The sequence below is a fragment of the Hippocampus bargibanti genome, linkage group LG08 (genome assembly GCF_051943395.1).
Source record: "Hippocampus bargibanti isolate YZ-2025 linkage group LG08, ASM5194339v1, whole genome shotgun sequence".
Taxonomy (NCBI): domain Eukaryota; kingdom Metazoa; phylum Chordata; class Actinopteri; order Syngnathiformes; family Syngnathidae; genus Hippocampus; species Hippocampus bargibanti.
The window spans coordinates 12,455,095-12,576,990 of NC_142741.1; the positions used below are offsets into that span (position 1 = coordinate 12,455,095).

The following is a 121,896-nucleotide window of genomic DNA, read 5'->3' on the forward strand; positions in this document are numbered from 1 at the left end:
ACCGCAAAATGCATTGAGGTGATGCAAGGTATGTCCTTTCTCGGTCAGAGGCGTTCCTTCAGTGACGTAGGGTGAGGACTCGTCACCAACTCAAAAACAAGACTTCCGGAATATTCAGCGCAGGTCTTAAGAAGTAAAATATTGCTATATGCGGTGGAATCTTTGTAAAAATTGCTCTGTAGAAGTCATTTGAAGTGATTTTACAAATTATGGACGCACCTTGTCTGGAGACGTCGGTTGTCCTTTAAGTGATACATTAATGTATTTGATTTATGTTACGGTCTAATTCCTGTTTCTCATCTGGTTCGGTGTTCAACGAAGTTCTGTGATGAAATACCAGTGGGGACGATACATGGTGAACAGAAAACACTACTTTATTCTAGTGAAACAAAAGGAGCACATCTCTCGTCGGAGCGGGGAGCCAAGAGCACATGAACACAACAAGAACAAAAAAAAACAAGAGAACAAGCCCGCCCGCTCAGACTGGTTTTGAAAGTACACAGCAGCGATCTGTCGTCCAATCAGCTACAGCCAAGTATTGGAAGTCACACAGCAGCGATCTGTTGTCCAATCAGCTACGGACAAGTATGTTGGGAGAACATTTAGACTGAAAGTTGATACTTGTTACATTCTGCTTTCACAACCATTCAACTAATGAGCTTCATAAATCCATGTAGACTAAACCAAACATGCAATAACATAGGATGTACTAAGCTAAACATGGAATAACATAATATGTTTACTAATCTAAGCATGAAATAACATAATATGTTTACTAATGTGCATAAGCACTCTATCATTCCCTCCTGTTGCACATTTAAACATCGGTACATACATTTCCAAAACGGTTTTCATGCATGCACGTCATACTAACTGCACAGGGAACCATTTTTTTTATTTTAATTTACTTTATACCATGGAGAAGGCGAAAAACCTCTGTCATAACTTTACTGCTGTGATTTGCAACCTCTCCATTTGCGAGAGTCTTGAAGGTAAATTCAATTTAATCAAAAATATTGACGAGGAAAATTCCGTCTCGGCTCTCCGTTTCTTTTTTGGTTGGAGCAACCACACTCTGGCCATGGTGTACAATTCCAAGCTACAACACAGGGTCCCCTTCACGCATTTTTTGATACAAAACCTTTGCGTAGTTCACCTGAGAATTAGTTATCATATTCATTAGCGTTGCTCTTAAGCATGGAATAATACAACCAATGACTAAGAAAATAAGTACAATCACGATCGCGATAGGGATAAACAGTCTGAGCAAAGTCGTATACCAAGGGCCCCCAAAGAGCACGTCAAAACTCCACGGTTGATCAAGTCGTCGATCTTTGGCCATAGCATCTCTGAGATCCCTGATAACAGACAAAGCATCAGTCATGTTTATGGAATTCGCTTCTTCGGGTATGTACGTACAACAAGTGTCACCCACCATAGCACAGACGCCCCCTTGTGGGGCTGTCAAAAGGTCCAAAACCCTTCTATTTTGCAGCACCATTTGTCTAATTGCTGCAATTTCGGTGTTTTGCATTTAGTCCACTTTCAAGCTGGCATTTACAAACACTTGAAATCTGTAATCCATTGTTTCAATTCGTAGCATGTTTTAGCCACTCCAATTTGTGGAAAAAGAGCTAACATTACCTTACTACCCGTGCTTTGGTGTTTGAATTGTTCTGGAACATCAGTTCCCCAGATCGAATCATGGGGCTTAAACGATACTCTTCTCTTCACATGTGCGCTGGACGACTGGTAACGATAAATGTATTGTTAGTTACTGTAACAGGTGCGCACAAACCGTAGGCTCGCGGAGGAATAAAAGAATATACTTTCCAACCGCATAACCACCAAAGATGTGAAGACACGGGCAAAACGGTGACATTAGTGTTTAACGGTAGCACATATAAACATCTATCCTCATCTATAAAACCCAAGTTTTGACCCGTACCGTGCATTGCAATGCATACTGGTAATCACAACCCGCTCTCGGTCATAACCCTATTTTCAGTTTCCAAAATGGTATCTAAACTTGGAAAAATCTCTCCTCTCGAAGCATTGCGAAGAACCGGAAATTGTTGATCAGGTTTATGCGAAGACATTTACATATATGCCGCTCAAGCCATCTTATCTCCAAATACCTTTGAATACATGCATTGTTGTGTCACATAATGACCCACTGGATCCAGTCTTTTAGAATAAAATGCAACTGGTCTCAGCTGTTGTCCATGTTTTTGTAACAAGACTGAAGTCATGTATTTGTCTTTGCAGTCAACTGTTTGAACAAAAGGTTTGTCATAGTCAGGCAAGGCCAAAATACTCGTATTGGCTATCATTTTTTTTTAATTCTGTAAAGGCTGTAATGCCCTCTTCAGTCCACTGAATAGTCTTTCAGTGACATTTTGTCTTGGTATATAAGTGTCAATAATGGTTGAGTGACTTGTGCATAATGCGGAATCCAAGTTCTGCAATAATTACACAGTCCCAAAAACGTCATCATCTGTTTTTTCGTCTTAGGTCGGGGAACCTGCAATATTGCCTGTTTTCTTTTGGTTGTCAACTCTCTTCCCCTTCTTGACAAAAGATGTCCTAGAAAAACAACTTCTTTTTGGCAAAACTGTAACTTATCCAAAGAAGCTTTGTTACCTGTATTCGCTAAATATTGGAACAAAGCTATTGATACTGTTCGGTTAAAACTTCGTTTGTCTTTCCTGGTTCGCGTATTGTCTGGAGTTCACTTGATAAAAATATCAGCAAGTACAATAGATGGTGAACAAAAAACTACTTTATTCTAATGAGACAGAGAAAGCACTTCTCGTCTCGGTGGGACGAAGACATGAGCACAGAGAACAAAGAGACAAACAGCAAAAGAGCAAAAGAGAACGAGCTCCCGCTCCGACAAGTTTTTAAACATACAGAGTGGCGATCTGTTGTCCAATCAGTTGCGAACAAGTCGACCTTTCCCGTCCAATCGGTTACGAACAACTCAGTGTTGGGCGGGTCTCAGATTGAAGTTGGAGCCGCTGCCTTTTCCTTCCAACGGCTATTGAACTAATAAGACTGATGAAAGCAAGAGGAAATGAAAGAAAGAAGTAGAGAAACAAAATACAAGAGCTGCTGGAAAGGCAGCCACTCTCGCGGCGCCATCTTTAAGTAAAAAAAAAAAGTGTGGTTGGGGCGTAATGGTTTTAAAGGACAACCGACATCACTTGTTTCCTAACTGACATCAGAAAAACGTTTAATAGCATCTAAAATACCCTAAACACGCAGGCTGATATTTTTACTCAAATGCAAAACACCAATAAAAATGACCTAAAGTGTCCAAAATCTGTAAAAAATTGAGCTGCAAATTTGGAATTTTCAGAAAGTCCCGCCCCCAGTTCGTGACATAACGCCAAGATGTCTTGCCTTGCTCGAGAATGAAATCAATGGCTTCAGATTCGGAGATTATGCTTTCTTGTTACACATCCAGTTATGAATATGATTCAAATAGTTCTGAAGAGGAAAGTATAAATGTTTGCAATCAATTAAAGGTCTTCCGGGTCATTTTGAGGGATCAAGACTGATGTGTAGCGTCACAGAAAATGCAGAAGATGGCGCCAGAGCTCCGTTGGAAATGGGTTTATTTTTCAGCTTGGAATTTTTGTCAACGACTATCAAAGAGTTGTCTGGGTGTAACATACAACGATTCACCATTGCGTTATTTATGTGTTTTCCTTCTAATTTCGCCATCAACACAGATCAAAACGAATTTTTCAGACCAAACAAAGTACCGCAAAATGCATTGAGGTGATGCAAGGTATGTCCTTTCTCGGTCAGAGGCGTTCCTTCAGTGACGTAGGGTGAGGACTCGTCACCAACTCAAAAACAAGACTTCCGGAATATTCAGCGCAGGTCTTAAGAAGTAAAATATTGCTATATGTGGTGGAATCTTTGTAAAAATTGCTCTGTAGAAGTCATTTGAAGTGATTTTACAAATTATGGACGCACCTTGTCTGGAGACGTCGGTTGTCCTTTAAGTGATACATTAATGTATTTGATTTATGTTACGGTCTAATTCCTGTTTCTCATCTGGTTCGGTGTTCAACGAAGTTCTGTGATGAAATACCAGTGGGGACGATACATGGTGAACAGAAAACACTACTTTATTCTAGTGAAACAAAAGGAGCACATCTCTCGTCGGAGCGGGGAGCCAAGTGCACATGAACACAACAAGAACAAAAAAAAACTAGAGAACAAGCCCGCCCGCTCAGACTGGTTTTGAAAGTACACAGCAGCGATCTGTCGTCCAATCAGCTACAGCCAAGTATTGGAAGTCACACAGCAGCGATCTGTTGTCCAATCAGCGACGGACAAGTATGTTGGGAGAACATTTAGACTGAAAGTTGATACTTGTTACATTCTGCTTTCACAACCATTCAACTAATGAGCTTCATAAATCCATGTAGACTAAACCAAACATGCAATAACATAGGATGTACTAAGCTAAACATGGAATAACATAATATGTTTACTAATCTAAGCATGAAATAACATAATATGTTTACTAATGTGCATAAGCACTCTATCATTCCCTCCTGTTGCACATTTAAACATCGGTACATACATTTCCAAAACGGTTTTCATGCATGCACGTCATACTAACTGCACAGGGAACCATTTTTTTTATTTTAATTTACTTTATACCATGGAGAAGGCGAAAAACCTCTGTCATAACTTTACTGCTGTGATTTGCAACCTCTCCATTTGCGAGAGTCTTGAAGGTAAATTCAATTTAATCCAAAATATTGACGAGGAAAATTCCGTCTCGGCTCTCCGTTTCTTTTTTGGTTGGAGCAACCACACTCTGGCCATGGTGTACAATTCTAAGCTACAACACAGGGTCCCCTTCACGCATTTTTTGATACAAAACCTTTGCGTAGTTCACCTGAGAATTAGTTATCATATTCATTAGCGTTGCTCTTAAGCATGGAATAATACAACCAATGACTAAGAAAATAAGTACAATCACGATCGCGATAGGGATAAACAGTCTGAGCAAAGTCGTATACCAAGGGCCCCCAAAGAGCACGTCAAAACTCCACGGTTGATCAAGCCGTCGATCTTTGGCCATAGCATCTCTGAGATCCCTGATAACAGACAAAGCATCAGTCATGTTTATGGAATTCGCTTCTTCGGGTATGTACGTACAACAAGTGTCACCCACCATAGCACAGACGCCCCCTTGTGGGGCTGTCAAAAGGTCCAAAACCCTTCTATTTTGCAGCACCATTTGTCTAATTGCTGCAATTTCTGTGTTTTGCATTTAGTCCACTTTCAAGCTGGCATTTACAAACACTTGAAATCTGTAATCCATTGTTTCAATTCGTAGCATGTTTTAGCCACTCCAATTTGTGGAAAAAGAGCTAACATTACCTTACTACCCGTGCTTTGGTGTTTGAATTGTTCTGGAACATCAGTTCCCCAGATCGAATCATGGGGCTTAAACGATACTCTTCTCTTCACATGTGCGCTGGACGACTGGTAACGATAAATGTATTGTTAGTTACTGTAACAGGTGCGCACAAACCGTAGGCTCGCGGAGGAATAAAAGAATATACTTTCCAACCGCATAACCACCAAAGATGTGAAGACACGGGCAAAACGGTGACATTAGTGTTTAACGGTAGCACATATAAACATCTATCCTCATCTATAAAACCCAAGTTTTGACCCGTACCGTGCATTGCAATGCATACTGGTAATCACAACCCGCTCTCGGTCATAACCCTATTTTCAGTTTCCAAAATGGTATCTAAACTTGGAAAAATCTCTCCTCTCGAAGCATTGCGAAGAACCGGAAATTGTTGATCAGGTTTATGCGAAGACATTTACATATATGCCGCTCAAGCCATCTTATCTCCAAATACCTTTGAATACATGCATTGTTGTGTCACATAATGAGCCACTGGATCCAGTCTTTTAGAATAAAATGCAACTGGTCTCAGCTGTTGTCCATGTTTTTGTAACAAGACTGAAGTCATGTATTTGTCTTTGCAGTCAACTGTTTGAACAAAAGGTTTGTCATAGTCAGGCAAGGCCAAAATACTCGTATTGGCTATCATTTTTTTTAATTCTGTAAAGGCTGTAATGCCCTCTTCAGTCCACTGAATAGTCTTTCAGTGACATTTTGTCTTGGTATATAAGTGTCAATAATGGTTGAGTGACTTGTGCATAATGCGGAATCCAAGTTCTGCAATAATTACACAGTCCCAAAAACGTCATCATCTGTTTTTTCGTCTTAGGTCGGGGAACCTGCAATATTGCCTGTTTTCTTTTGGTTGTCAACTCTCTTCCCCTTCTTGACAAAAGATGTCCTAGAAAAACAACTTCTTTTTGGCAAAACTGTAACTTATCCAAAGAAGCTTTGTTACCTGTATTCGCTAAATATTGGAACAAAGCTATTGATACAGTCTTGTTCTCGTCTTCAGTCGGTGAAGCAATTAAAATGTTGTCAACGTACAAAAGAATCTGAGAAGTCTCAGGATGTTTAAAATCAGCAATACACGAAGACATTTCCTGTGAAAAAAATTGTAGGGCTATCTGTAAACCCTGGTGGCAATCTTGTATATGTATATTTTTTTCCATTAAATGTAAATCCAAACCAGTGACGTGAATTTTTGTGCAACGGAATGGAGAAAAAAGCATTGCTCAAATCAATTACTGTAAACCATTTTTTTTGTCAGGTTTTAAACTGTAAAATAATGTGTGTGGGTCTGGCACACACGGAGCACGTGATTGTATGGATTTATTTATCTGTCGCAAATCATGCACTATTCTCCAAACCCCAGATTCAACTTTTTTAACAGGAAATATCTTGTGTATTACAACTTGTGTAATACATTCACAACTTGGCTCTTCAATCAAAATACCAGCCTTCACCATATTCCGTATTACAGGAGTGATGCCAATAATAGCATCCTGTTTTAATGGATATTGTTTAAGTCTAGGTCGATAAGGCGTTTTAGGCAATACTTCAACTGATTTTGCTGTTTTAAGTAAGCCCACATCTGTTTTTCCCAATGACCAAAGGGTGGCCGGGACGTCTGGAAAGTCCTCAGCCACTAAGAGTGGCCATTCTAATGAATCAACCTTTACTGGGTCCCCCATAGTGTCAACTATGAAGGACTCCAGAAGGTTAACTTTTCTGGGTTTGTACCCTTCTTCTGTTGGTATTAAAGCTATTTGTAGTTGTTGTAACAGGTCCCTCCCCAACAAATTTATAGGACAATCTCCACTCAAGACCATAGTGACCTTGTATGGAGTTAGTCCCTCATATAAAACTTTTATTGGCTTAGAAATAGGTAACAATGTCACTTTCCCATCTGCTGATACCACAGAAATTTGTTGTTGACTCGGAGTGACACCTGGAATGGTGTCTGTCTGCAGCACTATCGCGAAGAAATTTGACATCCTTTTTCCCAATTTTTAGCCTATGATAAGGTTTTTCGTTTTCTGGCAAAGTCAAGGCAAATTCATTTGTCAAATCCAAGATTTCAACTGGTTTCATTGATCCCCATTTCCCACTGTTGTGACTGTTGTCATCAGTGTTGAAATGGGGTTCCGCGCGTCAATCTTAATGTTTTGTTATTTGTGCTTCACCATATCGTGTATTATATGGTGGAGGTCTGTAAGGTTTCCCATGTTTCCTTTGCGGTGTACTTTTCCTTTTGCAGTGACGAGCAATATGCCCTACACTGCCACAATTGTAGCATCGATCGCTGGGCGGCAACTGTCTCTTCACCCGGTCTTGGTACAACACGTTCTCCATTATGTCACGCATGGCAGATGCCATCACATGTTCCATCGGCGACCCTACACCATTTCCCCACTTTTTTCTCACCACTTCTTGGGCATGTATAGGCCACTCCATGAGATCAACCAACTTTCCAGTCCGGTGTTGGACATAATGTTTGCGAATGAAATCCCCAATTTCCGGCGTCAATTTCTGGAGAAATGTTTGCTTAAATTGGTTGACATATACAGAATCCTCATCAGCAGATTCAGGAATACAGCAGTGGGTCCGAAAAACACCTTCAAGGCGTCCCCTGAAGGTATTAACATCTTCTCCACGCAACTGTCTACAATGTTGAATCCTGCCAAAGTTTGGTGATTTTTTCCATAATGTCCGGATGTTCTCACACATCAATTTCCGTTGAGCTGTCACCTCCTCATACGTCATGTTTGATCCCGTTGAAGTCTTACCAGTTTTGCACCCTTTCACCCGATTCCAATAATGCCCAAGACGTCTCCTGAGAACCTTCAGTGTCTCTTGCCCATTCAGCTGATAAAAAGCACACAATTCCTCAAAATGCTCAGTCTAACTTTCCGCATTCTCAACAAAATCACCGAATCCTTTGCACGCTTCAGCTACGTCACTGTCACACCAAGGCCGATAAACCAAAATAGTTTGGTCTTGCAGGCCTGAAGCATTAGGGTTAGCAACATGGACAAGCGGAAAAGCTTCACAATCGCTTTCATCATTCATCTTAATTTTATACAATTCTTCAAGCGGATACAATTGTTCAGAACAATATGATTTGCTTCTTGTACGCGAAGAAACACAATCACCATCACCAGCAATCTGATCTGCAAAGTCAGGTTGTAATGGCCATAACCCACTAGAGGAGGTCATGCGCGCTCCATGCTGCTGTTCTGCCCAAGTCACAGTTGGAGTCACCACCGGGGGTGCTACTCGCTCCCTCGGGGTGGAGCAATTGACTTCCTCTCTCTTCTTGGGAGCAGCGAAGGAGGGGGAAAAGGAGGAGGAGGGGGGGTGCTGAGGCGTTTGCTCAGGGTAGCCCAAAGCCCCTCCCCCAGGCTTCCCATGGGGGTGCTCTGCAGTTTGAAACAATGGCTGCTTTCTATCTGCCACGAACGCCATCTTTTCATTGGGTCGTGGAACAGATGAAGCAATAGTTTCATCGTCAGAGCTCACTTTGGAAGTCATCGCTACCATTGCCTTATCCTCTTTTTTAATCCGTTTTACCTCTAGCTCATGCTCTCTAATCCGTGCTTGTGCTTGTGCTTGAGCTTCAAACAAAACATAATCTCTTTCAATGGCTGAACTCGCAATTCACCACGCTGCATCCACTTCTTACAGTAAAGTTCACATCCTGGGAACTTTTTAGCCATGAATTCAATATCCCGGTGAATTGGAGCTTTCTTTGAAAAAATTGCACCCATTTTCTCAAATCCCGCAATTCACCAACAATATGCTCCTGTTAACTATTTTTCAGTAAGGCACACAGTGTTAATTCAAACACAAAGAAGACACCCGCTGTGTCTAGTCTCCAGCCACGAGACGTGCTCACATACACAATGAATGCACATACGCACACAAGGAATGAACTTACGCACACACACACAAACTCACGCACACACGCGCACACACGCACACACTCACGAACTAACGGCTCAAATGACTCCCTCGCCCCCACTCTTCTCTGTTCAAGATCTTAGTGAGACAAAGAAACTTTTGTATTTCACCATTCTAGCATAGATCAACAAAAATGAATGTATTAATTTCACAGAGAATCCATGATCAATAGCAGCTGCGTTTGAAAATAACATATAACGTCTGGATCAAAATTAAAAAATCTTTCAATTTTCCAATTTGTCCACCAGCCCTCGCACCAAACTGAATTCCAGGAAATCACCACCTTGTGGAGAATTTTTCACTGGAAAACTCCGAAACTAAGTCGCCGTGCGGAATAACTAGACATATCTCGATCCATATATTAGCATCGATCAGTCGCATGCATTAGTCCGTCAATGTACAGTTGGGTCCGGCTTTATGGAGATCCACCGTGATCAGAACCACCCGAAACAGAACCAGAAACGAACCGGAACCGTACAGTGAGACCTCAACTTACAAACACCTCAAGCACTATTTTCATAATACACACCCACCACGGCTGGCGGAGTGATCTTCGGCGGAAGCACACGACCAAACAGCACCAGAGGTTAAGTTACCAACAGTCCTTATGGAAGGTGACTCTCCTTCCATAAGCCATCAACGACCATCAAAAAGGTAAATAAAACTTTATTTTACAGCACAGTTTATTTCTTTAATTACAGTCGTCATGTAATGCGTTTCTCTTTCCAAACAGCAATTCCCTTTGACCTTCGACCTCCAACGCCAGTCCATCAAGCCATAAATGACCATCACAAATGTAAATAAAGTGACTTTATGATACAATGCAGTGTATTTCTTTCATTACAATACAATAGCACATTTATTATACATAGAATAAGGTATGTTGTGTGTAGTTTTAAGGCTTATTTAGTTGAAAAGTATATTTTATGGAAACCCTGGAACGGATTATTCCCATTTTAATGGTTTCCTATGGGATTTTTTTTTTTTTTTTTTTTTTTTTTTTGAGATACACACTTTTCGCCTTATACACTCTGTCGTGTTACAAACCCTCAGATACGTGGATTAACATGAAGAGGATACCCTCTGGCCATAAAAGGATCCCACAATACATTCAAACAATGGCTGCTTTCTAGCGTGTCACTCACCTAGCGAACTGCGTCGAACACAGCCGTTTAGTCAATCAGAATGACGGAGAGCTCCACCGCGCTTGTAAGAGCAGGTGTCACCAGGAATATGAGAATCTTCCTGTCTCCCGTGAGAACACACGAACAGACTCCACCGGAGAAAAAAAAAACTCTCCGTCTCTCGTAGTCAGCCACCAGCTGGGAACCCCACCTCTCCGGACCAACTGTTGGGCACGGGTTTCTGCACCAATTTATGTTGCATTCTAATTTCTGTTTCTCATCTGGTGTGGTGTTCAACGAAGTTCTGTGATGAAATACCAGCGGGGACGATAGATGGTGAACAGAAAACACTAAACACACCGATAGCCCCATTGACTGTTGGACAGATCAAGCTAGATCAAGAGACTGACCCCATTATAGGACATATTATTAGATACAAACTGGCAGAGACAAAACCGCTAGGTACTGAACTAAGAAAGCATTGTACTCAAGTTGTTTGTCTTGTGGGGGAATGGGACAAGCTACACTTTAATGACAGAGGTGTTTTGTACAGAAAAACGGCAAACAGAACCCAACTACTGCTTCCTGAAAAACACAAGGTGACAGTGTTCAAAGAGCTGCATGATGAAATGGGCCACCATGGCGTAGAAAGGACTCTTTCCTTGTAAGGGATCGTTTTTACTGGCCCTTTATGCAAAAAGAAATAGAGGACTATGTACTGAGAGTGTGTGTGTGCCGAAAACACAAAAAGCCCAACCGTGAGACCAGAGCCCCTCTCACTAATATTGTGACTACTCAGCCTTTTGAACTTGTCTCTGTTGACTTTTTGCATCTTGACAAATGTAAGGGTGGTTATGAATACGTGCTTGTGCTAGTAGACCATTTTACACGTTTTGCTCAAGTTTATGCTACAACATCCAAATCTGGCAAAACAGCGGTAAACAAAATCTTTAATGACTATGCTTTAAAGTTTGGGTTCCCCCTTCGGATTCACCATGATCGGGGTGGTGAATTTGAAAATCAACTTTTTGCTCAACTGAAGGAATATTGTGGGGTTGCGGGTTCAAGGACAACCCCCTACCACCCACAGGGAAATGGACAGGTTGAACGATTTAATCGAACACTGATCCAGATGTTAAAGACACTGACAGAGAAACAAAAGAGTAACTGGAAAGACTCACTAAACAAACTAGTTTATGCTTACAACTGTACCAAAAGTGAGGTGACAGGGTTTTCACCTTTTTACTTACTTTATGGATGTTCACCACGTTTACCAGTTTATATGTTGTTTAGTTTGAATCCAGACTCTAACCAGGGTGACACCAACCAGAAGGACTATGTGAAGAAGTGGAAACAGGGTATGGAGGAAGCGTATGTGATCACGCAAGAAAATAACAACAAAGCTGCAGCCAGGAGTAAGAGACTATATGACAGTAAACTAAAGTATTCTACCCTGTTGCCCGGTGATCGTGTTCTAGTTCGAAACTTAACCCCACACCAACAGTGGTTCGTCAAGTCAGCAAAGACATTCCAGTTTATGAGCTGAAACCTGAGATGGGAAAGGGCAGATCGAGGATACTCCACCGCAATCTCTTGCTGCCATGTGATCATTTGCCATTAGAGACTTCACTACAGCCCCAGTCCAAGAAAAAGTCCACTCGGCAACGACCGAACAAGATGCCAGAGATGGATCCAGAAGAGGATGATGAGGAGGATGAGTATTATCCAGTGTTGCATCGCCAGAGCACCCGACCAGACTCACCAGAACTGCGGGACATGAGCTTCGTGGAGACAACCCACCATAATCAGATCAGATCAGAATCAGATCAGATCAGATCAGATCAGAATACCTTTATTCGTCCCGCAATGGGGAAATTTGCAGTCCACAGCAGCAATTGAAGAGGGATGGGGTTGGGGTGGGAGTGAAAGGATAGAAAACAAGATTTTCTAAGCATAACAAAATAAAAATGTCAACTGTATACTGTGCAAATGTAGATGTGCAAAAACCATTCTATAAACAAGACTGTACATAGTGCAGAATCAAGAAATGCATTTAGATATATTGCAACAACCCATATTTACAAGTGTCCAGTTTTTTTTTTTTCACATGTAATCATTGGGAATTGTGAAGCCTGACAGCAGTCGGTAGGAACGAGCGGCGGTACCTCTCCTTCTTGCAGCGCGGGTGTAATAGTCTCTGGCTAAAGGAGCTACCCAGAGCTGTCAGGATGGGCAGAAGGGGGTGGGAGGGGCTGTCCGTCATAGCTTTTAGTTTAGCTAGCGTCCGTCTGTTGCCCACCTCCTCTAGAGAGTCCAGCGAGCAGCCCACGACAGAACTGGCCCGCTTGACAAAGCGCTCCAGTCTTTTTCTGTCCCAGGTGGTGATGCTGCCTGACCAGCAGACAATGCCATAGTGGATGGCTGATGCCACCACAGAGTCATAGAAAGTCTTTAGGAGTGACCCCTGAACTCCAAAAGACCTCAGTTTCCTGAGGAGGAAGAGGCGACTCTGTCCCTTTTTGATTAGGGCATCCGTGTTTGTTGTCCAGTCCAGTTTATTGTTGAGAGTAACACCCAGGTACTTGTAGGAGGTCACCCTCTCAATGTCCGAACCCTGGATGTTCAATGGTGCAGGTGAGGATTGTTTCCTGCAGAAGTCCATCACCAGCTCCTTGGTTTTTCCGGTGTTGATCTGGAGGTGATTCTGCTGGCACCAGTCCACAAAGTCCTTTGTCAGTCCCCTGTACTCCCTATCGTCTCCCTCTGTAATGAGGCCGACAATAGCTGAGTCGTCAGAGAACTTCTGGAGGTGGCAGGTTTGGGTGTTGTAATTGAAGTCCGAGGTGTAGAGGGTGAAGAGGAATGGAGCCAGGACGGTTCCCTGCGGCGCTCCGGTGCTGCAGAGAAGCCTGCCCGACTCACAGTTCTTTACTCTCACGTACTGTGGCCTGTTTGTGAGGTAATCTGTAATCCAGGATGTGAGGTGATGGTCGACTCCGGCATGCCGCAGCTTGTCCCCCAGTAGACTTGGCTGGATGGTGTTGAAGGCACTGGAGAAATCGAAGAACGTGATCCTCACCGTGCTCCCAGCATTCTCCAGGTGCAGCAACGCCGTATGGAGGAGGTAGATGATGGCATCCTCCACACCGATGCTGGGCTGGTAGGCAAACTGTAGCGGGTCCAGCGATGAGCTTACAGCGGTCGCAGGTGGGCGAGGACGAGTCTCTCCAGCGTCTTCATCAGGTGAGACGTCAGTGCCACCGGTCTGTAGCTGTTGAGCTCTTTGTGGTTGGCAATCTTGGGCACTGGGACCAGGCATGACGTTTTCCACAGCTGTGGAACTCTGCCCAGCTTCAGGCTCAGGTTGAACAAGTGCTGGACAATGACACACAGCTGGTCGGAGCAGGTCTTGAGGAGTCGGGAACTGATATCATCCGGACCTGCTGCCTTCCTCACCTGCATCCTCCTCAGTTGGTTCCTCACCTGCACAGTTGTGACAGACAGGCAGGAACCAGGAGGCAGAGTGGCGGCTGAGGGTGTGGCAACGGTTGGGAGGGCAGATGTTGGTTGTGGAAAGCTGGTCGTGAGAGGGGGCAGGGAGGGTAAGGCCACAGTGAGTGTTGGTGCAGGTGCAGCTACATATGAAGTTGACGGTGGGCCGGGGGCGGCTGGTGTCTTGTCAAACCGATTGAAAAAGCGGTTGAGTTCATCTGCCCAGTCCTTGTCTTATTCGCTCAATGTCACTGGGCTTTTGTGGCCTGAGATGTTTTTCAGGCCCTTCCAGACACCAGCGACATTGCTGGCTTGCAGCTGCTCCTCCATTTTCATCCTGTAGGCCTTCTTCCCCTCTCTGATCTTCCTCCTCAGTTGGATCTGCACGGCCTTCAGTTCCTCTCTGTTGCCCGACACAAAAGCCCTTTTCTTCTCCTTCAGGAGGACTTTTATGTCGGGATTAATCCATGGTTGTTTGTTGGCAAAACACCGCACAGTCCTGGTGGGTACGGTGTTTTGGTCACAAAAGTTAATGTAGTCTGTGATGGTGTTGGTGAGTGAGTCAATGTCTTCCCCATGAATCTCAGTAAAGAGCTCCCACCTGATTGAATCAAAACAGTCCCGCAGAGCTTCTTCAGCTTCTGTGGACCATCTTTTGATCGTGCGGGTCACAGCTGGTTGCCTCTGGACAAGGGGTTTGTACACAGGCTGGAGATAAACCATATTGTGGTCTGCTCTTCCGAGAGGGAGGAGGGGGGAGGGTTTGTATGCATCCTTGGCGTTTGAATAAAATAGGTCCAATATGTTATTGTCTCTGGTGGCACAAGTTACATACTGTGTGAATGTTGGGAGGGAGAATTTCAGGGAAATGTGATTGAAGTCCCCTGAGATGATAAACAAGGCGTTGGGGGACTGGGTTTGCAACTTGTTTACAACAGATATGAGGGCATCGGAGGCAGCGCCGCCATTTGCCGTAGGGGGGATGTACGTCGTCACGGCTATGACGTGTGAGAATTCCAGTGGCAGGTAATGCGGCCGGAGGCTAACGGCTAGCAGCTCGATGTCGCGAGTGCAAAGTTTTTCCTTCACCGTGATGTGCCCCGGGTTGCACCATTTGTCATTCACAAATACAGCAATCCCCCCTCCATTCTGCTTACCGCTGCCTTCATTTCTGTCCGCTCGTACGAGTTGGAAGCCCTCCAACTCTGCGTGGGCGTCCGGAGTGATTGCCGAAAGCCATGTCTCCGTGACGAGTAGCAAGCTGGCTTCCCGGTACTCCCTCTGGTGCCGCGTTAGCGCCACCAGCTCGTCCATTTTATTTGGGAGCGATCTCACATTCCCCATGATGACGGACGGGAGAACGTGTCGGTATTTCCTCGTTCTTTTGCGGCGATCTTTCCCGGCCCGACATCCTCGTTTCCTCCTCTTCAGTTCATCGGGGATGTCTGGTGCGGCGGCCGCTAGTCCGCTATTAGCCCGCCACGCTAGTAGCTGGTCTCGACTGTAAACAATGGGATTCCGCGTGCGCGTGGATTCCCCGTTCACAGGAGCGATGAAAAAGTAAAAAATAACGGCAATGAGCAAAAAAAAAATGCCCATCTCCTCTCCGTAGGTTTATGGAACGAAATTAGGCAAAGCAAAAACGGAAAAGTAAAAAAGTGAAAAAGTAGACAAGAAAGGGAAAGAGCTGCTGTGGAGGCAGCCACACAGGGGGGGCGCCATCTTGGTTTATATTGACAATCAACTGGGGAATGAACTGCCGGGGACAGAGCCGGGAGCTGCGGAAGTTGACCAACCTCAGGAGGGCAACATTGTTCCGGAAAATGATCCACCTGTGACGGTGTGTCCCCCTTTTCCTCAGCCACCCCCCAGTAATTCTGATATTGGGGGAAATCAACGGCCACGATGAGAACACAGGAGACCCAAGGTATTCACGTATGATAGCCTTGGTTCGCCATCTTGTTACAATGTAGGGACAGTACCATGTTATGGCGAAAATACAATGCCTTGGATGTGTGGCGCACACCCCTATTATGCCACGGAGTACTACAGAAATGGTTAATCGACACTTCTGTTTGATAGCACAGTGAGATGGAAACAAGAAGACCCCGATGGGCCCTGATGTGTATAATTAAAACGGAATGTATGAAAAGAGTTCCAGTCTGTGAACTGTTGATTGTTATAATGTAAACAGAATGTATGAAAAGAGTTCCAGTCTGTAAACTGTTCATTATTATAGTTCATATTTGGATGCAGTTAATAATACCATGCGTAATTGTTTTGGGCATGTCATCCAGCGCATTTATGTATTTACTAGTACATATGTTGCGGACAACATCTATTTTGAGGGGGAGTATGTGACAGGTTGTAAAGTATCTTATTTTGTATTTTGGTTACATTCGCGTAGTTATATTGGTTTACAAATGATATATATCGAAAATGTTTATTTAAACAAGGAACGCCTGCTTTGGTTAGTGTTTCGTGTCGGACCGATTTAGATCGTTGGACAGGAAATTGTTGTGCGCATACGTTTGTATTACATCTGGGCTTTTCGAAGTAAACCACTGTTGAGTCGAGACGTATCGCACTGCTAGTCTTGTGGGTTTTTTCTGGATCCCACAACACCGTATCTCCCTTACCATAGTGGAGAGCGCAACACGTCCAGGGACATCATGTAAATAACAGTGAACTTGTGTTGCATTCTCTTTTTCTGTAAATAACCACTATACGATCACACGTTGTTCATTCCGTTTTGTTATCTACAATGTTTTGCATATTGAAAACTACTTGCACAAGTCGTATGTTATTCACAAGACGAAACCCATGCGACTTCACCCATCCCTTTTGCCATACTGTTTTGCACCAATAAAAATAAAAAGACACATCCATGCGTCTGGTATTATTAAGAAGGCAGCAACGTGGAGCTCAAGACAATCACTGTTGTGACCCCCGCCACATTATTATGTATATATGAATAAATGTATATATGTATATATTTATGTATTTATATATTTATGTAGTTATATATGTATATATTTATATATTTATGTCGTTAAGCCCGGATAAATACAGAGGGTTGTCTCAGGAAGGGCATCCGATGTAAAAGCTTGGCCAAAACAAACATGAGGATCAAACCTCTAAAGATGGAGGACACTGATTTGCTATGGCGACGCCTTGAAGGGAAAAGCCGAAAGGAAGAAGAAGATATATTTATATAGTTAATTATTTATATTGTAATGCCCCTCAGCGTGACAAATGATGCGCAGAGTCGCTGGTATAGCGAGTCGGTCTTTTATTAACAAATTTAGCAGTTTTATCACACAAACAGGAGCTGTTGTTACGCCACAACTCACGCGCAGACAATCCCTCAGGCATACTGCCTAACCTCCGTTCTTGGGTCCTCCCTTCTCTCCGTGTGTGTCGTCACGGGACCCCAACAAGCCCAGCCCCCAAACATGCATAACACAAGCACTGAACGTTACACTACCCTCCCCTTTATGAAACCCTCGCCCCGAGGGGTCAACAAAAAAATTCCTCAAGTCGCTGGGGCCTCCGTCTGCGTCTCTGTGGTCGACCTGGCTGTGGCTCGGTTCCCCCCTGCGCTGGCTGACTCGGGGCAAAACTGGAGGAGGGTGGGGAACCTGGGCTAACCAGATTACCTGACGTGGACGAAGCAGACCCCGCCTCAAATACAGGAATACCGCTGCCCCGGTAGGGGGCCAACCTGTCCCGATGTAGAGCAATTTTCCTGCCCCTGGGGGGTACCGCTACCCGATAAACAACCTCCCCCACCCGCTCGAGTACCCGACAAGGGCCATCCCAGTGGCTGTCTAGTTTGGGGCAGCGGCATTTTTTCCGTTTGGGCGTATACACCCAAACCAGTTCCCCGGCCCGGAAGTCTCGCCCCTTGCTCCGCACGTCATAATTCCTCTTTTGGCGTGCTCCGGCTTTCTCCAGCTGGTCCCGTGCGAATGCGTGCGCTGCCTCCAGCCGATCCTGCAGTCGACGGGCATACTCCAGCCCCGGCTGGTCCTCTGGGCCGCCTGGTGGTCTTCCAAACGCCATTTCTGCCGGTGTCCGTATTTCCCGGCCCAGCATCAGCAGAGCAGGGGTACAGCTGGTGGAAATCTGAACCGCTGATCGATAAGCCATCAGCACCGGTGGGATGTGCCTGTCCCAGTCACGTTGGTGTATGGAGGTGAGGATGGCGAGCTGCTGTTGCATGGTGCGGTTGAATCATTCCACAAGTCCATCACTCTGCGGATGCAAGGGAGTGGTGCGCGTCTTCTGCATGTCAAGGCGTTCACACAGAGCAGCGAACACCCTGGACTCAAAATTTCTGCCTTGGTCACTGTGGATGATATCTGCAGTTCCAAACCGGCAGAACATGCCCTCCAGTAGCGCATCAGCTACTGTTTCCACCTCTTGGTCTGGCAGTGCGTATGCCTCTGGCCACTTGGTAAAATAGTCCATTGCACACAGCACGTAACGATTCCCTCTGTCTGTCACAGGGAAAGGGCCCATGATGTCCACAGCAACTCTCTCCATGGGCGCACCAACCCTTTGTTGCTGAAGTGGTGCGTGTGATTGGGCTTGAGGTCCTTTGTAGGCCATGCACTCATCACAGCGCCGACAGAAGTCCTCTACGTCCCGTCGATGCTGCCCCCAATAGAACCCTTGGCGTAGCCGTCGGAGTGTCTTTGTGCTGCCAAAGTGTCCCGAGCCGGTGCCCCCATGACATGCTCTCAGCACCGTCTCTCTGAGAGCTCTTGGCACGACCACCTGCCATCTCTCTTCCCCGGTGGCAGGTTCTTTCCAGGCTCTCTGCAGCACGCCGTCCTTGATGCGTAAGCCATCAAACTTGCTCCAAAGGCCTTTGGAAGCAACAGAGAGTCCCATCATGCCTTCCCAGGGCGGCCTCCTGCCACTCTGGACCCACTGCCGCACGGGGTTGAGATCGTGGTCCTCCTGTTGTTTTGAAGCCCACTCAGAAGTGTCCACAGCCTCCAGGGTGCAGCATGTCGGCACAGCAGCAGCCGCTTCCTCGAAAAGCTCCAACTCCCTGGCATCTCGCCGGTCACAATAGCTGCAGCCACTAATGGAACATGGCCGCCGGGAAAGGGCATCTGCATTAGCGTGCTGAGCCCCAGCCCGATGCACCACAGTGAAGTGGAATGCTTGCAGCTCCTCGAGCCACCGTGCTACTTGGCCTTCTGGTTCCCTGAACGACATCAACCACTGCAGTGCGGCGGTTCTGATGGTGAAGGGCACGCCACACAGGTAGTACTTGAAGTGGCGTGTCGCCAGAACAACTGCTAGCAGTTCACGTCTTGTAACGCAGTAGCGTCGTTCACTTTTATTGAAAGTGCGGCTGAAATAGGCTACCACTCGCTCACCTTCTGGCCCCACCTGGGACAACACTGCCCCCATGCCGACATTGCTCGCGTCTGTGTCCAGCAAAAAAGGCAGGGATGGATCAGGAGGGGTGAGGACGGGAGCGTTCATGAGGGCTTTTTTTAGGCTGGAGAATGCCTCCTGACAATCCGGCAGCCACACGAAGGGTTCATTATCTTTCAGGAGGCGGAACAAGGGTGCTCCAATAGAAGAAAATCCTTTCACAAACCGCCTGTAGTATGAAGCTAGTCCCAAAAAACTTTTTAACTGCTTCTGGTCCCTTGGTACTGGCCAGTCTTTGATTGTGCTGACTTTCTCCTCCAGCGTGCTGATGCCCTTACCGTCCACTAGATGGCCCAAGAATTCCACTTTTTGCTGCATGAAGTGGCACTTATCTGGGTGCAGTTTCAGCCCAGCTGCCGCAATCTTCCCCAGCACCAGTCTCAGAGATTCCAGTGCCACTTGAAAAGAATTACCATGGACGAGGACATCATCCAAATACACCAGGCACTTTTGCCTCGGAATGTTTGTGAGTGTTGTGTCCATCAAACGCTCAAATGTCCCTGGTGCATTGCATAGGCCAAAACTCATGACCTTAAACTGCCAGTGTCCTCGTGTGGTGCAGAATGCAGTCTTGGGCATGGACTCTGTGGTGAGAGGGACTTGCCAGTAGCCACTCCGCAAGTCAAGTGACGAGAACCACGCAGAACCCGAGACCAGATCCAAGGTCTCGTCTACGCGTGGTAGTGGGTAGCAGTCTTTCTTTGTCACCTTATTGAGCGGTCTGTAGTCCACACAAAACCGCGATTTGGTGCTCTTTTTCTTGGGGACCATGACCACGCCAGACGCCCACGGACTGTCGGAGGGCTCGATAATCCCTGCCTTGAGCATGGCACGGATCTCTTGATCTGCGGCTTCCTGCTGGGCTAGAGGCAGGCGTCGAGGGCGAACCTTCACTGGTCGAGCGTCACCCGTGTCGATGTGGTGCTCGACCGAGTGAGGCCCACCTCATTCTCACTGAGAGCAAAAATGTAATTAAATTCCCACAGTACCTGCCATAACTGCTCCTGCTGCTCGACACTTAAGCCATCACAGTTCTTCTGCCAAATGGACCGGATAGCCCCAGTCCGGCTCTCTGCTGATTGACCCGGGGTCAAATTGACTGGCATGGCTGGGTTGGATCCAGTTGGCGCCCCCGGGGCGAGCGAACTCTACCCAATCTACCGTCGAAAGCTGAGGAGTCAGCACTGCTGCTGTCTTGGTCAGGCTGGTTTGGGTCATCGGTGCATCAAGTGACGAGAACCACGCAGAACCCGAGACCAGATCCAAGGTCTCGTCTACGCGTGGTAGTGGGTAGCAGTCTTTCTTTGTCACCTTATTGAGCGGTCTGTAGTCCACACAAAACCGCGATTTGGTGCTCTTTTTCTTGGGGACCATGACCACGCCAGACGCCCACGGACTGTCGGAGGGCTCGATAATCCCTGCCTTGAGCATGGCACGGATCTCTTGATCTGCGGCTTCCTGCTGGGCTAGAGGCAGGCGTCGAGGGCGAACCTTCACTGGTCGCGCGTCACCCGTGTCGATGTGGTGCTCGACCGAGTGAGGCCCACCTCATTCTCACTGAAAGCAAAAATGTAATTAAATTCCCACAGTACCTGCCATAACTGCTCCTGCTGCTCGACACTTAAGCCATCACAGTTCTTCTGCCAAATGGACCGGATAGCCCCAGTCCGGCTCTCTGCTGATTGACCCGGGGTCAAATTGACTGGCATGGCTGGGTTGGATCCAGTTGGCGCCCCCGGGGCGAGCGAACTCTACCCAATCTACCGTCGAAAGCTGAGGAGTCAGCACTGCTGCTGTCTTGGTCAGGCTGGTTTGGGTCATCGGTGCATCAAGTGACGAGAACCACGCAGAACCCGAGACCAGATCCAAGGTCTCGTCTACGCGTGGTAGTGGGTAGCAGTCTTTCTTTGTCACCTTATTGAGCGGTCTGTAGTCCACACAAAACCGCGATTTGGTGCTCTTTTTCTTGGGGACCATGACCACGCCAGACGCCCACGGACTGTCGGAGGGCTCGATAATCCCTGCCTTGAGCATGGCACGGATCTCTTGATCTGCGGCTTCCTGCTGGGCTAGAGGCAGGCGTCGAGGGCGAACCTTCACTGGTCGCGCGTCACCCGTGTCGATGTGGTGCTCGACCGAGTGAGGCCCACCTCATTCTCACTGAGAGCAAAAATGTAATTAAATTCCCACAGTACCTGCCATAACTGCTCCTGCTGCTCGACACTTAAGCCATCACAGTTCTTCTGCCAAATGGACCGGATAGCCCCAGTCCGGCTCTCTGCTGATTGACCCGGGGTCAAATTGACTGGCATGGCTGGGTTGGATCCAGTTGGCGCCCCCGGGGCGAGCGAACTCTACCCAATCTACCGTCGAAAGCTGAGGAGTCAGCACTGCTGCTGTCTTGGTCAGGCTGGTTTGGGTCATCGGTGCATCAAGTGACGAGAACCACGCAGAACCCGAGACCAGATCCAAGGTCTCGTCTACGCGTGGTAGTGGGTAGCAGTCTTTCTTTATCACCTTATTGAGCGGTCTGTAGTCCACACAAAACCGCGATTTGGTGCTCTTTTTCTTGGGGACCATGACCACACCAGACGCCCACGGACTGTCGGAGGGCTCGATAATCCCTGCCTTGAGCATGGCACGGATCTCTTGATCTGCGGCTTCCTGCTGGGCTAGAGGCAGGCGTCGAGGGCGAACCTTCACTGGTCGCGCGTCACCCGTGTCGATGTGGTGCTCGACCGAGTGAGGCCCACCTCATTCTCACTGAGAGCAAAAATGTAATTAAATTCCCACAGTACCTGCCATAACTGCTCCTGCTGCTCGACAATTAAGCCATCACAGTTCTTCTGCCAAATGGACCGGATAGCCCCAGTCCGGCTCTCTGCTGATTGACCCGGGGTCAAATTGACTGGCATGGCTGGGTTGGATCCAGTTGGCGCCCCCGGGGCGAGCGAACTCTACCCAATCTACCGTCGAAAGCTGAGGAGTCAGCACTGCTGCTGTCTTGGTCAGGCTGGTTTGGGTCATCGGTGCATCAAGTGACGAGAACCACGCAGAACCCGAGACCAGATCCAAGGTCTCGTCTACGCGTGGTAGTGGGTAGCAGTCTTTCTTTGTCACCTTATTGAGCGGTCTGTAGTCCACACAAAACCGCGATTTGGTGCTCTTTTTCTTGGGGACCATGACCACACCAGACGCCCACGGACTGTCGGAGGGCTCGATAATCCCTGCCTTGAGCATGGCACGGATCTCTTGATCTGCGGCTTCCTGCTGGGCTAGAGGCAGGCGTCGAGGGCGAACCTTCACTGGTCGCGCGTCACCCGTGTCGATGTGGTGCTCGACCGAGTGAGGCCCACCTCATTCTCACTGAGAGCAAAAATGTAATTAAATTCCCACAGTACCTGCCATAACTGCTCCTGCTGCTCGACACTTAAGCCATCACAGTTCTTCTGCCAAATGGACCGGATAGCCCCAGTCCGGCTCTCTGCTGATTGACCCGGGGTCAAATTGACTGGCATGGCTGGGTTGGATCCAGTTGGCGCCCCCGGGGCGAGCGAACTCTACCCAATCTACCGTCGAAAGCTGAGGAGTCAGCACTGCTGCTGTCTTGGTCAGGCTGGTTTGGGTCATCGGTGCATCCGTGCTCTCTGCTGACGGTTCCGCCGTGTTGATGGCCACCTCTGGTGCACTCTGTCGAGACGCCGTGATCAGCTCCACATGCTGACCGCTCGGCAGGATGAGTACTCCAGCTCCCAAGTCCACCACACATTTTGCGGCTTTTAAAAAGTCTCGACCCAAGATACAGGGGTCACTCACGTCAGCTACCCAAGCTGAGTGGGTTGTCGACAAACCCCCTCAGAGTGAAAACAAAGTTCCCTTCACCTTGCATCTTGGCCGTTTCACCGGTCACGGTCCTCAGTTTTGTGAGGGTCGATTTTAAGACGGTTCCCGCTGGAACAACGTCAGGCCTCACAATTGTGGCTGACGACCCAGTGTCCACCAAGGCTGTACAGGAAATGTCCCCAATTTGCACGCGAACATGACTGGGGTCCCCCACGTCTGTCCACCCCACAATAATCACTTTCTCTCCACGTGCAGATTGTAATTTCCGGCTACTCACTGGACGGGTCCGCGTTGACCGGGCTACGCAGACCCTTTCCCGTTTCCCTGGTGGTTCAACATCTTTGGGCAGCGTCGTAGCAGATGACCTGGCTGGCCACACCCCCAGCAGACAGCAGGGCGAGCACGTCGACCACTTCCTTCCTCCCGTTGTGCTGGGCGGGTATTTATCGCACACATCAGCTCATCCACCCACGCTGGCCGGCGCTCCTCACCTCCTGACAGCGAGGTCGCCAAAACAGGGCAAGCCGCCGTCGGTAGTACTCCTCTGGCTGCGATCTCCCTCTCCGTAGCAAGAGCGAGTGCTTCTCCGAGCGCCGCTGGGTGGGCAAGCTGGACGTGTAGGCGCAGTTCATCTGGTCTGAGTGCTTGGATGAACTGGTCCCGGATAAGTTCATCTTGGATGTCCTTTGGCATCCCAGCATATGCCCGCCGGGCATATGCCGGGATGCCCATCTCATGGGCAAGACAAGGCAGCGGCTCCCCAGGATGTCGATCACGCCGTTTTAGCTCGCAGCGCAAGGAGTCCTTCAAATTAAACTCCCCGAAACGCCTGTGTAAGGTGCCCACCAGCGCGCAGTAATTGAGTCTCTCTCCAGCGCTTAGTAGCAGTAGACAGGAAGTAGCCTCGTCGGTTAATGAAAGTGCCAACTGTGCCGCTTTCACCTTGTCTGGCCAGTTTGCCGCGTCTGCCACCAATTCAAACTGGGCCCGATAAGCCTCCCAACTTCCTTTCCCGGAGAACTTGGGGGGTTTCATGGGGGGCCAAGCCAACCCCAGGGCGCCGCCATCAATGCTTCCGTCAACCCTCGTGGCCGCTACATCCCGGCGTGGCGCCGTAATGGCGGACTCGCGCTCATTTCGGCACGGATTGTCAACATAATTATCATAAACATGATCTCGCTGTGTGCCACTTGACATTGGCATGTCTATCACGCATGGCGCTGCTTCTTTTTTTACCGTAGCCGGGTCGCCGTGCTGAACGGCCTCCTCCTTTACCGTAGCAAAGTTGCCGAACATTTTTTTTTAAGCAGTTGGGCGTACGACTGAAAATCCGGAGCTTCTGACACCAATGTAATGCCCCTCAGCGTGACAAATGATGCGCAGAGTCGCTGGTATAGCGAGTCGGTCTTTTATTAACAAATTTAGCAGTTTTATCACACAAACAGGAGCTGTTGTTACGCCACAACTCACGCGCAGACAATCCCTCAGGCATACTGCCTAACCTCCGTTCTTGGGTCCTCCCTTCTCTCCGTGTGTGTCGTCACGGGACCCCAACAAGCCCAGCCCCCAAACATGCATAACACAAGCACTGAACGTTACACTACCCTCCCCTTTATGAAACCCTCGCCCCGAGGGGTCAACAAAAAAAGTCCTCAAGTCGCTGGGGCCTCCGTCTGCGTCTCTGTGGTCGACCTGGCTGTGGCTCGGTTCCCCCTGCGCTGGCTGACTCGGGGCAAAACTGGAGGAGGGTGGGGAACCTGGGCTAACCAGATTACCTGACGTGGACGAAGCAGACCCCGCCTCAAATACAGGAATACCGCTGCCCCGGTAGGGGGCCAACCTGTCCCGATGTAGAGCAATTTTCCTGCCCCTGGGGGGTACCGCTACCCGATAAACAACCTCCCCCACCCGCTCGAGTACCCGACAAGGGCCATCCCAGTGGCTGTCTAGTTTGGGGCAGCGGCATTTTTTCCGTTTGGGCGTATACACCCAAACCAGTTCCCCGGCCCGGAAGTCTCGCCCCTTGCTCCGCACGTCATAATTCCTCTTTTGGCGTGCTCCGGCTTTCTCCAGCTGGTCCCGTGCGAATGCGTGCGCTGCCTCCAGCCGATCCTGCAGTCGACGGGCATACTCCAGCCCCGGCTGGTCCTCTGGGCCGCCTGGTGGTCTTCCAAACGCCATTTCTGCCGGTGTCCGTATTTCCCGGCCCAGCATCAGCAGAGCAGGGGTACAGCTGGTGGAAATCTGAACCGCTGATTGATAAGCCATCAGCACCGGTGGGATGTGCCTGTCCCAGTCACGTTGGTGTATGGAGGTGAGGATGGCGAGCTGCTGTTGCATGGTGCGGTTGAATCATTCCACAAGTCCATCACTCTGCGGATGCAAGGGAGTGGTGCGCGTCTTCTGCATGTCAAGGCGTTCACACAGAGCAGCGAACACCCTGGACTCAAAATTTCTGCCTTGGTCACTGTGGATGATATCTGCAGTTCCAAACCGGCAGAACATGCCCTCCAGTAGCGCATCAGCTACTGTTTCCGCCTCTTGGTCTGGCAGTGCGTATGCCTCTGGCCACTTGGTAAAATAGTCCATTGCACACAGCACGTAACGATTCCCTCTGTCTGTCACAGGGAAAGGGCCCATGATGTCCACAGCAACTCTCTCCATGGGCGCACCAACCCTTTGTTGCTGAAGTGGTGCGTGTGATTGGGCTTGAGGTCCTTTGTAGGCCATGCACTCATCACAGCGCCGACAGAAGTCCTCTACGTCCCGTCGATGCTGCCCCCAATAGAACCATTGGCGTAGCCGTCGGAGTGTCTTTGTGCTGCCAAAGTGTCCCGAGCCGGTGCCCCCATGACATGCTCTCAGCACCGTCTCTCTGAGAGCTCTTGGCACGACCACCTGCCAGCTCTCTTCCCCGGTGGCAGGTTCTTTCCAGGCTCTCTGCAGCAAGCCGTCCTTGATGCGTAAGCCATCAAACTTGCTCCAAAGGCCTTTGGAAGCAACAGAGAGTCCCATCACGCCTTCCCAGGGCGGCCTCCTGCCACTCTGGACCCACTGCCGCACGGGGTTGAGATCGTGGTCCTCCTGTTGTTTTGAAGCCCACTCAGCAGTGTCCACAGCCTCCAGGGTGCAGCATGTCGGCACAGCAGCAGCCGCTTCCTCGAAAAGCTCCAACTCCCTGGCATCTCGCCGGTCACAATAGCTGCAGCCACTAATGGAACATGGCCGCCGGGAAAGGGCATCTGCATTAGCGTGCTGAGCCCCAGCCCGATGCACCACAGTGAAGTGGAATGCTTGCAGCTCCTCGAGCCACCGTGCTACTTGGCCTTCTGGTTCCCTGAACGACATCAACCACTGCAGTGCGGCGGTTCTGATGGTGAAGGGCACGCCACACAGGTAGTACTTGAAGTGGCGTGTCGCCAGAACAACTGCTAGCAGTTCACGTCTTGTAACGCAGTAGCGTCGTTCACTTTTATTGAAAGTGCGGCTGAAATAGGCTACCACTCGCTCACCTTCTGGCCCCACCTGGGACAACACTGCCCCCATGCCGACATTGCTCGCGTCTGTGTCCAGCAAAAAAGGCAGGGATGGATCAGGAGGGGTGAGGACGGGAGCGTTCATGAGGGCTTTTTTTAGGCTGGAGAATGCCTCCTGACAATCCGGCAGCCACACGAAGGGTTCATTATCTTTCAGGAGGCGGAACAAGGGTGCTCCAATAGAAGAAAATCCTTTCACAAACCGCCTGTAGTATGAAGCTAGTCCCAAAAAACTTTTTAACTGCTTCTGGTCCCTTGGTACTGGCCAGTCTTTGATTGTGCTGACTTTCTCCTCCAGCGTGCTGATGCCCTTACCGTCCACTAGATGGCCCAAGAATTCCACTTTTTGCTGCATGAAGTGGCACTTATCTGGGTGCAGTTTCAGCCCAGCTGCCGCAATCTTCCCCAGCACCAGTCTCAGAGATTCCAGTGCCACTTGAAAAGAATTACCATGGACGAGGACATCATCCAAATACACCAGGCACTTTTGCCTCGGAATGTTTGTGAGTGTTGTGTCCATCAAACGCTCAAATGTCCCTGGTGCATTGCATAGGCCAAAACTCATGACCTTAAACTGCCAGTGTCCTCGTGTGGTGCAGAATGCAGTCTTGGGCTTGGACTCTGTGGTGAGAGGGACTTGCCAGTAGCCACTCCGCAAGTCAAGTGACGAGAACCACGCAGAACCCGAGACCAGATCCAAGGTCTCGTCTACGCGTGGTAGTGGGTAGCAGTCTTTCTTTGTCACCTTATTGAGCGGTCTGTAGTCCACACAAAACCGCGATTTGGTGCTCTTTTTCTTGGGGACCATGACCACGCCAGACGCCCACGGACTGTCGGAGGGCTCGATAATCCCTGCCTTGAGCATGGCACGGATCTCTTGATCTGCGGCTTCCTGCTGGGCTAGAGGCAGGCGTCGAGGGCGAACCTTCACTGGTCGAGCGTCACCCGTGTCGATGTGGTGCTCGACCGAGTGAGGCCCACCTCATTCTCACTGAGAGCAAAAATGTAATTAAATTCCCACAGTACCTGCCATAACTGCTCCTGCTGCTCGACACTTAAGCCATCACAGTTCTTCTGCCAAATGGACCGGATAGCCCCAGTCCGGCTCTCTGCTGATTGACCCGGGGTCAAATTGACTAGCATGGCTGGGTTGGATCCAGTTGGCGCCCCCGGGGCGAGCGAACTCTACCCAATCTACCGTCGAAAGCTGAGGAGTCAGCACTGCTGCTGTCTTGGTCAGGCTGGTTTGGGTCATCGGTGCATCAAGTGACGAGAACCACGCAGAACCCGAGACCAGATCCAAGGTCTCGTCTACGCGTGGTAGTGGGTAGCAGTCTTTCTTTGTCACCTTATTGAGCGGTCTGTAGTCCACACAAAACCGCGATTTGGTGCTCTTTTTCTTGGGGACCATGACCACGCCAGACGCCCACGGACTGTCGGAGGGCTCGATAATCCCTGCCTTGAGCATGGCACGGATCTCTTGATCTGCGGCTTCCTGCTGGGCTAGAGGCAGGCGTCGAGGGCGAACCTTCACTGGTCGCGCGTCACCCGTGTCGATGTGGTGCTCGACCGAGTGAGGCCCACCTCATTCTCACTGAGAGCAAAAATGTAATTAAATTCCCACAGTACCTGCCATAACTGCTCCTGCTGCTCGACAATTAAGCCATCACAGTTCTTCTGCCAAATGGACCGGATAGCCCCAGTCCGGCTCTCTGCTGATTGACCCGGGGTCAAATTGACTGGCATGGCTGGGTTGGATCCAGTTGGCGCCCCCGGGGCGAGCGAACTCTACCCAATCTACCGTCGAAAGCTGAGGAGTCAGCACTGCTGCTGTATTGGTCAGGCTGGTTTGGGTCATCGGTGCATCAAGTGACGAGAACCACGCAGAACCCGAGACCAGATCCAAGGTCTCGTCTACGCGTGGTAGTGGGTAGCAGTCTTTCTTTGTCACCTTATTGAGCGGTCTGTAGTCCACACAAAACCGCGATTTGGTGCTCTTTTTCTTGGGGACCATGACCACGCCAGACGCCCACGGACTGTCGGAGGGCTCGATAATCCCTGCCTTGAGCATGGCATGGATCTCTTGATCTGCGGCTTCCTGCTGGGCTAGAGGCAGGCGTCGAGGGCGAACCTTCACTGGTCGCGCGTCACCCGTGTCGATGTGGTGCTCGACCAAGTGAGGCCCACCTCATTCTCACTGAGAGCAAAAATGTAATTAAATTCCCACAGTACCTGCCATAACTGCTCCTGCTGCTCGACACTTAAGCCATCACAGTTCTTCTGCCAAATGGACCGGATAGCCCCAGTCCGGCTCTCTGCTGATTGACCCGGGGTCAAATTGACTGGCATGGCTGGGTTGGATCCAGTTGGCGCCCCCGGGGCGAGCGAACTCTACCCAATCTACCGTCGAAAGCTGAGGAGTCAGCACTGCTGCTGTCTTGGTCAGGCTGGTTTGGGTCATCGGTGCATCAAGTGACGAGAACCACGCAGAACCCGAGACCAGATCCAAGGTCTCGTCTACGCGTGGTAGTGGGTAGCAGTCTTTCTTTATCACCTTATTGAGCGGTCTGTAGTCCACACAAAACCGCGATTTGGTGCTCTTTTTCTTGGGGACCATGACCACACCAGACGCCCACGGACTGTCGGAGGGCTCGATAATCCCTGCCTTGAGCATGGCACGGATCTCTTGATCTGCGGCTTCCTGCTGGGCTAGAGGCAGGCGTTGAGGGCGAACCTTCACTGGTCGCGCGTCACCCGTGTCGATGTGGTGCTCGACCGAGTGAGGCCCACCTCATTCTCACTGAGAGCAAAAATGTAATTAAATTCCCACAGTACCTGCCATAACTGCTCCTGCTGCTCGACACTTAAGCCATCACAGTTCTTCTGCCAAATGGACCGGATAGCCCCAGTCCGGCTCTCTGCTGATTGACCCGGGGTCAAATTGACTGGCATGGCTGGGTTGGATCCAGTTGGCGCCCCCGGGGCGAGCGAACTCTACCCAATCTACCGTCGAAAGCTGAGGAGTCAGCACTGCTGCTGTCTTGGTCAGGCTGGTTTGGGTCATCGGTGCATCCGTGCTCTCTGCTGACGGTTCCGCCGTGTTGATGGCCACCTCTGGTGCACTCTGTCGAGACGCCGTGATCAGCTCCACATGCTGACCGCTCGGCAGGATGAGTACTCCAGCTCCCAAGTCCACCACACATTTTGCGGCTTTTAAAAAGTCTCGACCCAAGATACAGGGGTCACTCACGTCAGCTACCCAAGCTGAGTGGGTTGTCGACAAACCCCCCAGAGTGAAAACAAAGTTCCCTTCACCTTGCATCTTGGCCGTTTCACCGGTCACGGTCCTCAGTTTTGTGAGGGTCGATTTTAAGACGGTTCCCGCTGGAACAACGTCAGGCCTCACAATTGTGGCTGACGACCCAGTGTCCACCAAGGCTGTACAGGAAATGTCCCCAATTTGCACGCGAACATGACTGGGGTCCCCCACGTCTGTCCACCCCACAATAATCACTTTCTCTCCACGTGCAGATTGTAATTTCCGGCTACTCACTGGACGGGTCCGCGTTGACCGGGCTACGCAGACCCTTTCCCGTTTCCCTGGTGGTTCAACATCTTTGGGCAGCGTCGTAGCAGATGACCTGGCTGGCCACACCCCCAGCAGACAGCAGGGCGAGCACGTCGACCACTTCCTTCCTCCCGTTGTGCTGGGCGGGTATTTATCGCACACATCAGCTCATCCACCCACGCTGGCCGGCGCTCCTCACCTCCTGACAGCGAGGTCGCCAAAACGGGGCAAGCCGCCGTCGGTAGTACTCCTCTGGCTGCGATCTCCCTCTCCGTAGCAAGAGCGAGTGCTTCTCCGAGCGCCGCTGGGTGGGCAAGCTGGACGTGTAGGCGCAGTTCATCTGGTCTGAGTGCTTGGATGAACTGGTCCCGGATAAGTTCATCTTGGATGTCCTTTGGCATCCCAGCATATGCCCGCCGGGCATATGCCGGGATGCCCATCTCATGGGCAAGACAAGTCAGCGGCTCCCCAGGATGTCGATCACGCCGTTTTAGCTCGCAGCGCAAGGAGTCCTTCAAATTAAACTCCCCGAAACGCCTCTGTAAGGTGCCCACCAGCGCGCAGTAATTGAGTCTCTCTCCAGCGCTTAGTAGCAGTAGACAGGAAGTAGCCTCGTCGGTTAATGAAAGTGCCAACTGTGCCGCTTTCACCTTGTCTGGCCAGTTTGCCGCGTCTGCCACCAATTCAAACTGGGCCCGATAAGCCTCCCAACTTCCTTTCCCGGAGAACTTGGGGGGTTTCATGGGGGGCCAAGCCAACCCCAGGGCGCCGCCATCAATGCTTCCGTCAACCCTCGTGGCCGCTACATCCCGGCGTGGCGCCGTAATGGCGGACTCGCGCTCATTTCGGCACGGATTGTCAACATAATTATCATAAACATGATCTCGCTGTGTGCCACTTGACATTGGCATGTCTATCACGCATGGCGCTGCTTCTTTTTTTACCGTAGCCGGTCGCCGTGCTGAACGGCCTCCTCCTTTACCGTAGCAAAGTTGCCGAACATTTTTTTTTAAGCAGTTGGGCGTACGACTGAAAATCCGGAGCTTCTGACACCAATGTAATGCCCCTCAGCGTGACAAATGATGCGCAGAGTCGCTGGTATAGCGAGTCGGTCTTTTATTAACAAATTTAGCAGTTTTATCACACAAACAGGAGCTGTTGTTACGCCACAACTCACGCGCAGACAATCCCTCAGGCATACTGCCTCACCTCCGTTCTTGGGTCCTCCCTTCTCTCCGTGTGTGTCGTCACGGGACCCCAAAAAGCCCAGCCCCCAAACATGCATAACACAAGCACTGAACGTTACACTATATTATATTTTGGAAATAAAATTCATTCATTGAAGGTGCACCTTGTACACCAGAAAATATTGTAGTTAATAAATAAATACTGGTAAATAAATAAATAAACAAACGAACAAATAAATAAATAAGAAAACAAGCACTGCTTGAGATAAAGGAAATCTCACATTCTATTCTGTTTGTCAAAAGGAAGGAATTTTCTGGCGGGCATGAAATTGTTTCATTTGGCTATTCTTTCTCTCGCCATCCAAGTCACAGATTTTGTAGTGTTTTACTTGCCTAATTTCTGTATATGAAGTGTAAGACATTTCCTATTCAGTAACTGGCAAGCAGTCCAGAATATAGTTGCCCCAAGTTCCCACTCAGGCTATCGATCCGTCACGGTGATGAGCAAATTAAAAAAATCCTTGATGAAGATCTCTAACCAGGCAATACGGCTAAAATAACTCAATACTTTTACACATATGCTCGCATGCACAACTAAATGTGCAATTCATCAAATGAAAAAAAAATAATACTATATATATAATAATATTCCAAACCAAATGTTTTTGCCTGTTGTCTCAGTTTTGTGGCCAAATCCACAACAACTTGTAGTTGGCATTGTAAGTGTCCCGCAGTGAATTCAGATCTCTTTCAGTTCATGTATGCGAGCATAAGATTTACACACGTTCCAGCCATGTTTCCATTAAAGATCATCGTGGAGCAACTGCTTCACCGCTATTGTTGCCTTCAAGTGTTTCTTCTCTCCCACCCACAGAGTTGGAAAGTCACTATGACCTAAAGCCAGATTGTAAATGTTGGGTTATTTTTTATCGTTCGCCCTTGGTTCATTGCTTCGACGGGTGTTGATGGAGATCGATGGTTAAATCATCAGGGAGCCAGGACTTGAACAGAAAGTTGATTTAATTTGGAGAGCACGGGCATTGTAGTGTCGCGGAGGAGGGAGCGCATGGCGAGAGAGAGAGATGAACGGGCTGCAGGAGTATTTATGCGGCACATAGTAATGACGCGACAGGATGTGACGTAATAAAAATGCGACATCGTGTAAAGGAAGGCAGGATATGACATACGAGGAAGTTCAAAATGTAAACAAAGATTACAGAGCGATGTTTAGAGATGTTTGTATGGCGAATTACCCTAACAGTAAATAAACACGAAGACGCCCCAATTTGCAAATGAAAAGGAACCAAAAGACTTCAAATCAAGAAATCAGTCAGGAGAATGAATGGAAGTAAAGCTGTTGGGTCTTGGGGCCTTCCACGCGTGCACTATACAAAGCTTGCTTGTAACAAAAGTTGTGTGAAAGGAAAGGGAGTGCTGGCTGTAGAATTTAAACTTCACTGCTGTGGACGTCACATTTGAGATCGGACAGCGTTTTTTTTTTTTTTTTTTTTTTTTTCCATTTGAATTGTTTGCTCGATAGCCAGTCTTGCAGTTTCACCTGCTTTTTCAAGCAGTGCGTTTTAGTTGTACTGTATTTGCATTTGTACGCGGGAAATTTGTTCTGTGTCCTTGTAAATGGGTGAAGGCTGAATCACTTCAATTGTTTAGCAAACACTCCCACCTAGCGTGGATTATGGGTAAGAGTTTGTCACCTTGAGACGGTAAAGCACGAATGAAGAGCAACTGACGCGTTGTTTGAAAAAATAAAGCTTTACAGATGGTATATTGTTACCTTTTCATTTCTTCCACGGTCTATAAACATCTCACACCATAAGAGCTACAACATAAAACAGATATGACTCCATGAGTTACGCGAATCAGACAACATAGAAAGTGGGATCAATGAAACATATTCCAATCATAGACATATTTTTGGAGAAAGACACAAACTTGTTGCCACTTCAACCATTGCTCCGTACTTTAAAACTCTTGATTCTTTCGTCCGCAAATATGTTTCACCTTTCCGAATTGTCTGATCTGCCCTATCAATTTACCATGTCCTCGGTCGTTATCTTGTTCCATTTTGCTTCCCAATAAAAGACTTCCGCTCAACAAAACGTAAACAATAAAGGTCTATTATTGCTCGATGTGGAGGAGAAGCGCCTTGACTCTGAACTTCTCAATTTCTCTATAAACTTCTCTATAAGGGGGAGCCCGGACACCCGACGGAGAAAGCTAATTTCGCCCGCTTGTTTCTTGTCAAGGTAATACGCCTCGTCAAGCAGGAGAGGAGGCCCAAAAATTAAGGAAATGAAATTGGATGGTTTAAGACCTGGTACAATTCCCAATTCGACAACTAGAGGGAGACAGAGGGATCATAGTGCAACCTGAGGCCAGCTTGGCCAAAAACCTGAGTCACTATATGAAAAAAAAAGCATCTACCAAAATGAGCATCCCAAAGTCAATGCCTCATAAAAAGCCATACAAAGATGATTATAGAATTCGAAAACTAACAAGAAATTGACCAAATAAGTGTTTTTTAAGAGAAAGCGTTCCTTTTCTTCATACTTTCTTCCTCTTTTTAGCCAGTCGTTGTGTGGCGACAAAAAGAGGAACATAGATACTACTTCCTCTTTTTAGCCAGTCGTTGTGTGACGACAAAAAGAGGAACAGAGAAATTAATCAAATGCTTACGCAATACTTTGTAACCGCTTTGAGTGAAGGGGCATGGGACGCGAGGTCCCTTCAACCAGTTCAAACCAGAAAAGGATTGAGTGACATGACCCCTCCCACCGGAGAAGATCGCCCCCATGTCCTGGCTTGAACTGTACTCCCTCCTCCCTGATTGGATGACGAGAGGGGGACGGAATAGAACATTTTAGAACACGTGACTAAGAGTATAAGAAAGGGACAATTGCGTAACAGGTGCAGTCAGCGAGTCTTCGGACTCCGTGACCAGGAGGACGGCAACCCTCTCTCTTAGACTTAGAGGAGCTCGAGTGAGATGGGAACTATGGATGCATTCAGGCTCTGAAACCCGGCGGACAGGGACTAGCCCAACGGCATCAACACAGACCTGAATCTCCTGGGAAATGACCAGGAGTTACAGAGAGATCTGAAGATCTGAGAGCTAGCGGGCGAGATGTGTCCAACGGCACATACCACAGGCCAATTCCTCTGTTCGACGACTTAACTCCCCACCTGGTCGATTTCTTATCCCTTTTGGTCTCATGAGAGTTCCTTAGAAAAAGTATAATTTTAGTTTAGCCGAAATTGTGGATTTATCTTTTTTTTTTCCATTTTGAATTGGATTTACCTTGAAGACCCAGTGATTGGTGGAATTCAGAGAAATTGCTTCTCAGGAGCGGGTCGGGCTCGAGGTCGTTCCGGAGTGGTGAGAAATCAAGTTCCACCAATTAATAAAAATTAACCATTAAAGAATTAGACCAGTTGCCTCGGGAGAAATCTGTAAAAGGTTAACCGATGATAGACAAAAGCATAACCGCATAGACAAGATGATTTTATTATAATTTTTATTTTTTCACTTTATTTTATTTGATTGTTATTAATTTTTGCTTTACTCATAAATCCTTTTATCTTGGATCAATTGACATAAAAAATCTAATCGGCATTAAAGAGTTGTGACGTCCGGGATCGCAGTTGTGAAATACCAGCCCCCGGCTGGTTCCGCATCGTGTGAGAAAGGAAATGAACCACAATAAACCAAGTCATCTCTGAAAAGATATCAAGTGATCCTCTCCGTAACAACCTCCAAAATGAATAAAAGTGTGAAACGGCGGGAGGCACCGTCTGTCGCAACGGTTCCTCTTTTTCATAATCCGTCGACAACGTAAAGGTCCGAAGCTTTTTTATTCCGGCTTGTAGGTTAAGCCCAAACCTATTAACCCCCCCGAAACAAACCCGTATGATCGTAACAACGATGATTAAACTTGATCCAGGTGTGATACCAATTGCAACAGCGTGAAAAATATAATGAGAGGAAACTGCCATAAAAGTGCAGTGTCCGTTTCCTGAATCTCGGATTCTGAAAAAGAATGACAGCAGTTGGCCTTGGGAAGCCCAGTGTCCGCTTCTTTCGCAGTTACTCGTCGGGGACGAAGAAGGAATGGAGGAAGACCGGGTGGACTACGCAAAAGTAGCTAGAATTACTTAGCTCGAGGCAGTGAGAACCTGGACGAATTCCTCTCAGTGATCGGCTCGTGTAAAAAGGGGAAGTAAAACCAAGGAGGAACTTGTGGCCGGCGGCCGAGTGCGAGGGCAGAGTGGCGAAGCAGCGGAGAGGGGCCTCGCGCGCCCTTGCCCACTTCGCTCGCACATTCTCTCTCTCGCGCTCCCACTCGCCCGCGGGTACTTCCCCCTTCCCTTGAACGCCCGTTACCGGGAGGGCCGATCTACGGGGACAAATCAAAAGAGGGCTGGAGGAAGGAGTGAGCGTTCCTTCCCCCTTCTGATTTCCCGATTCGATTTTCCCGTCGCTGACATTCTGGTATCTCGTTTTTTCGGTCAGGACCCATTGCTCATGACTAGAGATTAGGTTTGGGACGTAGATCGAACGGTTAACCCTAATGAGGTGTTCCGGGCACGCTCCACTAGCAGAAGAACCTGAGGATGACCCAGGACACGCTGGAGAGACTATGTCACCCAGCTGGCCTGGGAACGCCTCGGGATTTGCCAGGAGGAGCTGGAAGAAGTGGCTGGGGAGAGGGAAGTCTGGGCTTTCCTATTGAATCTGCTGCCCGCGCGACCCGACCTCGGATAAAGGGCAGATAATGGATGTTTGGATGGATGGATGGATGGATGGATGAATGTCAAATAAACTCATAGTCCTTTACAATCAATAACATCAAACATAACACAAGCTGCACAACCTGAAATCAACTACATGTGAAGCAAACAAAATTCTAAATACCCCCATTTTGAAGATAAATTAATGCCACCTCTGTGTTCGGCATTGTGAGAAAGGCACAGACACTATGAACCCAGAGGGGTTTTATTGACAGAAGGCCGGACAGTTCGAGGTGACAGGAGCAGAATGAGAGTCAAAATTACCAATTCAAGAAGCGCATGAACGCAACTGCTTGTTAAACGCAAGTGTGACACGAAAAATCACTGATCAAGTGCCAACAGGTGGCTGTTCAGGCTGGCTTTTATGCTGAAAGTGACTGATGAGCCGAAGACTCGCATTCAAAATGTCAAAAAGGGAGAGGTGATTAAAGGCTTTCTGATTCTGATGCACAAACAATGTCTAACAAACATTTCTCAGTGTGATGGAGCTATTGTCATTGCCGTACATAGTAACGATTTCACACAAAAATTCGCCAGATCCAAATCGTTTCATGCAGCAAACTATGAATTCAAAGAGTTTGATGTTTCTCTTTAATTGTAAGTTGGTTAGTTGTCAGATCTCCCAGGCAAGGGCCACACAGACGAAATGTGTCCCGGAGCTTGATTGTGACGTGGAGTCAAGCAAGTCGTTTCGCCGTGCTGTGATCTCCGTCCGACGCCCGGCGTGAGCCGAGTCTGTGTGATTCCGCCCTGGTGTCCGCGGAGGGCGCTACTTATATACGCATTTGCATGCGTGGAAATTCGTCAGGACATCTAAGGTGCCGACTTGAAAGGTGTACTTCAAAGGCATACACACGTCAGCGCCACGGTACGCCACAAATTCATGATCAACCGTGTAAATTGCATTATAGAAGTCCAGAAATAAAAAGGTAACTGTAGTCACATCAGAGGAATGAGACTTCAATCAGATGGTCTGTCAAATGTGTTCTCATGACATAAACTGAACCTGGATAATGTTGATTTGGAGATCTGAAGCAGATGGCGACGCGTGGCCGCCAGGTGGCATCTGAGGGGGACAGGCGGCGGTTTAACACATCACTCGTTTACATCGGTGCTGCACGATGTATTTTGTAGCGATATATCTTACACCAGTGTAAATTTGTGGAGCGTTACACGGAAAAAGCTTTCAGCTGCTCTGCCTCAAAACTCTGGATGTCACTCTCAACCAACATCTGAATTATTGATGATCTTCCCACCTTCAAATCCCATCTCAAACCCCACCAATTTAAAATCGTATTATCACTTTAAATGGATCTCCTATTTTATTATTTATAATTGTGTCTGTGGTTTTATTGATCTTTTTTGAAAGTTTTGAAAGCCACTTATAAATAAAATGTATTGTAACAGTTCAGGAAGGAGCACACACGACTGGTTATAGACACGTGTTTATTCCAACTGCTAACAAGTGGATCTGGTTCCAACATGCAAATGCAATAAAATGCAATAAAATAGTCTTAACATGAACACGCCCCATGCTGTTCACCTGCTGGGTGAGATGCCTGGTCCGAGTGCCCGCTACAGTATTTTTATTATTTAAAGGTATTGGTCTTACACCGTCCAAAAGGAGATTGTGCAACTAAATTGAGTTGGGTTGCATTTGAAGACAATGGAATGTTGACAAAATTGAGGTGTCACTTTTTTGGTACTGTATCCTGTGGCTTCTGAAATGAGCCACTTGAGGAAGCCGGATTAAACATGGAAACGAGAGCATGGCGTTTGGAAAGTACCCTCGAACTACAAAACCGGTAAACGACAGTGGAGAGACAGATCGGGGTGTTTACCACTCGACGACCAGTCAGCTCGTAATAAATATATACTGGTAAGTATAGTTATGCTTTGTTTGAATCCTGTTGTGTCATTGACCATTTTGTGTTTGGGAGGCTTTTACTGAGCATCTTCATCTTTATTAAGTTCATAGAGTTGCTTGTTCTGTAGCCACAAGGGGACACAAACCTCTGTAGATGGAGGACACTGATTCGCTGTGGCGACCCTTAAAGGACAACCGACATCACTTTATTGTTCCCTAACTGACATCAGAAAAACGTTTTATAGCATCTAAAATACCCAAAACACGCAGGCTGATATTTTTAGTCAAATGCAAAACACAGATAAAAATGACTTAAAGTGTCAAAAATCTGCAAAAAGTTGAGCTGCGAATTGGGCATTTTCAGAAATTCCCGCCCCCAGTTCGTGATGTCACGCCAAGACGGCTTGCCTTGCTCGAGAATCAAAGCAATGGCTTCAGATTCTGAGAATATGATTTCTTGTTACACATTCAGTTATGAATATGATTCAAATAGTTCTGAATAGGAAAGTATAAATGTTTGCAATCGATTAAAGAAGGTTTTCTGGGTCGTTTTGATGGCTCAAGACTGATGTGTAGTGTCACAGAAAATGCAGAAGATGGCGGCAGAGCTCCGTTGAAAATAGTTATGTTTTTCAGCTTGGAATTTTTTTCAACGAATATCAAAGAGTTGTCTTGGTGTAACACACAATGATTCACCATTGCGTTATGTGTTTTCCTTCTAATTTCGCCATCAACACGGATCAACACAAGTTTTCAGACCAAACAAAGTGCCGCAAAATGCATTGAGGTGATGCAAGGTATGTCCTTTATCGGTGAGCGGCGTTCCTTCACTCGTCACCAATTCAAAAACAAGACTTTTGGAATATTCAGCACGAGCCTTATAACGTGAAATACAGCTATATGTGGTAAAATCTTTGTAAAATACGCTCGGTAGAAGTCATTTGAAGCAATTTTACAAATTATGGACACAACTTGTCTGGAGACGTCGGTTGTCCTTTAAAGGGAAAGCCAAAAGGAAAAAAAGAAGACTGTCTTCTTTTCCTTTCGGCCTTTCCCTTCAGGGGTCGCCACAGCGAATTGGTGTCCTCCATCTAACCCGGTTTTGTGCATCCTCTTCTCTCACACCAGCTACCTTTATGGCCTCTTTGACAACATCCATAAACCTCGTCTTAGGTCTTCCTGTCAGTCTTCTGCATGGTAGTTCAAGGCTCAACATCCTCCTCCCGATATAGTCACTCTCTCTCCTCTGGACATGTCCCAACCATCTCACCTCTCTGACTTTCTTTCCAAAGCCACTAATACGAGTTGTCCCTCTGATCCTATCCAACCTGGTAACTCCCAAAGAAAGCCTCAACGCATTCATCTCTGCTACCTCCAGCTCTGCTTCTTGTCTTTTCTTCAATGGCACTGTCTCCAGTCCAAACATCAATGGCGGGTCTCACCACCGTTTTATACACCTTTTCTTTCATCCTAGCTGAAACTCTTTTATCACACATCACACCTGACATTTTTCTCCAGCCGTTCCAGCCTAGCTGGACATACTTCTTCACCTCTTTTCCACACTCTCCATTGCTCTGGACAGTTTACCCCAAGTACTTAAAATCCTGCACCTTCTTTATCTCTTCTCCCGTAGCATAACTCTTGTACTTGGATCCCTACCATTCACGCACATATATTCCGTCTTGCTGCGACTGATCTTCATTCCTCTCTTTTCCAGGTCATACCTCCACCTCTCTAGTTTCTCTCCCACCTGTCCCCTGCTCTAGCTACAGACCACAATGTCATCTGAAAACATCATGGTCCAAGGAGATTCTTGTCTAACATTGTCTGTCGGCCTGTCCATCACTATAGCGAATAAGAAGGGGCTAATGGCTGACCCCTGGTGGAGTCCCACCTCCACCTTGAATTCATCCGTCACACTGACAGCACACCTCACAACATGTCTTATACCGCTCTGACATACTTTTCTGTCACTCCAGACTTCCTCATGCAATACCACAGCTCTTCTCCGGGTATCCTGTCATACGCTTTCTCCAGATCTACAAAGACACAGTGCAATTCCTTCTAACCTTCTCTGTACTTCTCCATGAGCATTCTTAAAGGACAACCGACGTCTCCGGACAAGTTGTGTCCATAATTTGTAAAATGGCTTCAAATGACTTCTACTGAGCGTATTTTACAAAGATTCCACCGCATATAGCTATATTTTACGTTTTAAGACTCGCGCTGAATATTCAGGAAGTCTTGTTTTTGAGTTGGTGACGAGTCCGTACGTGACGTCACTAAAGGGCCGCCCTTTACCGTAAAAAAAGACGCATTGTAGCGGTCCTTCCATCACGTCAATGTATTTTGCTGTACTTGTTTGGTCTGGGGACCTCGTGTTGCACCCAAAAGCCGCCAGAAGGCCAGAAGAGGGCGTCCAAGCGCCATATAAGGAATTTATCAGCCTGTGGAAACGGAGGTGGCCACAGGAGGTCGCCATTTTGTGCCTATTTTTTGGGTGAGAGATTTTCCCCCAATGTTGCCTCAAAATGGCACAAATAAATTCTTTAATCGATTGCAAACATGTATGCTTTCCTCTTCAGAACTATTTGAATCATATTCATCATTGGATGTGGAACAAGAAAGCATATTCTCCGAATCTGAAGCCATTGTTTTGATTCACTAGCAATGCAAGACGTTGTGGCGTGACGTCACGAACTGGGGGCGGGACTTTATGAAAATGCCCAATTCGCAGCTCAATTTTTTTTTCCTGTCCAAAGGTTTTGGACACTTTAAGTCATTTTTATTGGTGTTTTGCATTTGACTAAAAATATCATACTGCATGTTTTGGGTATTTTAGATGCTATAAAACGTTTTTCTGGTGTCAGTTAAAAAACAAAAAAGTGACGTCGGTCGTCCTTTGAAGCAAACACTGCATCTGTCGTACTCTGTTTCGGCATGAATCCATACTGCTGCTCACAAATGGTCACTTCTGCTCATAGTCTAGCTTCAACTCCTCTTTCCCATAGTTTCATTGTTGCATCAACTTTATTCCTCTGTAGTTACTACAACTCTGCATATCTCCCATGTTCTTAAAAATGGGAACCAGTACACTTTGTCTCCATTCTTCAGGCATCTGCTCATCATCTAAGATCTTGTTGAACAACCCAGTCAGGAACACCACTGCTACCTCTCCTAGACACTTCCATACCTCGATTGGTAAACCATCAGGTCCGGGTGCCTTTCCACCCTTCATCCTCTTCAGTGCCTGTGACAGGTTGTAAATTATCTTATTTCCTATTTTGGTTACATTCGCGTAGTTCTATTGGTTTACAAATGATATATCGAAAATGTTTATTTAAACATGGAACGCCTGCTTCGGTTAGTGTTTCGTGTCGGACCGATTTAGATCGTTGGACCGGAAATTGTTGTGCGCATACGTTTGCATTAGATCGGGGCATTCGAAGTAAACCACTGTTGAGTCAAGACGTATCACATTGCTTGTCTTGTGGTTTTTTTCTGGATCCCACAACACCGTATCTCCCTTACTATAGTGGAGAGCGCAACATTTTGGAGGCACCGCTGGGATATTTGCGTTCAAGTGATGTCTACTCGCCGTGGGTAGAAGCTCGCGCCGAATATCCCCAATCAACCCAGTTGGAGTGGCGTCGCCGTTTACTGGTTCGTTTCTACATGTGCGCTGGTTGCATCTCTGTGCGTACAGCCACCACTAGAGGGCACTGGAAGACTTTGAAGTGAATCCGGCCAGTTGAACTGCGTCTACCCTCTCGAAAATGGCATTAAAGGAATTACAGTTGGACATCAAAGGCAAATTATTTGGACTGAATTTTCAACAGTTGTCAGAGTTATGTGCTGAAATCCAAATATCTGGACTGGAAAGAGAGCAACTTACAGGAAAGACTCGAGGCCAACTAATTAATATTGTGTCAACCTACATTGAAAGAGCTGAATTAGAGCTAGAAGATGGAGGAATGTCAGATTTGCTACGTGTAAAGGACTTGATTAAAAGTATAAAAGATTTTGAACTAGGAATAGCCAAACCAAGTGAAAAAGGTCGGGATGCAGTGCGAAAGAGAAGCATAGTGCCCCCAGACACTGCCCCCTGGCGCAAAGATTTCAAAATATCTGGACAAATAGGTGAACTCGGACAAAAAGATAAACTCACATTTCCTAATTTGGTCAGACAGATAGAAAGTGGGCTCAGTAAAGGCTACCAGGGGGATGAGATCATCGATGCAGTGGTTCGTGCCATAACACCAGGTCTGCAGTTGAGAAGCTACCTCGAAGGGAAAGAAAATCTCACCCTACCTTCTTTACGAAGGATTCTCCGATCTCACTATCAAGAGAGAGGAGCCACTGAATTGTACAAGCAGCTCTCATCGGAAGTGCAGACTAATAAAGAGTCCCCACGGAAATTTCTACTGCATGCAATTGATCTTCGTCAAAGGATTCTTTTTGCATCTCAAGAGGCCGAATCAGGGGTGAAGTATGATCCCACGTTGGTCCAGAGTTTATTCCTGCACACAGTTATGACGGGGTTACAGAGTGACAATGTAAAAAGTGACATGCAACCTTTCCTCCTGCTAACCACCACATCAGATGAAGTACTGTTAGAAAAATTAAACATGGCATGTGCAAATGAAAAAGAGCGACAGGAAAAAAAGAAAAATGCTGCTGCACGGGTGACAACGCTGAACACTGTCCAGTTAGATTACACACCAGTCCCGATTGGGAAGAAGACAGTCTTAAAGCAGAATACTGTTACTGTGCCGAATGAACTTCTTTCAGAGATCAAAGAGATGAGGTCAGAGATGATGCTGTTAAAAGAGCTGCGTGCAGAAGTGTCCCAGATCAAAGAGACTATTCAGAAACCAACAGCCACTTCTCAGCCCACCAGCGGAGGACCTGAACGCCTGCCTGACCACTACCCTGAACAGGTCGCCTTCACTCCACCTTCACAATATCAGGTAGATCCACCAGCCAGGCACTACTACACCCAGCACTCCCCATCAGCTCTTCAGCAGTACCACCCAGCACCAGGCCCCAGGCCGATGAGGGGGGCAGCACAGTTCCAGCAGCGGTTCGCCCCTCAGCAGTACTACATGCCCCGTCGCCCTCAGCCCAGGTGTTATTCTTGTATTCAGACAGGTGCAGAATATTGTCAGCACTGTTTTAAATGTGGAAGTAGTGAACATTTCAGAGCAGGCTGCAAAGCACAGAACTCAGCTAGGAACCATGCTTTAAACTAGAAAGGGTTACCCCAGTGGGACATGGTGTGACCACAGAGACAGATCGGTCCCAGTGTTACAGTGGTGCTATGAAAATGGAATGCAAGCCCCACACATGTGGCCCCGTTCAGAAGAGACATAAGCAGTCATTTGTCGAGCGTACAGATAAGAAACAGTGGGGCAAATTACCTTCGGTCAGGGAGTTAGTGGGAAAGAAATGTCTTATTCGGTGCTTTTTGGGTAACAAAAGGGTTGAAGCACTCTGGGACTCGGGGTCCCAGGTGTGTGCTGTAGATGAGTTATGGAAACAAACAAACTTACCTGACGTGTCATTGAAAAATGTGAATGAGCTTATTGACCCTGATAACACTCTCAATATTGTGGCAGCTAATGGAACGGATATGCCTTATGTAGGATGGCTTGAGATACCATTTAAACTTGGTGCTAATGATCCAGGGCTACTTGTACCAGTATTAGTACTAAAAGGTGACCAGCAACAGTGTCCTATCATAGGGTTTAATGACATTGAGCGTCTTGTGTTAGATAGCCTCTGTAATGAGTCACAAACAGGGGATAATGAAAAGCTCTTGAAATCGGTTAGACTAGCTTTTCCCCAGCTTAAGCGCAATAAAGCTGCCACTTTCATAAAAGCAGTTAGTCTGGGACAAGCACATGAGTACCGTGTAAAAACAACAAATGAGAGATTCACTATAGCCAGGCATAGCTCACTTATTATTCCATGCAAAGTACAGGCTAAGCCCTTTAAGGAAGATGTTACATTGGTTTTTGAGCCAAGTGAAAACCCACAGTGGCCAGATGGCCTCGAGCTTTGTGACTCGTTGGTCTCAGTAAAGGCAGGTTCCATCCCTAGGATAGTTGTTAGTGTCCAGAACCCTACTAATCATGATATTAGGTTTCCAGTAAAGGCTATTATTGGTACAGTGCAGTCAGTAGGGTCTGTCTACCCAGCTAACATATTTAAAAGGGACCTTCCTTCAGCGGTTGTCAATGAGGTCCATGTCCAGAATACCACCATCGCTCTCAGTGAGCAGTGGGACCCCCCAATTGACCTTTCTCATTTGGATGAAGATAAAAGAAAGACCGTTCAGCAGATGTTGAGAGAGGAATCGGCATCATTTTCAAAATCGGACGACGACATAGGGTGTGTGGAAAACCTACAAATGGACATTTTGTTGAAAGACACTGAGCCCGTTTCAAAGACATATATGTCTGTGCCAAAGCCAATGTACAGAGAGGTGAAAGACTATTTACAGGACTTGATAGCGCAGGGGTGGGTGGAAAAGTCCACTTCCTCCTACTCATCCCCTGTCGTCTGTGTCAGGAAAAATGATGGTACACTGCGCTTATGTATTGATTACAGAGAGCTGAACCGGAAAACACACCCTGACCGGCACCCCATCCCACGGGTACAGGACGTGGTGGATAGCCTTGGGGGTAACACCATCTTCTCGCTGCTGGACCAAGGCAAAGCATACCACCAGGGGTTCATGTCCAAAGGGAGCCGACACCTGACCGCCTTCGTGACCCCTTGGGGCCTTTATGAATGGATTCGAATCCCGTTTGGACTCATGAATGCACCAGCAGCGTTCCAGCGGTCTATGGAACAATGTCTGGAGGGGTTACGGGACGAAATATGTGTCCCCTATCTTGATGACATTCTTGTTTTCAGCGGGACATTTGACAACCACGTTGAGGACGTCAGACGAGTGTTGCGACGTCTCAGGGAAAATGGAATAAAACTCAAAGCCCGAAAGTGTGACCTCTTCAAGCCGGAAGTGAGGTACCTCAGCAGGATTGTCTCTGCTGAGGGGAGCCGAATGGACCCGGCAGATACAGCAGCAGTGCGTGCCCTGAAAAACAAGCAGCCAGGCACTGTCGGTGAGCTTTGAGCCATTTTGGGACTATTAAGTTATTATAGGCAATACATCAAAGATTTCTCTTGTATCGCTAGTCCCTTGTATGGTTTGCTTAAAGCCCCTCTGGATGTTGAGACTCAGCAGCATCAAAGAAAAAAATGGAAAGTGAGACATAACAGTGTGTCTTCCAACACACGTATTGAGTGGAGTGATGAGCATCAGTCAGTGTTAGAGCAGCTAATAGACTGTTTAGTTCAACCACCAGTTTTAGGTTTTCCTGACTTCGCGCATCCTTTCATTTTGCATACAGATGCCTCTAACCGGGGTTTAGGTGCTGTGTTGTACCAAAGACAAAATGGCAAACTTCGCGTGATAGCCTATGGCTCTCGGACATTAACTGCAGCTGAGAAGAATTATAACTTACACTCGGGCAAGTTGGAATTTTTGGCGCTTAAGTGGGCGATCAGACAAGTTTCGTGATTATTTGTACTATGCACCATTCTTCACTGTGTATAGTGACAATAATCCACTCACTTATGTACTGTCGACTGCTCAGTTAAATGCAACTGGGTGCAGGTGGGTCGCAGAACTTTCTGATTTTAATTTTACTGTTAAATATCGTCCCGGTAAGGAAAATGTTGATGCAGACAGTTTATCTAGGATGCCCCTTGATATGGTAACGTATATGGAAGGATGTACAAAAGAAATGTCATGATGCTGTGAGTGCTGCCGTACAAGCGGTTGACCAACAGAACGAGTCTAGTGCAGCTTGGTCAATGGGAATCTCAGCTACGTGTGCCGAGGTGTCACTAAACACACTGATAGCCCCATTGACTGTTGGACAGATCAAGCTAGATCAAGAGACTGACCCCATAGCCAAAATTAGAAGTTATTTTTTATTTTTTTTGACGATGATACTAGTGCAGCGTGTTCTACCGGAAACAAATTCCTTGTGTGTTCTACATACTTGGCAATAAAGATGATTCTGATTCTGATTATAGGACATATTATTACAAACTGGCGGAGACGAAACCGCTAGGTACTGAACTAAGATTGTATTGTCCTCAAGTTGTTTGTCTTGTGAGGGAATGGGAAATTTAATGACAGAGGTGTTTTGTACAGAAAAACGGCAAACAGAACCCAACTACTGCTTCCTGAAAAACACAAGGTGACAGTGTTAAAAGAGCTGCATGATGAAATGGGCCACCATGGTGTAGAAAGGACTCTTTCCCTTGTAAGGGATCGTTTTTACTGGCCCTTTATGCAAAAAGAAATAGAGGACTATGTACTGAGAGAGTGTGTGTGCCTAAAACACAAAAAGCCCAACTGTGAGACCAGAGCCCCTCTCACTAATATTGTGACTACTCAGCCTTTTGAACTTGTCTCCGTTGACTTTTTGCATCTTGATAAATGTAAGGGTGGTTATGAATACGTGTTTGTGCTAGAAGACCATTTTACACGTTTCGCTCAAGTTTATGCTACAACGTCCAAATCTGGCAAAACAGCGGCAAACAAAATCTTTAATGACTATGCTTTAAAGTTTGGGTTCCCCCTTCGAATTCAGCATGATCAGGGTGGTGAATTTGAAAATCAACTTTTTGCTCAACTGAAGGAATATTGTGGGGTTGCGGGTTCAAGGACAACCCCCTACCATCCACAGGGAAATGGACAGGTTGAACGATTTAATCGAACACTGATCCAGATGTTAAAGACACTGACAGAGAAACAAAAGAGTAACTGGAAAGACTCCCTAAACAAACTCGTTTATGCTTACAACTGTACCAAAAGTGAGGTGACAGGGTTTTCACCTTTTTACTTACTTTATGGACGTTCACCACGTTTGCCAGTTGATATGTTGTTTAGTTTGAATCCAGACTCTAACCAGGGTGACACCAACCAGAAGGACTATGTGAAGAAGTGGAAACAGGGCATGGAGGAAGCGTATGTGATCACGCAAGAAAATAACAACAAAGCTGCTGCCAGGAGTAAGAGACTATATGACAGTAAACTAAAGTATTCTACCCTGTTGCCCGGTGATCGTGTTCTGGTTCGAAACTTAACCCCACGCGGAGGTTCAGGCAAACTGAGAAACCACTGGGAGGATGTTGTTCATACAGTGGTTCGTCAAGTCAGCCAAGACATTCCAGTTTATGAGCTGAAACCTGAGAGGGGGAAGGGCAGATCTAGGATACTCCACCGCAATCTCTTGCTGCCATGTGATCATTTGCCATTAGAGACTTCACTACAGTCCCAGTCCAAGGAAAAGTCCACTCCTCATACGTCATGTTTGATCCCGTTGAAGTCTTACCAGTTTTTCACCCTTTCACCCGATTCCAATAATGCCCAAGACGTCTCCTGAGAACCTTCAGTGTTTCTTGCCTATTCAGCTGATAAAAAGCACACAATTCCTCAAAATGCTCAGTCTAACTTTCCGCATTCTCAGCAAAATCACCGAATCCTTTGCACGCTTCAGCTACGTCACTGTCACACCAAGGCCGATAAACCAAAATAGTTTGGTCTTGCAGGCCTGAAGCATTAGGGTTAGCAACATGGACAAGCGGAAAAGCTTCACAATCGCTTTCATCATTCATCTTAATTTTATACAATTCTTCAAGCGGATACAATTGTTCAGAACAATATGATTTGCTTCTTGTACGCGAAGAAACACAATCACCATCACCAGCAATCTGATCTGCAAAGTCAGGTTGTAATGGCCATAACCCACCAGAGGAGGTCATGCGCGCTCCATGCTGCTGTTCTGCCCAAGTCACAGTTGGAGTCACCACCGGGGGTGCTACTCGCTCCCTCGGGGTGGAGCAATTGACTTCCTCTCTCTTCTTGGGAGCAGCGAAGGGGGGGGGAAAAGGAGGAGGAGGGGGGGTGCTGAGGCGTTCGCTCAGGGTAGCCCAAAGCCCCTCCCCCAGGCTTCCCATGGGGGTGCTCTGCAGTTTGAAACAATGGCTGCTTTCTATCTGCCACGAACGCCATCTTTTCATTGGGTCGTGGAACAGATGAAGCAATAGTTTCATCGTCAGAGCTCACTTTGGAAGTCATCGCTACCATTGCCTTATCCTCTTTTTTAATCCGTTTTACCTCTAGCTCATGCTCTCTAATCCGTGCTTGTGCAAGCCATTTATCACAAGCTAAAATCTCATCACAGATCTTTTGGAGAGGTCTGCCAACCGCAGATGCCTCCTGGAGCTTCAAACAAAACATAATCTCTTTCAATGGCTGAACTCGCAAAGCACCAGAAAATTCACCACGCTGCATCCACTTCTTACAGTAAAGTTCACATCCTGGGAACTTTTTAGCCATGAATTCAATATCCCGGTGAATTGGAGCTTTCTTTGAAAAAATTGCACCCATTTTCTCAAATCCCGCAATTCACCAACAATATGCTCCTGTTAACTATTTTTCAGTAAGGCACACAGTGTTAATTCAAACACAAAGAAGACACCCGCTGTGTCTAGTCTCCAGCCACGAGACGTGCTCACATACACAATGAATGCACATACGCACACAATGAATGAACTTACGCACACACACACAAACTCACGCACACACGCGCACACACGCACACACTCACGAACTAACGGCTCAAATGACTCCCTCGCCCCCACTCTTCTCTGTTCAAGATCTTAGTGAGACAAAGAAACTTTTGTATTTCACCATTCTAGCATAGATCAACAAAAATGAATGTATTAATTTCACAGAGAATCCATGATCAATAGCAGCTGCGTTTGAAAATAACATATAACGTCTGGATCAAAATTAAAAAATCTTTCAATTTTCCAATTTGTCCACCAGCCCTCGCACCAAACTGAATTCCAGGAAATCACCACCTTGTGAAGATTTTTTCACTGGAAAACTCCGAAACTAAGTCGCCGTGCGGAATAACTAGACATATCTCGATCCATATATTAGCATCGATCAGTCGCGTGCATTAGTCCGTCAATGTACAGTTGGGTCCGGCTTTATGGAGATCCACCGTGATCAGAACCACCCGAAACAGAACCAGAAACGAACCTGAACCGTACAGTGAGACCTCAACTTACAAACACCTCAAGCACTATTTTCATAATACACACCCACCACGGCTGGCGGAGTGATCTTCGGCGGAAGCACACGACCGAACAGCACCAGAGGTTAAGTTACCAACAGTCCTTATGGAAGGTGACTCTCCTTCCATAAGCCATCAACGACCATCAAAAAGGTAAATAAAATTTTATTTTACAGCACAGTTTATTTCTTTAATTACAGTCGTCATGTAATGCGTTTCTCTTTCCAAACAGCAATTCCCTTTGACCTTCGACCTCCAACGCCAGTCCATCAAGCCATAAATGACCATCACAAATGTAAATAAAGTGACTTTATGATACAATGCAGTGTATTTCTTTCATTACAATACAATAGCACATTTATTATACATAGAATAAGGTATGTTGTGTGTAGTTTTAAGGCTTATTTAGTTGAAAAGTATATTTTATGGAAACCCTGGAACGGATTATTCCCATTTTAATGGTTTCCTATGGGATTTTTTTTTTTTTTTTTTTGAGATACACACTTTTCGCCTTACACACTCTGTCGTGTTACAAACCCTCAGATACGTGGATTAACATGAAGAGGATACCCTCTGGCCATAAAAGGATCCCACAATACATTCAAACAATGGCTGCTTTCTAGCGTGTCACTCACCTAGCGAACTGCGTCGAACACAGCCGTTTAGTCAATCAGAATGACGGAGAGCTCCACCGCGCTTGTAAGAGCAGGTGTCACCAGGAATATGAGAATCTTCCTGTCTCCCGTGAGAACACACGAACAGACTCCACCGGAGAAAAAAAAACTCTCCGTCTCTCGTAGTCAGCCACCAGCTGGGAACCCCACCTCTCCGGACCAACTGTTGGGCACGGGTTTCTGCACCAATTTATGTTGCGTTCTAATTTCTGTTTCTCATCTGGTGCGGTGTTCAACGAAGTTCTGTGATGAAATACCAGCAGGGACGATAGATGGTGAACAGAAAACACTAAACACACCGATAGCCTCATTAACTGTTGGACAGATCAAGCAAGATCAAGAGACTGACCCCATTATAGGACATATTATTAGATACAAACTGGCAGAGACAAAACCGCGAGGTACTGAACTAAGAAAGCATTGTACTCAAGTTGTTTGTCTTGTGGGGGAATGGGACAAGCTACACTTTAATGACAGAGGTGTTTTGTACAGAAAAACGGCAAACAGAACCCAACTACTGCTTCCTGAAAAACACAAGGTGACAGTGTTCAAAGAGCTGCATGATGAAATGGGCCACCATGGTGTAGAAAGGACTCTTTCCTTGTAAGGGATCGTTTTTACTGGCCCTTTATGCAAAAAGAAATAGAGGACTATGTACTGAGAGTGTGTGTGTGCCTAAAACACAAAAAGCCCAACCGTGAGACCAGAGCCCCTCTCACTAATATTGTGACTACTCAGCCTTTTGAACTTGTCTCTGTTGACTTTTTGCATCTTGACAAATGTAAGGGTGGTTATGAATACGTGCTTGTGCTAGTAGACCATTTTACACGTTTTGCTCAAGTTTATGCTACAACATCCAAATCTGGCTAAACAGCGGTAAACAAAATCTTTAATGACTATGCTTTAAAGTTTGGGTTCCCCCGTCGGATTCACCATGATCGGGGTGGTGAATTTGAAAATCAACTTTTTGCTCAACTGAAGGAATATTGTGGGGTTGCGGGTTCAAGGACAACCCCCTACCACCCACAGGGAAATGGACAGGTTGAACGATTTAATCGAACACTGATCCAGATGTTAAAGACACTGACAGAGAAACAAAAGAGTAACTGGAAAGACTCACTAAACAAACTAGTTTATGCTTACAACTGTACCAAAAGTGAGGTGACAGGGTTTTCACCTTTTTACTTACTTTATGGACGTTCACCACGTTTGCCAGTTGATACGTTGTTTAGTTTGAATCCAGACTCTAACCAGGGTGACACCAACCAGAAGGACTATGTGAAGAAGTGGAAACAGGGCATGGAGGAAGCGTATGTGATCACGCAAGAAAATAACAACAAAGCTGCTGCCAGGAGTAAGAGACTATATGACAGTAAACTAAAGTATTCTACCCTGTTGCCCGGTGATCGTGTTCTGGTTCGAAACGTAACCCCACGCGGAGGTTCAGGCAAACTGAGAAACCACTGGGAGGATGTTGTTCATACAGTGGTTCGTCAAGTCAGCCAAGACATTCCAGTTTAAGAGCTGAAACCTGAGAGGGGGAAGGGCAGATCTAGGATACTCCACCGCAATCTCTTGCTGCCATGTGATCATTTGCCATTAGAGACTTCACTACAGTCCCAGTCCAAGGAAAAGTCCACTCGGCAACGACCAAACAAGATGCCGGAAATGGATCCGGAAGAGGATGATGAGGAGGATGAGTATTATCCAGTGTTGCATCGCCAGAGCACCCGACCAGACTCACCAGAACCGCGGGACGTGAGCTTTGTGGAGACAACCCACCATGATGACAATCAACTGGGGAATGAACTGCCGTGGACAGAGCCGGGAGCTGCGGAAGTTGACCAATCTCAGGAGGGCAACATTGTTCCGGAAAATGATCCACCTGTGACAGTGTGTCCCCCTTTTCCCCAGCCACCCCCCAGTAATCCTGATATTGGGGGAAATCAACGGCCACGACGAGAACACAGGAGACCCAAGGTATTCACGTATGATCGCCTTGGTTCGCCATCTTGTTACAATGTAGGGACAGTACCATATCATGGTGAACAGACAATGCCTTGGATGTATGGCGCACACCCCTATTATGCCACTAAATACTACAGAAATGGTTAATCGACACTTCTGTTTAATAGAACAGTGAGATGGAAACAAGAAGACCCCGATGAGCCCTGTATAAGTAAAACGGAATGTATGAAAAGAGTTCCAGTCTGTGAATTGTTGATTGTTATAATGTAAACAGAATGTATGAAAAGAGTTCCAGTCTGTAAACTGTTCATTATTATAGTTCATATTTAGATGCAGTTCATAATACCGTGCGTCATTGTTTTGGGCACGTCGTCCAGCGCATTTATGTATTTACTAGTACATATGTTGGGGACAACATCTATTTTGAGGGGGAGTATGTGACAGGTTGTAAATTATCTTATTTCCTATTTTGGTTACATTCGCGTAGTTCTATTGGTTTACAAATGATATATATCGAAAATGTTTATTTAAACATGGAACGCCTGCTTCGGTTAGTGTTTCGTGTCGGACCGATTTAGATCGTTGGACCGGAAATTGTTGTGTGCATACGTTTGCATTAGATCGGGGCATTCGAAGTAAACCACTGTTGAGTCAAGACGTATCACATTGCTTGTCTTGTGTTTTTTTTCTGGGTCCCACAACACCGTATCTCCCTTACTATAGTGGAGAGTGCAACACGCCCTCCTCACGTCATCATTGCTTATGTTTGCTACTGTCACGTCCGCTCGAGGAGTGGTGACAGGACTCGAAGGACGACGGAAGGTGGTTAAGGTCGGATCCAAAATACACGGTGGAGACAGTGATTCCAAAAAGAGTCTTTACTGAGACACATGTGGCAAATACAGAAAGTCAGGCAAGGTAGGAGAGCAACGACAAAACAGACCTGCGTGTGGATGGGTGACGGGGAACTTCCAGGAATACACCGACAACAACTGAACGGTGTCACGTTTTGCGAGGTGGTGATGGCGGGTTCGGATCCCAAAAAGCAGGCCGGAGGGAGCAGGAGGTTGTTTGACAAATTGTATTAAAATAAAGTCAGCAGGAACAAAATGTAAAACATCAAAATGATCTGAATGTAAAAAATACAAAGTAGCAAAAGAAAACCAAGTGTAAAAGTCCGCCAAGGTTAAACAAACACGTACACAATGCATGCAGCAAACAAGCAGCAAACAAACAATGAATCGGCACCGGATGATCGTGCCAGGTGTCCTTTTAAGTGTTATTGATTATAACGACCAGCACCTGCGAGGCTGCCGGCAGGGCTGACGTAGCTACCCGCTGGTCGCCAATCTGATCGGGACGACCAGCACCTGTGCAGGTGTAGGCGGGGCCGACAGCGCCCCCCGTTGGTCGCCAACCAGATCATGACAGTACCCCCCCTTCAAGGGGCTGCTTCCAGAAGTCCCAACAGTCTCCCAAAAGGTCCACTCGCCAGGGAACGGTCGGTGGAGAGGGCAACCGCTGCCTCTCCAGCACACGACGGGCGGCGGCCCGATGGGAACGGGACTCGGCCTGGGGTGGACGAAGACGCGGCACGGATCGTCGTGGGCGTGAGTGCGATCCCTCTCGCACGTTCACGCGACGGCGCATGGCTCTGCGTGGACGTCGAACTGCCAGGCGCAGAATGGCACCCCGTACGGCCGTGTGGGACCAGGTCTCGGCCGGACGCCGACGTGGGCGTGAACTGCCCGGCTCCGGGGGAACGAGACCAGTCCAGAGCCGCTCCGGGATCCAGCGGTGAGTGGGGTCTCGGACTGACATTGACGCGGACGTTGCACGGCTCGTCGTGGATGAGACTCAATTCGTCATGCACGATGACAGCGTGGCTGGACGTGGGCGTGCAATGCCAGTCACCCAGGGTCACCCTGGACGGCCACCTGGAAGGAGGTCTCGGCCGGACGTTTACGTGGACGTTGCGGCTCGTCGAGTGACGCGATTCAAACGCGACGAGGCTTGCGCTAACGTGGACGTAGCATTGCCAGGCACAGGGTGGAAATGAGACGGGTCCGATGTACCTGCGGGATCCGATGGTTGGCCGATTCATTCTGTCACGTTTTTGCGAGGTGGTGATGGCGGGTTCGGATCCCAAAAAGCAGGCAGGAGTGAGTAGGAGGTTGTTTGACAAATTGTATTAAATTAAAGTCAGCAGGAACAAAATGTAAAACATCAAAATCATCCGAATGGAAAAAATACAAAGTAGCAAAAGAAGACCAAAAGTAAAAGTCCGCCAAGATTAAACAAACACATGCACTGCACACAATGCATACAATTGCATCCAACAGCATACAATGTGTTCAACAGCATTCAATGACATATAACAATTACCCGACACCGAATGGTCGTGCCAGGTGTCCGTTTGAGTGTGACTGATTGGAAACGACCGGCACCTGTGCAGGTGCAGGCGGGACCGACAGCGCCACCAGTTGGTCACCAACCAGATTATGACAAACGGTAAGGGTGGCTCTTATAGCCAGAAGGCACAATTAAGGAAATGGAGGACAGGTGCGTGAGTCCAGAGAGCCAGGAAGGGAGGGGCCCGCTCCAGGAGCAGAGGAGGAAGAGACAGGGGGGAGGGGCACGCTCCTGGCGTCGACGAGGACGTGACAGCTACGTCTTGGTCCACAATAGTCACATCTTCTACCCTTTGTTCCTTCTCATTTTCCTCATTCATCAATTCTTCAAAGTACTCTTTCCATCTTGCCATCACACTACTGGAACCTGTTAATACATTGCCATCATTGCCACATTGCCCCTAACCTACTGCAGGGCCTTACCATCTTTGTCTCTCTGTATCGCCAGCCTGTAAAGATCAGTCTCGCCTTCCTTGCTGTCCAGCCTAGCATACAAGTCATCATAGACATCTTGTTTTGCCTTTGCCACTTTTACTTTAACTGTGCGCTGCATCTCCTTGTACTGCTCTCTACTCTCTTCCTCTCAGTGCCCCACTTCTTCTTAGCTAACCTCTTTCTCTGTATACCCTCCTGTACGTCCCCATTCCACCACCAAAAAGTTTCAATTGAAGGTGCAAAGTTAAAGAAATCAACATCTATTGAAAAATGGAATAACTTTCAACATTCAAAGCATATTATTACACAACGAAATACTCAAGCTCAATAATATCTACTGGTGTTAAACTCCGCAAAATCATGGATGGATTGTCCTGACCGCGCGCTCTACAAACTCGGACACCCTGGCCTTCACGCGCAAATAGTACACGTGTATCGTTGCCAAGCACAGAGACATAGGCGGTATTAAATATCCTACCTGCAGCTGAAAATTTAAATTAATTAAGAGCGATGTGCGGCGTGTTAATTAAGCTACTGTACCACTGCTGTGCGTAAATGTGCATTGCTTTAAATTAAAACTTTCCAAATGCATTTTTTTTTTCATAACACAGCAGAAAAATTCACAATTTCAGTGGGAACAGTGTTGTTGGTCTCCCTTTTTTGCCAGTGCATCAAAGTCTGGAGTTAGTTTTGTTGTGGCAATTCTCATGACAGATCTGAGGTGTCGGTCAGTTAACATGGATCTGTGATGGGCTTAGCTGATTTTCATGATGCAAAACGTCTGCTCACACACGTAGGTCGAGCCAAACAACACCAGCATCTTCTGCGCCATCCTCCGGAGATTTGGAAACGCGGTCTCGTGAAGTGAAGCGTAAAAGTCATTCAGTTTACGAGACTTGAACTTCTCCTTTGAGATGGAGTCAGACTAAAGATCGATCAGTTGCAATTGCAGATCCTGCAGTGCTAATTCAGGGTCTTGTGACAGAGGACAGGACAAGTTGAAGTGACTTGTCAATTTTTATCAAAAACAGAGAACCAACGGCAAAATTCCCTGTGCAGATTGGCCAGTGATTTGCAGTATTTCTTCACATTTCGGGCGGCCTCTTACTGCATGGCTAGTGTGGGGAAATTTGCGAAACACTTGTGTGACATTTGCCTGGACAATAAAACCAGCTTGGATTTGAAGGCTCTCAAATTTGTGTACATGTCGTGCACAAAATGATCTTTCCCCTGTAGCTTCACGTGAGGCTTATTCATTTGGGAAAATATGTCGACAGCAAACGTAAAGTCACAAAGCCAGTTTGTGTCGCTCAGATCAGGGAATTCTTCGGATTTCCGCATTAAATTAAAAAATGAGCGACTGTTGTCTTTGAGCTCCCCGACTCGCTGAAACACTTTCCCCAAACTTAACCAGTGGACGCGAGACTAGTAAAGTAGGTCCTCGTGATTCGCATTAGTTTCTGCCAGGAACGTAATGAGCAGTAGCCGCCCATTCATGTGTTGACTGCTTGCTAGCATAGTTTGCATGCTTTGTGGCAAAATGACGGCTGCTATTGTACTCTTTGAAAACCGGAACAGCTTCTTGGCATATCAGACATACAGCCGTTGATCGGACTTCAATGAAGAAGTATTTTGTTGTCCACTCCTTATTAAACACTCGGCATTCGCTGTAGTGTCCACTTTCCTTCTCTTTGGTCCACTCATTTTCACAGAAGGGCTTAATGGCCACTCCAACAACGGTCAATGTGTTTTGAGTGCACCATCTATTGGAGAAACGTGGGCATTTCAGAGAAAGGTGGAAAAAGGAGGCTTTTAATATACTTTGGACAAGTTCGGCGGGCCGGATTAAAAAGTCTATGTGGCCCGTAGGGCGTAGTTTGACCATGTCTGGTCTCAGGGAATCTAAGGTGCTTCATGAAAAGTTTCATTTTCCTAATGCTATTGTGCTTTTGTGCTTCGTTAAACCAAAACATAGGAAAGACATATTAGGTTTGTTATTTATTGCAGAATATGGTATAATTTTAATGGGCCGCCCCACTTGACATCTATCGAGGCCAGTGACGTGCGGTGAGGTTCATGGCTGGTGAGGCACTGACGTCATCATAGTCAGATTTACAAACATGAACTCTACAGAGTAGCTTATTCACCATTGGATCTGCAACAGTTAACATGTTTTGTTTAAAATGTCATGTCAGCATTCTTTATATATAGAAACTGTAGCATAGAAAAAAAATAATTTAAAAAACGGTATTATCGTGTTACCTTTACTTGTAAATGAAGTCCATGTGCTGCTCCTTCTGAAGAAAGGCATCAATAACTTCTTTGTAGAAGCCTTCCTTATCTTTCTTCAGTTTTAAAAGTCTCTCTGTCTCAATGGAGATCACTTCCAGTGAAGAAAGTCGTGCTTGATCAGTCCTGTTCCGACTGTATGTTTTCAGTCTTTTCAGTGCTGAGAATGACAATCTCATCTACTTCTACAGCAACAAATGGGGCTGCGCCGATCTCCTTTTTAACGTCATTTCTAATGACATCACCAACTGCTTCAATTAAATCATTCAATAAAAATGACTTAAAGTGTCTGTTTGACAGGCCAGAAAATACAGTGGATGTCTCCAAATGTCTCGCTAGCCAGTCATCTTTCGCAGCGAAAGCATGTAATAGTTCAACATAGTTGCCTACGATTAGCAGAGCCTTTACTTTCATAATGTCCACGAAATGCCAGCTGTTGTTTGGCAAGGAAGCAGGTGGCATTGATGAGATCTTTTAAAATCTCCCGGTTCTCCTTTACCTTAGCATTGTGGATGCTGATGTTGAGTTTTCGCTGTTCATCCAAAGCCAAGTCGATCCTGGACATCCCGAATGTTTTTAGCGCGATTTGACTTTGGATGTGCGCGGTCGACCGCTCATGTTTTATGAGGCTCCGTTGTAAATTGTTTAGGTCGCAATATCCCATTTGAGTCCAGACATTGTCATAGGTTGAGAACAGAAGGCAGGAAAAGCAGAAAAGGCGGTTTCTTGACGTCCACACAGCCAGCCTTTTCGTGTGTACCAGTCCGTCTAAAAAGAGTGAGTATTCTGTCCATTTTAGCTCCGGTGTTGGTCTTCCTTTAGTTATTATCTCCTGCTTCAATTGAAAGTCCAGTTGAGAAAATTCTTTCAATTTATATATGTAATCCTCCATTCTGAAAATGAGGCCAAGCAACACGAAAATACGACTGGAGGGTTGCACTTTACTTGCTGTCCCTAATTCTATTATTCTGCAGCCGTGGAGTCGCAAGTATCTCTGGAATGACAAGCGCCCCCTGTCATGAGGCAGGAGAACTGTGTGCCTCACCTACGCACAGTTTTGATAAAAATAAAACAAAATAAACACTGTAGTACAGTTTTTATAATGTACAGTGACTGTACATTATATACACCAGCTAAACTGTAGAAATTCAGTTCATATATTAAACATGTTTCAACTCTTTAATAGCGATATGCAGAAGGACAGCAATGCGGTCTGACTGCAGAGCAAGCCAGCAGAGTTACCACAGTGATTGCGCAATCTATGTTGAGGCTCAGCCGGCTGCTTCCTCACCGCTCGTCTCGACTTAGTATTTGAACGGTAAATGTGAAAATTCAGCGATTTTGAAAAAAAAATCCAAAAACGGTGAAGTTAAATGGACAAGAACTTTAAAGTAAAAATCACTAAATACATTTAACTGTTTAATTTATTTTTTCATTTGATATTTCCATGATGACACCTACCTCCCCGACTGCACGTCACTGATCGAGGCCGTATGTGCCCCACAGTATGAATGAGTTTGACTCCCGACCATGAGGTCAGTCCCCTAATATTTTACTTTGAAAACGTAAAAGGAAGTGGTCGCCTGGATAAAGACGGGTGGATTTTTACTGCGGAAATTCGTCACAGAAGCGAAAAAGCAAGCTTGTTTCTTGGCAATCGCCTCCACAAGCTTGTATTTTCGGTCAAACAGTTAAGTGTGGGCATTACGATGTTCAGTTTTTGGTCTCCGGTTTGCTTTTGAGTAAGATAATGCAATTATTGAACCGCTAAGAGTAATACTGTTTTTCCGAATCTTTACGACGAAAAGAGATAGTATTGGTTCTTCGTCAAGAAGGTGAGTGAACATTATTGACACATTAAAGGACAACCGACGTCTCCGGACAAGTTGTGTCCATAATTTGTAAAATGGCTTCAAATGACTTCACCTGAGCGTATTTTACAAAGATTCCACCGCATATAGCTATATTTTACGTTTTAAGACTCGTGCTGAATATTCAGGAAGTCTGGTTTTCGGGTTGGTGACGAGTCCGTACGTGACGTCTCTAAAGGAATGCCCCCGACAGAAAAAAAGACACATTGTAGCAGTCCTTCCATCACGTCAATGTATTTTGCTGTACTTGTTTGGTCCGAAAACCTCGTGTTGCACCCAAAAGCCGCCAGAAGACGGTTTCCAAGCTCCATGGAAGGAATTTATCAGCCTGTGGAAACGGGCTGATTAATTCCTCACAACAGCTCGGTTGCCATTTTGTACCTCTTTTCTGGGACGCTACATTGCAGTCCAGATGCCTCAAAATGACACGGAAGGACTTCTTTAATCGATTGCAAACATGTATGCTTTCCTCTTCAGAACTATTTGAATCATATTCATAACTGGATGTGTAACAAGAAAGCATATTCTCCGAATCTGAAGCCATTGTTTTGATTCTTCAGCAATGCAAGACGTCTTGGCGTGATGTCATGAACTGGGGGCGGGACTTTCTGAAAATGCCCAATTCACAGCTCAATTTTTTGCAGATTTTGGACACTTTAAGTCATTTTTATTGGTGTTTTGCATTTGAATAAAAATATCATACTGCGTGTTTTGGGTATTTTAGATGCTATAAAACGTTTTTCTGATGTCAGTTAAGAAACAAAAAAGTGATGTCGGTTGTCCTTTAATACTCCAGCATTTAGTAGCTACTGTTATTTGGAATTGTCTTTGCATTACTGAATAGTATGCGTGTAAATTGAATAGATTTGTTAATTGCATGATACCAGCAGTAAAAGACAAATCTAAAGACGATTCCAGACATATTATAAAACATTTTCTCGACAAATATTACGAAAGTTTAAAATGAGTGAAAACGCTCAAATGTATGACCGTCTCAATGAAAAGTAAATCAAATGTTACTTTTTGAGGTGTGTTTAATTTTAGGTGTGTGTTGTTTGTCTCTTAAAGGACAACCGACACCACTTTTTTTGTTTCCTAACTGCTTCCTAATGTTTCCTAAAACGTTTTATAGCATTTAAAATACCCAAAACACGCAGTATGATATTTTTAGTCAAATGTAAAACACCAATAAAAATGACTTAAAGTGTCTAAAAACTACTTCAAATTGAAACCGGAAGTGGTCAGTTTCAGAAGGTCCCGCCCCCTTGTTCGTGGTGTCACGCCAACACGTCTTGCCTTGCTCGAAAATCAAAACGATGGCTTCAGATTCGGAGAAGATGCTTTCTTGTTACTCATCCAGTTATGAATATGATTCAAATAGTTCTGAAGAGGAAAGCATACATGTTTGCAATCGATTAAATAATTTATTCCGTGTCATTTTGAGGTAGCTGGGGGGGAAACGTGGCACCCAAAAAAGGCAGAAGATAGCGACAAACCTCCGTGGAAATGGGCTGAGTTTTTTCTTTGGAATTTTTGTCAGCGCAATCTCAAATAGTTGCTCGGTGCAACACACAACGATTCACAATTGCGTTATTTTTGTGTTTTCCTTCTAATTTCATCATCAACACGGATCAACACAAAGTTGTCAGACCAAACAAAGTACCGCAAAATGCATTGACGTGATGAAAGGACTGCTACAGTGTGTCTTTTCTCGGTCAGGGGCGTTCCTTCCGTGACGTGACGACTCGTCACCAACTCAAAAACAAGACTTCCGGAAGATTCAGCGCGAGTCTTAAAACGTAAAATATAGCTATATGCGGTGGAATCTTTGTAAAATACACTCAGTAGAAGTCATTTGAAGCGATTTTACAAATTATGGACACAACTTGTCCGGAGGCGTTGGTTGTCCTTTAAAAATGTTATCGGTTGTCCTTTAAAGGCCAACCGATAACATTTTTTTGTTTCCTAACTGACATTAGAATTTTTTTCTAACATCTAAAGTACCCAGAACACACAGGCTGATATTTTTAGTCAAATGAAAAACACCAATAAAAATGACTTAAAGTGTCCCAAAACTACTTCAAAATGACCTCAAAAAGTTTCAGTTTCAGAAGGATACGTCTGTGTAAGCTCTCAGTCGTACAGGAGTGGTCCATCGATGAGAAGGTTTCTTCAGCCGTCATCTGTACAAAAGTGAAGGTTTCGGACGTTTCGCCTCCTATCCAAGAGGCTTCGTCAGCGAACTAAAAATTAGCACCGAGTCTTGACACGAATGCGGTGTAGGTAACTGGAGAGGGTGCCCCCATCATCCGGGCGCACCCCGGCCCAGTGTCGAGCGGCGTTCCGCGCGACGGGGGGAAGAAGTACAGCCTGTCTTGGGCGATTATCTGGCTGACGGGGTTCAGTCCTATGCAGAACAGCAGTGGAGAGAGTGCATCACCTTGATACATGCCACATTTGATGGACACTGGCGTTAGTGGCTTGCCATTGGCTTCAAGTGTGGTTTTCCACATCCTCATCGAGTTTGCATCGAAGGCTTTCAGGGTCCTGTTGACCTCATACAACTCCAAGCATTCAGTGATCCATGTGTGTGGCATCGAGTCATATGCTTTCTTGTAATCAATTCAAGCTGTGCACAGGTTGGTATGTCGGGACCTGCAGTCTTAAGCGACTGTTCTGTCAACCAGCAGCTGATGTTTGGCACCTCGAGTATCTCTACTAATGCCTTTCTGTGCTTTGCTCATGTATTGTTCCATGTGTCCACTTATCTTAGCCGCAATGATGCCTGACATGAGCTTCCATGTTGTGGAGAGACAGGTTATTGGACGATAGTTGGAAGGAACTGCACCCTTTGAGGAATCCTTTATGATCAGGATTGTTCGCCCTTTGGTTAGCCATCCTGGGTGAGTCCCATCCATCAGCAACTGGTTCATTTGTGCTGCTAGGCGCTCGTGGAGAGCTGTGAGTTTCTTTAGCCAGTAGGTGTGGACCATATCCGGGCCTGGTGCTGTCCAGTTTTTCATACCTGAGACTCTTCCTTGTATATCTGCCGCTGTGATGGTAACTGGGTTCTGTTCAGGGAGGTGGCTGTGCTCCTCTTTCAGAGTCACCAGCCATTGTGCCCTGCTGTTACGTGCAACCTCCTTCTCCCATATGCCTTTCCAGTATCTTTCAGTTTCCAGCCTTGGAGGGTCTGCTCTGCTGTTAGAACCCTGCCACTGAGCGTACACTTTCGCGGGTTGTGTTGCGAACAGCCTGTTTATTCTTCTGGCCTCTTTAGGCGACTGGACAAGGCCTGGAGCCTTTGTTTGGCAGTTTCGAGTGCTTCAGGTATGGTTATCTGCATGTACCTCTTGGGTATTGACCTTTTATTCACACCTCTCTGGATCTCCGTCAATTGACTCACATCTTTCCGAGCCGCCTTGATCTTAGCCTCCAACCGTCTTTTCCATGGTGGGTAATGAATCTCGTGGCTCTCATGGTTGCTCTTGTAGCCAAGCATCGCTAGGATCACTGATGCTGAGGTGTATATCAGCTCATTGGTTTCCGTGATCGTTCCGGTCGGGATCGTTCTCAGTGCTGCATTCACAGTTTCCATGAGACTTTCAGGTGGTACTTCACATAGCCGTTGTATTCGGTTTCTTAGTTGCCCAGTTTTCATTTTTGCCATGATCTTATCTCTCAGGTCAGTTGCTGCCTCGCTCAGCATTTCATTCATTGGGGCTGGCTTCCCAATCTCATCATTCATTCACAGTTTCCATGAGACTTTCAGGTGGTACTTCACATAGCCGTTGTATTCGGTTTCTTAGTTGCCCAGTTTTCATTTTTGCCATGATCTTATCTCTCAGGTCAGTTGCTGCCTCGCTCAGCATTTCATTCATTGGGGCTGGCTTCCCAATCTCATCATTCATTGGGGCTTGCCTCCCAATCTCTGGTTGAACCTCTTCCTCTGATGTGGCAGCCTGGGGCCCTTCACCTCGGAATTTGTGTTGTACCTCATCAATCTCAAGTTGTGATAGCAATTGCTGTTTGCGGATATTGGAACACTGAGCTACTAGTTGTTTCGTGGTCAACCGTGACTGTGGGTTTCGAAGGAACCATTCAGCCCCCATTCTCCGCATGTAACCCCTCTGACTAGGGTTGCTTGAGTAGTAGCATTCCAACAGAGCCATGTTATCGCATCTCGTCCAGCTCCGCTTTGTTCCAGTAGCCCATTTTTCATCAAGGTGCTCTGGTTCCCCAGCACCTGACGCAGACCTTGTTTGGCCGGGCGACGTCTGAGCCGGCATGTCATTCCATTTATTGTCTCTCATCATTGTATGAGGTAGGCATTAGCGTGAAGGGTCTTGCCCAAGGACCCACACTGGATGATGTTTTTTTTTGTGCTCATTTTCTCTGCCACAAGTGGGGTCTCCCACATGGCAAACTGATGCCTTATCAACTGAGCTATCCAGCCGCTTATATATATATATATATATATATATATATATATATATATATATATATATATATACAGTGAGACCTCAACTTACGAACTTAATTGGTTCCCAGACAGAGTGTGTAAGGCGAAAAGTGTGTATCTCAAAAAAACATTTCCCATAGGAAACCATTAAAATGGGAATAATCCGTTCCCGGGTTTCCATAAAATATACTTTTCAACTAAATAAGCCTTAAAACTACACACAACATACCTTATTCTATGTATAATAAATGTGCTATTGTATTGAAAGAAATACACTGCATTGTATCATAAAGTCACTTTATTTACATTTGTGATGGTCATTGATGGCTTGATGGAATGGTCGAAGGTCAAAGGGAATTGCTGTTTGGAAAGAGAGGCGCATTACATGACGACTGTAATTAAAGAAATAAACTGTGCTGTAAAATAAAGTTTTATTTACCTTTTTGATGGTCGTTGATGGCTTATGGGAGGAGAGTCACCTTCCATAAGGACTGTTGGTAGCTTAACCTCTGGTGCTGTTCGGTCGTGTGCTTCCGCCGAAGATCACTCCGACAGCCGTGGTGGGTGTTTATTATGAAAGTAGTGCTTATTATAAGGTTTAATTTTCAGAAATTTGACGTTTGTAAGTTGAGGTGTTTGTAAGTTGAGGTCTCACTGTATATACAGTAAAGTCTCGTTATATCGATATTCAAGGGAGTCCGAAAAAATATCGATATAACCGGGACTATCGATATATCCGACCCTGTTTGCATGTAATTTTCTCCGTCCGTGCATAGAAATAGTATCGATATAACCGGGACTATCGATATATCCGATATCGATATAACGAGACTTTACTGTATGTGTATGGTGGGCAATTAATTTTTATCAGGGGCCGCATGAGAAACCTGAATTGTGTCAGAGGGCCACCAACTTTCTTTCATTGTAAATTCTCAAATTAAATATTTTGAATAGCTGGTACTGATAATCAGAAGAATAAAGCACTCTTAAAATATTTATATTAGGTTATGTGGAATTGTGGTGTATTGGTTAAATAAGAAAAACAATTATTGAACCAGTGCAATTTATTTTTAACTTGTTAATATCCACAAACAATAACTTGTAATGTTTTCCACCTTATGTTACCTCTTCAGTGAGAATAATCCAGTCTGTTCTGGGCTTGAACAAGGGCATTGAAATCTGGCGGAATGTCTGAAGTGGCTATCCGAAGGACAGCTGAGAGGTGGTCATCAGTCATAGAGGATCTGTGTTTGGATTTGTTGAACTTCATAACTGAGAATGTCTGTTCACAATGATAGGTAGATCCAAAGAGGACTAGGATCCTCTGAGCATGCCTCCTCAGGTGTGGAAAATTCTCCTCTTTAAGGGCGGAGTAAAAGTCCAGCAGTGAGACTGACTTGAAGTGATCTGCCAGAAGTGTGTCAGACTGCAGATCAATGAGTTCCATCTCAACTTCACTTGGTGCATCATCCACACTGCAGTTGAAGGGAGAAGAAACCATGTGCGTTTCACTATCAAGAGTTTTGAAATCTTGAAATCGCCTTGAAAACTCTGCATGCAATGCTTCTAACGTGGTTGAGTACTTTGGGAGGTGATCACCTGATCTTTTGGCTTCCTTAAGTGTTGGCAAGTGGGTCAGAATGTTGACCTTCACTTGGCTTGAGAGAAGCTGCAGTTTTCTCATGAAAGCCTTCACTGCACTGTACATCTCATGCACAAAAAGGCCCTTGCTCTGCATTTTGACATTTAGTTCGTTCATTAGTGCAGTCACATCCACAGCGAATCCGAGGTCTGCCAACCAGTCGTTATCTGAAAGTTCTGGGACGTCATGACCTTTCTGAATACAGAACTCCTGAATCTGGTCTCTCAGGTCCCAGACACTTTTCAGAACCTTGCCAAGGCTGAGCCACCTAACAGTGCAGTGATAGCTTATGTCACCATGTTCAGCCTCATTTTCCTCCAACAAAGCAACAAACTGTCTGTGATTTAAAGCTCTCGCTCTGATGAAATTAACTATTTTAGTGACAGCATCAACGACGTGTTTCATTTTTAACACTGTCTTACACAACACTTCCTGGTGTATGATACAATGCAAAAATGTCAATTTCTCATCAGGGTTCATTTCTGTCACTTTATCCTGCATTCTCTTTAAAAGTCCAACATTTTTCCCGGTTAGATTTGGACAACCATCTGTTGTCACACCTGCAAGCTTGTCCCATTTCAGTCCTAACATGGCCATACATGCATTTACCTCTCTGAACAAGTCATCACCAGTGGTTGTCCCTTTTATTGACTGCATGGCTGCCAACTCCTCCGTGATTTGAAAGTCTGCGGTTATCCCACGTAAGAAGATGAGCAGCTGGGCGGTGTCACGTACATCGCAGCTCTCATCCAAAGCCAGAGAAAAAAAGTCAGTCGGCCGCTCTGTTCTTCAGCTGAAGCTCTAAGTTTCCCGCGATGTCCTCAATCCGCCTCGTTACAATGCGTCAGGAGAGTGAAACGTTCTCAAACGCGCCCTTTTTCTCTGGGCACATCAGCGCAGCAGAGTCCAATAAACACTTCTTAATAAACTCTCCGTTGGAAAATGCCCTACTTTTTCTGGCGATTTTGTGAGAAATGACATAACTTGTCTTGACGGCTTCATCTCTGGGAGTGTGAAGTTTAGTGAAACATCCTTGTTGGGTTTGTAGTTTTGCAAGCAATGCATCAGACACCCTTGCACGCTCTTTACCAGACAGATTTCTGTATTTATCTTCATGCTTGGTCGTGTAGTGGTGATTCAAATTATATTCTTTAAACACAGCAACCTGTGTACCACAGACTAAGCACACTGCTTTACCTTTAATTTCTGTAAAGAAATATTTGGCAGTCCATGTCTTGTTGAAAATACGGCATTCGTTATCAACTTCTTTTCTTGGGGTGTGCCGACATCTTGAGCCTTGAGGGTAACCTGGCGAACAGAATCGCCTTCACTCACTTCCGTGTATACACGTAAGACTCTCGCGCATATACACGTAATACGTAGAGTCTACGTCCTGCATACGTAATGACCTAACGCTTTTCAAAATACAAGTTAAATCATTTTTTTGTTTAATTTATGGCGTTTATGATTGGCCTCACGCGGGCCGGACAGGGACGTACAAAGGGCCGGATGTGGCCCGCGGACCGTAATTTGCCCAGGTCTGTACTAAACTACCAGTAACACTTTAGTTTGCTGACGAAGTTTCTTGGATAAGAAGTAAAACGTCCGACACCTTCAAAGAAGTACAGATGGCGGCTGAAGAAACCTTTTCATCGATGGACCACTCCATAAATTGTGAATATACATTGTAAGGGACAAATATCTCAATTTTAGGAGTTATTTGCAGTTGACAACATTTGTGAAATAATGATTGGAATCCATGGAAATTATGATCAATCATGGCGAATCAGACTAACATTACAAGAAGCCTAACAAATTACAACCCTCAAAAATGTGTAATTCCATCGATTTATCTCAGATATGGTAGTGCAATAAAAAACATAATATCCACAGTACTGTATAGCGATTTAGATTTGAACAATATCCTTACTTATTCAGAGGAATACGTACACATACAGAATTGAGCATGATAGCGATGTTATTGCGATATCTTAGTTGTACATACATATACAGTAATCAATAACTACAGTAAAGTCTCGTTATATCGATATCGGATATATCGATAGTCCCGGTTATATCGATACTATTTCTATGCACGCACGGAGAAAATTACATGCAAACAGGGTCGGATATATCGATAGTCCCGGTTATATCGATATTTTTTCTGTCTCCCTTGAATATCGATATAACGAGACTTTACTGTATTACATTCTTGTTCTTTTGATATTTCAAGTTTAAGGAAAATTAGCTTAGGGCTGTATCATACTGATTGTGCTTTACACCTTTTGTTTAAAAGTGCATTCCTTCCAGAATGACAACAACAGCCTAAGCGCATACCGAGATGAACTGTGTAATTTTGATGTTCCTGCTTGAGTCTGGTGAGTAAAATATGTCTGTCTGACCATCCGTCCATAATATATATATATATATATATATATATATATATATATATAATATATATATATATATATATATACAGTAAAGTCTCGTTATATCGATATCGGATATATCGATAGTCCCGGTTATATCGATACTATTTCTATGCACGCACGGAGAAAATTACATGCAAACAGGGTCGGATATATCGATAGTCCCGGTTATATCGATATTTTTTCGGACTCCCTTGAATATCGATATAACGAGACTTTACTGTGTATATATATATATATATATATATATATATATATATATATATATATATATATATATATATATATATATAGTGAGACCTCAACTTACGAACTTAATTGGTTCCCAGACAGAGTGTGTAAGGCGAAAAGTGTGTATCTCAAAAAAATATCCCATAGGAAACCATTAAAATGGGAATAATCCGTTCCCGGGTTTCCATAAAATATACTTTTCAACTAAATAAGCCTTAAAACTACACACAACCAACCTTATCCTATGTATAATAAATGTGCTATTGTATTGTAATGAAAGAAATATACTGCACTTATAATAAAGTCACTTTATTTACATTTGTGATGGCCATTGATGGCTCTTAATTGACACCTGTTGCTTTCTGACTTGTAAGGTCTTACGAAACTGAGGCATCACATTATCATTCATCATGTTGATGATTCTTATAGCCTTTTCTGAATGGAACTGTTCAATAAACTCTGTGTTGATGACCTCATTATGGTCAGCAACAAGCTCCTCGATGTCATTTGCATTCACTTCGAGTCCCGTAGGTGCTGGCAGAGATTTTATGACAACAAAAGGCGCGAGTCCGATGATTCCACGGACGCGGAATAAAACGCGACAAAAGCAGGCGGGCGGGGCGAATAAAATGGCACACTCGCGTATAACAATCACCTCGTGCAAAGCAAACTTTTGGAGCACAAGAAAACTTTTGGAGCACAGGACATAGCGATTCACTTTTGTCGTAATCATGTCACTGGTGAGGTGACAGTGACTGGTTGAAATGAAATGAAATTGAAGTGTGGGCAGCGGCAGCCACGCCCGAGCTGTCAACTCGCACGTGACAGTTTAGCGTGACTATTGACACGCTGTTCCGGTGTGTGTGAAAACACTAGCTCTGATTGGCTTACCATGACACATGACTCACAATCACTTCTATCGCATCTTGACAGGGGGTTCAAGTGTAGCAACACAAAAACGTTGGCAAGTGTTTGTCACCGCTCATTCAGTTAGACAATGCTTTCCGAACAGCCTAGAGTTATAAGAAGTCGTGCGCTATTCTCGAACCTGAACGCACCCCAAGTCTTGGAGGACAAACAAACAGAGGAGAGTAGACGTGTACGGCTGGTAGTTTCTTCAATTTATTCATAGTAACGCACCACATTTGAACTGAGGCTGAACACGAGCCTGTGGTGTTTATTTTCCGGTACCATAATAGTAAAATTATCAGCAAAAAGCTCCAAGTAGGCGATCGACGTGTGCATTCAATGAGAAGGGGTATGGAAAGTAGCGCCGGCTGGAGCGTTGTTCGATCGTGTGCTACAGCCGAAGATCACTTCCGCCAGATCCGAAGGTCATGTGCTTGATGGACCGGCCGTGGTGGGTGTGTATTATGAAAATAGTGCCTATTATAAGGCTTAATTTTCATAAATTTGACGTTCATATGAATGGCGTTCGTAAGTTGAGGTCTCACTATATATATATATATATATATATATATATATATATATATATATAGGATCGGATATATATAGGATCGGATATATCGATAGTCCGGTTATATCGATATTTTTTCCGACTCCCGAGAATATCGATATAACGAGACTTTACTGTGTGTGTATATACAGTAAAGTCTCGTTATATCGATATTGGATATATCGATAGTCCCGGTTATATCGATACTATTTCTATGCACGCATGGAGAAAATTACATGCAAACAGGGTCGGATATAACGATAGTCCCGGTTATATCGATATTTTTTCGGACTCCCTTGAATATCGATATAACGAGACTTTACTGTGTATATATATATATATGTGGGCGGCCCGGTAGTCGAGTGGTTAGCACACCGGCTTCACAGTGCAGAGGTCGCCGGTTCGCGTCCCGGTCCGGCCTCCCTGTGTGGAGTTTGCATGTTCTCCCCGGACCCGCGTGGGGATTCTCCGGATCCTCCGGTTTCCTCCCACATTCCAAAAACATGCATGGCAGGCAGAATGACCACTCCAAATTGTCCCTAGGTGTGAGTGTGAGAGTGACTGTCGTATGTCTTTGTGTGCCCTGCGATTGGCTGGCAACCAATTCAGGGTGTCCCCCGCCTCGTGCCCGAAGACAGCTGAGATAGGCTTCAGCAACCCCCGCGACCCTAATGAGGAATAAGCGGTACGGAAAATGAGATGAGATGAGATATATATGGGTTATTCAACAAGATCTTAGAAGGTGAACAGAGGCCTGAATGGAGACGAAGTGTACTCGTCCCCATTTTTAAGAACAAGGAGATGTGCAGAGTTGTTCTAATTACAGAGGAATAAAGTGGTACAATGAAACTCTGGGAAAGAGTAGTTGAAGCTAGACTAAGAGCAGAAGTGAACATTTGTGAGCAGCAGTATGGCTTCATGCCAAAAAAAGAGTACGACAGATGCAATGTTTGCTTTAAGAATGCTGAAGGAATTGTATTGTGTCTTTGTAGATCTGGAGAAAGCGTACGACTGTGCCCAGAGAAGAGCTGTGGTATTGCATGAGGAAGTCTGGAGTGACGGAAAAGTATGTTAGAGCGGTACAAGACATGTATCATGACTGTAAGACAGTTGTGAGGTGCGCTGTCGGTATGACTGAGGTATTCAAGGTGGAGGTGGGACTCCACCAGGGGTCAGCTCTGAGCCCCTTCTTGTTTGCTATGGTGATGGACAGGCTGACAGACGATATTAGACAAGAATCTCCTTGGACCATGATGTTTGCAGATGACATTGTGATCTGTAGCGAGAACAGGGAACAGGTGGCGGAGAAACTAGAGCTGTGGAGATATGCCCTGGAAAGGAGAGGAATGAAGATCAGTCGCAGCAAGACGGAATATGTGTGTGTGAATGAGAGGGATCCAAGTGCAAGAGTGATGCTACAGGGAGACGAAATAAAGAAGGTGGCGGATTTTAAGTACTTGGAGTCAACTGTCCAGAGCAATGGAGAGTGTGGAAAAGAGGTGAAGAAGCGTGTCCAGGCAGGCTGGAGCGGCTGGAGAAAAATGTCAGGTATGATGTGTGATAGAAGGGTTTCAGCTAGGATGAAAGGAAAAGTTTATAAAACCGTGGTGAGACCAGCTATGATGTTTGGACTGGAGAGAGTGCCACTGAAGAAAAGACAGGAAGCAGAGCTGGAGGTAGCAAAGCTGAAGATGTTGAGGTTTTCTTTGGGAGTGACCAGGTTGGATAGGATCAGGAATGAGTGCATTAGAGGGACAACTCATATTAGAGGTTTTGGAGAGAAAGTCAGAGAGGCCAGACTGAGATGGTTTGGACATGTCCAGAGGAGAGAGAGTGACAATATCAGGAGAAGGATGCTTAGTCTTGAACTGCCAGGCAGGAGACCGAGAGGAAGACCGAAGAGGAGGTTTATGGATGTGGTCAAAGAGGATATGAAGGTAGCTGGTGTGGGAGAAGAGGATGCACAAAACTGGGATAGATGGAGGACATTGATTCGCTGAAAGCCGAAAGGAAAAGAAGAAGAAGAAATATATATATATATATATATATATATATATATGACAGATTTTAATAACTAGGTGGCCCGGTAGTCAAGTAGTTAGCACGCTGACTTCATTGTGCATGCAGATTTTAGTTCAAATCCCACTCCGGCCTCCCTGTGTGGATGTGCATGTTCTCCTCGTGTGGGTTTTCTCCGGTTCCTCTGGATTTCCTCCCACATATACCAAAAACATACAGGGCAGAATACAACACTCGAAATTTTCCCTTGATGTGCGTGTGTGAGTGAATGGTTGTTTGTTTCTGTATGCTTGTGATTGGCCGGCAACCAATTCAAGGTGTCCCCCGCCGAGTGCCCGAAGACGGCTAGGATAGGCTTCAGCACCCCCCCCCCCCCCCCCCCCGAGTCCCTCGTGAGGATAAAGCGGACAGGAAGATAGATGAATGAATGAATTTTAAGAACTTGAAACCTTCAGATTTTCAACATAAAAACCAAAATCATATTTTTTTTTTTTTTAAATTGTGTGTTTTGGTAAAACATTCTTCAGCATTAACACTGCCATTATTATCTTTTGCACAGTGTTTGGTATACTCCCTGTGCCATCAAACGTGTCTGTTAACTCAGTTAACTTCCTTCACATCCTGCATTGGGATGCTGGGCCTGCCACCCCACCAGGTGTACAGTACAAGGTCTTTTCAAGGTAAATTCCCCATCCATCATATTTTATCACAACTCCAAAACAACTAAAATAGACTTTCAAGGAAGTGAAAGCTGCAAGAAAAGTTTACAACTCGTTTAAAAATGTCTCTTTGTGTTGCAAGGAAGCATTTCATCCTAGACGTTTTTGTTCGAATGGTCTATGACCATTAATTATCTCTATCACCCATTCTAGTTTTTTCATAGCTATATTACAGTATTTTAGTTGTTGTAACTTTAGTAATTTAGTGTTTTTGGTACTACCATCTTTAATATGCTGTTTATCCCTGCTTCTTTGTCAGTGGTGATCACCTTCCTTCTGTCTTTATAATGTGTCCAGCCTATAGTTTACAGCAGGGGTCCTCACACTTTTTCGTGTGAGGGCCACATAACTTTTCCCTTCTCTGATGGGGGGCCAGTGTCAGATTGGAACAGAAAAAGTGTGATGATCGTAGAGGAGCTTAAAAATGTGATTGTTTTCCAGAAAGCCACACATAACCAAATAACCCTTTCCAGGTTCGTTACAGAAAAAGTCAGGAAACAAATAATAACACTATTAATTAAATAAATAATAACTGAATAACCCTCTCTGAGTTCTTCACAGAAAAAACATTAACTTTCTGTTGTGCCATGCACAATCGTAACAGATAAAAGTTCAGCTCAGTTGTCAGAGCAGAATCTCTCTAACACATATAGGCAGTCTCTTAAAGTTCTTGTGTTCCTTCCTTATAATCCTTTTGTAGGTTCCAGTAGGCTTGTAGACACCGCTGTTTGCAGCTCTCTCTCATCAACTTCCCTGTGAAAACGACAACGGAAGCAGGTTGAGAAAGTGAACTATGTGATACAGCACATACACAGCACAATACATTTCACTACCAGTATGGCTGTAAAGATGGATTTTATCCCAGTAGATGTTATTATGATTATATTTGTTCATGCTCAGAATGACTCATTCAAGTCAGAAAAGTGAGCTTACCTATGTATGTCGTCTGGTGAGAAGTTGAATATCCGGTTCCATTCTAGTTAGAGCCAGTGTCAAGCACTGATGCAAATGTTCATCTGTCAATCTTGATTTCATCGTTGATTTCAGCAGTTTCATGCGAGAAAGGGTTTTCTCGCAGATATATGTGCTGCCAAAATCTGTGGACATTTTCATTGCTTGTTTTTTGATGTTTGGATATGTGTCGTTTGGGAGGGCGGCATAGAAGTCAATGAGACTGTTGGGCTTGCATGCGTCTTTCAGAACATCACAGTTCTGTAACTCAGGTCCAACTTCTCCATGGTTTGGTACACTTGGTCAAAAATATCCTCTCGCGTTGTAGTCCCTTTGAGACTTTGGAGGTCTGCCAGCTCCTCGCATATCTCAAACTTTGCGCTAACTCCACGAATAAAAATGAGCAGTTGCGCTGTGTCTTGCACGTCCGTGCTCTCATCCAGGGCTAATGAAAAAAAGTCACATTCTTTCGTCTTCTGCTGCAGCTGGGCATATACATTACTCCCGATTTCTTCACCGCGTCTGGTGTACTCGCCGATAGATTTACGGCATTAAATGCATCTTTCCCCTCGGGACACACCTCCTCCGCGACAATATCCATACGTTTCTTAACAAACTCTCCGTCCGTGAAAGGTTTACCGCTGCTTGCTATCAGTTTAGCAACCTGAAAGCTGGCCCGAACGGATGCCTTGTTCAGCTGAGCTTGGCGTCTGCTGAGATAGTAGTCCACTTTCTAGCTTTGAGTTTGTCTGCTCGTATTTCGCCTTGCAAAACAGGTTCGGGACCAAACTGAGCGCACCTGAATGTACCACCCTCCACTTCCTCATTCATCACTTTCTTGTGTCGCGTCGCATTGTGACCGACTCCTTTCGCGTTCTATTATGAGCAGGTGTGTTTGTATTGGTCAATTACGATTATAAACAACATAGATTGATTACATTGATTAAAATAGGAACAGATAATCATCGAAAACCGACCTTTGACTTGTATTTTTTTTTTCCCGGAGGCCAAATAGGAAAAAAATCTCAGAGCATCTCTGGTATTGTTGAGGGGGCGGGCCAAACGTGCTGACGGGCCAGATACGGCCCACGGGCCATAGTTTGGTGACCCCTGGTTTACAGTGTCAAAGTCAAGGCCCGGGGGCCGTACCTGCCAGCCAGGTCATTTTATCCGGCCCGCGAAAGTATGTCAAGTTCCATGATGCTTGCTAAAGTCTGAACCAAAATTTCAAATTGTCCCACCACAATAACAGTCATTATTCTTGACTTCAGATTTGAACACCAGTTATTCATCTATTTATTGTGTGGTCTGTATATAATATTTGTAGAGGATGAAACATTCTAATAGCTTACCCAAATTCATAACAGCCCTCGAGAGGAAATCTCAACTATATTGTGGCCCGTGATTTAAAAAAAAAATGATTTTGACACCCTTGCTGTAGTTGGTATGATGGCTGTCTCAAAAGGGAAGCAGCAATTGCCTACTGTGTTGGGGTACAGTGCTTTTGGCATGTCTCCCTATGTATGCCTAAGCCAGGTAAATGAGTTTAGTCACTGCTTTTCAAAGTCGCTGGCTCGTGTGTTTTTGAGATAAAATGGAATAAAGAATTTTTAAAATTCATATTTCAGTTACATACAGTACATGTTAGCTTTGTGTTGATATCTTCCTCTTTGGAATTGGATTTATGTCGTATTTACATCTCTCACCTCACAGGCTGTCCCGCATTCTAACAATCACTGAATGTTTTAACATGTTAATATTCCCATGTGTTCTTTCCATGTTAACTGACTGTTGCATTCCTTTATTGAATCTGTTTTTTTTGGCTCAACACAGAATATCTAATTTTGTGAGACTTCAGTGAACCATTCAGTGACCATACAAAGGTCCATTGAAACTGACAGCATAAAAGGCCCAATCCAAGTCCCAGTCACGACAGTACCCCGCCTCTATGGTACAGAGTCCACTCAGTGCGAGACCCGAATTGAGGAAGAACTCTCCGTAGAAGACCTGGAAGAAGGAAAGCTTGAGAATTGGGTATTTTCAGACCCACGAATGTTTCCCAGGTCTGTTTGGAAGAAGGGCTGTGAGTGCTTGAGGTGACTGGCTTCAAGCGAGTAAAATGAAAGGGGAGGTCGAGCCTGTGCTGCAGGAGCAGGGTAGTGTTGCTACTGTAAGGATTGCACGGCCGTAATAGAAAGAGGGGCCACAGGATGTGCACTGCTGAAATGGGAAAGGATGGTAGCACCAGATTGTGCGCTGCCAGAACAGGAAGGTGTGAGGGAAAAATTATTTTTACGTCTGACTTTGACCCCCAAAAGGAATTGGCCCTCCTTCCTTCTCTTCGCCGAAGAACGTTGAAAACATAGTCAATTTACCACAATCGCTGAATTACACGCCAAGTTGAACATTACTCATGACGCGTACATTAGTTTGTCATCGTAAAATTAACAAAACTTTTCAAGAACATGTTAACATTGTATTTTACACTTAAAACATTAAACTTCAGGTTCAACCTACCAATGTTGTTCGGAAGTATACAATACAGCAGGGGTGTCAAAGTCATTTTTTGCCGCGGGCCACATTGTAGTTATGGTTTCCTCTTGAGGGCCGTTATGAATTTGGGGAACCCATTAGAATGTTTAAATCCCTTCAAATATTACATATAGAGCACACAGCAAATTAATGAATAACTCGTTTTCAAATCTGAAGTCAAGAATAATGACTTTTATTGTGGTTGACATCCAAAAATATGAAATTTTGGCTCAGATTTTAGCAATCATCATGGAATTTAGCAAGTTTGATTTGCTTTCGCGGGCCGAAAAAAAATCATGTGGCGGGCCGGATTTGGCCCGTGGGCCTTGACTTTGACACCTGTGCAATACAGTATACAGGTAACATCCGAGTTATGACCGGGTTCCGTTCCGACAAAACGGTCATAAGTCGAGATCCATTCAAAATGGCCGATGTGACGTTTACACTACCGGATAGTATACAATGCAATCTGTTGTTTTTATGCAACGTTTTCTATTGAATACTTTTACATACCAAATTGCTTACAGTTAATTTGTAAATCATATAACTTTTCGTGTCATTTTTATCATTTTATATTTGGTATTATCAATTTTTATTACTGCGTCGTTCTGCTAATCCAAATACGCACGGCTTCCCACGCATATGCGCTTTTGAAAAATGGCTCTCCCTGCTAACGGAGAAGCCAGAGAAGGTCTCCCAACACACACGCTCAGATTTAGGCGGACGCTAAAGGAAAAAAGTCTCAAAGAGGCGGTGGTGGTGTTGGCCAGACGCGGTGTTCTTGTCGCGCCGATCCAGACGGCCGACCCGCCTCGGCTCTTGCCCAGGCTGGCATCTGGGGGGACCCTCCACCCGAGCGCCGACCCCCACCTGCCTCGGCGTCGGTGGACACTCTCCCTTGCCGGTGCCATTGTGACAGGTAGTGCAACACCACCACGCGCTGGCTGGCCAAAATTGTTGTACGCGTTTGTGAAGAAACAGTTATTTTGTTTCCTTATTTTGTGCAATGCTATAATATTCTCTGTTAAGATAAATGAGGCATGCTGAATGTTGAGCGGATCTGGCAACACAGCCACAACGCTACATATGGTTCTTTGACAACGATAAAAAAAATAGTTCTCAATGCTGAAAAAAGGGGTTGCTCTCTGTGCTGCGGCAAATTAACATCCTACTTGTTCAATCTAAACAAGAAGGAACATCTCGAGTCTTTATTCTACCAAATGCATCGCAAACATGCTGCAGAACTCACCGGAGTGGTCCCAGCCGTAGAATAAAAAAAGGGTCTGGTGGTCGTGGTCGTAAGTGCGGGTAGTCGTAACTCGCACCAGTCGTAAATCGGATGTTACCTGTAGTTATAAATTATTGAGGGTACATAACGGACTCATCCTTCTCATCATTGTAGCAGATCTTTTTCCAATGCATTGTCATGTTGTAGACCCCATGGGACTCGAATAAATGGTATTGTGTTGCATTGCCTTTCTGTCATTTTATTTGTATTACATTGAGAAGACAAGTGGCTTTTGCTCATAGTTTCACACAATTTGAAACGGGGCATGGCAAACTTAAATGTAATTTAGACTTATTATTCAAAAGGATGGGGAAGAAGAAAGTTTTTAAAATCATGCCGTTCTCATTATTATTAAGCTTCACAATAATATTAAGTTGAGGAGATTAAGCTTATTTACCTGTTTACCGTATGATGCATTGTTGAGGCATCAGTTTTGGGGAAAGGGTAATGATTCTTACATATAAAGCGGATCGGATTTTTAAGTGCACCATCTGTCGGCTTTTGAGATAATGTAATGCTTTTTCGGTGCAACTTATAGTGCAGAAAATACGGCAGCTATTAATTTATTTAATCATAAAGCATGCAATAAAATATTGAAAATGTTTTTGTGCAGGTTAAGCGGAGAAAAGGAGAAAAAAACACAGAATGATTACATGACAACCGCAACATCTTTACAGCTGAAGTTGGACAAATATAGATATTATTTTACTGTCCAAGCATTCCACAATGGAACCTGGTCTCCGGAGTCTGAAGAAGTCTCCTTCTCGCCATTTGAACAAAGTATGTCAGTGTGAACATTTCTGCATGTTTCAACCAAATGTATTGGCCTTATCTGGATAAAAACAATGATACATTATGTTAAAATATATTTGTCACTAACAATCCATCCATGTTCGCCACTCATTCGGAGTTGAGAAGCCCAGGCCCTTAGTCCAACTCACCCAGAGGAATCCCAAGACATTCCCAGGCTAGTCATAAGACATCCCAGAACACATCACCTCACTATGCCATTTAGCTCAACTTGTTACCCGTTAATGCCCCGGCATCATTGCACACTGTTGTGAAAACGATTCCAAGATGCTTGTACGTCTCCACTTGGGACAGGACCTAATTTTCCGACCTGGAGAGCGCACTCCACCCTTTTCAGACTATTGTTTCAGTCTGAAATGGGAGCTGATGCCTGACTTTCCTGCTTAAAATCCTGTCCCCACACTCTGACCTGGATAAGTCCACGATCAGGGTTTTATTGTATCTCAAAGAGGAGCAAAAGCAATCCATTACGCAATACAAGTAACTATATGTTCTGTTATTGTTCCAAGCTATAATAGGTCCTCCTAAAGTAACGCTGACCGAATGTGGCAACTGCATTCAAATCAACATATCTCTGCCAGAGGCTGATAAAAGCTCAAGGATACCAAACAATGATATCCTGGCAATCTACAAAGCTAAATTCAGGATCTTGTGGAAGAAATCTAACAAAATTGAGGTAAGAGATCCAACTTAAGGGGTGTTCACATGTTACACATTTGCATTGGTGCTGCACCAATGCATTTTGTTGCGGTATATAATCATACCTGTGTAAAGAATTCCAAGATGACCCGAGTAGGCAGCTGTCAGCAAGTGCCTTGCTTGTTTTGTTATTTTTAATAATAATACATTTTATTTCAAGCGCCTTTCAAAACACCCAAGGACACTTTACAATAAAAACAATAAAACAAAGCACATAACAATAAAACCATAAGTAAAATGATACATAATAAAATAGCAGATGGAACTATACATTGAAAGCAATTTTAAACAAGTGGGTTTTGAGGTGAGCCTTGAAAATAGGGAGAGAGTCAATATTGCGGATGTTGGGTGGAAGAGAATTCCAGAGTTTGGGAGCAGAGACCGAGTTATGTTATTTATATGGGACTGAAAAGATAGTGAGCTATCGAGGATGACACCCAGGCTCTTGACCTGAGGGGAGGGGGACACGGTTGAACTGTCAATGGTGAGAGAGAAACTGTTAGTTTTGTGGAGGGTGGATTTGGTACCGACAAGGAGAAGTTCGGTTTTGTCACTGTTAAGCTTGAGAAAGTTATAGGAAAGCCAGGATTTAATTTCTGAGAGGCAAAGTGAGAGGGATGAAGGTGGAAGAGAGGCGTCGGGTTTGCTGGAGAGGTAGAGTTGGGTGTCATCTGCGAAGCAGTGAAAGTGAATGCCAAACTTACGGAAAATATTGCCAAGAGGGAGTAGGTAGATAATAAAGAGAAGTGGCCCCAGGACAGACCCTTGAGGCACACCAGAGGACACATGAGAGGACCGTGAGGTGAACGAGTTGATTTGGATGAATTGTGAGCGATCAGAGAGATAGGAATGAAACCAGCGGAGTGGGGTATGTGTGATGCCTAGGGTGGAAAGTCTGTCGAGCAGGACAGGGTGGGAAATGGTGTCAAATGCTGAGGTCAGGTCGAGAAGGATGAGATGGAGAGTGAACCGGCATCGGCTGCCATAAAAAGATCATTCGTGATTTTTATGAGAGCCGATTCAGTATTGTGGCGGGGGCGGAAACCAGACTGGAATTGTTCGTACAGGTTATTGTGAGTGAGGTGTGAGTGAAGCTGGGACACAACTGTTTTTTCAAGAATTTTGGCGATGAATGGGAGGTGGGAAATTGGACGTAAGTTATTGAAATCGTTTGGGTCTGAGCCAGGTTTTTTCAGGATTGGAGTGACAGCTGCGGTTTTGAGTGGGATAGGAACAATTCCTGTTGATAATTAGGAGTGAATAATGGTAGAAATAAATGGGAGAAGAGAGGGTAAGCAGGACTTTATAAGGATAGTAGGGAGGGGGTCGAGTTGACAGGAGGAGTTCTTGGATTTGGTGATAATGTTTGAGATTATAGAGGAATGGGGGAGTTCAAAGGCAGAAAGTCGTTGGGAAATGATATCCTGGCAATCTACAAAGCTAAATTCAGGATCTTGTGGAAGAAATCTAACAAAATTGAGGTAAGAGATCCAACTTAAGGGGTGTTCACATGTTACACATTTGCATTGGTGCTGCACCAATGCATTTTGTTGCGGTATATAATCATACCTGTGTAAAGAATTCCAAGATGACCCGAGTAGGCAGCTGTCAGCAAGTGCCTTGCTTGTTTTGTTATTTTTAATAATAATACATTTTATTTCAAGCGCCTTTCAAAACACCCAAGGACACTTTACAATAAAAACAATAAAACAAAGCACATAACAATAAAACCATAAGTAAAATGATACATAATAAAATAGCAGATGGAACTATACATTGAAAGCAATTTTAAACAAGTGGGTTTTGAGGTGAGCCTTGAAAATAGGGAGAGAGTCAATATTGCGGATGTTGGGTGGAAGAGAATTCCAGAGTTTGGGAGCAGAGACCGAGTTATGTTATTTATATGGGACTGAAAAGATAGTGAGCTATCGAGGATGACACCCAGGCTCTTGACCTGAGGGGAGGGGGACACGGTTGAACTGTCAATGGTGAGAGAGAAACTGTTAGTTTTGTGGAGGGTGGATTTGGTACCGACAAGGAGAAGTTCGGTTTTGTCACTGTTAAGCTTGAGAAAGTTATAGGAAAGCCAGGATTTAATTTCTGAGAGGCAAAGTGAGAGGGATGAAGGTGGAAGAGAGGCGTCGGGTTTGCTGGAGAGGTAGAGTTGGGTGTCATCTGCGAAGCAGTGAAAGTGAATGCCAAACTTACGGAAAATATTGCCAAGAGGGAGTAGGTAGATAATAAAGAGAAGTGGCCCCAGGACAGACCCTTGAGGCACACCAGAGGACACATGAGAGGACCGTGAGGTGAACGAGTTGATTTGGATGAATTGTGAGCGATCAGAGAGATAGGAATGAAACCAGCGGAGTGGGGTATGTGTGATGCCTAGGGTGGAAAGTCTGTCGAGCAGGACAGGGTGGGAAATGGTGTCAAATGCTGAGGTCAGGTCGAGAAGGATGAGATGGAGAGTGAACCGGCATCGGCTGCCATAAAAAGATCATTCGTGATTTTTATGAGAGCCGATTCAGTATTGTGGCGGGGGCGGAAACCAGACTGGAATTGTTCGTACAGGTTATTGTGAGTGAGGTGTGAGTGAAGCTGGGACACAACTGTTTTTTCAAGAATTTTGGCGATGAATGGGAGGTGGGAAATTGGACGTAAGTTATTGAAATCGTTTGGGTCTGAGCCAGGTTTTTTCAGGATTGGAGTGACAGCTGCGGTTTTGAGTGGGATAGGAACAATTCCTGTTGATAATTAGGAGTGAATAATGGTAGAAATAAATGGGAGAAGAGAGGGTAAGCAGGACTTTATAAGGATAGTAGGGAGGGGGTCGAGTTGACAGGAGGAGTTCTTGGATTTGGTGATAATGTTTGAGATTATAGAGGAATGGGGGAGTTCAAAGGCAGAAAGTCGTTGGGAAGGAGTAGAAAGGCGGGGAGAGGTGGGGGGGACAGAGGACCCGAGGTGCTGATGAATTTTGTTGATCTTTTCACAAAAAAAACATAAGCAGAGTGTTGCATGTCTCAGAGGAATAGAAGTGTGAGGGGAGAGAGATAGGAGGTTGTGTGATTTTGTGATAGAGGGAAAAGAGGGCCCGTGAGTTTCCAGGGTTAGAGTCAATGAGTCCAGAGTAATATTGCGATTTTGCACGAGTGATAGAGTCCTTGTAATGGGTAAGGTGAGTTGCGTACATGTCCTTGTGAGTAGTGAGCCCAGACTTCCTGTAAAGTCTTTCAAGTTGGCGAGATTTTGCCTTGATGGAGCGGAGATGGGCAGTGAACCAGGGTGCAGACCGGGTGAATTGGACCGACCGAGACTTTACAGGAGACAGGGCGTTGAGGGTGTTCGTGAGGTCCGTGTTGTACCGGGAAACAAGTTCATCAGGAGATGAGTTGCAGTCCGCAGTCAGGGTGGCGATCATCTCAGCGAGAGTGGCAACATTGATGTCCTTGATGTTGCGATATGAGATGACACGGGGGGGGGGGGGTTTGGGGAGAGAGAGGGTGATGGAAACAGTGAAAGAAACCAGGAAATGGTCTGTTATGGGGAGTTCATTAGCTGCGCAATTCTTAGGGATAAGGCCAGACATGCAAATGATGTCCAGGGTGTGGCCTTTTAAGTGGGTGGGAAAGTCCGAGAATTGATGGAGACCAAAGCTGTCGAGTGAGGAGGTGAAGTCTTTAGTGAGGGGAAGAGTGGAATTGTCCATGTGGATGTTGAAGTCCCCGAGAATAATTACATTTGGTGACAGGGTGGAGAGGTGTGTGAGGACATCAGAGAATTATTTTAGAAAGTCACAATGAGGTTTTGGTGCACGGTACACAGTGGCTATGATGGTGGGTGAGATTTTACAAGCAAGGCATTCAAACGATATGGTTTCCTGGAGTCAAACTTGAAGGATTTTCCAGTTCTTGCGGTAAATTATCGCCAGACCACCTCCACGGCCTAAGAGGCGGGGCTTAGAAATGTAAACAAAGCCTGGCGGAGTCGCGCCATTGAGCTCGGAGAAGTCTCCCGCCATTTGCCAAGTCTCATTTATACAAAAAAAGTCAAGCTTACGGTCAATTAGAATGTCTTGGATAAGACACCCCTTTCCCGTAAGGGAGCGGACGTTGAGGAGGCCGAAGTTGAGTCGCTGGTGGCGTCCCTACTACGAGGCGCATTAGCCGACCTAGCCAGGCCGGCTAACATACAGTGATTGACCGAGCGGCTGCTCCTTCTGCGCGGCTGGCGGCCGGATGACCAGAGGGAGGTGATATCCTTGGAGCCATCGAGGTGAAAGCCTCGACGTGATCCGCGGTGGATATACCTCCGGGAAGGGCGACGAGCAATTTCCGGGAACCGGAAAATCGCCGGTGGCACGCTCGTCCATCGGGAGCGGAACTTCAGCAGCTCCGCCGCCGAGTACTGTAGCCGTCCAACAGGTCGATGGAGAAGCGACATGATATTCGCCAGCAACACCGAGAGAGAGGGAGCGGCCAGGTTAGCCCTCGACAGCGGGAACAGGTGGGTGGAGATGATAACGCGGCTTCGTCTGTGATCCGGATAAGCGACCGGGATCGAGCGATGGATCGATAGCCAACGTTCGTAGGTGATTGTCTGGTATTTCCAGAGGCTCGTGAACCATAAAAAAGCTAAAAAGAGGTTAAAAAGGCTAAAAGAAACAAGTAAAAAACATTTCGCGGGAGAGCAGCGGCAGCCAAAGCGCGCCAGCGTCCGCTCGTCCCCGGAAGCGGAAGTTATCTGTCGCAATTTTTGTGTTGTTCTTGTGTTGTTGTTTTTTTTTTTGCCACGTTGAGTTGTTTGAATCGTGTGGAACGGAGACGGATTGTTTTTCAGCATTTTTGGCCATGACATTCATCAAGGAGGAGACTCTGCTGAGCGGTTGCGCCTTTTCGGCAGCATGAGTATGCCAGCACTGTTTTTGATTTGGGAGAAATGTCAATGTCATTTGACTGTCATTGCTGGAGAGCTCTGGGACGATTGGGCTTTTTTGCGCCTGGAATAGGCAGCATTTTCACAGCCCCGCTTTGTTCAGCGGAAAGGTCGGTGCTGTTGGACAGTCAGCCGCTGGATGGATGCATGGCTTGAGGAGCCCGCGATGAGATGAAAGGAGCGTCAGCGCTGAGTACCGATGGATATGTGGAACTATCGCGGCTTGGAACTGAAGTGGATATACGTGGGACAGGAGATGTGAGACAGTCTTTTTCGTCAACGGATGCAGCTTTGTATTTACTTTCAACATTTAGCTTGTAGCAGACATGCACATTCCACCATGATGTCTCTGATCCACTGGTGAGAAGGATGCTTCGACCCTCTCTTCTTTCATCTAGAACTGATTCATGTAACAAAGAGGGTGCATAAAGTGCTTAAGATTGAATGACTCAGCCCAAAGAGGTAACATTGGTCCCTCTTCTTAAGGGCTTACCACCCACGGAAGGGGCCAAAATGGTTGGGTGCGATATGAGCTCGGCGGCAGCCAAAGGCGGGGGACCATTGCGGTCCGATCCTCAGCTACAGGAGCTTGTTCTAAGGCCATGGAATATCACCTCTTGTAGGGAAGGAGTCTGAGCTGGTGTTGAAGGTAGAAAGGTTCCGACTACACAGTTGGTCGGACTCTCCTTCCCTGTACCCAGAACCCAAACACAGCATGGGTTCTGGTACCAATTCTCTCAAGAGGGGTTGGACTCACTTTTACTCTGGATTTGCCAATGCCTATTGACCCCCGGCTCACTGCCTGTACATTGGGGGTCACACCAGTAGACGAGAAGGTTGCCTCCCTCTGTCTTAGGGTGGGGGGGAATGGTCCTCCTTGTTGTTTGCACTCAACGGCAGCTCAGGTGGAGGACATTGAGTCCACATGGACCATGTTCAGTGCCTCTATTGTTGAGGAGGCCAATCTGTGTTGTGGCCGTAAGGTGGCAGGTGCGTGTCGTGGCTGCAACCCCCGTGCTCACTGACTGGACACCAGCAGTAAGGGATGCCGTCAAGCTGAAGAATGAGTCCTATCGGATCTTTATGCCCTGCGGGACCCCCGATATAGCTGACTGCTATTGATTGGCTTAGCAGAATGCAGCTTCGGTGGTCGTCGAGGGAAAAACTCAGGCATGGAAAGATTTCGGTAAGGCAATGGAAGCTGACCTCCGGACGGGTTCAAAGAAATTCTGGTCTCAGGAGGGGGAAGCAGGAGGGGGAAGCAGTTGTGGGCAGAATACTTCGAACACCTCATCTCCACCAACACACCTTCCTTGGAGGAAGAAGAGTATGGGGACTCTGAGATGGGGATTGGATTGGATTGAATTTGCCTTTATTAGTCTCGCAGTGGAGAAATTTACATGTCTGTGATTGAAGTCATCATGGCATGTGGTTAAAAAGCTCCTCGGTGACAAGGCCCCAGGGCTCTCTAACTCTCATTGGAGCGTTTCACAGCCGAGTGTGAAGCAGTTAATAATAATAATAATACATTTAATTTCAAGCGCCTTTCAAAACATCCAAGGACACTTTACAATAAAAACAAAGCGCACACAACAATAAAACCATAAGTAAAATGATAAATAATAAAATAGCAGATTGAACTAGACATTGAAAGCAATTTTAAACAGATGGGTTTTGAGGTTGGAGTTGAAAATAGGGAGGGAGTCAATATTACGGATGTTGGGTGGAAGTGAATTCCAGAGTTTGGGAGCAGAGCGGCTGGAAGCTCTGCATCCCATTGTGGTGAGACGGGCAGAGGGCACATAGAGGTGAAGGGCGGATGAGGATCTGAGGGACCGAGAGGGAACGGAGATTTGAAGCAGGTCAGACAGATAGGGAGGGGCAAGATTATGGATGGCTTTGAATGTAAACAGAAGTATTTTTAATTTGATCCGATGTTTAACAGGGAGCCAGTGGAGCTGCTGGAGGACAGCGGTGATGTGGTGAAAGGAGGAGGTTTTAGTGATGATCCGGGCTGAAGAATTTTGGACGAGTTGGAGTTTATGGAGAAATTTCTGATTGACACTGAAGAGAAGTGAGTTACAATAATCGATGCGGGAGGTGACGAGACTGTGGATAAATATAGCAGCGGAGTGAGGGGTGAGCAAGGGGCGGAGACGATTGATATTACGGAGGTGGAAATATGCAGACAAAGTTATGTTATTTATATGGGAGTGAAAAGATAGTGAGCTATCGAAGATGACACCCAAGCTCTTGACCTGAAGGGAGGGGGACACGATTGAACTGTCAATGGTGAGAGAGAAACTGTCTGCTTTGTTTAGGGTGGATTTGGTACCGACAAAAGTTGATAAAGTTATGGGAGAGCCAGGATTTAATTTCTGAGAGGCAAAGTGAAAGGGATAAAGGTGGAAGAGAGGCGTCGGGTTTGCTGGAGAGGTAGAGTTGGGTGTCATCCGGGAAGCAGTGAAAGTGAATGCCAAAAAAGGGCTTACCACCCACGGAAGGGGCCAAAATGGTTGGGTGCGATATGAGCTCGGCGGCAGCCAAAGGCGGGGGACCATTGCGGTCCGATCCTCAGCTACAGGAGCTTGTTCTAAGGCCATGGAATATCACCTCTTGTAGGGAAGGAGTCTGAGCTGGTGTTGAAGGTAGAAAGGTTCCGACTACACAGTTGGTCGGACTCTCCTTCCCTGTACCCAGAACCCAAACACAGCATGGGTTCTGGTACCAATTCTCTCAAGAGGGGTTGGACTCACTTTTACTCTGGATTTGCCAATGCCTATTGACCCCCGGCTCACTGCCTGTACATTGGGGGTCACACCAGTAGACGAGAAGGTTGCCTCCCTCTGTCTTAGGGTGGGGGGAATGGTCCTCCTTGTTGTTTGCACTCAACGGCAGCTCAGGTGGAGGACATTGAGTCCACATGGACCATGTTCAGTGCCTCTATTGTTGAGGAGGCCAATCTGTGTTGTGGCCATAAGGTGGCAGGTGCGTGTCGTGGCTGCAACCCCCGTGCTCACTGACTGGACACCAGCAGTAAGGGATGCCGTCAAGCTGAAGAATGAGTCCTATCGGATCTTTATGCCCTGCGGGACCCCCGATATAGCTGACTGCTATTGATTGGCCTAGCAGAATGCAGCTTCGGTGGTCGTCGAGGGAAAAACTCAGGCATGGAAAGATTTCGGTAAGGCAATGGAAGCTGACCTCCGGACGGGTTCAAAGAAATTCTGGTCTCAGGAGGGGGAAGCAGGAGGGGGAACTCAGTTGTGGGCAGAATACTTCGAACACCTCATCTCCACCAACACACCTTCCTTGGAGGAAGAAGAGTATGGGGACTCTGAGATGGGGATTGGATTGGATTGGATTGGATTGGATTTGCCTTTATTAGTCTCGCAGTGGAGAAATTTACATCTCTGTGGTTGAAGTCATCATGGCATGTGGTTAAAAAGCTCCTCGGTGACAAGGCCCCAGGGCTCTCTAACTCTCATTGGAGCGTTTCACAGCCGAGTGTGAAGCAGTTAATAATAATAATAATACATTTAATTTCAAGCGCCTTTCAAAACATCCAAGGACACTTTACAATAAAAACAAAGCGCACACAACAATAAAACCATAAGTAAAATGATAAATAATAAAATAGCAGATTGAACTAGACATTGAAAGCAATTTTAAACAGATGGGTTTTGAGGTGGGAGTTGAAAATAGGGAGGGAGTCAATATTACGGATGTTGGGTGGAAGTGAATTCCAGAGTTTGGGAGCAGAGCGGCTGGAAGCTCTGCATCCCATTGTGGTGAGACGGGCAGAGGGCACATAGAGGTGAAGGGCGGATGAGGATCTGAGGGACCGAGAGAGAACGGAGATTTGAAGCAGGTCAGACAGATAGGGAGGGGCAAGATTATGGATGGCTTTGAATGTAAACAGAAGTATTTTTAATTTGATCCGATGTTTAACAGGGAGCCAGTGGAGCTGCTGGAGGACAGCGGTGATGTGGTGAAAGGAGGAGGTTTTAGTGATGATCCGGGCTGAAGAATTTTGGACGAGTTGGAGTTTATGGAGAAATTTCTGATTGACACTGAAGAGAAGTGAGTTACAATAATCGATGCGGGAGGTGACGAGACTGTGGATAAATATAGCAGCGGAGTGAGGGGTGAGCAAGGGGCGGAGACGATTGATATTACGGAGGTGGAAATATGCAGACAAAGTTATGTTATTTATATGGGAGTGAAAAGATAGTGAGCTATCGAAGATGACACCCAAGCTCTTGACCTGAAGGGAGGGGGACACGATTGAACTGTCAATGGTGAGAGAGAAACTGTCTGCTTTGTTTAGGGTGGATTTGGTACCGACAAAAGTTGATAAAGTTATGGGAGAGCCAGGATTTAATTTCTGAGAGGCAAAGTGAAAGGGATAAAGGTGGAAGAGAGGCGTCGGGTTTGCTGGAGAGGTAGAGTTGGGTGTCATCCGGGAAGCAGTGAAAGTGAATGCCAAAATTGCGGAAAATATTGCCAAGAGGAAGAAGGTAGGTAATAAAGAGAAGGGGCCCCAGGACAGACCCTTGGGGTACACGAGAGGACACAGGAGAGGACCGTGAGGTGAACAAGTTGATTTGGATAAATTGTGAGCGATCAGAGAGATAGGAGTGAAACCAGCGAAGTGGGGTGTGCGTGATGCCTAGGGTGGAAAGTCTGTCGAGCACGATGGGGAGGGAAATGGTGTCAAAAGCTGCGGTCAGGTCAAGAAGGATGAGGATGGAGAGTGAACCGGCATCGGCTGCCATGAAAATATCATTCGTGATTTTTCTGATAGCCGATTCAGTACTGTGGCGAGGGCGGAAACCAGACTGGAATTGTTCGTAAAGGTTATTGTGTGTAAGGAGGCAACAGTTTTTTCAAGGATTTTGGCGATGAATAGAAGATGGGAAATTGGACATGTTATTTAAATTGTTTGGATCTGAGCCAGGTTTTTTTCAGGATTGGAGCAACAGCTGCGGTTTTGAGTGGGATAGGAACAATTCCAGTTGATAATGAGGAGTGAATAATGGTTGAAATAAATGGGTAAAGTGAGGGTAGGCAGGATTCTATAAGGATAGTAGGGAGGGGGTCGAGCTGACAGGAGGAATTCTTGGATTTGGTGATTATAGAGGGATGGGGGAGTTCAAAAGCGGATAGCAGTTGGTAAGGAGTAGAAAGGTTGGGAGAGGGGTGTGGGGCGACTGAAGAGCAGTTGGGATAAGAATCAGCACCCCCAAATCTGAGACAATGGTGGAGTGCCCTCTCTGGGTGAGGGAGGAAATATTGCCCCAAGTGCAGGAGTTTAAGTATCTTAGAGTCTTGTTTATAAAAGAGGCAATCTGGGCTTACCTACTAAAGCTGCTTAGCCCACGATCCGACCCAGGATAAGCAGCAGAGAATGGGGAAATGGATATATTCACTTTTTATGACACTTTTATGAAAGTGCCTGTTTTGGGTATGAACCTAACAGGTGTAAGGGGCTGTCCCGGTATAGCTTTGTACATGTGAATGCTCTATGGAGGGCAGCCCTGGTGCTACACTGGAGTAAAGGTTGCTGTGTGAACAACCCTTTACAGAAGTCAAAATGAAAAAAATAGCATTTTGGTTGCAATTTGCAAATATTTATTTGATTCAATTACTATTCAGATTAACAACAAAAAATAAGCACGGAAAGACTATACGGCATATGCCTTTTTCATATTCCCTAAAACTGTTTGAAGGTCAAGGGATGTTTCCTAATTTGATTACTGTATAGTTGCACTACTGCCTTTTTAAACATGGTTTTGTAGTGCCTCTTTCAAGAATGTTGTTTATGAAATTTAACTTAGGTCAGTGGGGGACTGTAGAAACCTTGTTTGAGCCCAGATGTATCCTCCACCTGTGCACATGCAGGAAATTTTTGTAAAAATGCTTTGTAATTCCTAAATAATGTACAGAGAAATAAGGTAAAGTATAATGCGTATTTGCAATAAAAACCCGATATGACTTGGTAGTCCAGATAATGCAATAGGGAAATGTCCATGCATCACACATGCATGCATTTGTTATTTAGTTTTTTTTTGTTCTTTTGACTTCAAGACGGCGCCGCGAGAGTGGCTGCCTTTCCAGCAGCTCCTGTGTTTTGCTTTTCTACTTTCATTTCTTTCATAACTTTGCTGCTGTGAAATGTAAATTTCTCCACTGCGAGACTAATAAAGGCAAATCCAATCCAATCCAAAAAAATTATATAGAATAAATCATACACCCAATTAGCGCTAAGTACATTGCATTTGTACATTTACTGATTGAAATACTCTGTTTACATTGCAGGAGGTATATAAAACCGATGCCAGGAGTGTTAAAATTAACAACTTGGAGAAAGGCAAAGAGTACTGTGTCCAGATTCTAACTGAGATTACCATGAATAAAAATACTCAGCCATCAACCTGGGTATGCACCGTCACAACTATTGCGGAGTTAAGCAGAGGTAAGATGAACAATAACCGCAATCAATTTGTAAATTATTGTGACTTTTGCTGACGCAGTGAAGTTTCCGGGAATGCCCTATGGATATCATACAATATTAAATATTAAAACTAAAAAGTAACAAAAAAACATGAAAAAATATGTCCCGGTAGTCCACATTAGTCAGCAACAAAATCATTCAAGAAGTAAAAAAACAAAAACACCAACTGCACTGTCTCAAATTGCCATATGTCTGTATAAGCTCTCAGTCGTACAGGAGTGGTCTATCGATGAAAAGGTTCCTTCAGTCGTCATCTGTCCTTCTTGCAAAGAAGCAGCTGAAGAAACCTTTTCATCAAATAGCATGAAGCCCGATCACGATATCATACCTGCCAACTACTCCGATTTTGCCGTAATGAGCACGGTTTTTATCATCCCATTCCGGGTTACGATTTATTCATAAGAATTACGGTTTCCAATAAAAAAAAATTAAAACATGAGATCACTAAGTATCGTATCGAAATTTAGGAAATTTAAATTTAGGTGATCGGCTCAGTGCCAGCTGTTAGCTTCCTTTATATGAATTGCGCGTGCGACGGGTCATTCCTGGAATCGAGTGTAAAGAGTTAGTATCGTTTTTATCATTGTCATGTAATGGTATCTCCCGTCGAAAAAGCAACAAAAAGTGTGAAATCTAAAAGAAAACTATAGTCGTTTTGTGAGGAATATTCCAAAGCATTTCCAGCAGTTATACTTTGGTCAAGTAAAGGTAAAAATGACGCGAGTTTGTAATTTCAGTTTCATACCTGTCAACCTTGGCTAACAGCTGCACATATAAATGACAATTCCCGTATAAAAGTTGTTGTACGCCGTACGTCATTTGAAATGATTAACACTAACACAAGCGAAAATGCAGACAGCTTCGCGCACCTTATGCTTTTATCAATCCGACCGTACGCCGCAATAAAAAAATATATACTGTAAATACAATTGAGGATTACTTTTTCTGGTTTGCTGTCATCGGAGGCAGCTTTGTCGTTGGCTACCAGCAGTTAGGATGAACTGGATTTGAGCCAGAATGGTCTTTGTAAAATCAGTTCACTAACAAAAAAATCCAGTATAAAAGTTGTAGTACGCCGTACATTATTTGAAATGATAACGAACATACACAATATAGGAAAACGTGTAAGTGGACAGGTCAAGACTTTGTTGGTAGATATTTTTGTCAACCCATAGGAATGAAGGTTAGATGTGCATATTTGAAGTTACTAACAATGTCATACATTTCATTGTACTTTTAGATTTATTATTAAATGTTTGGTTGATTGTGAAATATTTCTGTTTTGTTTTCTTAAAATAGTAGCAAACACGATATTTTCATGATTGACAAGTTAAAATATAGGTATTTTTTCACAAGTATATCTTTGACATTGATCAGCTTTTGTATGGTGTTTTTAGCCTCATTTGAAGTAGCTGCTAATGTTAAAAATGGCTTCAGAGGGGCATCGCCCCCTTGACCCCCTGATCAGGATGGCGTCCCCCTCACCCACCTGATATATCTATAAAGAGTAACAATAGTCATATAATAAACACAATGCCTATTGCACTTTTTCTTTGGCTTTTGCATGATACTAAATAAACAATACACACAATAAATAAATAAATAAATAAATGAATAAATGACCGACCGGGGCCCCTGGACCCTGGCATATTACTACACTTTTCAGGTTTCAAAAGTTTTCAGGTATGCGATATGCTTTTAAGTGTCATCTTAAAACCCAATTTTCTCCCTTTGTTTTAAACATAGCATGAGACCCATCATTTTTGTGTTTTATTTTATTAAGATTTTGCTGATCCTTGTTCTTTTATTTTTCAACTTGGGTTATTTTTTGCATTTATATACTGTGTTACACTTCGCTTCAACTGAGTTGGTTTGTAAAAGCATTTTAGAAATTAGAACATGCCCCTTCAAGTCAACTCTACTGTTTCACAGACTCAGGAGTTCAATGTTTAGGCTAATGTGTTGATATTATTTGACTCTCCTAATCTTGGTAAATTATTTACCATGTACATATATTTTCATTTTGCTCACTGCTTGTTGCGACCTAACACAGTACCAAACAAACAAACAAACCGTGTCAGGACTTGTCACTGTTTCAAATGAATAATTGCTATTGTTGCTCATGTCTCTTGTGTCATACTCCAAAGCTAATGGACTGATATTCCAAAGGCAGTTGAATGAAATAACATTTCACTGTGCGTGTGTGTGCGCGCATGTGTCCACAGGATCCGTTCTTGGCACAACTCTTGGTCTTCTGATATGTTGCATTTGTACCTTGATGACATTGACATTTTGTCTTTATTACACTGGATTCCTTTGTAAATTTCAAGCAACCCTCCCAAGAGCACTAATTGTGAGTATAAATGTTTGTGTACCATATTTTTATTTTCAAAGTTCAAAAATAAAATAAAAGGGATGTTACCTGGCAATAAGAATCAAAGCTGTCCACAAATGTCAATGATACCCAAAAGGCTGTCTGTCAGAATCAGAATCAGAATCAGAATCATCTTTATTGCCAAGTATGTAGAACATACAAGGAATTTGTTTCCGGTAGAACACGCTGCACTAGTATCGTCGTCAAAAAAAACTGCTAAGTGGCACTATACAGTTCCATTTTGGCTACTGTTGAAGAGTTCAAAGAGTTAATGGCTTGGGGGAAGAAGCTGTTTAAATGTCTGCTGGATTTGGTGCGCATGGATCGGTAGCGCCTGCCTGAGGGGAGTAGTTGGAAAAGGTGGTGGGCAGGGTGCGGAGGGTCCAGTAGGATTTTCCGCGCCCTTGTTCGGATTCTTGCAGTGTGCAAGTCCTCGAGAGTGGGTAGGGCGGTGCCAATGATTTTTTCCGCCGTCCTAACTGTCCGTTGAAGTCTGATTTTGTCCATTTTTGTGGTGGCCCCAAACCAAACGGTGATGGAAGAACACAGGATGGATTCGATGACAGGAGGAAAAACACGGTTTTCAAAAGTAGCCGAGGCACATATTTTCTATCTGGTGTACATTTATTACAAAAATAACATAAACTTATCCCACTTCACTTAGCATGGGTTCCCGTGTGTTTGATGTAACGTGGTTGGGGCCTGCACCCATAGGTCCTGGCCAAACACAGGCTGCTGAAGCAATGTGGGCACCATTCCCTTTGGCTCAATACCTATGGGAGGGCCCCAAGCAGTTTGGATGGTTCAAGAGCTTGTTGGTTGCCAAATTCTGGGACCTCTCTCTGTCCATTCCTGACTACTACAGCGTTCTTTACAGATGTGGAATGTCGTGTTGAAGTAGGCTGAGCTGATGTGTGACATTCTGAGACCTGGAGGTCTTGCTTTAACATAAAAGCTGGGCTCTGGTACGAGGACTCTTTCGAGACGTTTAAAGGACAACCGACGTCTCCGGACAAGCTGTCTCCATAATTTGTAAAATGGCTTCAAATGACTTCTACTGAGCGTATTTAATAAGATTCCACCGCATATAGCTATATTTTACTTTTTAAGACTCACGCTGAATATTCAGGAAGTTTTGTTTTTGAGTTGGTGACGAGTCCCTACGTGACATCACTAAAGGAACGCCCCTGACCAAAAAAAAGGCACATTGTAGCAGTCCTTCCATCACGTCAATGTATTTTGCTGTATTGTTTGGTCTGAAAACATTGTGTTGCACCCAAAAGCCGCCAGAAGAGGGCGTCCAAGCTCCATATAAGGAATTTATCAGCCTGTGGAAACGGAGGTGGCCACAGGTTTGGTTTGTGTCCAAGCTCCGTGTGACAGTCATGATACAGCTTGGGGTGACCTGAAAACAATGTTTGTTCACAAAGGTACTAATTGCTATTTATCCTTTTCCCACTCACTGTAGATGGCCCTCGTGCATACCAAGTTTCTGCCAGTAGAGGAAACCAGCCCTGATCTGATCTCAGTTTGTTCGGATACATGCAAACAGAAGTACACTATAACCACATCATCATATCCTGCCCACAGAACCACCTGCTCAGGGATGAAAGAGGATGATGTTGATGAAGAAGAAGAAAATGAAGGAATTAATTTCTACATTAACAGAGACAGTGAAAATTCCTCAAGGGAAAGTTCCTGTCATCATTCTTATAATGCGTTAAGGACACGTTTGACCGCAAAGTCACATGCTGAAGCAGATACAACTGATTTATCATCTGAGACTATTGCAGTGGAATCCGATCAACTCAAGACTGGAGTTGGAAGTGACACTTTTTTGTCTCGGTGGTCAGAAATGGATGTCAAGGAGAAACTCCTTTTTGAGTTGGAAGCAGAAATGGATGACATTAACCTATCATCAGTAACCCTGACTGCCATAGCCATACACGAGAAAATAAATAGTGAAGACTCACATATTGATTCTTTGAGGCTGTATGAATGGGAACCTTTAATGTTCCTAGCCACAAAGCAAAGTTCTCTACACACAGACATGTCAACAGACTCAGATGACTTGGTGACAGAAGAACCAATCATGTACATACCTAAAACAGCTCAACTTACTTAGAATTTCCTGCCTTATCCTCCTGTTTGAACCTACTCCAACAGTATTTTTCCATATGTAACGGAGTTGTGCACTTAGATTATTAAATTATGAAGGAAGTGACGCAACGGCGCACAGTGTGGCACCATGTCCCGCCCATAGTTTCGAGAACAATCTCGAGGGGATTCCGGGTGAGTCGCAATTTTCTGTTGGTCTCGATTAACTCGCATTTTCATGACAATATCTTATTTTGTTTCCCCTTTTGTACTGTCTAGTGTTATCCAATTAGTTCCCTTATTCATTTCGAGTCCAGATTACTTTTTGTGTCATTATTTACTTCACGTTTTGTCGAGTGGAACTTTGGAGCACATGTGCTTCATAGTGCTTTTCTATTGCGCAGTTAATCACAAGACGAAACCCATGCGACTTCACCCATCCCTTCTGCCACACTGTGTTGCAGGTAATAATTGTTTCATTTCGTTTTTATTGAACAATATTTAGTTTCTTGCGTCGTGTTTCATTTGCCCGTGAGTGTCCATGGCGGGTTGAACTGTGCGCCAGCCATTACAAGCGGGCCGCGTGTTCTGCCGAGTCTCCGCCTATGATGCGTTCAGGGACATCTTGTAAATAACAGTGAACGTGTGTTTTATTCTCTTTTTCTGTAAATAACCACTATACGATCACACGTTGTTCATTCTGTTTTGTTATCTACAATGTTTTGCATTTGAGAACAATCTCGAGGAGATTCAGGTTAATCACAAGATGAAACCCATGCGACTTCACCCATCCCTTCTGCCATACTGTGTTGCAGAAATAAAAGAAATAAAAAGACACATTCACGCGTCTGGTCTCATTAAGACGGCAGCATCGTGGAGACGAAGACAGTCACTGTTGTGACACCCGTCACATTGGTGCCGTGACCCGGATCACAAGTGACTCTCCACTTCGGACCGGGACCACGATGCTGCACAATGAAGACGCTGTGCAGTCCCATCACTCGGTGGACGGTGTGTCGACCCCCGTTTTGGAAATACATGTAGAGTGTTAATTGTCTACCTGCTGTTTTGCAATTAGTGTGGTTTTTTTCATGTACGTGTTTTTGTGTCTTAAGTCTAAGAATGAGCTCCTTACAAGTAACAAGTAGCACACCTTTGAATGAGTGTGTTGGTAGAGGTTGAGGCTTCCCAACCGTGTTACAGTTGTGTAGTGCAATCCAGAGTGGTGTAGGTTGTACAGAGGGGAATGGGCAGGTTCAAGCTGAGGCCACTTATGTTAGTGGGGACAGAGTTCCTTCCCAGACCCAGTGCAGTGCATCTACGACGAGCGCACAGACCACTGATACACCAGCAACAGATACCTTTCTCCAGTCTGTCACAGTTATGTAGTGCTATGCAGGGTGATGTAGTTTGTACAGAGGGGAAGGGGCAGGGGCGAGCTGAGGCCACTTATGTTAGTGGGGACAGAGTTCCTTCCCAGACCCAGTGCAGTGCATCTCCAACGAGCGCACAGACCCTGACACACCGGCGACAGATCCCTTACTCCAGTCACCTGACGTAGTTGGTCAGATGACTGACATAATTAGACAGCATTTTTGTACATCCTTGCCCGATAACCTTGTCTATTGTGCCTGTTGGTCTTTCTGTTGTCTTCCGTGTGTATGTTGCCTCACTTCTGCATAATTTAAGGGGGGTGTATGTAACGGAGTTGTGCACTTAGATTATTAAATTATGAAGGAAGTGACGCAACGGCGCACAGTTTGGCACCATGTCCCGCCCATAGTTTCCAGAACAATCTCGAGGGGATTCCGGGTGAGTCGCAATTTTCTGTTGGTCTCGATTAACGCGCATTTTCATGACAATATCTTATTTTGTTTCCCCTTTTGTACTGTCTAGTGTTATCTAATTAGTTCCCTTATTCATTTCGAGTCCAGATTACTTTTTGTGTCGTTATTTACTTCACGTTTTGTTGAGTGGAACTTTGGAGCACATGTGCTTCATAGTGCTTTTCTATTGCGCACTTAATCACAAGACGAAACCCATGCGACTTCACCCATCCCTTCTGCCATACTGTGTTGCAGGTAATAATTGTTTCATTTCGTTTTTATTGAACAATATTTAGTTTCTTGTGTCGTGTTTCATTTGCCCGTGAGTGTCCGTGGCGGGTTGAACTGTGCGCCAGTCATTACAAGCGCACCGTGTGTTCTGCCGAGTCTCCGCCTATGATGCGTTCAGGGACATCTTGTAAATAACAGTGAACTTGTGTTGCATTCATTTTTTCTGTAAATAACCACTATACAATCACACGTTAATTCTGTTTTGTTATCTACAATGTTTTGCATTTGAGAACAATCTCGAGGAGATTCAGGTTAATCACAAGACGAAACCCATGCGACTTCACCCATCCCTTCTGCCATACTGTGTTGCAGAAATAAAAAGACACATTCACGCGTCTCGTCTTCATTAAGACGGCAGCATCGTGGAGACGAAGACAGTCACTGTTGTGACACCCGTCACACATATAGGGTAACCTTTAGAAATCTTGACAACTGACAAACTCTTTTTTACTACGCCCTGACTGATCAACATAATAAATACACCCAAAGTGTTAAACCTAACACTTGGCATCAACAGAGTCTATGTGATTTGGTACTATGATGATGATCTTGAGACACAAGATAAGTTCGGGGAAGAACAATTCTTTGGAAATACGGGACAATAACATGTGTCTGCACCAATGTTACATACATTAATGGAAAAAAACAATAATAATTGACACTCTTATTGCTTCAGTTTATTGTTAATGTCAAATTCCAGGTCCTGGGTTCATTACAGTGTCAGAGTGCGGCTGAAGTGCTGAATAATGGGCCTCTGAAAATTGAAAACATATTGATATTGTTCGTCAATTTAAAAAAACCTTCTAAATCGGAAAATATTCGATATCCCCGGACCAAATCAACACTGGGGGAAGCGAAAGCACCCCAGCTATTCAACCAGACTACTCTGATGTTTTATTTTGAATTAATGACCCTCTGAGGGGTGAAAACATATTGATATTGTTCGTCAATGTTTAAAAACTTCTAAATTGCAAAATATTTGACATCCTTGGACCAAATTAACACTGGGGAAAACTAGAGCAGCCCAGGATTCCAACCAGACCACGTTGACCCAGATCTGATGTTTTAGTTTGGAATAGAAGGCATCAGCAAAGTGGCATCGACATCTTTCCTGACTCCAATGCATGTGAACATGTTGATATTGTTCGTCAATGTTTAAAAACTTCTGAATCGGAAAATATACAATATCCCCCGGACCAAATTAACACTGGGGGAAACCAGAGCGCACCAGCTATTCAACCAGACCACTCTGATACAGCTCTCCAGAATAAAACATCAGATCTGTATCAGAGTGGTCTGGTGTGATACCTGGTGTGCTCTAGTTTCCCCCGGTGTTGATTTAGTTCAGGGATATCAAAGATTTTCCCCTTTAGAACTTTTTAAAAATTAAATGAAAAATAACGTCAGCATGCACTCAACCATGATGGTGTTAATTTTATTATTATTATTATTATTATTATTATTATTTTATTAGTTTGTCTGTCTCCACTCGAGAACGTGTTTTGGTACATTTCTGAGAGTTATCATTCTTCTTAGGTTAATGTGATCCTTACCCGACAGCCAAGAAACCGTTTTCCATATTTTTTGTTTATTTACATCCAAACCACTGCCGGGAATGCACTCGTTGTCGCGCTTTTATTTTGAAGGTGGTGCGCGCCGCTCGCTTGCATGCTCGCTCGCCTCTGACGACCGTAATGCACAGTGTGGTCAATCGAAGTGGCGGCTCACTTCGATTTTGCGAGTGGAGGCTGGCTTGACCGCAGTATTTATTTATTTATTTATTTATTTAATTATCTAGTATGTTGATCGTTTCCACTGAAGGTACCCGCCATATCGATTTTATTTGTCTTAACAAAAGCTTATTTAATGATTTCCTGTTAGGTTGTTTCTAAACTCTAAATATGTTAACAGTAATAAGTTATTTTTTGTCGTTGTGTCAGTTTCCTGTTGAGCTGTGGAATGGGTTCCTTTCATCCAAAGCAGTATAAAGTAAGCCTGTTAATGTACATGACATAATGTGGTTTACCTCAACCAGGTACATTCGCACTCAAGAAATTGTCCGGACAGACTCGCTCTGAAAGTGAAAGAGTCTTGAAAGGGGAACACCAAGAACCAGAAAGGCGACCCGGATGTGCTGAAATTATATTTGTCTTTTGGACGCTGATGTCACTTCCGCGTGTTCTCTCAGGTGTGTCTTTAGTGCGCATTGTTGAGTGTCACTTTTCAAACATGTTCGTTCTTGTCTGACACAAACTTTAACATCCCCCCGATACAATACAGTCGAGAGATGCAACAGTGTGGAGATGACATAATTGCCCACAAAGGGGTTAAAATTAATTACAATTCAAAATACCCATATAACGAAGAAATCTGAAACTTCTGAATCAGCTGTCACTGGATGTCCACAATTCACAATCGATCTGTATTTAATTCTACATTATCATTATCTTATTGACAAAGCAGAGTTTAAACAATTAGCTGTGCAGTCATCAGCATTTCACTTGAAAAGAGATAAGGAACACGCATGCAATAGATGACAAAACCGTTTGTGTTTGTTTTTCAGCTTTGGCTGAAATTCCTCAACCATGCAACGTGGAAATCATCTCCATTAATTTCATTCATATGCTAAAATGGGCACCTGGACCAGGCTCACCTGCGGATATTTACTACCAAATCAGTATCAATACAGATGTGTGAGTTTCTTCATTGTTGATTTTTATGTACTGTATTCATATAGCTCAGTGACATAGATCCAAGCTTTATTCCAAGGGAGACAATGTTTGTGAATAGTGTGGCACCTTTAAGTACTACGGTAACCAGTCTTTCAAAACGTTTGGAATCGTGAGTTGTGGAGCCAAAACTTTTGCCATCATATAGGTTTACCATACCATATTAAAAATTGTTTCCAGTCATAGTTATACTGCGCCAAGGCTGCCCTTTGTTGCCGATTCTGCTCATATTTGGTAGACTTTCTAAGCACAGCTGAGGCATTGAGGAGACATTATTTTACATCTCTGATTTTTGCAGATGATGTTGTATTGTTATTTAGTTTTTTTCTGTTTCCTTTCTTTTCCTTCCTCTTCCTTTCATAACTTTGCTGCTTTGTTACTTCCGGGTAGAGTGAACGCTGGTGCGAATGGCTGCCGCTGCTCACCCGCACAAAACAAAAATCCTGTCACTGTAAAGTGTCCTTGAGAGTTTTGAAAGGCGCTTTCTTAGAAATGAACCTCGGTTCTCGACCATAATTCGTTCCAGGACCCTGTTCGAAAAGCATTTTTTTTTTTTTTTTTTTTCAAACACCGAAACCACCTCTTTGCTCCTGTCACTTGCGAGTTGACAGCGGGGGGGGGGGACTGCCTCTCCCGGCCGTTCTCTAACCACGGACACGGGGCATTTATACGGTTCGTGATCACCTCGCCAATGCCGGATGATTGACTCAACTCGCCACTTTACCTGGACTCTTCCTTTGATGCGCGAGTGTATCCGGTCCAAGGTATTTTCCCTGCGTCCCGTAAATTTATGTCATCTTCCGGGATTGTGTAATTTTGCACCCTCGTGTGCCATTTGCTTTTTGGCGTAGTAAGCGGGTCGGATCACCCCCTGCCTTCTTACTCGCTGTGTTTTCTTTGATTTGTGAATAAACATCCTGCTTGGGTAGTACATTTCTGCCGCCTGCTTTGGCATCCCAAACATTCCACTACGTTCCGACGAGTCAGCTGCCGTCACTCTCGCTCGGAACGTGACAGCTACGGATGACTCGGCTACAGGATGTTCTTTTCTCTTCAAATATCTATCCAATGACACAACATCACTAGATTTCACAGCCTCCTTATTCTTTAATATCGTACTGATCGTAGATTTCGCCATGCTGTATTCCCTCGCCAGATCAGACACTCGCACACCTCCTTCATATTTTGCGATTATTTCTTTCTTAAATGCAATAGTTGTACGCAATACTTTTCTTTTGTCACTTTAAGCAGCACTTACTTTCTTTGGAGGCAAGATTAGGGGCGAAAACTCTTCGTACACCTATATTAAACGCTAGAGCAAAACGCAGCACATCTGCTAGCGACAACAGTTGGTCACAAACAGAGCGATACACCCGTGCGCCGCTCAGCTCCGCACCCTCGCGTGCGCACTCACGCGTCGTATTGGCGTTCGAACACCGATTGATGTTCGAACGCCGAAGCAAGAATATCTCGAATATTTTGTTCGAACAGTGAGGCGTTCGAGAACCGAGGTAACTCTGTATTATTATTATTATTATTATTATTATTATTATTATTATTATCGTTAGCGGCGGCGGCGTTGGTGTTAGTCAGTGTCTGAAACTCATGACAAAAAGTTAGCGGACACCAGGGCAGACAACTCTGAAAAGTTGCCTGCCCGGCCATAAAGTTGCCTACCCGATTTTTCACAACTTGAAACACAATAAGATGACTAATCGCAAAAAAAAAAACAATTGTTGCAAAATATTAAGGATTTATAATCACAATATATAACAGAATCTATTTCTATTCAAGATGGCGCCCCCCTGTGTGGCTGCCTCCACAGCAGCTCTTTCCCTTTCTTGTCTACTTTTTCACTTCTTTACTTTTCCGTTTTTGCTTTGCCTAATCTCGTTCCATAAACCTACGGAGAGGAGATGGGCATCTTTTCTTTTGCTCATCGCCGTTATTTTTTACTTTTTCATCGCTCCTGTGAACGGGGAATCCACGCGCACGCGGAATCCCATTGTTTACAGTCGAGACCAGCTACTAGCGTGGCGGGATAATAGCGGACTAGCGGCCGCCGCACCAGACATCCCCGATGAACTGAAGAGGAGGAAACGAGGATGTCGGGCCGGGAAGGATCGCCGCAAAAGAACGAGGAAATACCGACACGTTCTCCCGTCCGTCATCATGGGGAACGTGAGATCGCTCCCGAATAAAATGGACGAGCTGGCGGCGCTAACGCGGCACCAGAGGGAGTACCGGGAAGCCAGCTTGCTACTCGTCACGGAGACATGGCTTTCGGCAATCACTCCGGACCCCCACGCAGAGTTGGAGGGCTTCCAACTCGTACGAGCGGACAGAAATGAAGGCAGCGGTAAGCAGAAAGGAGGGGGGATTGCTGTATTTGTGAATGACAAATGGTGCAATCCTGGGCACATCACGGTGAAGGAAAAAAATTGCACTCGGGACATCGAGCTGCTAGCCGTTAGCCTCCGGCCGCATTACCTGCCACGGGAATTCTCACACGTCATAGCCGTGACGACGTACATTCCCCCTACGGCAAATGGCGGCGCTGCCTCCGATGCCCTCATATCTGTTGTAAACAAGCTGCAAACCCAGTCCCCCAACGCATTGTTTATCATCTCAGGGGACTTCAATCACATTTCCCTGAAATTCTCCCTCCCAACATTCACACAGTATGTAACTTGTGCCACCAGAGACAATAACATATTGGACCTATTTTATTCAAACGCCAAGGATGCATACAAACCCTCCCCCCTCTCGGAAGAGCAGACCACAATATGGTTTATCTCCAGCCTGTGTACAAACCCCTTGTGCAGAGGCAACCTGCTGTGACCCGCACGATCAAAAGATGGTCCACAGAAGCTGAAGAAGCTCTGCGGGACTGTTTTGATTAAACCAGGTGGGAGCTCTTTACTGAGATTCATGGGGAGGACATTGACTCACTCACCAACACCATCACAGACTACATTAACTTTTGTGAACAAAACACCGTACCCACCAGGACTGTGCGGTGTTTTGCCAACAACAAACCATGGATTAATCCCGACATAAAAGTCCTCCTGAAGGAGAAGAAAAGGGCTTTTGTGTCGGGCAACAGAGAGGAACTGAAGGCCGTGCAGATCCAACTGAGGAGGAAGATCAGAGAGGGGAAGAAGGCCTACAGGATGAAAATGGAGGAGCAGCTGCAAGTCAGCAATGTCGCTGGTGTCTGGAAGGGCCTGAAAAACATCTCAGGCCACAAAAGCCCAGTGACATTGAACGAAAAAGACAAGGACTGGGCAGATGAACTCAACCGCTTTTTCAATCGGTTTGACAAGACGCCAGCCGCCCCCGGCCCACCGTCAACTTCACCTGTAGCTGCACCTGCACCAACTCTCACTGTGGCCTTACCCTCCCTGCCCCCTCTCACAACCAGCTTTCCACAACCAACATCTGCCCTCCCAACCGTTGCCACACCCTCAGCCGCCACTCTGCCTCCTGGTTCCTGCCTGTCTGTCACAACTGTGCAGGTGAGGAACCAACTGAGGAGGATGCAGGTGAGGAAGGCAGCAGGTCCGGATGATATCAGTTCCCGACTCCTCAAGACCTGCTCCGACCAGCTGTGTGTCATTGTCCAGCACTTGTTCAACCTGAGCCTGAAGCTGGGCAGAGTTCCACAGCTGTGGAAAACGTCATGCCTGGTCCCAGTGCCCAAGATTGCCAACCCCAAAGAGCTCAACAGCTACAGACCGGTGGCGCTGACGTCTCACCTGATGAAGACGCTGGAGAGACTCGTCCTCGCCCACCTGCGACCGCTGGCAAGCTCATCGCTGGACCCGCTACAGTTTGCCTACCAGCCCAGCATCGGTGTGGAGGATGCCATCATCTACCTCCTCCATACGGCGTTGCTGCACCTGGAGAATGCTGGGAGCACGGTGAGGATCACATTCTTCGATTTCTCCAGTGCCTTCAACACCATCCAGCCAAGTCTACTGGGGGACAAGCTGCGGCATGCCGGAGTCGACCATCACCTCACATACTGGATTACAGATTACCTCACAAACAGGCCACAGTACGTGAGAGTAAAGAACTGTGAGTCGGGCAGGCTTCTCTGCAGCACCGGAGCGCCGCAGGGAACAGTCCTGGCTCCATTCCTCTTCACCCCCTACACCTCGGACTTCAATTACAACACCCCAACCTGCCACCTTCAGAAGTTCTCTGACGATTCAGCTATTGTCGGCCTCATTACAGAGGGAGACGATAGGGAGTACAGGGGACTGACAAAGGACTTTGTGGACTGGTGCCAGCAGAATCACCTCCAGATCAACACCGGCAAAACCAAGGAGCTGGTGGTGGACTTCTGCAGGAAACAATCGTCACCTGCACCATTGAACATCCAGGGTTCGGACATTGAGAGGGTGACCTCCTACAAGTACCTGGGTGTTACTCTCAACAATAAACTGGACTGGACAACAAACACGGATGCCCTAATCAAAAAGGGACAGAGTCGCCTCTTCCTCCTCAGGAAACTGAGGTCTTTTGGAGTTCAGGGGTCACTCCTAAAGACCTTCTATGACTCTGTGGTGGCATCAGCCATCCACTATGGCATTGTCTGCTGGTCAGGCAGCATCACCACCCGGGACAGAAAAAGACTGGAGCGCTTTGTCAAGCGGGCCAGTTCTGTCGTGGGCTGCTCGCTGGACTCTCTAGAGGAGGTGGGCAACAGACGGACGCTAGCTAAACTAAAAGCTATGACGGACAGCCCCTCCCACCCCCTCCTGCCCATCCTGACAGCTCTGGGTAGCTCCTTTAGCCAGAGACTATTACACCCGTGCTGCAAGAAGGAGAGGTACCGCCGCTCGTTCCTACCGACTGCTGTCAGGCTTCACAATTCCCAATGATCACATGTGAAAAAAAAATCAAAAAAAAAACTGGACACTTGTAAATATGGGTTGTTGCAATATATCTAAATGCATTTCTTGATTCTGCACTATGTACAGTCTTGTTTATAGAACGGTTTTTGCACATCTACATTTGCACAGTATACAGTTGACATTTTTATTTTGTTATGCTTAGAATATCTTGTTTTCTATCCTTTCACTCCCACCCCAACCCCATCCCTCTTCAATTGCTGCTGTGGACTGCAAATTTCCCCATTGCGGGACGAATAAAGGTATTCTGATTCTGATTCTGATTCTGAACAACACTTTAAAATTAAGTAATTGATGTACCTACCACAAATCCTCCCTTGATGTAGCTACCACAAATCGCTCCCTTGCTTAATTTGTCGTAAATATCCTTTGCTGATGATTTAGCTCCAGTTGTCATTTGTCCATACACTTCACGGCAGGTTGCACAGTGCAATATTTGTGTTGCGTCGTCTGCTGCAAGCCACGTAAACTCGTCTTTCCACGATGCTCTCAATGTACGTTTAACGTTTTGTAGCGTCCTAAATTTTGTTAGCTTCTTTTGAGTCTCTCTTCTGGGGCTGATTGATTCCTAACCACTATCATTTTTCTTGTGTTCTCTGTGCGTCTACTTTTGAAAATGACATGCAAATGCATGACCTGATAACGCTCGGGAAAGTCCGGGCGCAAAGTTATTCGATGCAAGCTTCTGATTGGCTGCCGACTTGTCATTTGCCAAACGAACCGAAATTAAAAATTGACAAACCAACCGAAATTTCGAAATTTCAAATTGGAAATCGGAAATTTCGAAATCAGAAGCAAACGTTTTTTCTTTTCGTCAGTGGATGCTACAGCTGCGTGTTTGCTTTCAACATTTAGCTTGGAGTCGACGTGCACGTTCCACCATGATGTCCCTGATCCACTGGTGAAGAGATGCTTTGATCCTCTCCTCTTTCATCTGGAACTGCTTTATGTAACAAAGAGGATACAGAAAGTGCTTAAGAATGAATGTCTCTCTGTGTCTTTGTGTTGTCATGTTATTTGTTATTTAGTTTTTTTTTTTTTGTTCTTTTGACTTCAAGACGGCGCCGCGAGAGTGGCTGCCTTTCCAGCAGCTCCTGTGTTTTGCTTTTCTACTTTCATTTCTTTCATAACTTTGCTGCTGTGAAATGTAAATTTCTCCACTGCGAGACTAATAAAGGCAAATCCAATCCAATCCAATGTGAAAAAAACAAAAGTAGTTTTTTTTCCCCTGGAAAAAGTTGTCGGCCATTCGGGCAGAGAGGTTCTGGAAGTTGTATGCCCGGCGTAAAAGTTACACGCCTCGGGCATCCGGGCAGATGTAATTTCAAACACTGGTGTTAGTATTATTATTATTGTTGTTACAGTCAGTCTGCTGACATTTTTATTTTACTATTGCTTAGAATATCTTGTTTTTCTATCCTTTCACCCCCCCCCCCATGCCATCCCCGTTCAAATTTCCGCTGTGGACTGCAAATTTCCCCATTGTGGGACAAATAAAAGTTTTCTGATTCTTGTTGGCTCCTTAAAGCAGAGCTCTCCAACTCTCACTGAAGCATTCTGCAGCCAAGTGTGAAGCGGTTGGGATGCGAATCAGCACTTTTAAATTTGAAACAATGGCCCTCAATCAGAAAAGGTTGGAGTGCCCTTTCTGGATAGAGGAGACGATCTTTCCCCAAATGCAGGAGTTTAATTATTATGGGGTCCTGTTCATGAGAATCATGCTCTATTTTGGGGTACCTTTTTGTGTGCATTGTTGCATATTCATGTATCACGTTGCTCAAGATGCATTCCTGTTTTTACATCATGAAGGGGAACTGCCTGGGTTCCAGTGAGTGGCTGTCAGCATGTCCAGTACCCATTGGTTTGCAACATGACAGAGGCCTTCTGCGATTCAAGGCAGATCTACATAACCCAGGTTACAGCCAAGTGGCAAGCTCAGGCCTCTCGAGCAGCGACCCACCCTGGATTCCAGCCCATCAAAGACAGTTAGTGACACTTGATTTAATTTTGCATTTCCCTTATCTTGGGTGACCAGTTAACACGTCGACTTCCCGGTGAAGTCGACATGCAGGTTAAATTCCAGCTCCGGTCTTCCTGTGTGTGGTTGGCATGTTCTCAAGGGCCTGTGTGGGTTTTCTTCAGGTATCCTCCCTCATTCCAAAAACATGCATGGCAGGCTAATTGAACACTCCAAATTGACCCTCGGTGAGCGCAGTGGGTTGTTTGTTTCTGTGTGCCTTGCATTTGGCTGGCAACCAGTTCAGGGTGTCCCCCATCAAGTGCCTGAAGACAGCAGGGATCGGCTCCAGCATCCCCCGCGGCCCTAATATCGATAAACTGGTGGTAAAAAGGGTCCAACAAATTGCGATCATTTGTTCCTAAATTGATTGTGGAGTAGTGTTTCTTTTTTCAATCTAGTAGCCACTTTGGGATTATTATTTTTTTTTTTTTTTTTTTTTTATTCAACAAGTCTGCTAATCATCAGGATAGGTTGTGGCCAGCAATTGAACCGCGCTTTCCTCATATTGTCGTTAGTCAAAGTTAAGTCATGTTTTTAGAAGGGGCAAGGAATCACCTTTTTAATAACTTTGGTAGGATTGGATTTTTCCCCCTCAATTAATAAAATAATGTAGAAATGCATTCTTACTTTCTTTGCGAAATTTTAGAAGTGGCATGAAGATCTGAAACATTTGAGTGTGACAAAAATTAGGAAAGGAGCAAATCATTTTTCCTTCAACAATGTTCATAATGAAAGTCATTGTGTTGTTGCATCCTTACATGCCATGTTGCATCCTTACTGACACCATTTTTTTGTTTCATAAGTCACATCAGAAAAACGTTTTATAGCATCTAAAATTCCCAAAACTTATATTGGCTGGTATTTGGCTGATATTTTTAGTCAAATGTAAAACACCAATAAAAATTACTTAAAGTGTCCAAAAACTGCCACAAATCAGCTCGAAACTGGGGATTTTCAGAAAGTCCCGCCCCCAGTTCGTGACGTCACGCCAGGTCGTCTTGCCTTGCTCAAGAAACAAAACAATGGGCTCATGGAGTTCAGATTCGGAGAAGATGCTTTCTTGTTACGCACCCAATTATGAATATGATTGAAATTCTTCTGAAGAGGAAAGCATAAATGTTTGCAATTGATTAAAGGAGTCCTCCCATATCAATTCGAGCCGTCAATGACACCAATGTAGCGTTCCAGAAAATGCACAAGATGGCACCAAAGCTCCGTTGGAAATGGGCTGATTTGTTTGCTGGGAATTTGTGTCAGCGAGTATCAAATAGTAATCTTGGTGCAACACACAACGATTCACCATCGCGTTATTTATGTGTTTTCATTCTAATTTCGCCATCAACATGGATCAACACAAAGTTTTAAGACCAAACAAAGTACCCAAAAGGCATTGTGTGTCGCTTTCTCGGTCAGTGACAATACCTACCGTGACATCACGGTACGTACGTCACGGTAGGTATCGTCACCAACTCAAAAACAAGACTTCCTGAATATTCAACGCCAGTCTTAATACGTAAAATATAGCTATATGCGGTTGAATCTTTGTAAAATACTGTAGTATAAGCCACACTGCCACATGACGTTGCGGCAGTGTCGTAAAACAGGGTTGTTGACGGCAACAAGTTAAGATGATGTTATTTGAAAGAAATACCTTACACAGACAATTTGTTTCCTCTCGTTCCTCCGACACAACATTGGCGACGAAGACGGACTTCCACGCAGCTTCCATAGTTTCTCGCGCTCCCCGGTGAGCCACCAGTCCCGTGGTCCTGTTGGTATGACTCGTTTACGACGTACCTGACGGCGATCGGACTAAACGAGGCAAGCGACGCACCCCTAACGGCTATGCTAATACACAGCTTAGGTAGTGAGGGGCAGCGCATTTTTCGCTCTCTCGGATCCGCACAGACATACGGGGATTGTGTCACCTTATTGGACCGACATTTCGTCCCCCTCAGAGCGTGATAGTCCGCCGGATTGCCTTTCGTCAAAGACGGCAACGCACGGCCGAGCCAATGCACCACTACGTTGCCAACTTGAGGTGTTTTGGGGCCCTCTGTAAATTCGGCCGCTTGGAGGAGAAAATGATTAGGGATCAACTAGCGGAGCACACAATTGATCCCAAGCTGTGGGAGAAACTGTTATTGTCGCCTGACGACCTCCCACTATCGAAGGCTGTGGAGATGGCGTTCCAATTGAGTGCAGCACAATTAACGGCTCGGCTCGTGAACCCACCCACACCTTCACACTCTTCCGCGTTGGCACAGATTGTTGCTCCAACCGCTCCACTCCCAGACGCCACCTCCACCTATGACTCCACCTCTACATACGACGATGCCGAGATAAATGTGGCCAGACGTCAAGGGGCCGACACACGCACGCCTTGTGCCAGCTGTGGGTCTGCCTCGCACCCCACACACGCGCCAGCTTGCAAGGCCACTGGACGATTCCAACGCTGTGGTAAGATGAACCACTTCTCCTGGATGTGCCCCTCCGCCCCCACGTCGACAAACATATCGTCCCGCTCCCCAGGCCGATTGAGCCGGACCACCGTCCACTCCCTGGGCTCCTGCGCCAAGCCATTTAAGTGGTGCACAGTGGAGCTGGACAGAGTGAGCTTGCCACTCCTGCTTGATACTGCAGCCTCCAGGTCGCTGTTAAATGTGTCTACCGTTCGGCGCCTATTTCTTCGTCTCCCGATCAAGGCCAACGCCGAAGACTTGTTTGGCTATGGCCACACCAGGATTGGCATGGTGAGCACTGCCACCTTCACAGTGCGCTATGGCTCAAGGACTCTCCCTGCTATCACTTTCCAAGTGTCCCGTCACGGCGCCAACCCCTTGGGCTTTGACTTGTTTTGCGCACTTCGGTTTTCCATCACTGATAATGTGGGCGCCACGATTCTGACAGTGACTATGTCCTGGCAACATCGTTGGCCATCGCGCTTTATGGGTTTGGGGTGTCTAACTGCCTTCGACCATCAACCACTTCTTGACCCTACCGTGGACACTGTGATCCAGCCCTTTTGCCGTTTGCCCGTCGCGCTGCGTGACAACCTTGCGGCCGAGTTACAGAAACTCCTTGACGCTGGGATCATCGAGCGGATTGACGCATCCCCTTGGATTTTAAACCTGGTGGCGGCGAGAAAAAAAGACGGGCGGTCTGCGGCCCTGCGTTAACCTCAGAATGGTTAACAAGGCAGTGATCCTCGACAAATACCCTCTGCCCACTGCTGAGGAGTTAGCTGCCAAGTTTCATAGGTCAACTGTGTTCACAAAGCACTTCGGGCCCTCCTAAATCAGAACACCCTTTGGTCATGTACACCAGCATGCTCAGCAGCTGTTCGCCGACTCAAGACACAGCTCACCTCCCCACCAGTACTCGCCCATTTTGACCTAGACAGCCCAACATTTGTGACTTTTGACGCATCCAACACTTCGGTTGTGGCTATGCTGTCCCAGGTCCATCATGGGACAGAGTGCCCGATAGCCTTCGCGTCGAGGTCGCTCATTTCAACTGAGGCCCTAGCTTGTGTGTGGGCATGTGAGAGGTGGCACATGTACCTGTATGGCCGTCACTTTACACTCCGCACTTACCACAAGACTCTCACAGCCTTGTTGGCAACAACCGGGCCAGGGCATAAACCCCTGCGGTTCTATAGGTGGACTGAGAGATTGCTAACAATTTCTCCAACCAGTTCACACCAGGAAGAGACAATGTGGTGGCGGATTTACTTTCCCGTGCCACCCCCAGTCCTACACCGGACACGCAACAGGATTCCTTTGAATGCAGTTTGATCCTCATGCTCCACACACCACTCCAATCTACTGTGTCACTGCAAGAACTGCACGCAGCATCCTCGGAAGACCCAACACTGACCAAGCTCCGGACTTTCATTCGAGAGGGCTGGCCCACGAAGGTCCCTGAGGAACTTGCACCCACCCACCGGGTCACGGGTGAGCTTTCATGTTGGAACAATGTCTGCGTGGCTCGGGGGCTTTGTACTGTGGTTCCACTCACCTTGAGGCCCCGCATCCTGACCATGGTTCACGAGGGACATCTGGGTATCGTGAGGGTCAAGCAACGCTGCAGCGGCCTACTCTGGTGGCCACGTGTAGACAGCGACGTAGAAACTATGGTCAAGGACTGTTCAGCATGCCTCACAAGCGGCAAGACTGTCCAACTCTCCGCTTGCCCGTTGCAGGCCTTTGCATTGCTGACCCGCCCATGGAATCAAATCCAGGTCGACATTTGCAGTGAGCTCCATGCCATGCCTCAACACCAGCAATTCCTCCTGGTACGACCTCCGCTCGAAGTGGCCTGAGGTCTTGCTGGCCGGGTCAGTCACAACCAACGACGTCCTGTCTTCTCTTTTCGCACAATGGGGTGTGCCTGACACTATCACCACAGATAATGGGCCTCAGTTCATCTCAGCAGACTTCGCAGCCTTCACCGAGGCGAGGGGAATAAAGTATGTCAGGACATCCTTTTATCACCCCCAGGCCAACGGGGGTGTAGAAAGGTTCAACCAAACTCTGAAGAATGGACTCAGAGCACACCTGGCAGACGGCCTTCCATTCTCTTCCGCACTACAGAACACTCTGTTACACTACAGATCAACACCTCATGCCACAACGGGCGCCTCTCCAGCTTTTCTGATGCTGGGACATGAACTGCAGCTTCCCCTCGACCGCCTCCGTCCTCCTGCTAAGCCTTACCAATGTCAAAGTCTTCTTCAGCCAGCAGAGTGGCCAACGAGCAGCAGTGCATGAAGCGGCAATTTGACGAGAAGCACCGGGCAAAGCAACCCACACTAACCGTGTCAGACTGGGTCCGCATTTGCCCCCTCAACCGCTCCCACAAATTGGATTCATTCTGGACAGCACCAGTCCAGATTACCGCCCAACTTGGACCGGCCACCTTCCGTCTGGCTGACGGGTCGCGTTGGCATGCCAGACGCCTAAGGAGAGTGGCATAACCGACCCCTGTCGCAGATCCAGACCTCTCAAACGACGTTGACCTTCCTGTCACAACACCGGTGGGACGCCTTGAAGAGCGTGGTGAATCAGCCATCACAGACTTCTAATGTTCTGATCCCAGCCGGTGCTTAGCCTATTGTGTGGCAGAATAACACACAAGGCTAAGCGGGGAAACCAGAAATCTACCTGGTTTCCCGAGTTAGAAGAGTTTTTCTGGTTCCTTCAGGGAGGGGGGGAAATGTATATGCCACACTGCTACATGACGCCGCGGCAGTGTCGTAAAACAGGGTTGTTGACGGCAACAAGTTAAGATGATGTTAGTTGAAATGAATACCTTACACAGACAAGTGGTTTCCTCTCGTTCCTTCGACACAACAAATACGCTCAGTAGAAGTCATTTGAAGTGGTTTTACAAATTATGGACACAACTCCGGAGCCGTCGGTTGTCCTTTAAGGAACCACTGTCTCTGAGAGGGTTAATCGGGGTTAACTTTCACTTTAACTTGTGTGTTTCAGCTCACCTGGACCTGCCAATGGTGACTGTGACTCCTTGTGGAAAAAATCTGTGTTTGGACCTTCTGTCTCCAATCCAGCATCTGTGGGAGTTCTACAATTCACTCAGTTACCAATTCAGGATCGAGAGCAGTGATCCAAGAGGAGCTCTGGTAATGTGGAGGACAAATACAGTGATACATCAGCTCACAAATTTAATTGCTTCCCAGAAAGTGTGTGTAAGGCGAAAAGTTCATCTTCCTAACATTTATTTCCCAAAAGAAACCATTAAAATGAGAATAATGTGTTCGCAAAACACAATTTTCTACTAAATAAGCCTTAAAACTATACAAAATATACTTTTTTATGTATAATAAATGTGCTATTGTATTGTAATTAAATAAATAAACTGTACTGTATAATAAAGTTTTATTTACCTTTGTGATGGTCGTTGATGTAGTTGCCGCTTTATAATATCCGAGTGAAGTGGCCCTGCTTTCTCGGCGATAATACCCTCACGCACACTTTCCCCTACTAGCTGCTTTTCATTAATCCACATCAACAGAAGTTTTTCAACCTCTTCTATAATAATAATAATAATAATAATAATAATACATTTTATTTATGAGTGTCTTTCAAAACTCACATGGTCACTTTACAATCACGGGATATGTTTTACTGTGGGTGAGCAGCGGCAGCCACATGCGCCAGCGTTCACTCAACCCGAAAGTAACTCAAATAACCTGAAAGTAACTCAAATAGACAATCTCTTCTATTGCCTGAGACCGTTGCTTAGACAACACAGAAACACCCTTAGCCACACATGCTCCCTTGATAGCTTCCTTCCTTGGTCTTAAGGATGGTAGCAATGGTCGACTTAACATACTGGTACTGGGACGCTAAGTCACACAAACGCACACCTCGTTTATGTTTTTTGATTATGTCCTTCTTCTGCTCGACCGTAATTTTCTTTTGTGTCCTCTTCGGCTTAACACTAGCCTGTGGTGGGATCTTTTTCGGTTCCATAATAGCAAAAGTACTACACTCGATAACAAACCTTCTCCGCACTCAAAGAAAGGGGGTGACAAAAACTAGTCCGCCAGCCACTGTGGCGCTGTTCGACCGTTTGGTTTGGTGTTCATCTGCCGAAAAGTAGACCGCCAGCCACTGTGGCACTGTGTGGCTTGGTTCGTCCGCCGCAAACTAGTTTGTCAGCCGAGACTATATGCTCGCAAATTTAATGTTTGTGAGGCAAAAGGTTTGTGAGCTGAAGCGTTCGTCAGCGGAGGTAGCACTGTACTAGAAATGTTGAGAAAACGTGCTGTTCACGTTTTCTCAACATTTTTGTATATGTTGACGGTGGTGTATGTAAAATTTTTATTTTCTTTGTACTAATTTTAACTAACGCTTGTGTGTGGTCTATTCTGATGGTGCAGTTTTTCCAGGAAACCAAATCTCTGAATCGAACTGTTTTGAAGAACCTCGCTCCCGGCAGGCGCTATTGCGTCTCTGTTCAATTCTATGACAGACTCTTCCCAAGGGAGTCCAACTACAGCCAGCTATATTGCGCCGTTACCCCAGTGATTTATACATTAGGTAAATGGATCTCCTTTTTATTTGGCAAAAGTCTCTTTCAATTCTTGTCAACTGTTAGCTGCTGCAATAAGATGGAGTGATGGGGGATAGTGTGCCTCCATGTCTGATGCAAAGAAAATCCACTATGTTGAAAAATGTTGTCAACTGTCTGCTTGCTGTTGCATTTGACAAGGTTCTGATGATCTCCACTGTGATTGTGCTACTTGTGATATGCTTTTGAGCAAACGATAAAAAAGGTGTCGGAGAGAAGCGCATGTTTGAGTTTCAAAAAAACGGAAGGGCTTTTGTGTCATCCTCTTTGTTGATGCTCTTTCTAGACTCTGGAACCTCAACTGTGTTGTGTGTTCTTTCCATTCCCACCATCGTCTTGTTGATGCTTATCGTCTATACCAGATTCCTCTGTCCAAGAAACATTCCTGTGCCACCCGTTCTGGTAAGTTAGCGGGAAGGTGAGATGCGAACCACACAAAACATGCCGTAACTCCTCAACTCAAAAGGCTGAATACCAAATAAAAGAATTGAGATTGGGGTTGATTAAGGAAGAACTTTTCACACAACTTTATGCTGTAAATGTTGAACAATGGAATGCTGTTTCGTGGTGCAAATCAGAATCAGAATCATCTTTATTGCCAAGTATGTAGAACACACAAGGAAATTGTTTCCGGTAGAACACGCTGCACTAGTATCGTCGTCAAAAAAACTGCTAAGTGGCACTATACAGTTCCATTTTGGCTACTGTTGAAAGAGTTCAAAGAGTTGGGGGAAGAAGCTGTTTAAATGTCTGCTGGATTTGGTGCGCATGGATCGGTCGCGCCTGCCTGAGGGGAGTAGCTGGAAAAGGTGGTGGGCAGGGTGCGATGTTGACTGCATCCTCCACAGACCTGTTTGCTCGGTAGGCAAACTGAAGAGGATCTAGCAGAGATCCATCCTCGTTTAAAATCTTTGGGTACAGTACCGCTGTGACGTCTATTGACGTAGTCACATCGAAGAGATGGGGACATAGTGAAATTACAGACACTTTTATTTTAGCTTTGTTGTTAACCTAAAGTGAAAAAAAACGTGGACAAGCTTGAAGAAGTACCTCATCGCAATCTCCAAATTGCAGAAACTCCTCGTTACCCTGCCATGGATTTATACAGTAAACTGATGAATCAGTTCCCACTGCACACAGTCACATGTCTAACAGTCATGTCAGCGAACAGCAAGATTTGAGGTCGGGCATTATAGCTCCCTCTTCGAAAAACTTATTGTTGTTTATCTGCACACATAGTGAATAGAGCAAAGGGTTCCATGACGTCCGAGTGTCAAAGTTCCATGTTAGTGTCGAACTTTGCATGTACTGGAGACAGCTGGACTTGTCTGCAGGCTCTGTTCATTCCAAAGATGTAAAGTGACAATCTTATCATGTTATCATGCTATCGAGTGTATGAAAAGGGTTCAAATCAAACCGCCTTTGAATCGTATGGCACCCCATGCATGTAGTGAGATATGTATTGAATCATATTTTATTAGATGCACACTGCAGGTAACATCTGATTTACGACCGGCGCGAGTTACGACCGCCCGTACTTACGACCACGACCGCCAGACCTTTTTTTAAAATTATTTTACGGCTACCATCGTTACAGCCAGCAACGCAACAGAGACAGAGGTCCATGCAGGATGATTTATTTAGCTACAACACATAGCGCTGGTCCCAAAAAGAGGACCAGGGGAATGATCAAATATAAAGAATACCAGAAACGACGAGTGGAAGTGGAATGGGAAACCAGACAATGGCGAGAAGCAACTCGCACACGGTGGTGCAGAAACGGAGCAATCCCGAAAAGATTACGGGATGCGGGGGGCAAGAGGCTTGGACGAAGATATAGAACGTCCAGGGTAATACAAAGTACAAATACAAGTTGACAGCGTCCTGTTTTCGTACCCGCTGTCCTGAAGAAGGAAGTGGTGAAAGCGGGGAGGCGTGGCCCTGCCCCCAGCTCACTCGCACAGCAATCGGGGGGAGGGAGGGGTGTCCACCGACGCCGATGCTGAGCGGGTGGGATGGCCGCGACGCAAACGCCGCGTCGAGCTCACGGTCGGCGCTGCCGCCTCTTTGAGACAGGTGGCCTCTTCTGGCTTCTCCGTTAGCAGGGAGAGCGATTTGTGGACAGCTCGCATGCGTGAGAAGCCGTGCGTATTTGGGTCAGCAGAAAGCGTCTATGCCGACACAGTAATAAAGATCAATAATACTAAATATAAAATGATTAAAATGACACTAAACGTTATAAGATTTATAAATAAACTGTCAACATTTTGGTATGTAATAGTATTCAATAGAAAATGTTGCTTAAAAACAACAGATTGACATCGTATACTATCCTTGCGTTCATTTCACATGAATTTCAAATTTTCCTGACTTTGGAGTTTCACAGTCAGTCTTCCAGATTATTTTTTTTTCAGGAATCCAGCAGCCATTAACTCATTCACTGCCATGCCCGAATTAATTTGAAAATTTAAAAGCATGACGTGGAGCGCCATTCCCGAATTTTTTTTTTTTTTTTTTTTTTTTTTTTATTAGGGGGTGCTTTTGAAGCTTAGGTCAGACCTCTGGCAATGTTTTTGCCTCCCATGAGGGTGCAGCATTTGCCTTTTATAAAACCTCTCCCACTTTCAATGCAGATAACTCTAGACAAGAACCAAGTAAGCACAAAATATGTTTTTTCTCTGATGAAAGATGGGAGTTTAAGGTTTCTTATGCTATATAGTCCTAAAACTCAATATTTTGTGGGTCCTGCAACTTCAGTGAAAATGACAAAAACCTTGGAACTGGAGGGAACACATTTGCTCATCGTCTGGCAGTGAATGAGTTAATCTCCTGAATGTTATAAAATATGGTTGGATATTTGCTAATGTCACAAAGTTTGTGGTCTTATTTTATGATTACCGTATTTACCGGTGTATACGGCACACTGAAAAGCCGTCATTTTCATCAAAAGCTGACCCTGCACTCTCGTAAATACTGTCAGCAGCCACGACTCAATTTCCCCCTGTAGAAGAGGTCGTGCATAACCCCAGCCTCTACTTTGGTGATTTATAGCGTGATGTGCCTTATATTTGGATTTTTTTTATATATAGTTACATATTATATTTGGAAAGCTCTTTTCATTCATTGATGGTGCGCCTTATAGTCCTGTGTGCCTCATATATGGAAACAATTTTAAAATGCACCATTCATTGGGGGTGCGCCTAATACACCAGAAAATACGGTATCTATTTTCCTAATTTCCTCATCTTTATTTTTTTATTTGTGTGTGTGTGTGTGTGTGTGTGTGTGTGTGTGTGTGTGTGTGTGTGTGTGTGTGTGTGTGTGTGTGTGTGTGTGTGTGTGTGTGTGTGTGTGCACGCGCGCGCGCGTGTGAATGTGCATGTGTGTGTTAGACATCTGTGCCTCACACGAAAGAGGTCTGGGTTTTTGTGCCCCATAATGCATCCCATTCTTCCCTCCTAATAATGCCAACACCACACTCTCCATTTGAAGAGGACTGTCAATCATCAGATCTTTGGGATGCCAGTAGCTCCCCTGGAAACGGAAGTGGTTACCAAATGCGTTTGGCCTTGGACTTAATGTACTCCTCATCTCTGTTGTCTCCTATCACGTCTCAGCCTGCGTCACCTCCAAAAAACAATAGAAATCCAAATTCTGTGTTTTCATCTGCAGCTGTTTTAAGGCCTCTTTCTCAAGCGTCGATTTGGGATTCTGCGTCCCAACATTCATCCACAAGCATAGTCTCGCTTTCTGATAATTTCTCAAACTCATACCGCACTCCCACTTCAAACCAAACTACTTTGACGGCTGAGAGGTTACATCCAATTGAAGTCAAAAACTGGGAGGTTGAAAGAAGGGACAATCAAGATGTTTACCTCCACTCGTTAATTTGGGGAAGGTATCTGGGGGAAGACCAGAAAAACACGTTGGACCAACGGACTGTGGAACCGGTTAATTTCCATGACCATGAGAGCGTCTCCGTGATGTCGCCAGAAACCTGGGACACCGAGGATGTTATAGGAACTTGCTGCAACAATGATGAAGAAGAGGAACAGCGAGGTGAACAGTCTTTGTACATGAGGCGCTCGTTTTCTACCTTATAGGACACTGCACTGGCTTGTACAAAGCTGCTAAATGTGACAGACCATCTTTATTTTTCTGACAGAAACTGAACCGCTAAAGCATTATGCCCATAACACTGATTTATCCGGTTTTTATGCACATTATTTCCATAAAAACTGATACAGCGCCAGTTTGTATGTGTGTGCGTGTATATATATATATATATATATATATATATATATAATGTGTGCGTATAGATGTATATATGAATGTACATATACGTGTATATATTTACACACACAAACTGTGGCGCCATGCCCGCACACCGCAAAATGAAACCATGAATGATCAACGTATACGGGGTTATTAGTCATGACTTTGTTTTGTAAATGAACAATGTTGTCCAATTATTTTATCCTACTACATTAGGGGTGTCCAAACACTTAGCAAAGGGGCCAGGTTTGGTGTGCTAAAATTATAGGGGGTGGGGGGGCAACCTTGGCAGATGTACTTTACATATTACAATTTAAATACATTTCTGTGTGTCACATTCTCAGCGATCATAACCACGTGTTTTGATTCATTTGGAACATGTTTCTCAACATTGAATTCATATTGAAAATTGAATGTTCACTTCTTTTTAAAACACAAATCATTTTGTAACAGTTGAACAGAATTGTTCTTTTGTTGTCACCGTTTGTTGTCTCACGTGCGGTGAGGTTCATGGCTGGTGAGGCACTGACGTCATCACAGTCAGATTTACAAACATGAACAGAGTAGCTTATTCACCATTTGATTGGCAACAGTTAACGTGTTTTGTTTAAAATGTCATGTCAACATTCTTTATATAAACTAGCATAGAAAAAAGAATTCAAAAAACGTGTTTATCGTGTTACCTTTACTTATAAATGAAGTCCATGTGCCGCTCCTTCTGAAGAAAGGCATCAATAACTTTTAGTTATTGATGCAACAGTTTTAAAAGCCTCTCTATTTCTTTCAATTTAGATATGTAATCCTCCATTCTTAAAATGAGGCCAAGCAACACGAAAAAAAATGACTGGATGGTTGCACTTAACTTGCTAACTGTTTACTGTAGCTTGCTCTCACTAATTCTATTATTCTGCAGCCAAGGAGGCACAAGAAAAATCTAATCACCAGCGCCCACTGTCATGAGGCAGGAGAACTGTGTGCCTCACCTATGCACACAGTTTTGAAGAATATAAAATAAATTAAACACCGTAGTACAGTGTTTATAATGTAAAGTGACTCGACATTATATGCTTTAAGAATGCTGATAGAGAAGTACAGAGAAGGTCAGAAGGAATTGCATTGTGTCTTTGTAGATCTGGAGAAAGCGTATGACAGGGTGCCCAGAGAAGAGCTGTGGCATTGCATGAGGAAGTCTGGAGTGACGGAAAAGTATGTCAGAGCTGTGCAAGACATGTATCATGACTGTAAGACAGTTGTGAGGTGTGCTGTCGGTGTGACTGAGGAATTCAAGGTGGAGGTGGGACTCCACCAGGGGTCAGCTCTGAGCCCCTTCTTGTTTGCTATGGTGATGGACAGGCTGACAGACGATGTTAGACAAGAATTTCCTTGGACCATGATGTTTGCAGATGACATTGTGATCTGTAGCGAGAACAGGGAACAGGTGGCGGAGAAACTAGAGATGTGGAGATATGCCCTGGAAAGGAGAGGAATGAAGATCAGTCGCAGCAAGACGGAATATATGTGTGTGAATGAGAGGGATCCAAGTGCAAGAGTGAGACCAGCCATGATGTGTGGAGTGGAGACAGAGGGACAACTCATATTAGAGGCTTTGGAGAGAAAGTCAGAGAGGCCAGACTGAGATGGTTTGGACATGTCCAGAGGAGAGTGAATATAACGGGAGAAGGATGCTGAGCCTTGAATTGCCAGGCAGGAGACCGAGAGGAAGACCAAAGAGGAGGTTTATGGATATGGTCAGAGGACATGAAGGTAGCTGGTGTGAGAGAAGAGGATGCACAAAACCGGGATAGATGGAGGACATTGATTCGCTGTGGCGACCCCTGAGGGGAAAAGCAGAAAGGAAAAGAAGATACATTATATACACCAGCTAAACTGTAGAAATTTAGTTCACATACTAAAAGTGTTTGAACACTTTAACAGCGACATGCAGAGGGAGAGCAATGTGGTCTCACTGCAGAGCAAACCAGCACAGTTAGCAGAGTGATTGCGCAATCCATGGTGAGGCTCATCCGGCTGCTGCCTCACCGCTCGTCTCTACTTAGTATTTGAACGGTAAATGTGAAAATGCAGCGATTTTGAAAAAAAAAAAAATCAAAAAACGGTGAAGTTAAACGGAAAAGAAGTTCACTAAATAAATATAATTGTTAATTATTATTATTATATAATTTATTTTTTCATTTGATATTGCCATGATGACAGGTGAGGCACAGCCTCACCTGCCTCCCCTGACTGCACGTCACTGCCATTGTAGAAAATTGGGGGTCTCGTATAGTAGTTTGTTGTTCCTATGTGAGCCTCTAGAGGGCAGCCCTTAGTACACACAGGTAATAGCGCAACTGCCCAATGTATTAATTCTACATGCGGGACAGGCGTTATTGATTTTATGATATAGGCTGCGTAGCCGGTCGGAAATTTTCCACGGGCCGCATTAAGCCCCCAGGCCGGAATTTCGACATGCAACCTACATTGTCTCCCACACCAACTCTTGTTGACAAAATGTTGAATATTGGGAAATTCGGGGAAATTCCTCAGGAAATTAATTTGTCTGTTGGGCAGTGCTGTGTTTATTGTGAATCAGTTTGATATCAGCTATTCAGGTTAAAATAACCAAATTGACCAACAATTACCGTAATTTCCGGACTAAAAAGCGCACCGGATTATACATCTCACCAAGTATATGTTTAAAGGACGATCCATTTTGTACCTAGATAAACCGCACCTGTCTATAAACCGAACGTATATAAAGAAAAATGTTTCAACGTTTTAATAATTTACAAAACAATGCATGTTTCGCGGCAGCAATATAACATGCATTACGGTAGTAACACAGCCCGAACAGGGCTGGTAAAAAATGTGAGTGAGACATACCAAGTCACTGAGACACAGACGAAATACGTTAGCAGACTTGTGCAAAGGTTGCTGTTCGCATATGGCCAGTTTTAGTAAACAATTAAGCAACCATTCAACCGGAGGGCCACTTTAAATGCACGATTCACACCCGTAGTTACCGGAGTTACATCAAGTTGCGTCTTCCTCGGCACATATATTTGCCGTGTCTCCTTTAGTACTCGAGCACCCCGTGGCGGCCGTTAGAAAAATGCATACATTGGCTGCATCGTTGCATACACCACAGGGTTGAAAGCTTGTGACAAAAGTCGCGGCCTATAGTCCGGAAATTACGGTACATGAATTGAAACAGCTGGGGTAGTCCCCAGCACATCCACAACTATCGTGCTGATCAGTTAATCAAGAATGGATGGAAATTAATTAAAGTACAGTAAAGTCTCGTTATATCGATATCGGTTATATCGATAGTACCGCTTATTACGATACTATTTTCATTTCCCTTGCACATTTCTAGTCTTTTTATGTATAATTAGTACCGTTTAGTACGATACCCGGTTATTACGATAATCCGGTTATTACGGTGCTCCTTTTCATCCCCCGCCGGCCATTTTTGTTGTTTATATCGATATATCCGTCGCGCCATTGGTCAACTTGGTCACGTGTCTTGTTACGTGAGCCGCCATCGGTCGCGCCATTGGTCGACATGGTCACATGAGCCGCCATCGGTCGCGCTATTGGTCGACTTGGCCGTGTGACTTTGTCATGTGACACGCCATCGGTCGCGCCATTGGTCAACTTGGTCACGTGTCTTGGTTACGTGTCACGCCATCAGTCGCGCCATTGGTCGACTTGGTCAGGTGACTTGGTTACGTGCCCAGCACCCGTGTAGCAGAGCCATTTTCATTTTCAGACGCTAGCTCGTGTGTAGCAGACGAGATTGAAGTGTTTGTGTTAAAAGGTAAAAATGGGAAGCAGAAGATTGATGACTTTTTTAAATTGTATACATAATACAGTAAGATGTAAGCGTTGCAGTTTCCCTGTTGTGTTATGTACATGCCCACTGTACTGTATATGAATGCAATCGTTTTTTGCAACAATGTTTCTTGTTTTGTCTGCTGAAGCGCGATGATTTTGAAAATTATTAAAATTCCATACTGTGTATTAAAGGACAGCCGATGTCACTTATTATTCAAATGTAAATAAAAATGACTTCATGCCAAGACGTCTTGCATTGCTTGTGAATCCAAACAATGGCTTCAGATTCGGATAATATGCTTTCTTGTTACAAATCCAGTTATGAATATGTTTCAAATACACTATAGTTCTGAAGATTAAAGCATACATGTGTACAATCATTAAAGAATTATATGTGCCATTTTGAGGCAACATTGGGGGAACATCTCTCACCCAAAAAAAAGGGAGCTAATGGCCAGCTCCGTTTCTTATATGGCGCTTGGCTGCCCTCTTTTGGCGGCTTTTGTTTAATGCAGTTCGGCGCAGGATCGGATATATCGATAGTCCCGGTTATATCGATATTTTTTCGGACTCCCTTGAATATCGATATAACGAGACTTTACTGTATTATAAATAATTCAAAAAGCTAT

At 45.4% G+C, this 121,896-nt stretch overlaps 2 protein-coding genes and 1 pseudogene across 12 annotated transcripts; 2 read left to right on the plus strand and 1 right to left on the minus strand.

Annotated features, from left to right (window-relative positions):
* The first annotated feature begins 58,856 nt into the window (after positions 1 to 58,856).
* crfb1 (cytokine receptor family member b1) lies at positions 58,857 to 95,109 on the plus strand. Of its 5 annotated transcripts, none has more exons than XM_089003343.1 (8): positions 58,857 to 59,075; positions 67,512 to 67,593; positions 71,910 to 72,030; positions 77,454 to 77,620; positions 78,160 to 78,326; positions 89,606 to 89,762; positions 92,027 to 92,154; positions 93,644 to 95,109. In XM_089003343.1, the coding sequence occupies exons 2-8, from the start codon at positions 67,557 to 67,559 to the stop codon at positions 94,298 to 94,300; spliced, it is 1,434 nt and encodes a 477-aa protein (XP_088859469.1). In that variant the 5' UTR covers positions 58,857 to 59,075; positions 67,512 to 67,556; the 3' UTR covers positions 94,301 to 95,109. The 5 variants fall into 5 exon arrangements, with proteins under 5 accessions (XP_088859469.1, XP_088859470.1, XP_088859471.1 ...); XM_089003344.1 differs by having other exon boundaries at positions 67,526 to 67,593; XM_089003345.1 differs by lacking the exon at positions 67,512 to 67,593 and adding an exon at positions 70,324 to 70,397.
* Positions 63,639 to 67,123, minus strand: LOC148894557 (general transcription factor II-I repeat domain-containing protein 2A pseudogene; annotated as a pseudogene).
* Positions 95,110 to 95,297: 188 nt separating the features above from the next.
* Positions 95,298 to 121,461, plus strand: crfb2 (cytokine receptor family member b2). Of its 7 annotated transcripts, none has more exons than XM_089003337.1 (9): positions 95,298 to 96,353; positions 96,620 to 96,798; positions 98,425 to 98,577; positions 98,953 to 99,082; positions 105,847 to 106,022; positions 111,553 to 111,701; positions 112,965 to 113,124; positions 113,442 to 113,557; positions 116,548 to 121,460. In XM_089003337.1, exons 3-9 carry the CDS (start codon positions 98,553 to 98,555, stop codon positions 117,256 to 117,258), a joined length of 1,467 nt encoding a protein of 488 aa, XP_088859463.1. In that variant the 5' UTR covers positions 95,298 to 96,353; positions 96,620 to 96,798; positions 98,425 to 98,552; the 3' UTR covers positions 117,259 to 121,460. The 7 variants fall into 7 exon arrangements, with proteins under 7 accessions (XP_088859463.1, XP_088859464.1, XP_088859462.1 ...); XM_089003338.1 differs by having other exon boundaries at positions 96,702 to 96,798; XM_089003336.1 differs by having other exon boundaries at positions 95,298 to 96,798.
* Positions 121,462 to 121,896: the final 435 nt, after the last annotated feature.

Bases quoted from the DNA above. Each gene is read 5' to 3' on its own strand.
- crfb1 (XM_089003343.1), top strand. From the start codon at position 67,557: ATGAACTGTGTAATTTTGATGTTCCTGCTTGAGTCTG. The intron at 78,327-89,605 runs GTAAGAGATCCA...TTTACATTGCAG, and splicing joins AGAAATCTAACAAAATTGAG to GAGGTATATAAAACCGATGC. The intron at 92,155-93,643 runs GTGAGTATAAAT...CACTCACTGTAG, and splicing joins CCCTCCCAAGAGCACTAATT to ATGGCCCTCGTGCATACCAA.
- crfb2 (XM_089003335.1), top strand. From the start codon at position 98,189: ATGTTGATCGTTTCCACTGAAG. The intron at 98,578-98,952 runs GTGTGTCTTTAG...TTTGTTTTTCAG, and splicing joins ACTTCCGCGTGTTCTCTCAG to CTTTGGCTGAAATTCCTCAA. The intron at 113,125-113,441 runs GTAAATGGATCT...TGCTCTTTCTAG, and splicing joins CCCAGTGATTTATACATTAG to ACTCTGGAACCTCAACTGTG.